The following is a 121,896-nucleotide window of genomic DNA, read 5'->3' as shown; positions in this document are numbered from 1 at the left end:
GCTGTGTGTCAGCTGGTGTATTTGATCAGCAGTGCATTTTGTATGGTTATGTACCATCATTATAACAGCCGACTGTCACTCAGAAGTAAAATATTAGCACACGCTTGATAACAGAAGTTCAATAATAATAGCAGGCAGTGGTTATATGCTGGAATTGGGGACAACGAGGGAGCCATCAGCAGCAGTAGCACAGTACTGTCTAATGGTCTATCTGAGGCCCCTCCTGTCTCTTAATTTAGCCAGCTGCCAAAGCCTGCTTTTATATCCCGCTCCAGGTTGCTGCTTTGGATCAGCCTGTTGACTTCCCCCACCCTTCCTGTGCCTTCCTGCGCGCTGATTACTGTGACTTAGAACTCTACCCAAGCAAGTCTCCTCCATTTTTCAGACTCTGGGTATTCACCAACAACTGGAAAGCCAAGCATCCTGCTTTCTGCATGGGCATAGGCCAAAAAACTCAAAAAATCACACTTCTATTCAAAGCTACTGCTGTTGGGTGAGTCTCTTCCACAAGCGTTTGGTGCACAGCTGTGCTGTGAACTCAGGGCACAGCCAGTTTTTTGGTTATTTTTGTGTATGCTGGGAGGCAAGATGCCCAGACATGAACAAAACCAAAGGAATGGTGATAATACAGTATGTGCCAGCATATGATTACTGTCCTGGCCTGTCAACCAATGTCCCTGTAGCTCTCCCGTTCGGTCTTTTGGGTGCTGGCAGAACAGCTGGGTGTCAACGTGGGTCACTTCTGCCCTTGCAATCAGATGGGCATCATCTTGCTCCTATTCGAACACTTTGCATGGGTGTGAGCAGTCCTGAGAGAAAAGACTCAGTATCCACAGGCACAGTATTCACTAATGAGTCTAATAGCTTCTGGAGAAAGCTCTGTGCCTTGCAAACACAGAGCGTGGGTAGAGAGCTGCACCTCTCTGTATCAGCATCTCCTTCCCTGGGTCTACTCTGCTCAAGTGTGTGTTACACTAGGGAGGACAAAAATAAAACGAATAGTTTTCTAATTTCTTGCCTGCTCCTTCCACAAACAACCCTTCTCTGGAGCCTGCAGATTTATCACAGCTGAAAGGGAATTTTGTGGCAGCTTCTTATTAAAATATTGGCAGCCTATTACTGTTCCTTACAAATGATGCAGATGGATCACCAGCTGAAAGGCTGCTGAAAGGCAGCTCTGTCTGAGGTGTAACTCTCTTTGTCCGTCACTGCTACCTGCACTTTTCCTTCCTGAAAAAGATATATATATATATATATACATATATAATTTTTAATTTTGTCTACCTCAGCAAATCAAGACCCTGAAAGTTATTTCAGAAGCTCTCTTATCTTTTAACAAATATCTACGGTCTGTGGCTGTCCTGACCTTGAATTGGTTACCCGTGCATTTCTCACATCAAGATTAGATTATTGTGACTCTCTCCTGACAGCCAGACCCGATAAGGCCCTGTACAATTTCCAGCTGGTGCTAAACGCTGCTGCCAGGCTCTTGTAATAGAGAGATGATCTCCACATTTCACCTCTGTCCAAAGCACTGTGCTATTTGCCAGTTAAGCAACATATTGATGTGAAGAGCTCCCTGTTCAAGATGAACTGAGCTTTTTGTCCACACACACAAACACACTTGTGCTTTGAGAAGTGAGGTGAAAGCATGGGTAGGTGCTGACTGCATGATGATGACAGGAAGGGCACTCGGCACCTAAATGCACATCACCACATTACTGACGTGTGCTCTGCAACTCATCTCTAAACGGGACAGTATGAGTTCAGCATACTTGTTCCTGTATCATTTTTAATTTCCTTGCCTAGTATAAAAACCTGAATTGATATCAGCAGTATCTGTCAAGTCCTGCCTGCCCTGATGGCTACAGAATCATAGAAACATTAACGTTGGAAAAGACCATTAAGATCACCCAGTCAAACCACAGCCCACCCCCACCATGCCCACTGACCACGTCCCTCAGTGCCACATCTCACGGTTCTTGAGCACCTCCTGGGAAGGTGACTATACCACCTCCCTGGGCAGCCTGTGCCAATGCTCACCATGCTTTCTGTGAAGCAATTTTTCTTAATATTTGACCTGAATCGCCCATGGCACAACTTACAGCCATTACCTCTTGTCCTATTGGTAATTACCTGGGAAATGAGGCCATCCTCTACCTTGAACCACACTGTGGTACCATGAGCACTGGGAGGCTATAGGGAACTGCCAAATGCTGATGGAAAAAGGGTAGCGGGGCCTTGCATGTGGAAGAGGGCAGGCTGAAGGGGATTCTGAGCACGTGATGGAGCTGTAGGCATCCCTGTTCACTGCAGGGAGCTAGACAAGACGGCCTTTCAAGATACCTTCCAACTCAATCGATTCTGTTTCTATGATTTTCAATGTCTATGATTGATTGAAAGAAGGAGAAAAGGAGAATATGTTTGGTAAGGAAGCTTTCAATGTTTTTCCCCAATTCCTTCCTCTTTACAATTACGTAATTGTACTTCCTTGATATCTGGGGCATAAAGGAAGAAAAAGAATGTGTTATTCTTGCATGTATCTGCAAAATATCTTCTTTCTCTCCTTTCCCAGGCTGACCTGCTTCCTCCCTGTCCCAGATAGGCTAATTTAATGTATCTCTTCTAAATACAGTGATTAATCCCTCTTCTCTGGGGCTGTTGGAAGGTGGAATCTTCTCTCTCCAGAGGACACTCAGCCTTGAGAGCATAGTGCTGCTAGATTCAGTACTACTGCTTCATGGTTATACAGATCCTGGCAGAATCAAGATTCACTGAAACTGGATTAAGGAGGAACCTTTTGCTGTTATCTGACTTGATATCAACAGAGAACTTTTCAGCTGCCACTAGCTGCAAACGTAAAAGTGAAATACCATAGGGCTTCATGGAATCCCTTATGCCTCTTCAAGGCTCTAATTCTGCAAGGGAAATGGGATTTTATACTGCTTTGCTGTTTGAACTTTAGGAGTGGAGAGGGATGTCAGTGTAGTACAGATGTTCATCACTGGTGTGATCCCTAAGGGTGGAGAGCAGCAATGTGGTAGGGAGAAATTAGTAAAAATTATAGGGAGGTGATTTGCCATTGTTTTTGCCATAGTTCTCATTGCTTTCACAATCCAAAAGCTTTTCCTAAGTGTTAAAAAAAAAAAAAAAAAAAAAAAAACACACACAAAAAAGAAATGCTTTTAAGCAGACAAACTCGATCTGTTTCAAGAAATATCATATTCACAAAGCATATGCACAGTACTTAGAATAGCTAATTTCTTTTTAGCTATGATAGCTCTAGAATGCCCTTGACCTTCCAGAGAGGACAGTGTTGTACAATTGCAGTATATAGGGTTTTAATATTAAAAGAGGTTAAATAGCAGAAAGTGAAAAGCTCTTTGCTTTCTTTTTGGTAGGAAGTAAGCTAATGCCAGCAATTTCCATGGCAACTGCAAACAGACCATCCTGTTCACTTCCATGTTATAAATAAAACAAAAATATTCTCCAAATTACATGCTGTGTCTACATGTATTTGCTATCACCATGTTCAGCAGACAGTGGGAACACTTCTTTATGAGATTTGTTAGAAAAGATTACAAGGTTTATGCAAACTAAACAGTCTTAGTGGGCTAACTTCCTTTGAGGAAATAATAAAAATAACCTCAAAACAATTTCAGCTCTCTCACTGCTGATATTCTTTGAGTTTTGCAAATAGTTACAAGTCTAAAATTGATAACTGATTGGCAGCTGGTGTTATCAATAACAAACTTGCAGTAGCATAATTTCAAATATGGACAAAATATTTTTAAAAAGCGTAGTCACTGACTGGGCTTTTGCCTTTAAATTTCTGTGGGGACACAACGATTAGAAGGACAGCTGTTTTATGCCTTATTTTGTGCAGATTGCAGTAGACCAGATCTACCCTGCGTGCGCTGCCTGGATTTCCTATTTTGTTTTCTAAATCTGAAATGCAAGTTATTCCAGTCCGCGGCAATTCTTGTGGCATGGGCAAGTTTTCATCCTGCCTTCCTGTAGGTCCATGAAGTCTTTCCCATGGGAGCAGCTGCAAGGCTCAGCCTGGCCTGTGGAGCAAGGGATAGAGCAGAACAAATCCCTGTGCAAAAGCAGCTCAAGAACTTTCCTCCAAATTCCTCAGCTACATTCACATTCATCCTGAAGGCGGGCCCTGCAAAGGCATCCGGGGTGCTTCTCACTTGCATCAGTACTCCAAAACTGCAGACCTATTTTTTAGTGTGGGTTGACCATCTCACATGCTGCTTCCCAGCCCTAAAAGGGTTGGGACACGTGAGAAGAGCTATCTGAGACAGCTGCTTCCATTAACCGCTCCTTAAGGTTTGAGGTGACCTTGTTGGAACAACCCTTATGCTAAAAGCAGGAAGATGCATTAGGCTGAGCCTGATGATCTCTGCAGGGTTCTTGTTTTTGGGACTGCCCTATCCATTTGCAGCTTGTTCAGAATTCAGCAGCACTGTTGCTTGCTGGCTTGAGCCATTAGATCCCATTGTGCTGACTTTGTGTCCTGTCTGCTAGCTGAGTCTAGGTGACCAGATCACTTGACATTATTGTTTATTTTAAAAAAGAATTAAGAGCATTATTACCAATGTATGCACTCATATCTTCATGCTCAGTTAGCAGATGTGGATGTTGCAAAGGAGATCCTTGTTTCCACTGCTGCCACAAAATAATCCGTCCTATCCAAACTTAAAATAAAGAAATGTAATGATCAACCTGTTGCCTTCAGACAGAAATGTTTAGAAATTTATCGTCTTTTCTATGCCTGTGAACATTCCTTGCTTTTTTTCTCTGTCACTGTTACAGGAAGATGTTAATTCAGTTTTAGTTGCATTTTACTATACTTGTGTACACATAAAAAAAGCATAGGTAGATATAGATTTATTTTTGCCTCATATATTTTCATTCCTATTAAACTTTTCCAGTGTTTGGGTGGGAACATGTAAATATGGCATAATAAACACCCCAGCATAGTGGTATTTAATAAATTCTATTTATTGGAGATGAGATTTTTTTCCAATTAAAATTGTAGGCAAGGTTTCTAATTACAGTACAAATTATCTCAAGTGTATTTTGCTCCGTTAGAAAGCTGTGTAGCGGACAGTGCTACACTTGAATTAGAACTGGGAATCCAGCCAGAAATGTGACCTCCTTGATCCTTGCTTTTCGAGATGCCTAAAAGCACAATTGAGGGTGAGGTGGAGGAGGAAATGTCTCCATTTTCTGTTATTGAGTGCTGAATCCTGCCTCGTACCAAACTTGGCACAGTTCCCTCAGGTTCTACTGTCCCATTATTTACACTGGGGATCCCTGCTATTTACACTAAAGAATTCTGCAACGCTCTCAAAATTATGCTGACAAGTTTAACTGTATGCTAGTCTATAGGTTTACGATGATTTTTAACTTTAAAGTAAGAGAGGGATGCATGATCCACTCAGTTGTTGCTATGCTTTCAGTGGCAAAGGACACTTCTGTGTTGTTTACCCGTGCAACACAGAGGCACCATAGGAAAGCTATGTGTAATTTGACCAGATCAGAGTCACTCCTTAGGCCCTGTTTAAATTACTAAACCTGTACCTCTTTGTTCCAATTGTGGTGGTTTACGTGAGGCTGGGTGCTCTTCTGGTGGCCCAAGCCACCCATGAAGAAGTAGGAGAGGGGCCAAGAATATCTGGACAGAGCAGCAGATGTGCATAGAGAAAAAGATTATGATGGGTCCATACCCCCATTTTGTTGCAACCAAACTCAGTTTGAGGGGCCAGAGGGAAGTAATAGGGCTTAAGAGCTTTGATCAGCTTCACCTGTGCACCTCCCAGGGGCTCCATTTAAAGTCAGACCAGGTGCCTCTCTGCTGCTTATGCTCTAAGTGAACCTGCCTTCTGGGTAAGCCTCATGATAATGCTGTATGTGCTTTGTCCCTTAAAAGAACACCTTGAATTGGGATAGTCTTTTGTTTTCTGTTTTGGCCTTGTTTCTGGCATGGCCTATGCACTGTGCTAACACTTCGTCTCTAGCCCTGTCTATAGCCTTGTATACTTTTGCTCCTGACTAGTCTCTATGTTTGGTCCTGTTTATGGTGAACCACCTGTACAGTCTGGGACTGCTAATGGATCTTGTCACCAGCTTTGGAAATATTCAGGCTCTGTTCGTTGTGTTTCGGTCTTGAGGACTGGGTTCTGCCTGGCTGGGATTAATGCTGTCTTATGATTGTCCTCTCTCCTTGGGGAGCAGCTGTTTTCTGCTCTACCTTGATGGTAGTTGCATGCAGGGCTGTTCCCAGGTGCTCCTGATGCCCTGGTGTCCATACAGCCCCAACTGGCCCTTACTAATGTGTTATCCATTTAAGCATTGAGCTATGTCTCCTGTGGGAGGCTTACCATAAACTGAGGATCCTGTGTTTGATTTTCCAAAGCTTCTCCCCTGAGATTGGAGAGTGGAAGAGTCTCAGATCTCATCATACTGATCCTGTCTTCCCTCTTGGCGTTGTCAGTTCTTTTAGAAGACCAAGCACCTGTTCTTATCTCCCACACTAGCATCAGTGGACAGAAGGATGCAGCAGCCTGCTTGCCCTGCTCCTGTGCTATCAGGTAATAGTAATTATTTTTTAACCCTCTACATGGATTTCTGCTTTCTGCGCTATGTAGCCATGATTGGAGAAGGTGGAGAGAGGCCATTTGGTCATGTATCTTTATTTGGGGAGATGTAAGTAATTGACATGTTCCAGTGGGTACCGAGGGGGGGAAAAAAAAGGCTCCTTCAAGTCTCTCCAGTTGCTAGGAAATGGATGCTTCAACTTTGAAAGCCTCCATGTATGCAGAGGCTATTACCCTGGCAAACTGGACTTTCAGATCTGGCAGCAAGGGAAAAAAGGTGATGCCCAAAAATAGAGGATGTTTAGGTGATCTGATTTCAGAAACATCTGTTCTTCTTTGCTGGGAAGACAAGGGACTAGTCTAGTTAGTGAACATATGTGGCTGCATTATGCGTAATAAGTTTTGCTCATATGGTTTCAGCTTGGCTAGGTGACCTCCTTTCTCCCCTCCTTTCCAACCTGGTGAATTTTTAACTCAGCTTTTGCGTACAAAGCTTGCCTATGTAGTGAAGCCATGTGTAGTGTTTGCTTTGAAGCCCGGAACAGGTTTGCATGCAGATGGACTGAGTGATCAAATAGCAGTTTAAAGTTTTACTCTCATGGGACCTATGAACCTCCCTTGCAAGAGCTGTCTGTAGGTTGGTGTGAGCTCTAAGCACAGCTCTGTTGCAGTGCTCGTGTCTGGAATGGTAGCTGCCTCCTTCTGTACTTTCCCTGTGTAAGCACCATTATCTGTGGCCAGTCACTTGAAGCTTCAGGGAGGATGCTATAAAAGCCATGATATCTTTTCTGTGTTTATACTGTACACCCTTCCAGAAACTCAAGCTGTGGATACAGTATTGGGAGTACCACCATTCAGTCCTGTGGTTTCTGTCTCAGGTGTGGTTCACTGGGAGTGCACCAGTATGCTGTGATTAATTTGAAAGTACTAAACGGACCTGGAGTCTTAAAGATGTCCGTGTGAACTCTGCACTTGAGCAGTATTAAACAGTTACATCAGGTAGAGGCATTGAGAGTGAGGTCTTCACATCTCTGGCATTGGCACAAGCAGCCAACTTATTAAACCCTCTTAACCTTTTCCTTAAAGGTACAGGAAATTGGGAAAAAATAAACACTTGCTATATAAAGAATATCAAAATGTAACATTCTAACAGTATCTGTGGGCCCACTTTCCTCTTAATACCAAATAATTGCTTAGGAAGACCTACTTTGTCTGCTGGTCTTTTTGATGTCATGAAATGTCATGAAAGATGATGACAGCTTCCTTCTGGGGAAGGAGGTGAACTGAAATGGACTGGAACTTGTTTTGTTCTTGGAATCTGATCCTGATTTCTTCCAGACTGATGTGTACAAAAAGGAGAAGGGGAGAAAAAGTAATCATGAGGAGACTCCTAACTCTATTTCAGTTGCTATCTGCCATGGACCCTCACTGGTAGGTCAGCCTGATGTTGGTAGACAAGCTTGTATATTCTTAACATATAATTTGGTTTTGTGCAAGCACAAACCTAGTCTGGGCATCACCTCAGCAAGCTTATGACCTGCTATGTAGGCAAATTTCCTCAATGAGTGCATGAGCTGACCTGCAGGTAACTTAAGCTTGGCTCAGTGTCCATGGTTTGGAGTGTAAATCCAGGCAAGCTAGGAAGAAGGGAGATGATGGCATGTTCCTCTCTCAGGCTGTTACTTATTCATCCACTGCTGATTTTACTATTACTAGACTTTAAAAGATGTTGTTATGTATCCCTCTGGTTGCAAGCTCACAGTAGCTTGGAGAAATATCAGTGTTGGCTACATAAATGAAATAGATTTTATTTTCTTTGCTTAAAAGAACAAAAGAAGACAGAATATGCATTAAAAGTGGAAAAGATGACGCATGGAAAAAGGTGTAAGGAAGGGAGTTTTTATCTTTAGCCAAAGATAAGAGCTAATGTCAAAGACCCATTTTCTGGCAGCCAGTTTCTTTCCAAGATCAGGACAAAGGGTCAGCCATGCCATGGTGGACTAAAGGAGGTGATGACTATTGTGGGCTGTGTGGTAGGGATCATGATTTTCAGGTCACCTGTCCTCCTGGGAATAGTGTCAGATAACACAATCTACTGACCGGTGACAGACCCATCCTGTTGCTATTTTGTTTGTATTCAGCATACCAATTTGGGCTTGTTGCTGGTCTCTGCCCTTCCTGTTTACCAGGTGTGCTCCAAACTTGTGCTTCTCCACTCCCTGACCTTCCTGTTCAGCTGAATTAAACAAGTCAATAAATTTCATTGACTTTTCTGCGTAAAATCATATGTAAGTCTGATTTGCATTCCTCAGATGGAGTAACAGACGTTGCACAGCCATGCGTTCAATCTCAGTCTTGATGCTGTCTTTTCTGTACAAACAGGTTTACCTGTTTTTACCTGGAGAAGAACCAGCATAAAATATTCTAGTTTTCCAGGAAATTAAGACTTGGAGCCAAACTTCTTAATGCAATCTTTTCTATACTTTTTGCTTTCCTCCACTGCCTAATTGGAATCAGTGTGCATTCCTAATAGACTTTGCTGAACAAAGCTCCTGAACCCTACATGGTAATGTAAAACCATTGCTCTGTGCTGTCTGTAACAGATGGGAAATGTAATCTTCTGGGTCCTATGACAGGGTTTGCTCATTATTATATGAACAATGAGGGAAGAAATGTAAAAGGTGCAACATACATTTATTTCCTGACACTTTGTTTAAAAGACAATGGACCTGATTCTTATTAACCGTAAGGGCTGCAGGGGATCCCTTTAGTGTTAGAGACCTCCAACAAAAGAAGTGTGTAATATATCTTTTTATACCCTAATTTTTTCTCACCTTAGGCCTTTTAATCTAGCTCGTCATTCAGGCAGCAACGAGTACTGGCAAGCATTTATTAGAGAATGAGTGATGAGGTGATTCCCACAATTAAGCAAATCTCATGACATTTGTTCTTGGAATCTCTTTAACTTGTAGATTTTGCTTCTGTCTCTGACCTGAAGAGCTGTGTAGCCTTTTCCAGTTGTATCTTTTTTTTTTTCTTCTTGTTTTTAAAACATTTCTTTGTGCAAAGTTGCTTCTCATTCTCAAACTTTTGAGGCTGCGCTGACAAAAGTTCTGTTCAGGGTACTTCAACCAAGGGAATGCCTTCAGTCTTCATCTTTTGGTGGGATGCAAACTATCTTCTGGATGCTATATCACCTCTTTGAGATGGTCTGTGTGTGGTTATCAGATCTGTGATAAAAGCACTGGTGATTCAGGCAGGCAAGACTTATGTGAATAATAAGGAGAGGAGCCTTAACTAAAGCAAAATAATTAAGATAACTTCCACCACTGGAAACACCTGTTTTTCTACTCTGCAGGTACTAAAGTTGTTTCAACAACATCATTCAGAGCACTGAGAGAACTTTCCTGCTGAAAATGCCCTCCCTCCTTCAGTGCCTCCTTTCCTGCCTCTGACCCTTCTGCTGGCAGCAGACAGACCAGCATGAAGTCTCTGGTATCAGGTTTTCTACTCTTTTTACCTTTCCTGCCCCTGGCATGCAGATAGCTTTGCTACCTGACCCTGTTTGAAGCTCAAGTGTGATGGATTCCATTTCCCTATCAGCCTGCCAGTCTAGCTGGTTTCAGCATTTCTGTCGTCTCCTGTGTGGGTTGCTGCATTACCTGTAAGGAGTGGAGTTTCACGCTGAAGCTTTTATGCCCTACTTATTTTTAATCCCTCTTCACCATCAGCACCTTTGCCAAGAATTGGAGTGGAGCTTTGCAAGCTCTGCTTTGATCTTTCTGGCACCTTAGGTGACATCTGTATCAGCACTTGCATGTTGATTCCTGATGCAGGGCTTCACAAGCCAGATTTCATTTTAAAAGTGCTGTTTTCCTGTAACAATTCCCACATCTATGCATACACACACAGATATGCATGTGCTCTCTCATTTTGGACGTACTTTGGTTCCTTTCAGTCCAGCAATGTGCCCTTGTTCTAAAGGAAAAGGATTTGTTTGAATACCTTATGAAAACAAGACAAGTAACTCAAAAATCCAACGCTTCAGCTACTAAAGTACCTTAGCCTCACCCAAAGCACACAAAACAAAGTTGACGTGTAGCTATTAGCCTTTCGCTCTGTAATTTGCCGCCCTGCGCTGCACAAAGCCATAAACATTGTTCCCTTGACTCCTGTTTCCAGAGGGAGGTGACATCTATTGTGAAAACACCACCCTCAAGGAGCAGTTTTCTGGAGTCAAACATGCATTGTGGCGCTGTGACATGTCACATCAAGTACTGGTAGTTCAGGAGAAGATTGTTGGGTCACCTTGGTACACTGAGACACTAAGCTGCAAAGCCCGCTTAGGGAAAATGTACTATCAGCCACTCAGAAATCAGCATGTTGTTCTTAAAGCCTTCTCCTTCCTATTTTCTTCATGTTGCTGAGTGATTATTTAGTAGTTAGTAGTGTGGGAATGCTGGGGAGGAAGGGAGGGAGAATGGTGGAAAAACAAACAAACAAAAAAACAACCTAAGCTGTTTGTATTTTGTAGATCTAATTATTGTATCTTGATGTGAAAATGCATACAGGCAAGTGAAGCTATATTGGAATTAGGCAAATGTCCTCCCAAATGAGCTAAAACAACTGAAGTTTTGATGACTGATTTCCTAGCATGTGCAATTGCAGCCTGCCTTATTCACTTATTTGTGAACATCTGAGAAGGGAGGTATAATCCTTCCATCATTTCTCAGGAGAGCAGGAATTGTAACAAAATGCAGAAAATAATTAACTATGAGAGTGTTTGTACTACAAATGGTGCTGTAACTTTTTTTCCAGTTTTACTTGTAGTGCAGAAAGTACAGAAGGGAAGGGTGAGGGTGAGGATCTGGCCATTGCTAGTGGCAAATTTGAGACCATGCACCATCCCTTAGCTTTGAGAATGTATTATTACTGCTGCTCCAGTGGAAAAAGAATGCCTTTAACAACTCGAGAGTCTGAGATATTTCCTAAAACGTTTTTAGGCCTTCTCTGTTTTTATCTTCCTTGGTGGGCTTAAGGCAAGTCAGTGTTTTTTCGTGAGGTGTTGTAATGCCCTGGTTCTTAGTTCTTCCCCTCTACATCTGCTGCATGCTGGTTGCTGCTCTTTGCAGTGCAGCTTTTCCGTTCTTGGACCTGAGAGGGAGCTGTGAGGTTTGCTATAAAGCCCAAGTTGGAGAGCCATGGTGGCCAGTCACTGTGCAAAGAGATATTTCAAGTGTTGCGCAGCCCCTCCCGTGGTCAGGCTTAAGTTCATTCCTGGACTGAGGCAGACACGAATGGACTATTTTTTTTTTTTTTTAGCAAGTTATAAAATATAGCAATGCATTCCTAAACTGATCCGTTGCATGCCTAAGAAAAATAGAATAAAAGTGATGAAAATCACTGCCTTGGCTGGTAATTTGTGATCAGATAAAAGGGTTAAGATCTTGGAGCTGTGACTTGTGCATCCAGCTGCAGTGCATGTGCAGACACATAAAACATGTCAATGAGCATTTTATTCATATTAAGATATCAACAAACTCCATGTGCTGCACGTACAGCTGGAGAGACCAAAGCACTGAACAGAGATGCCTTGTTGTTGCTCTCTAGGTTTGATTCTACCTTATTTAAATCAGTAAGAATTATGCTACTGACAGTGAATTTCAGCTTTTCAACCTGAAGCATTCATCTGTGCAGGAATTTAAGCACCTATCTTTATATGGGCAAGAGTGGAAACAAAATATTTCCTTTACTGATGTACAGAGGTGATGCGCTCCTAATGGCTCATTAACTTCAAATTTCTTCTCACGTATTCTAACAGCAGGAAAAAAGAAAAGAACAATGGAGCAAAAGTAGTATGTTGAATTAATAACACAAGTTAAACACTTAAAATTATCTTTCTATAGAAGTCACCTCAGAAATACATCAGAGGCACAGATTAGGCCCTCTGAGGTATAAGTAAATGCGAGGATGTAACACATGGTAATCGAATCATGTCATTTCATAGACATAGATGTGATCAAAGCATTAATAAAAATTCCAAGGTCACCTTGAATTAAGGATTCAGATTTGAGTGTTGAATGTTTCTTTCAAATGCTTATCTTTGCCTTGTGAGACTTGTGATGACTTGGGAAAATTTTATCCATGTGCGTGAGTCACCTCAGTTCAGAGGAATATAAGGCTGAGTAAGTGCCTGTACATCCCACTTACTGGAGCTGATGTGCCTATGTGGGCTGAGCAGCCTCAACTGAAAGGATAATAAGGAAAATAGAATGGATGGGTAAGGCTGACCCTGGGGGATTCTTTGCCTGCTTCTTTTCCTACACCAGCCAGATTATTGCAAATAGAGACAGCTGAAACCCCAGTTTCCAGGTGGCAAAAAAAAAATCTTTTTTTTCTTTTTTTTTTTTTTTTTTCATTTTCTCTCAGACTAAAGCCAGCCATTCTCCATACTTTACGTGAACCAGAAAGCCTAAGAAAAGTCTGTTTCAGACACATCAGTGAACAGTGTTTCTGAAATAAAATATGCTCCCCAGATGCTGCAGGTTCTCAGAGAAATTGATGATCTTGTCAGTCCTGCTGCTGGTAGCAGCTGCTGGTGTCTCGGGATTTGTGGCTGAGCTAGAGCCAGCATTGCTATGGATTTTGCTGTCCCAGCTCTGCAGCAAAGATGGGTCTGCCTGAGCTGCAAGTCCCATCCTGCTACCATTACCTGGAGATCAAAGCTTCCGTCCTCCAGTGTTGTCCTTTCTGGCATGCCCCAGAGTTGGAGACTTGAGAAACATGGAGGTTGGCCCCTGCTCCCACATGACGGTGATAGGATGAGTGGTAACAGCCTTGAGTTATGCCAGAGGATGCTCAAGTTGGATATTAAGAAAAACTGCTTCTCAGATGTAGTGGAGCTGCAGTGGCACAGCTGCCCAGGGAGCGGTGGGGTCACCTTCCCTGGAGGTGTTCAAGAACCATGGAGATGAGGCAGTGAGGGATGTGGACACTGGGTGTGATGAGGTGGATTGTGGTTGGACTAGGTGGTCTTAATGGTCTTTTCCAGCCTTTACGATTCTGTTAGAAAATGTGTTGTTTTCTTGTGGCAATATCCATGGAAAGCAACATGTACCTTTAACTTTTGTAGACATAATTGAGTGGAGAAATTTTTCTTAGGAAATCGTGAGGACTTTTTTTGTTTATTTTTGAAGTTTTGTTGGTTTGGAACCCCCCCGGAAACAACAAATCAAAACTTGCTCTGGGAAAACATTTAAAATTAGAAGACTCTGAAATCTATTTTCATTGAAGAGTAGCAGAAAATCCAATTTTCTGCCAGGAGAGGAAAAAAAATGCCAATTGTTCTGGATTTTGGGGCAGCTCTTCAGTTCCCCTTGGGGAATAACACAAAGCAATCTTAATGGCTATCTGAGAAACAAAGTGAGAATTGCCCCCAGAAGCAGGAGGTCCCCTGGCGATGAAACCAAGGGCAGGAGGGAGGGCTGGAGCAGAAGGCTGCTGATTCCTGGCTGGGAAGGTGATGTCTCAGAGTGTTTTTGTAGCTTGCTGTTACGCTCTGTGTGGCAAAACTCCACTCCTGATGAATTGCAACTTAAATATGCCCCCAGTGGATGATTAGTAAGTGTGGAAACATTATTTATGTTTTCCAAATAATTTCAAACAAAACAACCCACTGGCTAATGAAAAAGGGTAATTCATCACCAAATCCCCTCAGTGCTGTTAAGTGTTCCTGCTTGAGGAATATCATGATCTGTACAAGGATGTGGTCCTCGCAAGAAGCAGAGCAAAGTGCCTGCACACTGCTAGTGACCTCAGTGGGAATTCCTGGTTGCTGAAGAAATACAGGTCTGTGCCTAGGGGGGAGGCTGTTATGTGCACTTTGGATGCTGCACCGCCGCTTGTTTGTAAACACTTCCAGCCCTGGTGGCACAGAGGATTCAGAATGCTGTCAGTTATTAATCACACTCTGAATGAACATAGGGGCAGAAACTCCATTTATGTCACTGGCTAGGTAATGGTATTTACTCTGCTTTTCCCAGAACCGCTTTTCGTCTTGGTTTCATTGCATCAATAGACGCATTCATTAAGCGATTTTTGCAGACTCCTCGCATTCTGAATTATGTTCTAAGATGTAGCTTATAAAGTAAGCATATAAAGTGGATTATTCTCCATGAAAGAACATTTTGGTCATTCCGACATTTCCTAACATTTTTTCAGAGCTCTTCTTTGCTTGTGCATGGATTATGTGTGTCGATGGACTGCAACAAGATTATATATTGCTGCATGTACAGCATGCATATTCACACCTTCTTTATGCCATAGATTTTTATAGCTGTTAAATTTCCTTTTCATTATATTTGATTTGCTAAGATGAAGGCTTGTTTTATCAAAACTAATTACATGGTATGTATTTAATGTTCTGTCCCTAAGGTTTTCATAGTAATAAAATTGATTGTTACTGATTAAAATGGTTCTATTACATCAGCTTAATGTCAGTTGAGGTGAATGTGGTATTAGAAAAACGGCCAGTACAATGTTGAATAGGGAACACAGAGGCAAAGATAAAATACAAGGAAAAAATTTTTGAATGGACAAGGTTGGTTTTTTTTTTTTTTTTTTAATAATTTGGAGTTGATCACAAGCAGGAAATTTTACAGCTTTGACTTGACACTGGGAGATGTTTGAGGTGTTTGCAAAACTGTGCTGCTACTATCGTGTTTATCCAACTTACTGGATTGCATTTCTGCAGCTCCTTGGTAAACGTTCAATACGTCACCTTAAAAGCAGACTCTATCTTTATTTCTTCTGTGGTTATGGTATATGGAAAAACACGTGTAAACCTGAAGAGGCTGTCATATAAAGATGAAACAGTCTGTTGGGTGGGAAAAATGAAAAAAAGGAGTTAACAAAGGGGAGACGGAAGATCCAGAAAAAGAGAAGACTTGATAGAACCAGACAGTGTAATGTGTACCTTTTTAAGATGAGGAATGAAATTCTGGAGCTTCCTTTTATGTTAGAAAATACAGAACTCGAAATTCTCTCATAATTCAGAATTCACAGTTCTCTTCTTTGCTACTAGAGTATGTCTTTTTCAGAGTAGCGTGTGGCTGCACTTCCAGTTCTCCAGTACCTTCCTGATGTATCAGAATATTTGCTATTTTTTTCTTGAATCCTTCTTTCCTGGAATCAGGTGACCAGCTGAGAGTGGGATTTTGCTCTCAAACTGGAAATGTGATTAGAATATAGTTATTCTATGTGACAAGGAAGAGGGACTCGGACAGCAGTGGGTGCCCAATGCAAGGCTGGATGGGGCCCTGGGCAGCCTGGTCTGGTGGGGCATCCAGCCCATGGGAGGGGGTTAGAACAGGATGGGTTCTGAGGTCCCCTGCAACCCATTCTGTGATTTTATGACTACAAGAGCGTTGCTTTATACAATTTGCATAGTTTTCAAGCTGTTCCTGTGGATTAGTGTCTCACTTCAAAGTAGTAACCGAGCACTTGATTGTCCTCTCCAATCAGTCTTTTTCTGATGACTTTTAATACAGTGAGAACAATCTGACCATCATCTATGCTGCCTCTCTACCTTATCTCTGTCAGTATTACCAAAAATTCCATACTCCTTTGAGCTATATGCTGACTCTTAGTGCTTGATGTCTTTTGCAGCTGACCAGCTTTTGAAAGAAAAGCAAAGTTTCCCACTTTGTTTCAGCTTAAACTAAACACTTTTTGCATGGCTAAAATTGAACTTTGTGGAGATGGCAGAAATTCTTCCCTTTTAGCTTGAGGCTTAGAAATGCATTGCAGTTAGAATTTTTTTCTGAAAATCACAACTGAGAAGTGGCACAATGCCAGAGGAAAAGTCTGGGGAGGTGGCAGGAGGAAGACAGGAGAAGAAGTCCTAAAAACTGGAGGCTTGCAGAGGAAATCCTTGAATACATAGTAACAATGAGACAATAACAGCCAAATTAGGCAGTGCACCTTTGAGAGCTCAGTGACGTTTTGCTGGTGATAGAAAATTCAATTGTATGTAAGTAACATTTCTCAGAGTATTTCCTAAGTAATTCATGACATTAAACAAACAAAAAAAAAATTATCTTGGGTTTAGCAGTTGTATAGGAGATGATGACCACAGGTGGAAGCAAGAGTCTTAGCCCCACTACTGAGATGACAACTACTGTACAAAACACACAAGGAAAGAATTCCAAGAGGATATGAATTTTTTTCCTCAAAACTGCTTTTGAACACCCTTAAAACTATGCACACTTTGATTTCCTTCTCCAGTCAGTTTCAAACTGCCCTTGACATGCCTTTAAGTTGACAATATTGTTTAATTACCAGCAAAGGGAGCCTCATATCTATGGACAGACTGATTTTCGTCATCTGCCAAGAAAGTGTGGCTGGGTATTAGGCCCTTGAGGGTAGAAAGTCAGAAGAGGAAACAAGGAATGTCTGCGTCACACCAATCTTTCTTCTGAAGAACATCTGTGTGGGTTGTAGAAGAACGTTCTTCTTCAAAGTAGTCCTTGGAGGGCTGGGAGCTAGCAGGAAATCTACTGTGTTTGTCCATTGCTTAAGGACTGTGCTTTGGTGCTTTTGGTGTGTGGCATTCATTGAGTCACGCTAGGACTGGATGGATGTTGTTGCAGTTAAGCAGCTAATTTACTGAAAAAGAATTTTTGGGGAAACTGGAATTGTTTGTCAGTTGGCTGTTTTGCTTTCAGATTGAAAAGAAATTAGAAGAAAACTCTTTTTAAGTGAAAACAGCTGATTTTTTTTATTTTTTTATTTTTTATTTTTTTAAGTTAAACCTTTAAGCATTGTGACTTGCAACGGTGTCTTGTGGTAATCTAGCAAAATTTGAATATTAAAATGACTTTGGAAAGAAATCTTTTATTTCAGGCTGAATGAACTGCATTAAACATAGTGATATTTGAAATGGTTCATCTCACTGAGACTTTCAAACACTTTCATTTCAGGTCAGCCTGAAGCCACTTCAGTTTGACTAGGAAATGCATCATCAGTCATTTACATAATAGCAGGGAATCACAGAATATCCCGAGTTGGAAAGGGACCATAAGGTTCATTGAGTCCATCTCTTAATTCCACCCAAACCACAGCAGGACCTGATGCTCCACACCTGCGTAAGCCTTAAGGTCTTCATGTTTTAAGAGAAACCTGAACCAGGCAAAACCTCCTTTCATCATCTGATTCATGGAATATGATTCATATAATAACAGTGTTCAGGAGAGAAATGTAATGTAGAGATATTCTAGAATATTCATACCCTCTTTAGGCATATATTTAAAAAAAAAAAAAAGGCAATTTAGGAGCCCAGACAGGTTATATATTCCATGGAGAGAAGTGAACTCCTAAATAATTTCTAACATCCCCACTGGGTACCCAAGCAGCCTAAGCAAGGCACTCAGATTGGGCACCTAGAAGTAGAAAGTATGGATGCCTTCCTTGGATTCCTCAAAGGACCACATTTGGTTGTGTTGGATGATAAGATTTTCAGTATTTAACAGGCACTGGGGGCAGCTCAGCTAAAATCCAGGAGGTACCAGAGTGTTTGGGTGTTTTTTTTTTTTTTCTTTTTTTTTTTTTTCCCCCCAACAGCATCTGGCAGTGAAACGTGTGGGAGGATTGTGGTGCCTTGTTGCATGTTTCATACCTTATTGAAGTCAGGCCTGAATGCTCCAAGAGCTTTGAGACATACATGTAACATCCAATGAAAAGAGAGTTATTCTTCTGTTTACAGACTCAGGGAAAACAGACAGGAAGAGAGAGCTGGGAAGTCCAACTGTGCTAGCAGTAATTGCCAGCTGTGTATGTGCAGGAAAGGGCAAAAACCTTGCTTGTCTATGAAAACCTGCATTTAGAGCTGTTACAGAAGGGGGAGAGGCAGGAAGTGGAAGGAGTGGCTCCAGCAATTCTTAGCTGGATGTTTATAGAGAAAAAAAAAAAAAAGGTAATTGTAACCACAGAGTGAACTGCAGGAAAATGGAGCTAATTATATTTGGTTGCAAGTCTATCTCTTGTGCTTATGAGATACCCATTACAGAAAGGAGCTGAAGCCTTAAGAACAGAGTATATCTGCTTTTCTTTTCTTTACATGGAATTTCTGCTAATGAAGATGCTACAGAATGTCTGCCTAAAAGTGAAATGTTAGCTCCTCAGCTGACGTAAATCACTGTAATCCCATTGAAGTCAATGCTGAAGATTTAACATCATGCTAATTGAAGTCAATGGAGCTAGGCTGATACATACCAGCTGAGGTAAATTCCCCAGTGCATTCTTTCTAGCTCTCAGGAGTGTTTGGAGCTTTAGCTCTGGTTTGAGTCACTGAGAGGCACCAGCTGTGCAGTTCAAACCAGACTCCTTATTTACAAATGACCTTTCCTAAATTTCAATTATGGTGTTGAGACTGGTGATTTCAAGCCAGGTTGATTTCTACTCTCAGTATGTAGAGTTTAGTTTTTTTTTTCCCCTGTCCATCTTCCCATTCTTTGTGGTAGCAATCCCCTGTGTTTTCTGATTTTTGTTTTTTGGCCTGTGTTATCTAATAAGGTCTGAAATATTTAGCTGTCACCAAGTACAACAATCTGTAGATAGTTATTATTGATGGTAATATCGTATGGAGGGATCCCCAGATGGTGTTAAACATAGTCTTATGAATTCCTTTTCTGTTTGTAAGCAAATGTTCAGTCTGTGGAAAACCTGCTGTCTGATTTGGTCTCTCTTTTCATTATACAGTGATCTTTGAGCAAAACCATTGCAAATTCATAGAATCATAGAGTGGCCTGGGTTGAAAAGGACCACAATGATCATCTAGATTCAACCCCTCTACTATGTGCAGGGTTGCCAACAATCAGACCAGGCTGCCCAGAGCCACATCCAGCCTGGCCTTGAATGCCTCCAGGGATGAGAGTGAATGCTCTCTTCTCATTCTCTATAGCTGATCACAATTCATATGACATAGTCTCTTTTAGGATGAGAAAATCAGAGTTTAGGATGGGATTTCTGGAGGAGAAATGTAGCTTGAAAATAGTCATGATGGTCTGTCTCCATTTTTTTGATTGTGTTATATGTTTAAAGAACTCAATGTGTTTGGCCTTCTGATTTCTCTACCAGTGTCAGAGGTGTCAATGTCAGAAGCCCTTATTCTCCTGTGTATTGGAGTATACGCTGTTACAAGAAGATGAAGCAAAAGCTATTTAGTGTGTATTCTCCTCAGTGAACCCATGAATGTGTGTGGAGTCATACATCTGAATTACCGAACAACAACAAAGCCACATCCTACTGATACAGAGGTATAAGTTTTGAGCCAAGTGAGAAACTGAATTAGTAGTCATGCTACAGAGAATTTGAAGCCTTGATGTTCTCTTCCATATTGAATATTTGAATCGGTAGGCTTTTACATGAAAAACATGTGAACTGCAATGACTATATCCATCTCTTGATTCTTTCTTCTCTCTTTTAAGAAGCTGACACCAAGAAAGAGGCTTCAGCAAGATCTTTGACTTAGATAAGGAGGTGCCCTGTGACTTCTGGGCTGGTGGAAAGGAGAGTCAAATCACAGATTAGCCAAAAATTTGGCCACTTTAGACTCAATTTAGAGATCTGAGGCCGTTGCTACTTTTATCTTTCAGTTTTTGTATGTTACGGAAATAATTGGACTTCCAAAGTCCTTTGCAATGGTGTGTGCATTATGAACGGTTTCAAGGGTTATAGATGACGAGTTCAGCTTTTGGCCTTTTTTGTGAAGTAGGTGAGACTGTTACCTTCGATTTTACAGTCACATGCAGAAAATGTTCTGTCATCACTGAATGTAGTTTTAGTCTTTCAGGAAATAAATACTGAGGACAGCACAGCAGCTGATTAAGAGAGCCCCTGCTGTGGAGTGCCTTGCACTGCTAATGAGGCCCTGTGTGATCACTTATCACTGGAGGGGCTGCCCGAGTCCGCAGGGAAGAGGATGAGAGAACTGGTGAGGGACATAAGACTTGTAAGAAGCAATTTGTTGAGAACAGTGGCTCTGCAAGAAACTGGTTTTAGCACGCGCGTTGTTTTCCAGATGGGCAGTACTGCTGTGAGCAGCTGCAGATGACATCTTCAAAGCAAAGATGGGAGGTGGAGATGAGGGGAAGGGAGGAGAAAATTCTGCAATCTGCAAAGACAATGAGAGAAGCCAGTCATTAAAGTCATATAATGGTAGAAAGAATGGCAACAGTGCTCCTCCCTTAGAACGCAACAAACATTTTCCGTTTACTGCTTGGGGAAATTCCTTCTTGGCTGTGTTCTGACATTTCTTCTTTCCTCAGAGGAGTGTAGGCATCCTGTAGAGATTTTCTATTCTTACTAATGTTTTTTGTTGCTACAGTAATCAGAGGTCTTGATTCTGTGCATAATGTAATCTACTAGGAAGCTCTTGTGGCCTCCCATCAATGTGGAACTGAGCACTGGAAATGGTATTTCACAATAGAAACCTGGTTGGCATCTTCCTAACCAGCTGAGTTTTGTTAGACTGAGCATAACTTACTTGAAAACCAAAAGATGTTTTAGATATTGAATTTTACATCAGAGAATTTTACTAGCAGCAAAGCCTGTCTCCTGTGTGCTGGGCTCCTAACCCCAAAGGAGGAGCATCCACCTGTGTGTGGGAAAGGACTGCACTGCAGAAAGCTCTCTGTGAGACCAAAGGAGAGACTATTTTCCCTCAAGAATTGCAGCTGACTTTGCCTGTAACATGTTAAAATGAAGGAACAATAAGCACATGGCTGTTCTGAAGGCTCCAGGGATCTAGAAGCTGATAGGTTATGTCTTTGTAGGATGCTGCACTGGGCAGATACCAACTTTGTCCATGAATGAGGACAACACACTGAGGCTCAGGGTGCCATTCACATCAGTGTGCAAGACCTGAGCCTGACTGATCACACACTGATGCCAAGAGGTGTTGGTAATTGGCAGCTGATCACTAGTTCTATGGTGCACTTAACTCCAGAGTCTTCTCTGCTTTGTGTTGGAATTTGACTTAATGAAGCCTACCACACTCTGCCATGGGCTGGTAGCTGTACATGAGTGGATCTGCAGATAGCTCAATGCCTTTGAAATGAGCTGGTACCACCTGGAGAAGAGTCTAGGTCTCTGTTTCTTGGGCTGGCAGATAACACCATCCAAGATGGAGTCTTCCTATGTTTTATGTGCTCTTCCCTTGGACCAAATAAAGCCCTTCCCAGGGGTTATACAGCCTTAAAGTGTAGATGGGGAGAGAGAGCCAGTTCTGAGGCGTACAAATAGGAGAAGCTGATACAGTTGGAAAAGGACTTTGTCTCACTGACACAGCTGGTGCCTGACAAAACTCCACACTGTTAGAGCCAGAATGTTAAGATACAAAAAAATTCCTATGTTGGCCTATTTGGAGAAGTTCTGGTCAGGGACTTCATTACATCTGTCTTCTTTTGAAACAGTGTATATTATGGACCAAATAAAGGACTGCCTGCAATGTCTGCTCTGACTCATTTGCTGTGGCTTTGTCTTCCTGCTGAGTTGTGACAGCCTGACTTGGAGATGGGTTCTAGAAGTATTATGGAGAGTCTGAAGTTTTCCTTTAGAGGCTGGATTATGGTTTCATACTGAATTAATTCAAAGCTTCCAGCTGGAAGAAATATGTCCAAGGCTGTGCTTTTCTACAACTCTTTCTCTCTCCATCTCTATTCTTATAGCCCATGAGTGCAGAAGTGTAAGCAATTTATGTCTGTGGTCTAACTGGGAGAGCTGTCTCAAATGGCTGGCTTTATTCCCTTCAGCAGAAACAAAATGAAATATATGGCTTGGAATTAAAATGTCTGTTGCTATGATGTAAAATTTTCCCATCAACTGTAAATTTGCTCTGAGCTTTGTCTGATCCATTCTGTGCTAAGAATAGTAGCTAATTACTAGACACCTGAATCAGTGGACATCAAGTGTCCATTACCCACCAAACCTGAATGTTTTTCTCCCTTTCTTTTTTAGCTGATTTGAAAATAAAGGGAATGACTAGAAATCAGCAAGAGTGGTTATGAGAAAGGTGGCAAAACACAGCCCTCAGTGTGGAGCAGGCCTTGTCCTGCTTCCTGCAGAAAGATGGGTTTCCTTGAGTTGCTGAGCTGGTTGGATGAGTAGGGAAATGCATTATTTAACCCAGCATGGCCTTGATTTGCAGAAAAGATGCATTTTGATGGACCTCTATTGACTTGCATCACTAGGGAACGTAGAACATTTGAGGCCATTTGGGATTGGATCTTCTGACCTCTTGTTCAGACTGGCATGACCTGGACAACGTAGAGGTTGTCTACAGCATTATCAGTGGTGGACCAGCCAGCCTGTCTTCTTTAGCAGAACCAAAAGGTGGCCAGGAATATGTGGTTTCTTTTGGTAGGGCTCTCCAGCACACAGATGAGCACAATCATACTCTGAAAACACTCCTAAGAAGAAGAATACGTGATGAAAACACCTCCTGCCTCCACCTCGTCCAGTGGGAGATGATGTGTTTCCTATTGATGAAACCACCTCTGCTTCTTTTTTCCCTGCTTACAGGATGCAGTGGAGTAGGTAGAGATGAAAAACTGCTGATTCTCTCCTTTTGTGCATTCAGTCCCATGCTCAGGCACAACTAAAATCTGTGCCAAGAGACAATTCAGGTTAGGAAAGGGATATGCCATTTCTCTCTACCTCTGCTTCTTGTCACATTTTGTTAAATGCGGTCATGTAGCATGTAATGAAGACATCTGTTCGTTTTGTAGGAAACTGTGAAAAAGTGCGCGCATTTGCCTCGTGCCATCTGTTGCCATTCTGATAAACAGTTGAAAGCTCTGGCAAACATAAACAAAAACAGTGTGCTCTGGTGCTAACTGCACCATTCTCTTTCTTGGTGCTTTTTATTCGAGCCTTTCCTCATGATCCATTAAATATTTGGGACTCCAGTCTGCTGTAAGGCGAGCTGATGCTTGGCAAACACTGCAGTTCTTTCTTCTGCTTCTGTCTGTGTCCCTGCCCTGAACTCTCCATCAGAGACAACGGTGGGACTGTAAGGAGAGGCTGGAGCTCTGAGCTGCTGGAATGTTATGAAATGCTGTCTGTGCCACCTGGACGGCTCTGCTTTCCCCTCCAAATTTTGTGCCTCTTGAGTGGAAACTTGGCCGAATCAAGAAAATGATTTGGGAATATACCATTGATCAGGGGGGATTTAGATGTATTATACAGGATTATTATTTTTCCAGAAATCTGTCATGGGAGCAGAGGCTCTGTATTAGAGAATTTGTTGAAAATAAGTAGCTTATAATGGATTTCTGGAGACTCTGAAGATGAAACACATTTATTGTAAGAAAAGATGGGGAAAAAAAAAAAGGGTAATTTTGTGAGGCTCATGCTTTCAAAGAAACATAAATAAGACTATTCTGGGGAGGAGGGTATGGTGGTCAGTTAGAAGCGGTCAGTGGAGGAAAAAAAAAACAAGTGCCTTGAAAGCCACACTTAAAACTGCAAGAGCATACAGCGGATCTCAAATATACAAATATACCTATAAAATACATACTACAGTATATATTTTTAAAAACGAAGTATGCAGAAACCTTTAGCAAGTGTTACTTTGCATCCACCAGACTAAAACTACAGAAATAGTTTCTGTGAAGGGGAAAAAAGACCTCTGTTAACTCCTTATGCCACGTTCTGACTAAATATAGTGGTTTTGAGTGACATTGCATTTTTGCTAGCATATTTGGATTGGCAGTTAACAGCTAAATTACCTTTTATAGCTTTCTGCCTGGGTTGTATATAAAGTAGGCTATGCTGCAGGTTCAAAACAAAATGTACTGTTCTAGCAGCTATTAAAATTGATGTCTTATAAAAATACTTATTGCAAAGACGTTTCACATAGAATATCTGTGCCTGTACTGGCAGTCTTCTTGGGGTGTTCTGACAAGGAAAGCAGTACAAATATACAGTGGTAAAAATATCAAGATGCTAGGAGAAGATCATAGGAGAAATAACAGATCGTCTTTTTGAGACAGGCCATAGAAATGTGTAAACAGAAAGTTCTCTAATGCATGCTGACAGCGAGCGGAAACGCAACTCATATTGCAACTATAGCTTTTCATAACCCAAACACAGTTATTTTTAGTCTGGTTTTCTTAGGAAACCAGGCTAAGGAGCACGTGGGTGTACTTTTTTGTGTGTATACACATGCATCTGCCTGTTCACTGTCCTCGTGACTTCTAAATCTGCTGTCTGTTCCAGCCAGGTTTGACAAAGAGGTGATAGTTTGCATCCTGATGGGTTTCCCAAGGGTAAGTAGGGAGGGAGAGGCAGTTTGAGTCCATCCCTTGTTAGATGTGAAGGAACCCACATGGGGAGAGACAAGAATAACGCTCCAGCTCCAGGAAAGCCTTGAGGGGGAAGGTCCAGCACCTTGTTAGACACAGGAAAATCTGCCTGCAAGACATGAAATCTAAGGAAAACAGGTTTCAGCAGTTCCACTGTTTACGGAGCAACTTCTGAGGAGGTGGGACTTCTGGCAAAAGCTTCTTGTTGGCAGCTTCAGCGGGCTCAGCTCCTCTGGGGAGGAGAATGTGAAACAGGCATAACAGTGGGTTACAGCAACTCTTGGGAGCAGAGCTGTTGTGGGGCAAACGTTCTATTTCTGGAAAGATGCTCCAAGTTTGTGCGCATGAGTGACAGACAACACGTATGACCAAGAAGAGTAGTGTCATTCTCACATACATCTATCATTTTTTATCTTAACTTCACAGAGGTTTCTAAGTGGGAGAAAAAATGTTAAGCGTTCGTTCTGACAAACGTTGTGATAGTCAAAATGCCATCGAATGAAATAACTTTCCCTAGATAAATTTTCAGTGGAACTGTGTGTTCCTGCAAAAAGATGGATTTCTGTGAAACAACTATTTTTGAAGGAGAGGAAAAAAAAAAAAAGAAAAAAAAAATTGTCAAAAAGAGTTTATTGCTTGGAGTGTTACCAATTTCAGTATTAAATGATAAATCAATTTGGACAATTACAGCTCTAATGGGGATTAGATCACAGTAAAGCTTATGGATACTCAAAACTTAATTAGCTCCCTGGAATCAGTGTGACTCTATATTGACTTGGTAAGTCTTGAATCAAGCTCTGAAGGTTTGATGAGATGAAGAACTCAGTGCTGTGGCTGCTGTATATCAGTGACATCTCCCCAGCTGGGGCTCACTGTCATGAACTCCCTCCAGGTGTCAGGGAAGGGTTAGCTGCTGCTTTCATAAAGGGGCCATCAGAAGATATGCCCTTCCCTTCTTCCCCCTCATCTCCCTCCTTGGATAACAGTCTCAGTGCCTGGGGCCAAGGTATGGTTCAAAGCACCCCTACCTGTGGGACAGAGAAACCTGATTTTCCACTTGTACCAGTTGGCTGGAGGTTCTAAGGCAGGGGATACTTGGCTCCTTGTCTTGAAGCTCTTCTGTTTTGTGTGGGAATAATTATACTGACATTGTCATGGTTAGCCATTCTAAAGGCTTAGGTTGGGATACTGGTTGAACTGTAACCTCTTTTGTAGGAAGGACTTCTTGATAATCTGAGTAGCAGTATCTTTGCTACTCATTTATTTATGCGAGGTATTGGCCAAATTCTGGTTTTGACCCTCTCTTCTCTCATGATCCTACTTGAGGACAAGCAAGAGTAAGTGAAATTTGCCTGCTTCCAGCTGGGTCAGAGAGATTATTCTTTCTTGGTCTAACCTGATCCATGACAGGCCCTGCTGCATGTCTGCATATTTAGATGAAGGCAGTAGGAATTGCAGACTGTGTTGTTGTATTTCTCTATCTGATATGGAACAGCTTTGATAAGAGATTTAAGGAGAAGTCCAGCCTCTGGGGAAGGAGGGTTGATTTGAATCCTGTCTTCCTGCATTCCAACAAAACTCACTTATCACTGAGCAAGAAGTTAAAACTGGAAAGTCTTCCATGTTCTGCTAAGAAGCTGGTGCAGGTTTGCCCTTTGCTTTACTTCTCAAATATTTTCTTAAGGATTACATCATGCAACTTTAAAAAAAAAAAAAAAAAAATTGAGTCTTTTTTGCACTGTTGTTTAGTTCAGCTTCACTGTCTGATTGAATTTAAATTGCTACCATACAAAAACTAGGCGATGCTCACTAATGTGCATTTGCTTTTCACTCCTTTTTCATTTGCATCCCTGCTTGTGGGGGACTTTCTGGGTATCAGTGAGATTTCATGTCTTCCCCTGAGATATCTTAGGCTGCCATCAATTCACGTCTCTCTGGATGAGAAACAGCTGCAAGCGTATTAGGCTGTACAGGTGCAAGGTTGGGAAATATCTGATCTGTGACTTGCAGTAGGACAAATAAACTGATACCAATCTGCTCAACATTGTAAAGACTTGGAGAGTTCTAATAATGTTCCAAAGCAGGAGACTGATGTCTCTAAAGTTAAGCCGACCTTATTAGCAGAAGGATAGGCACCCTGGGACTTGTAATGCCACCCATGGTTGCCATGCTCTGGAAGTTTTAATTCTAAACTATTTTTTTTTTTTTTTAATAATAAAAATAACTACTTGAGGCTTTAAACAAGAACAAGACTCTTAATCATGTTGATACTGAGAAATCCCGATTCTGAAGAGATGACTGTCTTACTAGTCAGAAAATGAAGAAGGAATGAATACAGGGATTAATGTGAAGTAATTAGTGTGTCATATTGATCAGCAGAGATGGGATTATTGAAACCTCTCCCTCATGCTTTTGTATGGGCTTCTTAAGTGCAGTTTTATATCTGGACCAACTTTTAGATGTGCTGGCTACTGCTGCTTGTCTCTGGGAAGAAATAAGGGTGTCAGATCAATTTAACCTTCCTGTAACTCGTTGATAGTCCTGCAGCAAGTGCAGAATAGTAATCAGCACCTCAGTGACCATGAAAACAGGATGATTTAATTTTCTTCTCAGCTGTTTCTATGTCTTACAATGCTTGTAAGAAGATATTTATCTTCTGGTATGTCTTATGTATGAGAGAACTGGTTTCTAGACATTGCATCCATCCCCTTACTAAAGACCTCAAAGCATTGACCACTCATGAAAAGAAGAGATGGAAATAAGACAAGGTCATGCAAGATTGTGAAATTCCTTGTGATCTCTCAGTCCAGTTGATATTCATTTGGACAAAGACTTTGCAGGTGGTTGCAGCTGACACTTTGTCATGAATTATCTTCAGGGTGTTCCTTTTCCATCTATGTTCTTATCTCTTTATTTTGTCCATTGAAGTAATGGAGCCTAAGGGTGTATTGATCCTTGATGAAGCATGTTTATTAATTGTAGAAAGATATTTCTTGTACATTCTGTGCAGAAATCTATCACACTCTATATGGGAAAACAGATGGGCTGTTTCCTTGCCTCTGGTTCTGGTTAAGGATGCCATACCTCAGGTTAGGAAAATAAAACTGGGCAGAAGGATTATCTGGTTTATAGGCCTTGTTTCCCTTCTCAGGGCTGGACAGAAATCCTCTGGATGTTACCCACTAATTTAACACCTTCTTAAGAGAGTAGTGGGAGTGTAATCAGGCTGTTCCACTGAGAGACCTCTCCTGGATCCCAGCTGATGTCTGGTTGTGGTGAGCTCCCACCTTCTAGAGCCTGTCCTGAAACATCCACTGCCCACTACCTTTCCTGCTTTTGTTCTGTGAAAACATTATTGGAGCATGCAAACAGGAGCAGTGTACTCTATCTTCAGCTACTTTAAAAAAACAAGCAAGGAAATACTGAGAAAACCCTTAAATGAATTTCATGAGTACGTAAAATTTTGTTCATACAGTTAAGAAGCATATATTGCATGGAAATTTAATGTTGGCAGTATTAAAAACACAAATCTTTGAGCAGAACTCAAACACAAACTGTGATAAGTGTAAAAGGGGACGTAAGACATAATCTCCATTACACCTGAAAGTGATGTGCTAGAGAGTAGGAGAGTGGGTGGGCAACCTTAACTCAGCTGGTGTAACGATCACTTTCATACACTTGCAATGATGAAAATTTGAGGCTCTAAGAGTGAGAGGAAAGGGGTTTTGGGTTTTAATTATTTTGTGAAGTTCCATCCATGATCCTCTAACAGTGTCTTTATATTAATGAGAATGCATTCTTAGGTTTAATTTCCACTTGCATCCCTGTGAATGAGTCTGATCACAAATTACAGAAAGGCTGAAGTTGGAAGGGACCAAGATTGTTTAGTTCAGCTTCACTGCTCAAAGCAGGATCAGATCAGGACTGTGTTTAGTTTTGACTCCACGCAGCTTCTCTAGGCAATTTGTTCCAGTGTTTGCCCACTCTCACAGTAAAAAAGTTTACTTAAGTTTATAGGAAATTTCCTGCATTACAGTTTGTTTTCACTGGCTTTTATCCTTTCACTGGGCACCACTGAGAACAGTCTAGCTCCACCTTTTTTTCTCTCCACAACAGATAGTTAAATACTTTGGTAAAGAGGAAGTGGCACCTTCCTTGACCTGCTGGCAGTACTCCTAATGCTGCACTCATGATGCTATTGGCCTTCCTGTACAGCCAACTCGTTTTCCACCAAGGCTCCAGGTCCCTTTCTACAAGACAGCTTTCAGCTGCTACATCCTCAGCCTGTGCTGGTAAACGGACTTCATCTGGCCAAGTATAGGCCTTTGCATTTCCCTTTGTGGATCTTCATGAGATAGATCCCTGTTGGCCCTTTTCTCCAGCCAATTGAGGTGCTTCCTAATGGCAACACCATCTGGTGCATCAACCACTGTTTCCAGTTTTGTATCACCGGTAAACCTCAGTGTTCAGGTCATTATTGAAAATTACAGATTAGAACCAGTACTGGCCCTTGATATACACCACTAGTGGTCCTTGTATGGATTTTGTGCCACTGATCACAGTCCTTGGAGAACAAATCAGGCAGTTCTCTGTCTGCCTCAGAGTCCATTAACCTTGGCTGTACTTCATCAGCTTGTCTACGAAGATGTTCTGAGTGCTAAAAAACAAAAAACCAAAACAAACCAAACAAAAATAACAAATAAAAACCCACTGGCTACCCTTATTTACCAAGTCAGCCATTTTTGGAAAAGGGCTACCAGATTGGTCAGATTTGCCCTTCTTAAATCCACCCTGATTATTCACAGTCAGTTTCTTGTCCTTCTTAAGTGGTTTCCAGGAGGATGTGCTCCAGCAGCTTCCTAGAGATCAAGGCTAGGCTGATGCGCCTGTAGTTCTCTGTATTATTCTCCTTGTCCTTCTTGAAGATGAGAACGATGCTTGCTTTCATCCAGTCCACAGGAAGCTTCCATGTCCTAATTATCAAGAGTGGCCTTGTAGAGACATTGGCCACCATCCCCAGCATTCCCTAAATTGGTCCTCTTCAACAGAAGTTAAATCTTATTTGCTCCAGATCTTCCTGCTAGGCTTAGGGATGATTTCCCACTTACGTGAGCTACTGGTAGGAAGTAGAACAGAGGTTAGTTTTGCCTCTTAAAATAAGGTGTTTAACTGCAGGAAAATAGGTCATGATCTTTTGATCATTTCTTGGTAAATGAGAACTCTTTTATGTTGTATTGCTGACACTTGTGAATATAAGTGACAGAAGACCAAAATGTCTGTTAGCCTAGTTATGTCTTACATGCAGCAGAGCAGCTATTAACACAAAAGAGAAACAGGACCCCCTGTGGTCTCTCTTTTACATTTTGTTATTCATTCCAGTAAACAGCATGGGGAAGTTTTATCAGGTAACTTCATTTCTGAGGCAAAAAAATCACAGCAAGCAGATTGATCATGAGTTAGCTACTAGGGAGAGAAAGGGAGGAAAAACAACACCCTTTAGCTATAATGTTTCCTTAAAATTAACACGTCGCATTGAAGGTGTAAATGACATGAGGTCTGAGGGCTGTTGAATTTCCAAATGTTTTCCTGCAATATCATGGGCTGGCAATTAATCAATTTTCTGTGCCTTTCAGAGTTTTCCTGTGAACAGTGTTCTTCCTCTGAAGCTCATTAGCCATCAAAACCTGTCATGTCTACACATGTTTTTCTTGCACCTCATTAAGAGATTATTGATTGTTGGCTACTACCCCTTTCAGAACTTGCTTCAGAAAATTAATTTCAACCATGAGTGCAATTTAACTGAATGATTTTGCCCATGCTCGATAATGACTTGTTTTGTTAAAATCATTTAGAAGTTTTCACCATATTTATTTTATTTTGTCCCCCGCAAAACACGAATCACCTTTAGATGAAGTAGGAAAAAAAAAAAAGGAAAAAAACACCACCTTACTAAAATGATATTATCCTAAGATAGATTGAATCCTGAAGCAGTTTTAAAAAAGCAACAAAACTTCATGGTTACTATTGATTGATTTGTAACAAGTATTGTTTCATGATCACAAGATTTCTCTTGATATATGATATTTGTCAATATAATTTCCCTCTGAGGGAAGAATGTAGGCCAAGCAGTTAACATCTTTTTCAGGATTGTTTTGATAATTATAGTCAATTTTTAACTGGTAACATTATTAATTATTCAGGTCTCATGGATTTCCTTCAATAGGGAGTATTCACAGAGTTGCACAATGGTTGAGGTTGGGAGGGACCTCTGGAGTTGATCTAGCCCATTCTTGTTGCAAGGTCCCTACAGCATGTTACCTGGGATGGTGTCTGGGTGACTTTTGAATATCTCCAGGGAAGGAGACTCCACATTCTTTCTGGGCAGCCCATTCCAGGGCTCTGTCACCCTCACAGTCAAGATTTTTCACACATTGGCAAGTTCTTTCTGTAGTCATGTAGTCAGGGAACTTTAGCCATCAGCTATTGAAGTCAGTCAGTTTGTTTTCTCAAGAAGAAGGAGAAAACATTTTAGCAGTTTCTTGATGTTTTGTCCACTCTGGTTAGTGTGTGTAATAGTAGGCTTATCTTCAAAAGTGTCTGTGGCAGACAGTGCTGTAATATATATTCTACAGGGAAACAACTGAAGTAGAGAGAGATAAAAAGCAAATTTGTCCAAAGTTTCTAATTACATTTGGAGTTTGGTAATTACCTAATGAGAGTCTCAGAACTGCTCTAACAACTGAGGCATCAAGATTCTGTTGTTTCTACACTGCAACCGCGTAGGACTGGAGTATCAAACTTGTTTGTGTACTTCTGAAATTGCAGTGAGGCAATTACAGCACCTCAGTATCTTGGAAGATGGAGCACTAAGTATGTCTGAGATGTTCTCCAGTCTAACAAAGCTCTGTGAAGACGTTTTCCTCACTTACCCATCCCCTACCTTGAGCAGGAGCATCTCCTGCTAGATCAAGCTACCCAGGGTCCCATCCAACCTGGCCTCCTGGGATGGAGCATCCACAACTTCTCTGGGCAGCCTATTCTAGTGACTCACCACCCTCCACAAGGATAAGCATAGTGAAGGATAGGGACATACGAAATAGGCTTAGCTCCAAGAGCTGGCTTATGAAAAGTCACCGTAAAGATTCCTGATAGCAGATAGAATTCTGGCTTCCTAGGGCTCTTAGGAAACTTACTGGTGTTTTTTTGTTTGTTTGTTTGTTTGACCTTTCTACATCTCTTTTTAGTAGACAGACCTCTTAGTAGAAAGAAAAGGGGTCTGACTAAATGGGCCCTTATAATTTTCAAAGCCTCAGATGGGGAAGTTTCCCCCTCCATAATGTTGGTTGTGCTCATGTGGTTTCCTCCTTCCAGCATGTCACAATTAAAGATATCCCTCCACTTCTTTGGCAAGAAAGACTAGGTTGACCCATCTGCCTTGCTTAACTAATTAGGGATTGATTGGGTGAGATTCAGACTCAATTTATTTTAAACAAGATAGGCTAATTTGCGATCTGTGACCTCACACAGTATACTGAAAAAAGGCATTTTAATTTTCAAGTAAACAATATGAATCCACTCAACCACTGATAATAAGAAAAGAAAACCCACGGATGAATTTGCTGTGGTAATTATTCTGTATATTACTGAAGGAGAGTCATTTAAATGAGTTTCTATTAAGAAACGTATTATGTATATAGTTTTGAAACCACTCAAAATTGAAAGAAGCTAAAAAAAAAAAAAAAAAAAAAAAAAAAAAGAAGAAAGCAGGCAAATATTTTGTTTTGTGGGATGGACAGGCTGTTTATATTTTATATTCTGACTGCTTGTGAAGTGAGTTTCTCTGAGTAACTCCTGCAGTCAGCCTCCTGCCTTGTGGCTGGATGCTCAGGGATTCACAGCCTGTTGCCGAAGCTGGGTATGTTTGCCTGAGGATACCAGATCATCTGTCCTGGTCCCAGGATGGTCTTTGACTTGACAGAGCACTCTTCAAGTAGGAGCAGTAGCCACCAGCTGTTCCCTCCTGTTGGTTCTGTTCTGGTTATGCTGGCTTCTGTTCAGCTCATACCAGTGCATTTAATCAAATTACCACCTATCACATCTCTTTTCTGAGCTGTACAACTCAGCATGGGACAGCCATGTTCAATCCCAGTTTTGCTGCAGTCAGGAGCAAAGCTACCATCAGCCTTCGGGAGATGAGAGTTTACCTCAGCATTCAATGAGATGCTATACAATTATGGAGACACCTATATACAACCCTTTGTTTTTCTGATATTATAAACTGAGAACTGCCAGACAGGCAGTGTGCTCTGCTATGTGGAAGAGGCCTTGGTGGATGATGACGACTGAATTTGGAATGCTACTGCATTGAGTGAAACAAATGGATAAGGGCTGTGAGTGAAATCCCTCTTTCTTGCTCAAGTGCCGGGCTTGAAAAAGCCTTCAGGGTGCATACATCTTCCTACAGTTGGTGGGATTCTGGTACCTCAACTGCCTTTGTGGGTGGAGGCTGCTAGGGATCTTTCTGCAGAAGTAAAGGAATAATCTGTGGCAGATTGGATGTGAAGGACCTACTGTTAAGACCACAAATAAGCATAGACCAATGTGTTCTGTACTGAGAAAGAAATTTGTGGAGATAAGTTCACAGCTCCCAGGCTGTTAGAGGCATTGCTTTCTTTGCCCTTCATCAAGGAACTGAATCTCAGCTTAAAGCAGTTGGATTTATTTTGTTCTGCTGTTCCCACTGGCGGGTTCCTTCAGACCCTAATTGCTGTAGTGGTTAGAAACCCTCTTTAATTTCCAACCTAAATGTATTCATGGCCAATTTATATTCTGCTCTTGTGCCAGTGTTGGCCATTAACTTAAATAGTTCTTTTGTCTTGTGGTGTTTATCCTCAGGATAGATTTGTAGAGAGCAGCCTTCCCTCTTTCACCAGCTATTTTACTAGTCTAAACAAGCTGAGCCTCTTTGGTCTTCCTGTGTTAAACTGTCTCTTTATGGTAACTGATCTTCATCTCTTACCCAGTTTGAAGTCAGCTGTGCTAACACAGATGCAAAACTCCTTCCTATCTCTAGTGGCTATATCTTCCCGAGTTCAAGTGCATTTGCTGTATGGAGCCAGAGGCCCAGCATTACCATTCTCCACATGTACACCATGGATCATGTATCCCTGCTCTTCCCACTTCTGTATGCAGAAGTTAGCAGAATAATTCAGTCTCATTATTAGAAAGATTTGTGAAGGACATCAGCTATATGTCCTGCTGTAGCAAAAACTTCTGCATTTCATTTGAGTGGATAATGCAGAGATTTTGCTTTAGGCTGGCTTCTCTCATGTGGTGTTCTTGATCTCTCCCTCCTGTCTCGTCTTCTATTTTTTCTGGCAGAGAAATGCCCTTATGAGGGTAATTGATGGGATGGTGTGCAAGAGCAAGCCCTGCTTTCTTCCTGCCTTTCCTTCCTGCCTGCCAGCACAGTTGTATTCAGCTGGAGGATCATACTGAATATTTCCAGCTGCTCTGACATCTCATAGCTTGTCAGAAGTCTGAATTTCTCCTTCACTGGCACAGACTTAAATTCCTTTTGCTAGACCTTGGTCTTCATCACACAAAATATCAGTGGTACATTCAGTTTTCATGATGAGGAGCGATCCTACTGGGAGAACATCAGTGAACTTCTGAGTTAAAACTGGTAAGCTTTGAGGGTTTTGTTCAGTGGTATTGGCAAGACTCTGGAACAGTTCCCTGCAGGTCTAATTATTTTTACTAGAAAAAGTCCCATTGCAATGAATGGGAAATTTGGACCATACTGTGATTTCAATTGACTTTGTATTGTATGACTGTCATGTTGGAATAATTCATAATGTACCACGAGATGGGACTGCATTGTGAGAGGAACATGCTTGCTGGAGTGTCTTATATAAGGAAGACTATGCTCTAGCAGTAGTTCAGTATCACATTCTGACTGTGGTTATTGTTTTAATTTGCAGTGTCTTGGCACTGCAAGCGGTCACATTTGCTAGTGTTTGAAAAGAACAAGGGGAATAAAATATGCAAGAGCATTAGAATATGATTCAGCATTTGACATAAAACCACAAAAGTAAGGCAATCCAGACACATGCCTACTTTTCAGCATTTTGTTTGCATCAACATGCCCCTCAGTTTCAGCTCTGTGATAGCTAGCACTTAGCAGCGTTTGTGATGTTTAAGAGTAATTTAATTGATTTAGAGATGTATGTGATGGTGGTATTGTGCTGCAGGCTTTTTCCCTCTTATTTCAAAACCCTTCCTTACATTGGAATTGTAGGTGGGATTAGCCTTAGTCACTGAGCTGGACCTACAGAAAGTTCATGTGTCTGTGGGGGTCACGACTAATACGGTAGGTACTTGGAGAGACATTATTTCTGGCTCTGGCAGTGGATTTCTGGGCTAGCCTTGAGCAAGTTATTGTCGCTCCTTATGCCACTCTTTCACTTCAACCTTCTCTGTTCATGTGCTTTGAGACCCTGCTAGGTGTATGCAGGAGTTGGACATCCCCAAAATATCATCTACCATTTGGTAACCCACGCAACAGTGGGTATGTTTGTGTCACAAGTACTGCTGCACTACTGCATTTATGAGTATTCCTAGGCCTGATCTTTGGAAAGGTCTTTCTCATCCTGACAAAATGCAGTGTAGAGAGGTCTAGGATTGCTTTTTTGTTGTTGTGTGTTTGTTTGTTTTGTTTCTTCTGAGGGGATGAAGGAGATCTTGAAGATAAATGGTGTGGAAAAAAAGTTCGATTTTTATGCTGTAAACTTTTCATTGAAACCTCCTAAATCTCTGCATTCTTAAAGAAGTTCATTGTGAAGTTACTCAGGTCAAATTTCCTTTATCTCAAAAACTTCTGGAAGAAGATCTTTAACCAACTCTCTAATATAGTCCTGGTGGAGACTGCGCAAGATAAAGACATAGTTCAAAAAATCTGGGGTCAGAAACACTTTGTATTCTTAATTTGTATTCTTGGAGGCGATCTGCTCCCTTTCGTGTGTGGCAGGAGCACCGTGTCCTCCTGTTACTCATGCTATACCTGGGTTGCGGGTCAAGGAAGGCATTTAATTTAAAGAGCTGTGCCTCATCCACTGTTAATGGATGTATGGATGTATGTTCCAGGAGTATGGAACTGAGAGTGAAACGTAAGAGATCAAGTTGAAAACTCTGAGTCAAAGCTGATCACTACATCTTTCTCTGGCTTCAACTCCCAATTATAAAGCTGAGCAGAATGATGCTCCTTTACTTGCAGCTTGAGCTTGTCCTGTTTGGCTTAGGACTCCCATGATTCCTGTGCAGTGGCTGGCATAGGGCCTCAACTTTTGCAGAAGAACACCAGGCGTGGTGACAACAAAAGTGTTTAATAATGTCTGTTGAGAGATGGTTTGTAAAGTGAGAATCCCCAGCACAGTTCTTAGACTAAATGTTGATCCATGCATTAAAGACGGAACACTCTGTTATCATTTAGATAGAATACAAAGATATAAAGCTTATGGTCCACACATTGCACATCCTAATTCTGTTGATTGGAGACAGCTTTGCGAATAGAATAATAAAACACAAAACCCCAAAGGTTTTATCACAGGAGTACTGTAGAGGAGCAAAGAGATGTTGTCTGCTTTTTTGGGCACCCTCCAGTCACTGTTATGAAGCAGGGCTTATTAGCTCAATAATTAATTCATTGACTTACAAATAAAGGGTGTAACACACCAGGGTGCGCTTTTTAAATGAGAAAATGCTACATTATAGCTTCCAGATTATTAGTGAATTAAATCTATAGAGTCAGGATAGCTTCAGTTTAGTGGGTCAGTAAATAACTTCAACGAGTGAAGGATGTGGGCAGGAGAAAGGAAAAAGCCCTGAAAGAAAACTTCCTAAGGCTTGATCCTCTGCAGATGAGTTGCACTTACAAAAGCCAGAGGAAAACAGTCTGGTCATGGCAGGAGCATCTAACAGGGCTGCTGACAGCCAGGATCGTGAGAAAATAGCAACAGGTTGTTTTAATCAATAGAGAAGGAGGGATGATTGATTCTGAGGGTAGCAAGGGGTTACTCAGCCAATGATTAGCCCCTTATCAAAGTTATCTGATAAAACCCTGGATTATGCTTGACTCAGAGTCCTGGCTGTTTGAGGAGAGTTCAGATCTGGATTTTCCCCTTCCCCCAGTGCTCATCTCTGTTGAAATGCTGTTGCAGTTGGTGTTCTTTGTTCTTCAGAGAGAAACAAATCCTTTTCTGCTGTAGCGCTGGTGCAGAGACTGTGAGAAGAGATACCATCTCACTGTGGGATGGGGACAGAGCCAGAGCTGGTCAGGACAACTATTTGCTAGGTTTATTTTATACTCAGCTTCTCCATGTCAAAAGTGAATGGGGAAACTACGAGGTAAATGTAGGAACATTATCAAATTATTTTAAACTTTGCTATCCTCCCCATCTTTACCTGTCCGCAGAGCTCCCAATCCTTCAGGAATATGTATTGTTAAAGGTGCTGGCACCCCTTCTTCAGGGCAAAAACACCGCGTAGTGCAATGGAGCTGAGGTGCTGAGTGAAATAAAGCAGGTGGGAACACTTCAGCCATCGTTTAAGCAGTTCTGGAACTCTGCCCTTTTTCCTGTGCCTGACTTGAGCTTTTTCTTTAATGACTTAGCCAACTAGTTCCAGTACAAATAATTTGTGGGATGCATTTTCTTTTGAATTTCTGGCCACAGCCATTTGTAGCTTATTAGTGTGTCTAAGCATGAGATTGTCTTTAGAAGTATTGCATGTGTCTTAAGGTAATGAGCCTATTCCATTGATGCTCTGAATGAGATTACTCTGTGCTGTACCAGGATTACAATTTGTTTGTGCTACAGCATTGTGCAGACACCACAGAAAAGACCAAGACCCTTTCACACTTTGATAAACCCACATAATGAGAAAGTTCCTTCTCTGTTTAGGGTTGGCTGAACATTTTTGAGCTGTATCTTTTCAGCAGAAAGTATTTTTGCCAAAATGAATACGTATGTGGAAAAATCTACTGAAGCGACAGAAAGATGCTTTGCATTTGCAAGAAATAAAACGTATTTAATCTTGTTTTACAGCTGGTGACCTCAAATATGATAGGGCTAAATGAACCATTCAGTATCTTTTAGTGAGCCTGTGGCAGAGCTAGAATCTCAGTTTTGCTGCTTTAAGCCCTATTTAAGGAGATTTGGACACAGAGTCGTCTTGTTCCTCCTTTATGCCTTTTAAACTTGGAGCTGTGGTTTTTGTGGACCCTGTGACAAAGGAATGGGCAGGCGAGGAGGTGAGCGGTCACAAAAATGGCAGGTGTATCCCTGTCTTTTCTGTTACTGATGAAGATCACTCAAACCTCATGCCTTGATTTCTTTAAGGTAGTGTTGCCGTTTCAGTTTTTATATGGTTCTGAAAGTGCAACCTGCTGGTTTTTTTGCTTGCTGAACACTGGGCCAAACCAGTGCTTGTTACTTGTCACCACTGAGAGCAGTGGATGGTTTGCACGCTAATGCGTTACACTTAGGGTTTCAAGGCAGTGTTATCTGTAAATACCTACAGGAGATGTGGACAGGTCCTGACCCAGCATAGTCCTTACACACTGCTCCTGCTGCCTTCATTAGTGACATTGAGCAACTCATTAGTTACCTTCTATTTGGCACGCTCTAAAGTATCTGGATGAATTGGAAGGTAAGAACACTGGCTGACATGCCAATTCTTTGCTGCATGAGGTTTGCTCAAGAAATCATGGGCAAATGCATGAAAATACAGGGAAGATCTGTTTTGAATTCTAATTTTCCTGTTTATGCTCAGACGAGTCAAACTATTCTCAAGGTATTTCAGCATGTAGCATAAAAACTGCTAATTAAATAGATAAATCGAGCACGTATGTGCTGAAGTATTTTCTGCTGCTGGATGCAAAGAGCATTTATGTGAGGTACCAAAGAGCAAAAGGTGTTATAGGTGTCTCAGGTGCTGCAGATCACAATTGAAATGCTGAAAATTTACAGGGCAGTTGATGAAAATAAACTTGTATGTGTTTTTATGATGAGTGGTGAGGCACTGGCACAGATTGCCCAGGAGGTGGTGGAGGACCCATGCCTGGGGAAATTCAAGGTCAGGCTGGATGTGGTTCTGAGCACCTAGGGGAGCTGTGGGTGCCCCTGTTCACTACCAGGGAGCTGGATTAGATATCTTTAAGAGTCCCTTTCAGGTCAAACAATTCTTTGATTCTCTTGGTGATCCTGGTCACAGATGCATCTTTACATAGTGCTTATATAAGTGTGTCTTAGCATAATATAAGGAAGAGTACTTTCATGTCAGGTAGCTCCTTAATTATTAGGAGCTTTTGGTTAAAAAACAAAACAAAACAAAACATCAAACTGATATCCAGAAGTAACCGATGTCAATCAAACAAAGGAGGAGGAGGAATTGGACTAAACTGTCTCAGTGTGAGTGTAATCCCTGACTGTCTTCCTTGACTCAGCCTGAAATACAGGCTGTCAGTTCTGTTATACTGTATTAAAACATTTTCTTGGAGATCAGACTAGAAGCCGAGCAGGGACTAAGCAGTCCTTGTGGATGGAGCATAAGCCTGTTACTATCAGTTCTATTTTGCATTTGAAAGAGAAGACACTGCAGCCAGGTCTGGCTGTATTTCCCTGAATGTTTCCTTATAGCACTAATTACTGTCCCCGGAGCCCATGTCCAACATGCCCAGAAGGATAAGACCAATATCTTGTGTTCAATTAAGGTGTTTTTTCTTTCTTTTTTTCTTTTTTCTTTTTTAAATATAAACCAAGGCATTTGACCTGCTGGTTTGTGGGTCCTGTTGCTAGGAGTAAATCTGACCTTCGGTAATTAGTGCTGGACAGCTTCTTTTGGCCTCAGCTCTGGGATGAAAGGTTAAAGCGCTGCAGTGCTGTTCCAAATCCATTAACCAAACAGAGTCTTAAGGAGCCTTTGGACTCCATGACCTTACCCAATCTCTAGTAAACAAATTCTTTAAGCTAATCAATGCAATGGAATGACTTTGAGGCCTTTACGTCTACTACTCTGTAGTGTTTTTAATTCAGTGCTGTATGGGGAGTGATGGTCTCCTGCTCTTAACATTAGGCTGATAACGCTCTGAGCTGTGTTTCCTGCTTCTTGCTAGGAGGCTGCTCTCCACAACACTATTTTTCAGACGGCAGCAATGTGCAGTTCTGCTATTAGGCACCTCTCGAGCTGACAAACACGCTCAGCTCTTTAAAGCCTAAAAGTACGTGACTGGCCCTGTGCAGGAGGTGAGATTTTTGCACGCACAGCTGCAGCAATGTGAAAACGCTCTGTGAGCAGCCTGCGCCATCTTCCTGTCAATGCAGAAGCAAAAGGGATGGGAGCGATGTGTAAACACGGAGAGATGTGAAGCCCAAGAGAATGGATGACTGAGTCACATCTCTGTGATAGATGCAGACATAATGAAAAATCTCAGGTTTCTTGGGGACACGCAGAAGATCCCAGTGGTCCCAGCATTACGAGAGGGCCATCAAACAGCATTAGCAGCCTAATTAAGTGTGCAGCTTAAACTTAATTTTCCTGGTAGCATTAAGACGGATTAAACATGATTCATTTTGTGATGTCCTTGGTTCTTATTTGGTGTTTTTCATTTGCCTTCCCACCTTGTCATTCTGTCTCAATCAGTGACACTACTGTTTTTAGTCTAAAAAATGCACCTGAGTAGTATTTAAAAATAGGATTTTCTGAGCGAATCTTTGAAATATACAGCACCTGGGTTCCTGTCTCTCAAGAAAGCACTCCTTCTTTTAATGAATAGGTTAATTATGTAAAGCATGAACACGGCAGGTAAATGGTGGAAGATTTGCCAATCTCTAAATGAGGAGGAGGATCTGTTTTATGAGAACATTCTGTATCGTTCTGCTTCTTTTTCTGCTGTGCAAGCCAGGTGAGGCTGTGCATCAGCACCAATACGAAACTGTAGGAATCCAAGTATGTTAATTCCCATTTCTGCTTTGTTTTCTCATCTATGTGTCCATTTCTAGTGCAGTCATACAGTACATTCTTATACAGGAGAGCAACAAAGCAGTACCCTGGGCATGAGTGCTTCTCTTTGTGGCTCTCTACAGAAATCTGGAATTAAGTGATTCAGATTCCTGAGGGTAAGAGGTTAATCTTTCCTGTTTTTTTTTCTTTTTCTTTTTTTTTTTCCCTCCCCCTAGAAAGACATCTTTTGCTTTTTATAATTATTTAAGTAGTTTTGAAGTCTAAATCTTGCTCTGGAGGTAAACCCCAATTCTGTGATGCCCAGAGATTGATTGTACACATGGTATTGATTGGCATGCAAATGAGTAGGCTGTATGGGAGCTGTTCTTTAGGACTGAAATATTTGGTGGTCTCTTCAGTCTGTTAGGAGTTAAAACTCATGGAAATGACACTAAAACCTGCGTGTTTGGTGGCAGAAATAGTGGCTATTGAAAACTGACTTTCAGGGATCTGCATGCCGATGTGATTTTTAATTAGGTGATCACACTGCTTTTCTGTTTGAGTCTCTAGGTAGATTAACAATATTAACAATATATATTAATAGAGTATCTGAAAGGGAAGAAACTACAGGACGACTTGAAATAAACCGCAACCCTCTTTTTCATTTTGTGAAAGGAACGCTCTGAAAGGCAGTCAGGTCCTCCAACCTAAACAAACAGGCTACCTCTTAATTCCTTTGATGTGTCCTTGAAATCTGCAATTAGCCCTTACTGTACTGGGAATCTCCAAATACGTCATTCTCAGACAGAATTGAATATAACCAGAAAAACCTTCTGAAGCAGGATGCTACAGGATGCTATCATAGGATTTTTTTCATTGGTTGTGGTTTTTTTTTTTTTTTTTTTTTTTTTTTTTCAATGCCTGCTGTTAAATTATTTTTTCCAAGTGGATGCTTATTTTATTTTCAATATCCCACTGGGCTTACAGAGCCCGGAAGGTTGCTCTCTTGCTTCTGCTGCTTCTTTATTGCTGTAATCTCACTGTAATGCAGAGGGATTTGGTCAAGAGAAGCATCAGAATTTCTATGATGAATGCTTTTCCCCAATGCATTGAATTATGATTTCTTAGTAGGAGCGCTCAGTAGTGCTTTTTGATTTCTAATTGTAGCATAAAGGACAGTTTCTGCTTGGAGAAGCACGCGTCCCGTAAGCTGAGCCAGGGAAAGGGAACAACCTGAATGATTTCTCTTTCTAAATCAGCAAAATTTATAAAGGCCATCAGAACGCGTCAGGGGCGTGCTAAGAGGTGCTTCAGCACAGAGAAGGTGCGATCTCATGGTTGAGGTCACACAAGAAGCAGGGAGTAATTAGAGATGGTTATTTAAGGCCTTCTCCTACAGGTCTGGTTACAGCAGACTCTTTGGCCACCCTATTCCTGCATTCATTTGATATTTTACTCTGTAACTCGAGGACCAGGAACGAGCTTAATGCTTACAAAGCGATGATGACTGTTGCTGGGGTGGGGCTGGACCCACACCGGTCACCTGGGGCCTATGGACTGCTTTTACCTTTAAAACATTGTTCCTGTAATGACAGCATGAAAAATGAAAGCTGCCCCTGTCCCCCTGCTTCTTAATGTTCACAGATGCTATTCACAAGCCTGAAAGTAGTAAGGTAATATATCTGATTTCAAAGAGACAGACAACTTAATTGGTGTATAAATTTAGAGCTAATAACACATACTTTTTTTTTTTTTTTTTTTTTTTTTTTGGTAATATATTCTGTATACTTTGTATGTTAGCCGGGTAATTTGTTTTTGCTTGCTACCTTAGGAAGCTGTGGGATGGTGCTATTTATCTTATTTCTTGTGGGAGATTTTTGCAAAGTGTATGCTGTGTTGCTGGGAGAGTACATAACAAAACAACCATTGCAATTTTTACTAATCTGAAGCCATTTTCTGTAAGAAGCACAGAATGAGCCTTGAGCAGAAAAAGTGCATTTAGTTTGGGGCTGGTGCATGAATTTTCCAAACAGAATACCTAATCAGAGAGTGAAGTTTATGTAATAACAATGTGGTTGGAAGGGGCTCCTTTATTTATTGATATAAGTCATATAGAAAACAGAATGTTGAGAAGCAAATTGTCTGCCAGTGACATTCCCTCTCAGCAGTGTCAGAGTATTAACTTGTGCACCGAGTAGTCTCTGTTCTAAGGGCTCTTGAGGGTTGGATATTTGGAAAAACTTCTCTGGAGGAGTGGCGATGCAGTGGCACAGCTGCATAGGGAGGTGGTGGAGTCACTGCCCCTGGAGGTGTTCGAGAACTGTGGTGGTGTGGCACTGAATGATGTGGTCAGTGGGCAGTATTGGTGGTAGCTGGACAGTCGGACTAAATCATCCTGTTAGTCTTTTCCAACCTCAATGATTCTATGACTTATCAGGTGAAAAACCTCCTGGGTGGCCCTTCAGATGCAGAAGATTGTGCTCCCTCCCACAATCCTATCTCTACTCCCTCCCTGCTGTTGGGAGGTTGTGGTTTACGCCACTCTCCTTTCCTCTAAAACAAAGGGACCACAAAGGGACCACTGTGAGACGGTTCCTTCCCTTTCCAAGTGCCAAGTATGTTTCTTTGGTTTTGCCTCCTCAAGCATACACATACACTTGCATATGTAAGTGTAAATAAAAGCAAAATGCCTATCACTGAAAGGCTCCCTGCTCTGCCTGCTGAGAGAACAGATTATGAGCATGACAGCTGTGAGTCACGTCATTTGAAGTATTGCTGGAACATGCTTGTTTCCTTCAACATGAAGCAAGGTGTAAAAGACGGGGGTTTTTTATTTATTTAAAAAAGGGAACAAAACAACAACTTCATGCTTTCACAGAGAGATGACTTTCCCCGCTATACTATTTGCTAAGTTAAGGAGCAGCAAGACTCTGTCTCCTTCAGTGCCTCCAGTTCAGCACAGGACCAGAGATGCCTGATGGAAGACAGGATTGTGTCTGACCCAGCTCTGCTTTGCTGTTTCTAAACAGTAGTGCACTTTTTTTTTTTCTTTTTTTTTTCTTTTTTCTTTTTTTTCAAAAGCAAAAACAAAATGAGAGAAGCGATAGAATAGTCTAATTCTGCTTTTGCTGAGCCATGGTTCTGTGAAGAAAACATGGCCAAAAAATATGCAAGCAAGGCAATCATCCCCCCTTTTTTTTCTTCTTTTTAATGCAAAGCATCACTGTGGCACACAGTTCAGTTGCCTCTTACACTCCATGATAACTCTGGGGGTGGTGACCATCACAATAGGGTAGAACTGTGAGCCTACCTTCAACACACCTCAAGAGCAATCTGATCTCTTGAAGGTCTGACACCTATTGATTCTGAGGTTTGCACTGAAGCACAGAGCTTTGTACCCGCAGTAATTGACCGCGTCCAGCACCTCTCTACTTAGAGTAACAGAGTTCCTTAAAGCTCTTTATAAAGAAGGGAGAGATTCTTCTGACCATACAGTAGCTTAGATTGGAGAGGACCTTAAAGAGCACTGAGCTCCATCCCCCTTCTGTGGGCAGGGCTGCCATCCGCTAGGTCAAGCTGCCCAGGGCCCCATTCAACCTGGCCTTGAATGCCTCCAGGGTGGTGGCATCCACAACTTCTCTGAGCAACACGTTGGCAGCCTCAATCCTGCTTTGTAACACCCATCTGATATATGTTCCATCTTTGTGCCCCAGCTGTGACAGGAGATCAGCCTTAAGGGAAGCCTGTCTTTGGTTTGCATGACTACTTCCTGTAGTATGTATGCATCGTGATTTGGGACTTCTGTTACACAAGTTTCTCTCTGGACAGCATTTATCCATGGTTGACTTTCTCCTAAATGCCGAGAATGTGACCAGCTTTAGAAACGGGAGGTCAATGCAGTGTGAAATGAGGGCTGTGAGAAAACTGGCTTTAGTGCCTTGGGCATCCAAGCAATTCCTGTACTAAGAGCTCACACAAAGCTTAAAGTAGCTTTAGAGACTGTAATGTTTCACACTTATAATGGCAGAGTCTTAAGAAAATACATGGCATAGATAAAGCACTGTCCTCTGCTCAACCTGCCTGACACTTTGACAGAGCTGGAACACCCCCTTGTTAGTGAGAATCTGCAGGATTTACTCCAAGTTTGATAGCAGGGGCTGGATGCAGCTGAACGTCTAGTCACTGTTCATATACAAAGTGTGCGCACTTTAGGTTGTTGAACAAAGAAAAAGTTGTGGTATTGTTATGATTACATTTTACTTCATTTAGCAGATTCCTGGCATCTTCCTCTGTGCAACATAGCCTATCTGTGTCAGCACATTAAACAATTACTGTTGTTTATTATTTATTATGCGCTAAATGCTGACAATGTGACACACAAAGGATATAGGCTGAAAGAGAAGCATTTATGCAGATGTGATTTATGCTTCTTGCAAGCTGTCTTTGTAAGAATTTTGAGCTTTCATATTTGCACATTTCAGGTTGGGGGGTTTTACAGGCTATTCAACTAATTCAGTCCCATCTTTCAAACATCTGTCGCCTCTGAAAAGTTCTGAGTGTAAAGAGGAAACTGTTATTTATAAGAAGAAGCTGTCAAAGATCAGCTCTGCTCAACAATCTAAAGCATTGCTTACGTACATCAGCACTAAACTATGCTCATTTGGATAGCATGAATGGCTAATTTTAGCTTAGAATTGGAAGCAATTATGGGTTCAGGAAAAAAAGTAGGGCTGTATGTCATTAGTAATTGATTTCTTTTGTGGAAGAGCTTGGAATGAGCAGTTAAGAAAAACATTGTTAAGTGATGCAACCTGTCGCATGCAATACGCAGATGTTTCCCAGATTTCTGTGTATGTGCCTCAGGTGGATGGATACTTGGTGTTGTTCCCCCTCCTTTTTCTGATTCTTTAAAAACCTCTATTGTTTTCCCTCATGTCTTTCAACTTCTTCTGTAAAGCTTGCAAGCCAAAGATAGATCACATTGGCAGCATTGTGCTATTCCTGCACAACGTGGACAATGGTATGTCATAGCGTAGGAAGCCGTGAGTCACTTGTAAGACACTGTTGCCAATTTTAAACATTTCAATGTCTTACAAATGAATGAATGTCGTACCTGTGCTTCTTGTGGTGAGCCATGGTAGACTGACCCAACAAAACAAAGATGTCCTGTGTAGTGATTAAAAAAATACTTGGAAGCACATATGCAACATCAGACCACTGTTTCTTCTTCCCTTTCTGCTTCTTGGAAGAATTTGTGATCTTTCAAGAGACCATTTCTTCATCATCTAGGGAACAGCTACTCGGTTGGTTGGGGTTCCTGACCTCTCACAACCATAGGATGGCTGGGGATGGAAGGGACCTTAGAGACTTTCCAGCTCAAACCCTCAAACATGTCAGGTTAAAGAAATTCTTGCATTCATTTTTCACTGGCACTCACATACACAAGGAGCTACCAGAAATAACAGATCAGTTGCTGGGACTGAGATGTCATCCTTTCTGCTGCCAGTGCTGTACGCTGCCCTTAGGGTAGTTAGAGTCCAGCCAAAAGAGAAAGAATTGCTGCTTATGAGGATCATGGTATAAAGGATCAGTTCAGTATAAACACCAGCTCTGGGAATGCTTTGGACTAAGAGAATACATTAGCCTCAGTGGAGATAGCAAGTAGGGAGAGAAACGATGAAATGATTGTTCTGTGTCTGGAAACCAGAATTTCAAGGCTGCATTGGAGAAGCATTTCTTTTCTGGGAAGGGTTATGTTTACGAGTTTTTTTGCAAGCAGACATGAACTGTGAATCTGGGTTGATTAGTTTAAGCTCAGCGTTATACTAATATGATGATGTGGCTTTTGGAGGAGAGCTAGCTTGTGTCTAGTTAGTTCAGCGTGTGGGCAGGGTGAACGCGCATCTGTCTGCACAAAATCCTCTTGACCTGCCAGGTGGGATCCAGTTCCTACAGCATTGTGTAAGCTCATGTGACACATGAGAGAATATCTGACGTGTCCTGTAAAGGGCTGGCAATGACCCCTACAATAGGACCTACATCTGACTTATGCTTGTCTGGAAAGGTAGCTAGCAGCCAAACTGGATTCCCAGTAGCATCTAAAAAGGGCTGAACACCTATGTGAACCATATGTTTGCTTTGCAGATCTACGACACGTGCCTGTTTTACACAGATATTTGGCAGAGATGGCCTCCTCTGCATGGGGGTAGGCTGAAATGGGATTTGATATCCCTTTTGTTATGAGAAGTACATTTAGGAAATGTTGGTTTTACCAGGCCAGGAAGCTTGAAGATTGAGAGATTCTGATTTACAAAGACAAATACGTGCTGAAAAGTTGGCTGAAGAATAAATATTTCCAGTTTGCTAAAGACATTTTTAATTTGATTTGGGTTTGAAGATGATGAGATTGCTAATTTCATGAGCGACTGTGAGGTCAGAGGCCTCTTACTTCAGGTCTTGGAGAATATCTGCCAAGTACCTCTGCTCTAGGACTAGCACACCTTGCTAGCTAAGACAGCAGAGCTGTAAGGAATCCAGGGTTCACTCAGGAGCCTGTTGTGGATTAGGTCAACTTTTGTCATGACTTTTTTTTTCCCCAATAACATTTTTCAGCTCAGTAAACCATTTTTTATGATCTTGTTTCAGCCAAAAACTTCCAAGAATCTCCACTCGCAGTGTCTGAACCACTGGAGATATTTGGCATGAGTACTTTCTTTCCTTAAGATTCTTTATGCTGAGAAATATTGCACAAAGCCTTCATTTACTTCATTTTTTGAAATTCATATGTAAGGTTTATGTATACCTCTGACAGATTGTAGGCTGCGCTCCCATCACTAATCCTCCTGTGTTCCAAAAGACAGAAAAACATCTGTGCAAAATTTGTAGGCGAGAGCAAAATATACATTTGTATTTTTGCATTCAATAACTTTCTCTTACTACGTTAAAACTGAGTCTTAACATTCAGTTATATCAAACTTTATCGAGTTTGATGTCTCAGTTTCTCTCAACTTTCTAGATTCCCACACAGTAGTCAGTGTGCTTTTGTAGAGTTTAATTTCTGAATGTCAAAGGTATCATTGCAAAATACTAAATGTCCTATAAAGTTGAAAAATCCGAGAAATAACATTGCTGCTCTGATTGTTTTTACCCGGAGCCTCGTGGTTCTGGGTGGTCTCACAGTTGAATAGTAGATGTTTCTTGTTTTTGTTGTATCTGGATTAAAGAAAACAAACAAACAAAATAATTCCCTTTTATTCTGATTTCCTAAGGGATGAGGCTTGAGATTATTTTCTGCCTGCCAGTCGGTCTCTTAATAACTTCTGAATCCACTGGCTGGCTGCAGCCACCTTTGACATAGGATAGCCAGCTCTCATATATTGCAATCCTGCCTGTCAAGGAGAAAGGCTTTATTAGAATTCCCCCTGAGGGAATGGCAGGGATTCCTGCACAGCATGTTGGTTTGGGTCCAGTTCCCAGTTGGTCTCCTTATGGGGATATGGAGGCACCTGGAAAATGATGAGACCAGAGTGGGAATAGGTAAATCTGGAGGTGTGGAAAGGAAAGAGGAATACGTGAGGGTTAGGAAACCATGAGGATGGATGGGATGCTGCAGTGTGTGTGAAGAAGGGGACGCAGTGAGGAAGATGGGCTTGTTGTAGGAATGTGCATGAGATGGGAATGTTAAAGAAAAATCAGTAAGGAATGGAGATATATTCAGTGCCTCGGAAATATGTTTTTAGGCTTGATTTCAACAGATACACTGTATTTCAGCATTTTTCTGTTTGAACTCCAGTCCTGTATAGTCCTCAAGGCAGAAAGAGAAAGGTGAGATGTATTTACAATTCTGTTTGTGCATTTGTATCCCAGCTACTTGCTGGGTGACAATGAGTAGTTAGACAACTGATTATTGAGTGTTTGCTGATGATCCGGCTAATCTGAGTCCAGAGTGAATGCATTTAGCGTCTTGATTTCTCTATTGAATAATATTGTGGCATTGGTTGCACACAGTACTTTCTAACATCTTATTAACTAAACAAAATCACAGAGTACTTTTAACAATAAGTGGTTTGTTTGTCTGCATCAATATGAATTCAAACCATTTTTACTGTCACTGCATACATATAAACCATCTCCTTCTGAAAATTAGATTTGTTCTATGTGAGAAAAATCTTAATAGAAGCTCCCATTACCCAGCACGTCTCTGTACACGGGAATTCTTCTGAATTTCACCAAGTTTTGCAGTAAACAAATGCAGCTCTTGAAGGATTTCATCGTATGCTATGGAATGAACTTGTCAGGTTTTCAAACCCTCTGCAACAATACAAAGAAGTGATTCAGTGTTTTGCTTCCATTGTTAGTGCTTCAGGAAAGGAATATTTGCAAAAATGTAGTGTAAGACAGCACCAAACTGGGTGTCGTTTTTGTTTGGAAGATGCTATCATTATGCTCTGTGCATTTCTGTTTTGCAGCGTGACGTGTTTTGATCAAGAGGAGATCAATGTAGGCAGAATTAAATGGGCAATGTGATACCAGCAGCTGCTGTTTGACATGCTCTGTCCACTGTTTCATTTTATTAAACCTATGAGGAAAGATCTTGAGCATTAGTGATGAATGTGAGCTCTTGGGTTTTGCCTGGTAGTCGCTATTGTTTTTCGTATGAAATTGGTGGAGTAGCTCATTAAACAAAAGGCAATTATATGTATTAGCAATAATGATAGAATCATATGGGGAAAAAAAAAATCACAACACATAACACCCCCCTCACTCCCCCTCCCCACCCGCCCAATGTAATTTTAGAAGCATATTATGCAAGGGGTTAATTTGAGAGCTGTTTTTTTCTTTCACGTTTTGAAAGCTTTGCTGTAATTTTCTATGAAATTTGAGATCAGTGAGTCTATAATATCTTATGAATAATTTACAACACCAACAGTCTTTCTGTGGAAGAATACTAAATTAATTAAGGCCTGGAGGAATTTCCATGTGTTTAAGCCACATTATATCTTCAAGGTTTTACTGCTTCAAAGACACTGAGATGAACTTCTGGATTTTCAGGTGTTAACAGTCACAGGAAAACAAGATTGGTGCCCTTGTTTTAGCCTAGAAGAACTAAAGGTCTTGAGAGTGTGTTTTCTGTGAATCTGTTAAAATGGTAGTAACTTACACTCCGTTTGTTCCTTTGCTTACCTTTCTGGGATGTTGCATTTAAAGGCATTGCCATACTGTCTCCCACACCACAGGTGGGTTGAGGAGTGGCACACTCTGCAGCCCCAGAGCCACTTGTTAGGGTGACTCATTTCTCAGGGTTGAAGGAGATGGGAGCCATCTCCTGATGATAGGATCAGGCCATAACTTCACTATCCCTGCTCTGAAAAGCACAAAGTGTGCTTTTAAGTGCACCAGCCTGTGCAGGTAAGCGTTTTCTTGAACCTGTTGGTCAATCTGCAGGTTGATTGATCAGCCAGAAACCAAAATTTCACAAGTATTGAGCCACAAGCATCTCCCACAGCTGGTATTACAGCAAAGGCTGAATATGGTGAGAACACCATTCTTCTACAGACACGCTGTTCATTTAAACAGAACAAAATAGCTGCTCTCCAGCTGCTCTCGATGCCCTTGAGTTGAAATGCAAATACAGAAAAAGCATGCACCACTGTAACCAGCTGACAGCCGTTCCCCTTCCCTGAAAGCCATTCAAGCAAAGCAAAGAGGAAGTAAATCCCCCTCTCCCATAATTAACCACTGTCAGCATCCTCTTCCTTCCCACTGCTGACCCACTACCATGAGCAGAGTGAATTTGGTCTTGAGAAGAACCCCTTCAGTGTCTCCTCATTTAAGTTCCCATTCAGTAGTACATTTATTGAACCAACCTAGTACATACCTCCAGGTATGGACTCAGAGTCTCTGAGTACCTCACTGCCACTGTGTCCTTCTTACAACATTTCTGTACTATCCCCACTTCAAGGAGAGTGAGATTACTTTGATGAAGCTTCATAGGGGCATTTGTGACACACGAGAGCAAATGTATGTGGTCATTTTGGTATATTCCCCATTTAATACCCCTTCTACTTTTCATACTGTTTGCATTACTTTGTACCTGTTTCCTGTGCTGGGACAAAGTAAATAATTTTCCAGCTGGGAAAACCTAGTCCTGGCTTTTTTTATGACTTAGGATAGCTCACATTAATATGTAGTTCCATCAGCCAGCAGTAGCTGTTGCTCTGACCAATATCTCTGCACTTTTTCTCAATTTGTGTTCTACCTTGTCTATTTTATAGAGCGTGGATGGTTTAAAGACAGCTCTCTGTAGTTAGGACTTCCTGAAGTTTCTGGTAGAGCAGGAATATGGAGAAGATGTGGATGGAAAGGACTCTGTGTCATTATGGCTGCCAGGACATCAGAGATTCAGCTTTTGCACAGTGTATGTAGGTAGAGGAGTTGGAGATGGTAGAGCCAGTGCTGTCAAGGCTTACCATGGAGATTTCATGTTATGGAATGAACTTGATCAGATGTTGTTACACGCAGTGTGCCTGTCCAATGAGTTGCAGCCCAAAGGTCACAAACCATTGTGTCCCAGCCATAGATCCACAAGGTAGCTGGGGAGTCTGGTCCTTCCTCAGCATAGAGCTCTGCTCCTTGCAGGCATGCGCTCAAACACTTTGCTGAATGAGGCTTGCTCTGGCACCACAACAAATCTGTATGTACACTAATTCAGAAAGGAACCAGGGCACGGACATAGGGTACAGAAAGCTGCAGTGTCCTGCTGTAGTCAAATTAGTGACTGTACATGTTCAGGCTATTGAACAAATTAAAAGTGAGGGTGGAGGAAAGATGGTCAATGAAGCCTGTATGACTGTAGACGTTGGGGGGAAGTCGGGCTAGGGCCCTCAGCAATACCCAAATTGTCCTGTTTGCCAACATCCATGGAGAATTTACACATCAAAAGGAGGGAGCGGAAATGGACATGAAAAGGGACAGCAGTTGCCAAGTTAAATAAAAGCCCCTCAGTGAACACGAAGAGCAGTAAGAGCTGTTTGGAAAGTTGGCTGCAGAAGAAGAGGTTATGTGAGAGCTTATACCCCACCGCCTTCTTGGCCCCTTGGGAACCAATACAGACATGGAATTCACTTGACCCGCAGGGCTGCACAAAATATGGCCACACATCAGTAAAGCCTGCTGCTGAAGTCATAGGAAACAAAAGCAGGACTGTGCCAGATGCCAGACAAGTGGGATCAGGTAGCAGGAACCACAGCCTGACTTCAAAACGCTGGAGTAATTCAGGGCTGCTGAATTTCCACTGGGCTGAATCTGAAGAAAATAAAGGGGGAGAAATGGCTTCTTTTTTTCTTTTACTTTTTTTTTTCTCCTAGTGGTTGAATGTAGGTTGAGTTTGAATAAGCAAGAGGCAATATTTCTAAGAAAGGTTTCTTTTTAAAATATGAGATTTCATAGCCTTGATATTAAAGCAATTTCTTGTTGTGAATGAAGGACAGGCAGTGTGTTTAGGTTGGTTACAAACATCCAAATCTTTCCTTGCCTCTTTGCTTAGAGCAAATTCATAGGTAGTCTTGATTTTCCCCGTCCCATTCCAGTCTCCTTTCTACTACTGATTAAGACACATTGTCAAACAATGTTATTCCTGCTTGAGTGTGTAAGATGTCTTGAAACGATCTGGGGTTTCCAATGCAAGCACTGAGAGCAAAACTAATTGTTGCCTTGAGCAAGAAGCTTCCGATGAGATGCTGATCCCTTTTTTTTCACAAGCCCAAACCTGAAAGACTTCTATGGACACCAGTGCAATCTCTATGGATGTGCAGGAGAGGTGAATCTGCCCTCAAGTCCTCCCTCTCATGTTCCAGGGCTCAGAGAAGGGGGTTGCGTGGAGGATCTACAAGGGTTGTTGCCTCATTATGCAATCTGCCTCAACTTTGTGATCAAAGGCTGCAAGTGACCGGAACAGGCAGTGTCCTGAGCTTTCCCATTCACTAGGCACAGCAGCCTTAACCCAACACCACAGTTTGAGCTCTGATGCCCGTCATGTCTGTGTCTACCTTTGTTCCAGCTCCAGGAGGCATGCAGTGCTGTGCATATGTAGTTGGGTGGTGCTGAGGGGAGCAGAGGGTGCTTAAAGACACTTTGGATCAATTAGGGCTCAAGTCAGGGAGAGATGAGCCAAATTCCTCAGGAGCCAAATTCCTCACGGGGTGGCTCTATCTTTGGCTGCAGTACGGTGCGGATGAGATTACAAGCAGCTTCCTGCTGACAAAGCTTCGGAGGAATAATAATAACTATGGAATACTATGGAATTTGGGAATAATATTATTGGGGAGGATAATAACACCCTCTAGGGAATAAGGTTGTCTGTCTGTTTCATACGACCACGACGCAGAGTAGCTATAGCTTCTTATACGTAGCAGGAATTAGCAGCTTCTTCAAGGTCTACATGCCAGTTCCAGTTGAAATGTTCCCAGCGTGTGTTCTGGCACTGCAGATGGGAAGAGGATCTCCCGGCAAAATAAAAAAAGGGGAGCTTCCAAATCTCTGTTTCCTGTGTCTGGGAGTAAATAGCACTCAGAGATTTCACCTTGGCATCTGGTCTTCCTCCTTCCAATCACTTAAGAGCAGGTAGGCTTTTGCTGCATTATTTTCTCTTTAAGAGCCAGATTTCTATTTACTTCATTGCATTTATATTTATTGCATAGCTTCATCAGTTCAGAGAGGCTCTGCTACTTTAATTAAGTTGAGACTGTAATACTCCTAAAAGATGGTTTAGGATAGTGAACCCTGAAATCAGGACAATGTTGCTAGAAATAAATAACCTGATCTACATTTCTCTATGAGAATATGAGCCAGTTGTGATGCAATTGATTTATTTTGCCACCACAAAACCTCTTTGCTAGATTTAATACCTGAGGCTAAAGGGGCTAACCTTTTGGTTAGTTTTAATAGCGAGAGGACATTGCAGGAACATGCCTGGGGAGTGTAGTTTTCTAAGACTGTCTCAGTAGATGAGGAAAGTCCCCAGGATGAAAATCCTGTTTTGTAAGAAAGAGTACGTGTGTGTTTCAGTGTTGTGTCCTGGCTGGCAAGCCCTCCAGGATGGGAGGGAGTTGACCAGTGTGCCAGCCCTGGGGCAGCATGAGAACAGTGACTGCATGCGTGCTGTGCAGCCAAAGAGCCGTGTCCCGGTGGGGCTGAGCCCTGGGATGGTTGCTGTTACTGATCTGCTGTTTGTCCGCCGGCTGCTGACCTTGCCTGCCAGCTGCAGACATGGAGATGGCATCGATTCCAAAGGGACAAAACTGGGCGAAGCATAACACGGCTCTTCCTTGGCTGGCCCTGCATAACAGCAGGGGGATTTGCTCCTTAATTTAAAGGGATCAGCAGGCTCAGAGAGCTCAGGGCTAGCTAAAGGAAGAGCAGAACAGACAGGCAGAGCACGTCTGAGCTCTTAGCAGCAGCATGCAGGCTGCTTTGCTGTTTCAGCACTGCCTTCTGGTGTCTCCTCCATTGGAGCCAGCAGTGCCGCAGAAGCAGCTGCCTGCTTCCTCCTCTGATACCCAGCAAGGTGCCATGGCAGCTGCGCCCGTTAGGAGAGCTGCTGAGGATGAGTGACTGAATCCAGGGGGATTTGCTGCAGGTAGGACTGGCCTTGGGCTGTGTGCATGCTGGTCTGCACAGGCAAAGCACCATCTGGTGAGAGGTGAGTGCTGCAGGAGGCAGCAAGGGCAGGGAGTGCTTTTCCGAGCCAGCCGTGCAGAGACACTCACGTGTATGTGTGTGTATTTATATATACACCGCAGCAGGACTGCTGGAAAATAAGAAAGGCTGGTGTGAAATCACATCTCTATCAAGCACAGATGCGATCTCCTAATACGTAAAGCAAACAGGCAATGATGGCTGAAGCTAGAAAACCCTCTGAGCTGTAGAAAAAGAAACAATCCCTAAAGTGAGAAATCAAGCTGCACTGCCTGGATCTATTTGCTGTGAGGTTCAGAAAAGGGGAGAGAAATCAAGTCAAACTTGGTGGATTTTTGATTGGAAGAAGTTCCGCATACTGCAAGAGCCACAGTCATGCCAGGTTCTCAGAGATGCCCTTAAGATGATAACAGTGGTTGTGACATCAGGTGTGCAAAGGAGACATCTGACAATTACGCCTTTCATTTTCTTTCCCATGCTTGAAGCAAGGTGCCTTTTTGATGTGCAGTGCACAAGAGTGCATGCATTTGTATTTATACACACTCCCAGCTCTATCACTTCAGCACAGACATGAATGGCTTAGCTGAGCATTTAAACAAATGTGGGGCTGATGTACACACTCCAGCATCCAATGCAACTGTTCCATTTTGGCATTTACAGTTCCCTGCAGCTGTACAAAACATGTTCTTTCTTGAGGCACTGTGGAATTATAAAGCTGCCATGTGGATTTTGCTTAAGAAAAGCCATTCCTGTGGTTTATTTCCCAAACATTGATGAGTTATGTGACAAAGCAGCTGGGCTGAGGGATTCGGCACCTCACAGGGCCCAGGGTGGCTGGATGCGTGTGATGCACGATGCCTGCCCAGAAATGAGCCCTGGTTCTGGAGTTGAGTGATGGAAAATAAAAGACCCAACAAAGTTATAGAGGTGGATATCTTTCTGATGCTTAATGCCGAGCTTGGACAAGCCAAGAAATTCCTACTGACACTGTGTTACACAGCCAGAGCCAGAATTGTAAATAAAATGGTTGCATTAGTTCAGATATGAAGAATGTTTTTTCCTGCCAGTGAAGAGTTAAAAAATCAGAAACCCCATGCTCTCTCTTCCCTGCGTGTTTACTACTGGCCACTGCGGGAGATGGAGTATTGGCTTGGAAGGCCTCTTATTGACCTTATTACATTCTTATAAAAAGCAAGCTGTTTTCTGGTTTAGAGCAGAAATTTTCTGCTCATAGAAAAATCTTTCCTGGATATTTCTGGCGCTGGAGCCAACCTCGCTGTAGGAACTCCGAGGCCTCCCAGGTAATGGCACGGTCTGCAGGAGGCCATTAAGTGGTATTCTGCAAGATGAAGAGGGCACTTCCAGGCTTGAGTTACGTGAGAGTAGTTTAAAACCATGGTGCTCACTGTAGTATTCACTGCCTGCCATCAGAACTGCTTGAGAATAAGGCAGCAAAAGCATTTGAGCAACCAGTTGCTGAGAACAAGAGAAACTCTGACCTAGGAGAGGGATTGGACTCGTTATTGTGTGACCTTATGGCTCAAGGAAAGAGCAAAACTTGCACAGGCAGCAAGATTGTGGACTGTCATTATATGCACCAGGACTTGTTCCAGCTATTCCTTCTCTTTCCAGAGCCTTCTGGCTGGAAAATGAAGAGCCTGGAGTGAAAAATACATTTTTTTCTTGGACTGATATGGGGAGAGGAATGCAAAAAGGATCATTATTACTATTATTATTATTATTTTTACTACTGTAGAATTGATGTTTTGGAGGGAAAAATATTGCAATGTGCTGTCTCTGACAATGATTTTTAAGTCCTAGATGCTTTTGAGAGTGCATTGGTACCAAGCTCTTCTGGTGAGAAAACATGAGAGGAGACCTGGTTTTATTGAGGAGCCAAAGAGAAAGGCAGGAGGGCTGTATTTCTTGATGCTCTTGAGAACTGAACTACACAAGGAGGAAAATAAGGCTGGCAGGACTCTCCAAAGGCCCAGGGTGCAATCCATCCCTGCTCACAGTCATGAGTCTGCCCCTGCAGCTTGTATAATATGTGATCTGGGAGATAATATATATCTTGTATAATATGTGATCTGGGAGATAACGTGGGAGAAAGCTGTGGGTGTGGGACTTGTGCTCTCCAACGAAGAGCTATCTAATGTTCCTTGCTACCTGTACTGTGATTGTGGAAAGTTTCTCCTTGCGTATTTATTAGTCACAACTCATAGCAGATCAGTGCAGTTTGTAACTGTGGCAGTAACTGACTCTGTAAACCATCTGATCAAATCTCGGGTTAAGATGACATGGCATATGCAAATCATATGCAATGCTCATGCACAGTTCATATACAAAGATCACACTCTACTACAAGCTGGCCTTCCGTGACTTCAATTAAAGCTTTGCCCAAGTCAACTTGAGCTTTGTACACATAGCTCTGTGTGGGCTTTGTACACGATTTGCATATGTCATGTAATGTGGTATTGTATACTAGCTGTCTCTTCCTAATTAATACATGATAAAAAACTTGTAGAGAATAATGATTAAGAAAAATTTGCGCATAAGGAAATTGCTTGCAAATGACCACACTAGCAAAATAACAACCCAGTAATATTGCAGTCCCATTTATTTTCTGTTAGGTTTAATCACCACTAATAATTCAGTCAAGGGTAATTAATCTTTGCTGATCAAAGTACAGGAAAGGGCTGAAGTACTGTAGCTGCATCATAATGACATGTAATGCTGATGATGCACAATTGCCTATTTGCAGAGAGATGTGAAGATGTCCTCATCGGCATACAATCAATGAGCATGAGTTCATTATCTCTCAGGAGTGGATAGAGGTTCAAATAATGAAGTAAAAGAGCCCCCAAACACATAGGCAGATGCTTGCAACTAATTCTGAGCTCATTCCCTGAGTTGTAGGGAAACGAAAGTAAAAACCATTGATGAAAAGGACACTTAATATTTTTATTACTCTTTTTTCTTTCTTTATCGGTCTGTCAGGATGAAACTCAGCTTATGCTGAACTGAAGAAGCAGAACTCCCAGACCCCTGAGATTCCATAACAGGGTCATGTTCCCAGGTTCCTTGTATTCCTTGAGTCAGTATCAAGATGGAAGTTTGTTGCCTACTTAGGATCAATGAGTACTCTGTTGAAAAAGATTGTTTCTCTGGATGTCTTGATGCCTTATAGTTGTTGGCTTGGCCATCTTCCCATGGGACAGGTGATTTGGTGAACCATGGACTGTGGGCAAGAGATTGTGCAGTCAGACCAGAGTGTGGCTGAGAGCTCAAGGTGGTAAGCAAGTGATGTGTCCATTTTAGCTCCTCCTCTATCACTTTTTGAAGGAAAGTTTCAGAGCATGATGTCTGGAACTAGGCATAAATCCAGCTGGATCATTTCCATCCCTATGGCCAGGGAAATGGACAGGGATGTGTTTCCTCTGGGTTTACTTCGGCTAAGTATTAGATATGCTTGAACTTACAAGGCTTACAAGGCTTGAAGTCAATGCTGTGCTGCTCTGTTTTGCAGATGACATTAAAAAAAATCCCAACACCTAATTTATTTAGTCAGAGTTCACTTATTTTAATCTTTCAGCTAAGTCCTTGTTTGGGAACTTTGATCTGAAAGTGATGTTTGTTTTCAAAGTACCAAGAAACATTCTTTCCGTGTCTGAATAATTTGCTTAAAATTCTTCTGATATTCCTTTCTACTGATAATGCCATCAAGTATCAGTGGTACTAAAAAACAGCAACACCTACTAACTAAAAGGCAGACAGTATTTAGAGCTATAATGGTCCTGGTGAATCAGGACTGGAAATCCATCAGTTTTTTGGCTGCTAAATCATTTGCATGCTGGGCTGGCATTTATCTTCCAGAATAGAGAAACCTTTCAGAGAACAGCAAATATCTGGCAGAAGGCCAGAGGCCTTGGATGTAAGACAATTAGCACAACAGGGGGATAGATGGGCTTCCGGAATTAGACATGAATAAGAAATATTTGTAACGTGCACTTTAAATTATTGGTTTGATCACAGTAAATGTTTGTCACATTTCTCTTATGGGAAGCACAGTGCTGTATTAGTTATCTGGTTTTGCTTTCTTCTGCAATTAGTTTCAGCACCGAATGGTAGGACTGGTACATACTGCACTTGTTGTCCTGCTCTTCATCTTTACAAGGCGACTGTATTTGGTTCAAAACAGATAAAATGGCAACTCACTGGTTGTTGCAATGACAGACTAATCCCCCTTAATCTGCTGCCTCTCTCTTCATACATAGCTTTAATTAGACATGAGGATTTAAGCCTTTGCATTCTGAGGCATGTTACAGTCAAACTAATAATTAAGAGGATATATTTAGGTGGTTTAAAAAACCCACTGTACTTCTAAGTAAATCTTGATGTTTCAAATTGCCAAAGGGTTTCAGGCTCCTCACAGCGTCACAAGCTGTAAATTTGCTCTTACAACTGTCAAAGGGAAATATCCCGATCCTAGAACATAAACAATCTGTCAAGTCTTGAATATTAAAAGCTTTCAACCGTCTTGTGGTACTCTGTTAGGAAGACAAGGCACAGTTTCATTGATTAGGATCACACGAGCAGAATTCTGGAATATCTTTAAGATTTATCTTATGAAGATGAAGAATTAATGAGGGCTCTTAGTTTTGGCTAATGTTAGGGAGTGAAACTAACAGAGACGAGATATGTGGAAGCATCCTGCTGCTTTACGTGGCTGTTTAAACCTCAGCAGGGACATAATGTCTGCTTTTGGACACTGCCTTCTATGAAAAACATAGGTAAACTGAGAGGCAGCAGTTCAGGAGGGAACATGAATCTGAAAAACGTTGTTTTATTTGTCTAGAGAAGAGCAGACTGGTTTGTGATTTGGTGATCTTGAGATGTGCAACCAGCAGTTGCAGAGCAGAAGGAGCAATCTGGTCTCCACGGTGGATAGAAGTAGTAGTAATGGGCTTAAAGTTCAGAAAGGGAAATTCCATTAAAGCATTAAGGAATTTCCTGATGAAAAGGTAGTTAAAAACTGGGTGATACTGTCTGGGTTAGATGTGGAAGCTCATTGAAGCTTTCCTATAGCAGGCTAAAGCAGTATCTGTTAAAGGTTGTTTAAAACAATGTCCTCATTGGCTTGAATAGTTTCTTGAAATTGTTTTCAGCCTCATTTCTACAGTTTTCACTAATCATTCTCTCCTTTCACACATGATCATCGTTTATGGCTTGGACAGTTGACAAATAGCCTCCAGGAGGATGCAATACATTCAGGTGTATGGACAACCTTGAGGAATTCTCCCCTAAGCTGTAGTTCCCATGGGACGCAGCAATTGTGTGAGATGTGCAATTCACTTTTCTGAACTACAAAATATTTCACTTTTAAATGCCAGAATATATAGAAAGTTACCCTTTTCATCCAAAATCTACCTGTTTACTGTTTTTTGGGTGATTGTTTTGGAGGTAAAAGTAGTTATCTTCATTGAGAAGTGTCATTTTTCACTTGTTCTAGAAAATGCACGGAAAAAGAATCCTCCACAGAAGATTTAACTTACAGGGAAGACAAGGAAACATACAATCCTTCCTTGCTCTTTTGATTTCATTCCTACATGGGGAATTCCTAGAACTGACAATTTTTTTATGGTATCCACTGCAAAATGAAGCAAGGAAGCCAGGAACTGCAGTGACTTCTTCATGATTTCACTCTTGGGAGGCATATTCCAAACTTATGAGTGTATAGTGCTAGCAAGAAAAAAACCCTGTTTTATGATCTATAACATCTGGTTATGATCACTTCACCCCTGGTAATGTTGGGGAGAACAGGGCAAAGGCAAAAGACTTTCCTGAAAGCAACTGCTCCACAGCAAACCTAAGAGGAAGGTCTCTATCAGCTTCCCTTGGTTGAAATATTATCAGGTATTCCTGAATGATTTCACAAGGTGAGTCAGGTTTCCCTCCATCAGGGTCCGCCTTCTCCATGGTAATCATGTCCCTTATTTCTTGCAGTTTTCCTAATCTGTCAAGGTTCCAAGGGCAGAGTTCCTAGAGCAGGCTGGCTCCTTGGGCTTCATTCCTAGCTGCATTTCTTTTGCACCATTTAACTTCAATTCTAGCTCTTTCTCTCCCTCTGAGTCTTCAGTCTAGCCTAGTTTCAATTGTTCAAATGACATCCAAGGTATTTTGAAACACTGGCTTAAAAGGTTTTCATACCTGCACTGACAGTAGTCCAGAATAACAGGCACTGCGGGACATCTCAATCTCTCCATCTTCCGTGTCAGGAAAAATAAAATGGCTCAAAACTTTGCAGGAAGCATCTTCCTCCTTTTACCACATTAGTATTTCTCTTGGCTATTTCCAGCCACCTTACAGTTGCCACATGGGAATTATCTGCAGTACTAGATTTCCAGTCCCTGGATTTATATTGTAATAAAGCCTTCTAAACATCAACACGGAAGCTAAAGTGTAAGTGCAGCCTTTTAACTGCAGTTTCCTATGTACAAGGTCAGGTATTTAGGAGGGCCAACTATCTGATTACTAGTAAATGTAAAGCTATATGTATAGAAACCAGCTATACGTGTACAAATATATAAAAAACTTCATGAGGAAGACAAGCTGGCTTTGGAATTGTCTTTCCTTGAGTGAATAGACACCCTGTCCCAGAGCCTTGAGGTGATCTGGAGACCATGGTAACGGAGCACGGTTCTGCATCTCCCAGAGACTCATTCAGATCTTCCAAGACTTGCTCCTTTCCCCTTTGCCTAATTTCACTGAAAGCTGCTGGAGAGAAGAGGCAAATTCATGGTTAACTGCAGTGAGCCTTGTGTTCTGAATGTAGTTGAACCAACCCTGTGTTTTACTGCAGACTGTGCCTGGCTCCATGAGAGCTACCTGATAAATTAACAATCACCAGGATGTTCTTTAGCAATGTTGGGTTTGTTAGGTGAGGCCAACCAGCCCAGCATATGGGGTAACGTCAGTGAGTTGCACTCTCAAGTATGACTCAGTCTGTTGTTCTGTGTTGAAGTTCTGGGGAAGTTTTGTCATGTCAGAACCTGCAGGGTAGTGACATCCTTGTAATTCCTCTGGAAAAAAAACACAAATACAAGTCAGAAGCTTTAACATACCTTCATTCTGATAGTGCTGTGTATAAGCACAATTTCAAGTTAAGCAACTGAGAAAAGAATGACTTGAACTCAATAAATGACAAAATAAAAATGGTTTCGTGCCAGGAAGTAGGAGGAATATTTTTGTAGCAGTAAGCCTTCATCAACCAGAGATCCTGTAGGTACCCCTTCTTGAGTACAACTGCACCCATGTGCCCTCCTCTTGCTTCTTCTCCCTCCATTCCTTAGCTCTGGTATTAGCACTACAGTCTGATGTCACAAGGCATCAGAAAAGGGATTTGAGAAATTGACTTTGTACCTTTGATCCTGGGCACATTGCAAAGCACTTCATGCATGTTCTGGCTGCCAGCATTTGTATAACAGGTTCTCTGCAGACATGGCATTTGGGGGTCTGTAATGCTCTTGAACTGGGCACGGCACCGCACTGTTCCTGTACAACATAGGCAGAGCTCCAAACAAGGTATCTACTTGGATTAGGAGTTTCTTGGTGACAGTGTTAGTAATATGCAGTCCTGCCATTCTTGTGCTTCTTGTCATTCAAACCAGTTGACTGTGTTTCAGCAAGTGAAACACTTTACTTGCTGCAGCTGATCAAACCTGCTGCTGAAATCATACTTCAGTGACTGTAAATCAAATGCGCTCCATCTCTCAACATCATTTTAACTATGTGTGGGATATTAATTATAGGTTGTCTTTTTCAGATCTATACTTCTGAATTACTTGTTGCTTTAGGAACTGAAAAAACAGCCACAGGAAGACAAAGGCTCTGCAGTGGCTTTTAGCCTCCCAGGACAAATCCCTGAGCTGACATCATCTGCAATTATGGTGCACAAATCCAACCACTCTGACATAAAGGTGGTAAATTATTCATGGTTTGGCAGCCACCATAAATGAAGAGCGTGCTTTAAGAAACCTCAGAACTGCAAGACTTGTTTTGTCACCATAGAGCTATTCGGCCAGTGGCCTATCTCTGAAAATAGTGCTTTGAGTTATGGTGACAGAGCTCTAGGGTAGATGTATGTGGAATAAATTATTTCCCCTTGATTTCCTGGGATTTTCTTGGCTGATATCTATAGGCTCACGGATTAAAATCCTTCTCAGGTGGGACTGTGTAGTTTCTGTACCAAAGACCTTGCATTTTATACTGAACCAAAGCTAAATGCCAGGTGATTGCAGCAGAAGATTTGGTGGATCAGTGCAACGTGGGAGGAAGGTGAACTTACACCTTGACAAAGAAATTTCCCGTCTTGCTCTAACAAACCAGTGCTTGCTTCTGTGTGGGCCAGTGTTGGACTGAGTGGGGCAGTAATCATGAGAAATACAGGTCAGGATTGTAATTGAGATTTGTGAGTTATTGAGTTTTTAGGAGCCCAGGTGAGCAGTGCAAGTATATATAATTCCAGCTTCAGTTATATTTGGTGTCAAGAGAAAAGGAACAATTCTTTTTCACCTCTTGGCTGATTACATGAGAGGTCCAGTATAAGTTAGAAAGTCGAAGTTTCCATAAACAAGCAGGACGACTCATATTGGTGATCCTGGATTGCTTCACAGATAAGGAGGCTTCAGATTGGACTGAGACATTCCTGGGAGACAGAAGAGGAAGAAATATTCTTTGTCATCATTGCTTTGTCCTTATGAGGATGAAAGATAAGCTGAGGCTGACTGAAAGGTGACAGAGTCATCAGTCTGGCTGGTTGTAAGGATATGATTATGAGTGGTGAGGAAATCCAGCACTGCAGCCCACTGTAGCTCTTGTTGGTCATGATTTCTTCCAGGAGACATCAGTTTCTGCATCGCTATTGCACATCCCTAGTGCAGACTGGATATAATAGTTCAATCCTAAAAGGCAATATCAGTCGTGTGGTAAAATGAATTTTCTTCTTGCTTTTTGTCCTATTTCTTATACATCTTTGCCATATACCGTTATTGCTACCATAATGAAAACGTGTTTATTAACTGAGGAGCCCTGGGGAAAACTGGCCGGCTATTGTCTCCTTTGTGGGAGGTGTATCTTGTTACTCAGAAAAAAACCCTTTTGCATCAATTACTTTATTGATTTTCTTTGTTATTAAAGGCCTTTTTTACTCACAATCAGTTACATTATCTAGACATAAAATAGAGGCTGGAATAAATTTTTCAGAAAGTGTGAAACTGTGAATGAACAAATACTCATGGATCTTCACAGTGAGCAGGGACCATTATGAGCTTCTGGCTTGACCCCTTGTGTGACTGAGGGCAGGGAATATGACCAACTAACTCATCTATATGATATTAAAGAAATGTGCTCTTTGGAAACTGCATTTTAACTAGTCATTGCTCAGGGACTGTGTGTTTATTCAGTTGCCCTTACGCAAGCTGAAAATGTAGTTTCTCTCCCTCTTTTCCAGTTTCAGCCCTTAAATTTATTCCAGATCCATTTACATGGCTGTGCTGGTGGCTTTGGGTAATGCCAGAGAGACCCCAGCAGCAAGACATGATGGTGTGTGCTCAGGCATCTGTTTGGATTGAACCCAACTTCTTGTCATGAGGAAGCTGGGGAACAGAGGGAGGAATTGCATAGTAAAGAATTAAATGCCCCTTGCTGAAATGGATACTGGCAGAAGAGTTCCTTGAAATTATTTCTTCCTGCTAGTGAAGATGATGAAGTGTGCCTTGATTGCCCACAAAAAATATCATTTGATATTTCAGAGGTAATGTTGAGTCCTGTTCCTAATCCAGAGGGGATAACTGAGGGTCTGTTAGTGTCTGCAAGACATCATCTGGACCGAGATGAGTGTGGTCTGCCCAGGCTCCTTCTCACTGAAGCAATATGAATGTGATGCTGAGCTGGAACTAATAGGCTTCACTGGGAGGACAGGATATATCAGCACTGGCCAAATTTGCCAACGCTGTCCACATAGCTTCCCTTGGTTCTGAGCAGATCCTCAGTCTGCTTGCAAACTACTGAACACTGCATTGCCAAAAATTCTTCTTGAGACTGGAATGATCTTCTTCCATCTGTGACCTGCCTAGCTAGTAGCATATTTTAGGATTTGCACAATGGCTGACTACAATGGGGAAACTTTTCAAGGAAGAGGGCAGTGCTTCTAAAGCAAAAGGGGTCTTGGAAAGGGCTGCGAAAGGATCAATGAAGCCATTTTCATTATGGCACCCTGGCACTTTTTTTGGAAACTCTTTTCCATAGATACTCAGCCTAATGAATCCTAAGAACAAGTTTTTTTTGTTTTTTTTAAGACTTCTAGAAGTGAAAACTGACCAGGTAAGATTTAACTTTTCTGTTTGGCACCATGAAATGCCTGTCGCAGCTATTCTTGAAATGCAATAGGCTGACTTCAAAAGGAATCATACAATAATCAATATTTCCTGAGAGGAGTATCCACTAAAGGATAGATATTGACTTGAGAGAATGAGATTTATGCATATTAAAATACATCTGGGTGATGATGCACAGTGTATTAGGAGTTGGTTTAAAAAAGGCCAAGTATTGGTTGTCCTTCCAATTAAACAGTGAACCTATGTAAATGAGATGCATCTGCAAACTGAAAAGAAAGCTTTTTTTAGACAGGTTTTTTAAATCTCTGCACCTTCACAAAAATGTCATGCAAAGAATGACAAGCATTGCCTCCTAGCAGCCGTCCAGGAGACCCAAAGCATGAAAGCACCACCAGCTACAGCCTGGCAATTCCAACTTCCCCTGCAGAACAAAATCCCAATAAAACACCGAATTACAGGAAGTCAATAATTTTATCCAATTAGCCAGGATAAGTGGGCTAGTGCCAATCTGGTATCTCACACTCAAGTGGGATAGACACAGCTGCAGTGGGATGCCGATGACAGTTTTTTCTCTACCAATCTGGGGTAAACATAAATCAGCTCATAAGCATCATGTTTCCAGGGAAATTGGTAGTCCCTTCCTATGCAATTCAAAAGAAATGATTTTGACTCTTTCTCCATCTGCTCGTATTTGAGTTGGAGTGATTGTTCAAAGGTGGAAAGCTTGGAGATGAAGCACTCAGATTCCTCTTCACTTTCTGGAGCTGTCAGTCAGCATTAGCACATTGCTAGCATAACCCTGTGGCCCAGAGTCTATGCTCTGCCTCCACCTTCATCATCAGTGGATGTGGGAGGAAGGCCTGCAGTTGGGGTAGTGTTCCTCCAGGATTTTGTCACCAGCATGCTGCCGGAAAATGGCCATCAAAGGAGCCCCACTTCCTGCAGTTCACAGCCTGTCTTGGAGAGCAGAAATGTGTTCAGTCCTGAACACTGCAGGAGGGAAACACATTTTCTGAACATGCTGGTGAGCTGATGGAAATGCATACATGAATACTTCATCTGAGGTAGGACTGGAGAGATTCACCCCTGCATGCCTACGGATCGTTTCAATAGTGCTTGCACTTCTGTGGGCTATTTTGCATTAAAACATAACAAAACACTCAGGAATTCTAAAAAGAAAAGACTAAATCAGATGTTTAGTTCAGTAGATATTACTGCTATATTTATAGATACCCAGTGCCATGTAGAAAAAAAAAATTGTGAAGAGGAGTTTGCAATGATGCCCATCACTGTTAAATGGTTTGAATTAAAGGAGAGGGGCACAAGTTTTTGTGGAGGGGAACTGTGTGGTAAGGCAAACAGAGGAGATGTGGGGAATCTAGCAATGCTTAGCAATGCATCTTTAAAGACAAAAATACCTAACAGCATCAACAAATGTGAAAAAACTGATAGCCCCCATCACTTTTTTTACCTTGCTCCTAGTGTGTCCAACAACCAGCACACCCTGCAGTGTCTCTTGCAAGGGACACAAAAGTGAGTCTTAGTGAGCATTGGAATGGTGATGGGAGAAATGTGTGCTCCTGGAATGACATCCGCTCCTTGGCCTTGCTTAGAGTAAGAGGGATGCCTGAATCAGTTTATGTCCCAGATTATTATTTAAGCCTGACATTCTTACCCTGTGTCTTACTATCTGCAAAAGGTTTGGCATGCTCAACATGCTGTGAAAAAGACACATCACTGAGCCATAATCACTGCAGCAGTTGTTGCGTATTAAGCATGTATATAAAAGAAAAACATGTATCACATCAGTGCTGTCATTACATAGATGCATATGCTGCAAACATAGCAGCTTCAAAGCTTTTAGTGTTTGTTTTCAGCACCTAAGATTCAGCTTTGAAACATGGAAGAATAATGTGGATAAGACAAGGTGCCTTAGAGCACTCAAAGTTAGGTCTGGGAAGTATTTTGAGCACATGATACAAAGTAAGGTGATTTTTTTTGGTTCTGAATAGTTTATGTTGTGCATGTATAGAGTAAGTCAGTTCCTAGTATGGCTACTGCTTCTCCTTCGCTTCCAAGAAATCCAATTTTTGTTTTAAAAATGTACATCTAATTAAAGGACATGTAATTCAGCAGAAAGTCTTTTAAATGCATAACTGATTATCTACTTCCTGTAATTGCTGGTTTGTATATTGAAACTTAGATTGAGTTGGCAGACAATAAAAGATTATTTTTTAATTAGATATACTCATCCCTATCATTTGGGAATAGAGGATATTTTCCACCACTGCTTTTCTTCCTATCCAGCAACACACGCTAATCTCTTGCTTGCTATCAATGTCATTTTTTCCAAATGAGAGAGAAACAGAAGCCTGCCTCTCTTGCAGCATGGCTAGGCTGTATTTGTCACTTCCGATAATGTGTTGATAGTGGGATGTATATGCATGCATTCAGTGGTGCAGAGCAAGACTAAGTTCCAGGGCTAGTTTAAAGTACTGAGAGTCACTTGCAATCTCAAAGTATTTTTCTTGTTCATTCTTCATTAGAAATTCTGCTTTTACATCACCGGAATGTAAACACAGAATTATGACCCCCAAACTATTTTTTTATGGACTTCCTAAATCATTTTTCTTGTGATAAATGAAGCAATTTTTCTCTGTCTTAAAAGGCATCTCCTGCAACCTCTGGCCCTGCAAACTCCATCTGAAATGACAGCATCTCTGGAGAGCTTTCTCTGCGGGATGAACTGAGTTGCAGCCTACGTTTGGTTTAACACAGGCTGTCACAGGTATCAGAGTGTTTGGAGCTCTCTGGTAGTACCATGGCTGCAAAATAGGGCATCTAGCTAGTGGCTTGGGAGTAAGCTGTATCCAGAGCAAGCACTCTCAATTTGCAATTCCTTTCTCATGTGGGGACCACATTTCAAAGCCAGAGATAGGGTCCCCACATCTCTCTAACTCAGTTTGTTCTCTTCCACCCACAGCTTGCTCTGTGGTCATGTGGGAGCCAGAACAGCTCATTTCATGGCAGCATAAGGGGTGGTAAGGGGTGGTTCTATGTGTATTTTTAGCTGTACTTTTCAAGTCATTCAGAAGAGGAGGTGGCAGAAGCACTGGCCTCCCTTATCAGATCCTCTTAAGAAACTGGCGTGAACCCTGGTGTGTTAGCATCACCATTCTTGCTTCACATCTCTACTTAGAAAAGGAAGCCTTGAGATCTGAGGCAAGGCTGTATCTAACTGGAACTACACTGAATTTTGTTTGCCCCTTATTCTACTTTGCCTTCTCCTTCCAGCACCTGCAGTCTCTTCAGCATCCTCCTTCAGACTCTGCTGGTTCAGTGCTTATACCATCCATCACTGCTTTCCTCTTGACTATTGTAAATCTCCTTCTATTGCATTTTTTCCCCATGGGTCCCTCTCTAAACAAAAGGGATGTGATTCTTCTCTCCGTCCCACTGGCTTTGACCTGTTGTAGTTTGCCATGACATTATTCATGATTTAAATGAGGCTAAGCAAGAGAAGAATAGTGCACTGAGATTTTCATTATGCTGAAGTTGTGCTATTCTCTTCATGCAGGCTACGGTACTATATCACCCTGTCCCTTCACTGCTTTCAAAGGCTTCCTTTCCTCACCATCAAGCTCAGCAGAATATGAAGGACTTTCAGAGCTTGAACTCTACTCACCCTGCTTCTCTGATCTCACGCCCACTCCCACACACATTTATTTGCCTCTTCTAATCTGGATATCTCCTGTGGCTGCCCAGCTCTGAGCATCTGGGCGTCTATTCTCATTTATTCCTCCCATTCCTGATGCATCAAGCTCCTGAGTCATTTCCTCTCTCCTGGTCTCACCTCTGTGGCTCCCTTCATCCCACCAGCTGGTGAGCAGGCTGTCCCATCGCAATGCCTTCTTCCACTTCAGGACAGGGATGGTGGGGGTGGGTCTATGCCTTGCTTGCTCTGGGTTAAGTAGAAGCCTCTTTTTCTTATGATTAGAGGTTTTACTTTTTTCTTTTCTTTTCTTTCCTTTTTTTTTTTTTTTTTTTTGGTAGAGTAGCTCTGTGAAATGGGATTTGGGTGTTCTGGTTGACAGCAAGATACATCTGAGTCAGCAGTGTGCCCTGGCAGCCAAAAGGGCCAATGGTACTGAGCTGCTGGAGCTCAGGAAGTGTTGGGACACCATTCTCAGACATAGGGTTTAGATTTTGGATGGTGCTGATTTTGGAGCCAGGGATCTAGCTTGATCCTTGAGGGTTCCTTTCCAACAGTATATGTCCTGTGATTCTGTGATTTTCTGACTGCATGAGTGGGTGAGCCCAGCCCTGGTCTCTTCCATTGGTTTCTTTCTTCAGAATTGCTGCTGTGCTGCTACATTATGTAGGCTCTGTAGCAGGACTCCCCACTCCAGTATCCTCTATCCAGGGCTGCTTTCCTCCTCTTTGCTGCCCCAAAGGGCACGTGATTGGCAGGGTGCCTGAAAATTATGAGGTGTCTGCTGAAGGAGTGTGTGGCTATCTGCTCCTGGACGTGTCATGACCATGGGGTGCTTCTGCTAGCAGGTCTTGCTCTACCTGCTGTGCCCCGTGGTGTAGTTTAGCTAGTGTTGGCAGCACATGGGTATCCCAGGATCAGCTGGTAACTAGGGACCTTTCTGTGATTAAACACTGCTAATAAAGCTTTGTCAAAGCTGATGTTTTTCAGGCTGCATTTTAATGCCACTGATTTGGGATTTATGCTCCTGTGATGCGATCCTCACGTGTGCAGGCGGAGGCGGCTTGTTCCTTTCCTTCAGTAATTGCTCAGCTGCCCTTTATGTGGAGAAGGGAAAGTGAAAGGTGGCAAGCAGCTGAGTAACCTCTAGCTGCTACTGCATCTTCAGGAGGCCTTTCCATCTGGCAGGTGTAACCTTTGGAGAAGACATATGCTATCATCACTCTTCCTTTCCACCCACCAAGCTACAGCTGAGGTGGTGTGTGATTGGATGGTTCGCAGAGGAACCTCAGGGCAGGGCTGCTTGAAATATCTGGGTATCAAATTTACTGATCAGCTCTATAAAGCTTCCTTTCTAGCAGGGAACATATACATCCCTAATGCTGGAGCAGATTCAGTGCAACATTTTGCCTTTGCAATTGGTCCTTGCAATGCCTTGCAGCTTGACGTGATACTCATAAGTTTGTGATTACCTAGATAGTAAGAAAGACTAATTTTATTTTTTTTAAGACATGTGCCACCCTTTCAGAAGTTTGGATAGCATCTTACTTAGAGTGACCTGAGAGAAGCTGTGCCTTATTCTGAACTTTGATAGATTGTGTGAGGCTGTTAGGTGAGGGGAGAGCACACCCTGACCACGTACCACTCACTTGTCCCTGATGTGCTCTTTACAACACCTCTGTGAGAAGGTTTGGCTGCAGAACATGATCAGATGGGAAATGGTCAGAGCTTTATGTCCATTTACACAAAGAATACTGACCTTGGGATATGTGTGACTGCAGACTCAGTTGTCTTCTATGGGAGTGAGTGTGGCTATTGTACACTGTGGGCAAGCACACTCTTCCACTAAAAAATTTGAAGTTAAGAAATCTGTTACCTCTCTCTGGGATTTCAGAGGCTCTGTCTGTTCAAACAGAGTAAAAATTTCAGACACATTGCCTGCATGTGCTTGTATAAACTGTAGAGCACAAGGTATGCCCAGCACTTCCAGAAGCCACGGGCCTCTGTCTGTACACTGGACAGATTGTCTGTATGTGCACAATAAATGCCACGTGTTTCCATCCACAGACCATCTGTGAAACGTAGGCACAGCATGTCAGATGCTTCCGGAAAACCTGGGACAGAAATATGGCATCCCTATGGCTGATGCTCTGCAATGTATTAGAGAACAGAAATTTCAAAGGACTTTGGGCTTTCAGCTGCTGCTGATTTCAGCACATCTTCCAGAGAAGGTGCTGTGCAGCACTTGGCCTCTGTGACTGGGACATTTGGTAGGACAGATGTTGCATGTGAAGGTCATAAGGTGACAAAAGGAGGCTCTTTGAAGACAGGGGTGCAACTTGGAAGTCTACACAGCTCAGCTGGGGCCAGGGGGAGATTTTATTATGATTTCAATGGGATGAAAGGGCTGTGTGATGCTTAATGGGACTCTCCAGAGGAAAAAAAAAAAAAAGCACCTACTGGCATTGATGGCTCTTTTATCTTCGCACTTATTAACCACCCTTGAAATAACAGACTATTGTAAAAGTATCACTATTTTCCTCTCTGATGGATACTTGATTCATATTTTTAAGCAGTGCATGCCCTGCCAAATGAGAGTGATGTGTTTCCCAGCTGATAGCTAAATAAGTGACTTACTGTCTCAGTAGCTCTGGTAGACTGGAGCTCCACCTGATGAGCCCTCCCCATATAGAACAAAATTTACTTAATTTTGCTCTAATTTAGAAAGGTATTTGCATAGAACTTTGGCAATGAGAAATTGCCCAGAGGCTTTTCTCTTGCATTTTCCCTATGGGAAGATTCACATTTTAAGCTCTCCCAAACTAAAAGGTCATCCCATTTATTCCAGGCCTTTCTGGAAACTAACCTATAGCCAATATTTATACAGGAGAACACTCTTATTACGTATTTCTCAAGACTATTTGGAAAATTTTTCAAATGTGCAATTCTCCCCTATGAAAGAATGAATTGAAGGGAGATTTTTGGAGAGGAGCTAAATACAACTTAGGGATTGTGCCACTGGGGCTTTACTGCCTCTGGAATTGGGATAGGTGTCTGCGAGCAATTCAGCAGTACGCCAGATCTAGTTCACCTTAAACTCCTTTCTTAGCTCGCCTAATTCTCCTCATCTCCCATTCCATTTCCTTTTCTCTGGACCCTCCTACCTGCCAACTCTGATTCGTTTTGCTGGCTCACAGTAGCTGCAATCCCAACAATCCAGAGATACTACTGAAAGCTGTAAGCTATCTGTGCTTAGCTTCTCCCAGATGTGGTCCTTCCCATCCTTTTGTTATCATCAGCCATCTTGCCATTCCTTGTCACTGGTATCTTTGCTGAAAAATCATTGTAAGATGTCCATTTAATTTTGGGGCAGGAATCTTTGTGTCTTTAAGCTCTTGCTTGCTTGCCCCACATCTTTCCCTGTTATTTATTTTATTCATAGGTCTTAACTGCACATTCCTGTTTGAATTTGTATCCCTTGCAAGACCTCATTCTGTTCAACTTCTGGCATTTCTCATCTTTGTCTAGAGCCTCTTGACCTCTAAAGTACTGTTCCCTTTGCTGAGCTGTCTTTTTTTCCATTCTTTGCTGGCTCTTGTTTGATTGCTATTATCCTTTGTTGAGGTAGCTTACTCTATTAAATTTAGAGTAATTATTACAGGCTTTGGTTTTCCGCGTTGGGAGTTGTGCTGGAGGTAGTTTCTATGCTTTTGGCTGAAATCTCAGGCTTTTCCCACATTCAAGACTTGCTGTTCTTTAGTCCAGTGGAGTTCACTAATTATTTCCCTTAATTTCTCAAATTTTGCCCATTTGAAATGTAGAACTTTAATTACAGACCTCTTTTTGTTTACTGTTCCATTTAAATTAAACCCAATCAACTTGTGATCGCTCAGTCAAAGGTTATTTTCTTTGATCACTTCTCCTGTAATGTGCTTGCTGTTTACCAAAATGAAACCTTAAATAGCCTTGGTGGTTCAGCACACTCTGGTGGATTAATTTGTTGGCAATTACATCTAAGACTGTCTGGGTCATGCTGCAAATAGTAGCTTCTGTATCTGTGTGAAACTGTATTTATTTATCTCAAATTTAGTTCCTTAATGACGTGGTACATCATCTGTGATGTTGATAAAGAAGCAAATCAGATGTTAAAAAGCCTGGAGAGGAACAGAGAACAAAATATAGAGCGTTTTTTATGTGACTTTGTAACTCTTCAGTGCTATGGGCATTTCTGGTACACCTCATCTCTTAAAAGGCACAGCATAAATGGAAAATGATCAGAGATGGGCAGCAGGAATGGAATGTGGAAGAGCTCTTTTTTGAGGAAAAACCAGTGAGAATAAAAGTTGTCAAGCTAGAGAAGGGATAAATGAAGGTATCTCTACTGGTGAGCAGGATAACATAAAGACAGTAAATAAGGAAGAGCTGTTCACAGGAAGAACAGATGATGATGTCTCCAAAATGCTTCCCACGTCACAGTCAGAGATAACACAGAAAGATTAATGGCAATTTATATTTGGTTTTCCTTTCTTTGAATACTTGTACAGGGCAGGGCAGCATTCAGCTCTGCATGCTACGTACTTGCCATTTTGCTTAATTTCCAGACATCTCTTCAGATGGAAGCTTTTCAGTGCTTTCTCTATGCTCTGGTAAGCAGCAGGTCGTGGTGAAATGCCACGGGAGCATACACCTCTGCCAGTGTTGTCTAAGAAATAAAGGTAGTTAAGGTCAACCAATTAAGGAAGTGTGACTGGCTCATAAATATGTCCGAGGTAATGATCTCGCATATGGTGTAGCTGTGCAACTGTGTTCTTAGGGGGCAGAAATTCTGTGACAAGACCACTGGGCCCTGCTACCAAACTTCATCCAGTTCTGTCTACCTCTCTGTTCACAGAAGATGCTGCCAAAGCTGAGTTCGCAACATGCAAACCTCCAACAGCTGCCTGATGTTCTTCTAATCTTTCACATATGCTGCATCCAGCCTCCTCACGGTTACAAAAAATACACACTACAGTTTTTTTTAAATCCTGAAGCTTCCCACGAGGTCTCTGTTTTGATTTATGTCCCCCCCTCCAAAGCAAAGGTAACAGGCACTTTGCCACTGCCAGATGTGCCAGGTGTGAGTTTGAATGACTGGAGTCTTCTACCCTGCTCTTGGTAGCTAGATGGTAAAAGATACAGATCTGTACTGGTGCATGTGGGGAGAGCACTTCATTTTCTCTGGACTGTTTCATTCCTCAACCTTTTGTCTTTTTTGCTAAGGTTCTGAGTTCCTCAGGCAAACTTTCTCTGCACTGTTTGTTCCGAGCCAACAAGAATGAGATCATAGTTTGGCCCCTAAGCACCACCGTGAGGCTGGGATGAATGATCCTATTTTTAAATGCACAGGTCATGCTGGTGCACTCTCACTTTGACGCTTCCAGACCAGTCATATGCGCATCGTTCTGATGATCGATTTTCTTGTGGTTGATTTGAAAGACATCAGATTACTACAAGTTTAATATAAAGAGGAATATAAAGAAGCAGTGTTCCTATTTTGTCTCTCATGCACTAATCTCCTTTGGAAATTTTTCAAGCTTCCTTCTTCCCTAGGATTTGGTATTGGAGTTTTTGTCCCTAGAAATCTTTGACTGTTGCCCCTACGTTAGTCTGCCTTTAGAGCATCTTCAGTTAAAGCTCATCAAAAGTTAATACTTTTTTTTTTTTTTTTTAAACTCATGGACACATTTACTTTAACAAATACTTTTAAGTTTCTCCCTGTTTCTTCACTACTTAGACTTCATGTTTTTTCATTAATACATTCTAAATTAAATCTTTATAGTCTTCTTCAGCTTCATTCTATGCCAGTCTGTGACTGATTATTTCAAAGCCAGAACTGGAATCCTTCATGTTTTCTCCAGCATTTCAGACTACTTTTCCTGGGCTGCCACCTTTGTTCTGACTGTGTGTCAGAGCTGTTTTGTCCTTTTCTTTGTCCTTGCAATCTCAGGAAATAGTCCCTTGATTTTTCCCCATGAGAGTCACCAGCAGCTTGTTGTCTCCTTGCAGCTTACCAATTCCTGACTCATTTAATGATCCTGAGCCTGGTTAATAGAGTGACTCACCAAAATATTTCACATCTCTTTGTATCGGTTGAAAGCGCCCTTTTGCATCAGCATGCATTTATACATAAATATGTATGTGCCATCCTGCTAACTTAGGGCTCTATTTACCTGCTCATGTGTCTGTCTATCACTGTTCTCAATGGAAATTACATCAATGTCTTTCCTTTACTTTGAAGCGATTTCTAGACAGCTACTTATCAAAGAATATTAACACTGATGGCAGATCTATTTCACCATTCCTGCAATCAGCAATTCTACCCGTTGAAATGGTTTTTATAGACCCATGACTGATGCAACAAAAAGAGAAAACTGTATCCGGGAATGTGGTCGTACTTCATGTAGCATAGGGCAGTAGGACCAAGTACAGGGGACTAAACAGGTGTGGTATTCCACTATGCGTGCAGGGAGAGAAGAATTTAATTCCATCAAATTTAGTTAGCTATTAACTTCAGCAAGGCAAAGAGCCTTGCAGGATTCTCCTGTAAGCAGATATCCTGAGAGCTGATCCTGACAAAAACTGCTGTGTAGGCTGTGGTGGTTTTAAATGCAGAGCATTTTTCCTTCTGTTTCCCCCTTTACTTTGGCATGTCTTTTCTTTATACCTTCTGAAGTTTAGCATCTGTCAGAATTTTTGGACTGGACATTTTTATCGTTGTTGATCAGCAGAATTATTGTGCACTGTAAGTTGCAATTATTTCACAAGTGCTACTTACGCTATCTGGTTTTGGGCATCTAACACAGATGGCTAAAGTGTCTAGGATCCCTGTTCCTTCACAGAGATTAATCTGTCCCGTTCCATGAAAAAGCTCACCCAAATATCATTCTTGGGATGTTGCAGGAAAGCTCTGTGCTGAGCCTCCTGGAAAATGGGATTGAGTTTGCATGGGGGAAATAGTACTGTATTCTTGCCTTCTCTCATGGCTCCTGGAATGGGCAGGCACTAAATCAAGCTGAGCAGCAGAGCTGCTCCGCACACCAGTGCTCAGTGCTGCAGCTGGTATCAGTACAACCGTCACTGTGCTCTCGCTATAGCAGTCCTTTCAAATGATACATGAGATGTTCCTGGCTTGGATTCAAAGGGCAAAGGGGAGAAGGATAACAGTACACACTCTGGCTTTTGAGCATTTTGTTTACTGGAAGATCCTTTTAACCATTCAGCAGTGTGTGCTGCTGGGTTAAGGGAAAGTCATTAGTGTTGTCCTTGGTAAGTGGATCAAGTAATAGTGCCATATGTTCTGATGCAGTGAAATGCAGTCACTGTCTAGAAGCCTTTTCTTACGGAAAATCCCAAACTGGGGTCAAATTTACGTGCTTTGCTTTACCCTAGGGATATGCACCATTTGCCAATATCACTAAAGTACCTGAGTGTTTGCATCTGTACAAATCGGAGACGTAGGAGATCACAGGAAACACTTCCTACTAAAATAAGGATCTTCACTGCCTGAGTTTGTTTTAAAGCAAAGTCTGTACATTCTCTTCCTCGTGGTGTCAGAGCTGTGTGCCACCTCTCCTTGTTCTGGGGATTTCCTTATTGTGACTTCATTTCCACAGCCTCAGATATTCCCCAAAGAGCACCGCTGTGCCCCCGCATCCAGCTGCTGAGGCACAGAGCTCACTGAGAGGTGTGAAGCCCTGCCAGCTCTGTGAAGCCATCATCAAGACAGCAAAAATTACACAAATGGCAAATTAGTAGCATTGGACCCTGGTGTGTTCTTCACAAGAGGCTCAATTCTGTGTTGGCTCACATCTTAATCCACCCCAGCTGACACGCATCAAGCATAAATCAGCAGAGGGCCTGGCCCCTGTACTGTGCAAACATTAACTAATTAATCCGCCTTATAGCCATTGGAAGCTGCAAAGGAGTTATTATTGTACTTCTCTTCACAGACTGTGCAGCTGAAGCAGAGAGGATAAATGATTAAAGGACACAGATATGATTATCTAAACTTGGGTGCAGAAGGACTGCTGGATATTTATAGAGCACACTTAACCTGTATTTTTTCTTTTCTTTTCTTTTTTTTTTAACAGTCTCAACTGAGGAATAAGCAGGAAGAGCTTGGAGACAAGATGACAAGATCCGGGCCTGTCCTCATCTCTGTCACACTTATAAATCTAGAGAAATTCCACTTGTTCCTTGAGGACATGCAAGGATTTTATTATAGCAGTGTTGAAAACTGGAATCCGGCACATCAGATTAACATAAAATGCAAGGGAAAAGTACCCAGCAACAAGCAAAGGGCAATACAGAAAATAGGTTTGTTACAAGCAAATTGGATGTGTTTGTTTTCTTCTTTTTTTTTCCCTCTACATTAATGCCATCCAGGCCTCTCCCGTATATTCTTGAGAAAATGACTTCGTTATATCAGAGAAATATATTGAAAATGAAATCAGTGGAAGCACCAAATGTGCCCAGACATGACAAGACTTTTAAGTAACAACAGCAGAATTCTATCTCCTTTCCTGTTTGTTCCATGTTAACTTATGGAGATTGGTGCTGACTTTCTGGAATGGCTGCAGCAAGCTGTAAATGATGTATGAAAATGAAATGAAAATTCTCTGCCCGAGCCACTGTGCACAGCAATTGCTGCTGAGCCAAATTAATAGCTATTTGCTCCTGTGTGCTCTGACATGGGACGGAGCCAGAGAAGCCAGTAGTAAAGAAACTGGAACAGCTATCCACAGGTATCCTGGACAGGACTCCTGCAGATCCTTTACTCCATCTTCAGTGGTGAAGTCCCTTCAGAGAGGTGAAAAGGAGGAGACTCAAATGTTTTCAGCCCTTCCTGGAAAAGCCCCAGGGGTTGGCTCACAAAATCAGAGAATATCCCAAGTTGGAAGAGACCCGTAAGGATCATCAGTTCCAACTCCTGGCTCCGCACAGGACCACCCAAAAATCAGGCTCTATGTCTGAGAGCTTTGTCCAGATGCTTCTTGAACTTTGGCAAGATTGGTGCCATGACTGCTGCCCTGGGGAGCCTGTTGCAGTGCCTGACCACCTGGAGTAACAAGTTAGGTAGCAGAGACACCTACTCAGGCCCTCCTTTTTCAATCTCTTGTTTCCTGTCTTTGTTTACTTACCTCTTCCCCATTTTTATCCAACTGTATCTCTGTTGCAACATCACCACCCCTGGGGATTAGGGCCGTGCAGGTGGAAGAGGGTAACGAGGGTAATTAAGGGAGCACATGTATGTGGGTACAATTAGCACCTGGTGATTATCTGGGTAAGGTGATGGGCACGGTGACGAAGGACATTTCTGGTGACCTAGTTACTAAACACTCTCTGGTAGTCATGCAACAGTGCAAAACTGCAAACAGTGATTATTAATACCATTATAAATTCATGCAAGCTCAGGTTCTGCAAATGCTTTGCCATGTGAGTGCTCTCTGTGGAGGTAAAGAGGGCACTACAGCAAGCATGGAAAACCAATGTCCAGGTTAACAGTGCACTTGCTGCAAGGTGCCCCTTGGAGTTTTGGGCTTGGCCCACGCCTGTGCTGAATCCAGCAGCATCCCATCAGCATCCCTGGATGTTCACTATGTAGCTGGCCCTCTGATCCTTCCCTTGTTCATTTTTGCATGGGTAACACATGCAAGTGCAAACTAAAACCAACAGAAATTAAAAAATAATACAAATTAAGCGAATGCCCCTTTGTGTGATACTCCTTCACAGCTGAGAAGCAAAGGGAGATGGGATTTAATTTAGGCCAGTCCTCTGCTGCATTTCAGATAAAGCATTTTAATCTAGTTGTAGGTTGATAAAAATACCCCTCTCTGATCCTGCAGGCAACTTTTTCTGCCAATTTTCTTTCCAGGGAGGAAGAGAGGAGGAAATATAATTGAAAGAACACTGCAGCATAGAAAATGACACTGACGGAGTAATGCACTTTGGAACGGTGTGCTCTGCCAGCTCCTTGTTTTCTACTATTTTTTTTCCTCTTTTTACTTCAGAGATTTCAAGCTATTGGTAATCATCAGTATGATTAGCTCCTTTTTTTTCTTTTTTTTTTTTTCTTTCCCCAGAGCTTCAGCCAGGTAGAAGTCTTTTAAATACAGAATGATTTTGGGAGTCTCATTCCAACTTTCACAGTACAGCTTGTTCTCTTTCACCCCAAGCTGAGATTTTTCAGGGTTAATTTATTCATCTAATTGTTGGATGCACGTGTGGTATTGCAGTCCACAGTGATTTTATGGACTTAAGGCTATGGTAATGACTTAATAAACATGCATGTGTACATGATTTGAAGGCAATGTATTCTCTTGAATGTAATATTTCAGAAAAGACAGAATGAAAAATAAAAGGGTGGCCAGAGGCGCATCTCAGTAGAGGCGTGAAATGCTGAGCTTTTAGTATTTTTTCCAAATTAAGGACTCTGTTTAGAAAAGGCATTACCTGTCCAGTTTCCTGACAATCTGTGAACATTTGAATAATCAAATAACAGCAGCAACAAGACTTTTTGGGGTCCGTTTGCCTCCGTGCTCTTCTTTTGAGCCCTTCTCTAGCTTCTTAGTGTTGGCGTGTGCCTATCCACAGGAAAGCATGGCTGAACCGAATGAAGAAAAGGAATGGGATAAGTTTGATGGACAGCGTTCAGAAGATGCATGTTAAAAATCTCTGATGCTGCCTCTGAGAAAGAGAAGGGGGTGGGGTGGAAAGGACAAGTTTCCGGGGCTGGTGAACTAAGCTACACCAGCTGAAACAAAACCCAACACAAAAGCAGCTCTGTTGACATGCACTCATTTAACACTAAGGGGAGGGCAGATTGGACTTTGTACCTGATGGGTAATCTCTTACTCTTGAAAGTTAAAATGATTTTTCCTTGTCCGACAGTTGTTAAGTCTGATGGTCTGGATGCAACTTCTCCTCTGGGAAATGCTCAAATGGCACTGCCCCTATATTTTTGTATTTTTCCTGCAGCTGGATGGGAGGCAAAGTTTTTGAACTTAGAAATTTAGAATTAGATCTTCAGCTCAATTTGGAATAAAACTTGGCTCAGGTTTTAAGCAGGACCTCAGCCTGGATATGGGAGGCTCCGCTGCACACTGAGGGCTCACATGTGCTTTATGTCTCTTCTTCCTTCAGTCTCTTACCTGAAAATGGTACACTGCGTAATCTGACCATCACTGGAGATGTAAAAATTCTCTTTGATCAGCCATGGTTAAGCAAGCTTCTGCCCAGAGGCTGTGTTTGGCCTTTCCTAGACATGTCCCCCAGTGCCTGTGAATCCCTTAACAGGATTTGATGTTTGTTGCTCCTCAGCCTGCTCAGGGACTGGTCTGGGAGATAGGCCAGTGTGGGCTGTGAAGATAGATGTGAGGAAGTCTTGGGATGTTCAGGAAAGCTCATGGTTCATGGGAAGGACCATCCCAGGGTCCTGCTGCCCTTGACTTTGCTATATGCATTTCTCCACACAACTCCACCTTTGAAAGTTCACTATGCTGAAGGAGCAGGTTTTGTCTTTGTTTTTCCTTCTGCACAAACAATGCCATTTTCTCTCCAAAAAGATGATACTTTTTAAAGGAAGGGCTGATGAAAGATGGCTCATGAATTTTTCTCTTATTCTGTCATGACTTTGAAGCACTGATGAGATTTTCCTCACTGCCCCCTTCACTTCCATTTACGGTTAGCAAAATAAGCCAAGTTTAACAAACCTTTCCTTTAAAAGAAGGAAGTGGAATTGAAAGTTCAGACACCAAGTTGTGACCCCTTTGAAATCTGTGTTGGTTATGGCTGTTGGCTGCCTTGGCAAGGGCAGCACCACTCTCCCAGCTGCTTGATCCAGAGGCAATACCGATGTTATCATGGCTTTCAGCTGGTTTTATTTGGTCTGTCAGAAGGTGTGATGTAGTAGTCTCCCACTTTTGCATTTGCTGCCCTGCATATTTAATGAGCAGGAGCAGTGTCTGTGCTGTCCCTGCCATAAGTCTTGTTTAACAGCTGTTCAGCAGCACTGGCAGCTTAAGGGTAATATCCGACAGGCATTGCCCTTGGCGTGCAGCACCATGCCTTCATTCAGACTGTAGTGCCTGTGCTTCTTGCTGCTTCCTAGCCTCATTATTTTTCATTTTGCTGCTGCTGGTTTTGCTAGTAAGATCCCATTTGTCAAAACTGCTTTATCGAAACAGGGAAAAGATTGGGTTAGGGGATTGTGGTGCACAGTTTCTCAAAGGATGAAGTTACTTCCATAGCACAAGATCACATCAGCAAAGAACTGAAGGTGACTGCAAGCACATTCAGGTGAATGGCATTCATTATTTGTACGTACAAACAAGATGAAGCTATTGCCCTCTTGGGAGGTGCTATTTAAATGAGGAAAAGGCAGATCTTTCTTCAAAGAGCGTTCAAGCTAACCAAACAAGGCAAGGACAGGAGAAAATAAATATTACCCTGACTCCTGAGATCAAATGAAGGCCAGAAGATGCTTGATGATTTGCCTGAGGTGATGTAAGTAGTCCACAGAAGAGTGGAGGTAGGAACTGAACCTAGAGCCTCTTACCTGGTGAGCAGTGTCCTCTGAGATGGTGTGTGGTCAGGAAAATGGCAACATCAGCAAACTTGAGCTTTTGCCTGTGAACTGTGACACTTGAGAAAAAGTGACAGCATAAAAAAATCTTTTTCCTGACAATATTTTCCTCATCTATTATTCATCTATTATTCCTATATCTAACATCTATTATTCCTCCCTCCCACCTCTCACCCTTTCCCCCCCTCCCCCCCCAATTTCCTGAATTTGTTATTGTTACTGTATTTAATAGCTAATTTAATGGCTGTCTTTGATAGCAAAATATCTCAAAATACAACTTTCTCTCTCTAAAACTCTCTGAGGGCAAATGGAGAGAAGATGCAGGGCTCCTCTTTTTGGTAATTTATGATAGGACACATGAGAATGCAGGTTCAGACTGGACATAAGGAAAAAATTCTTTACTGCAGGGCTGGTCAAACACTGGAACAGGCTTCTGAACGAGGATGTTGGTGTCCACTGCCTCTCAGTGTTCAAGAGACATTTGCTCAGTGCCTTCAATCATATGCTTTAACTTTTGATTAGCAATGAAGTGGTCAGGACTTGGACAAGATGATCTTTGAAGGTCCCTTCCAACTGATCTATTCTTCCTACCCTTTCCTGTCCTATCCTATTCTGAATTTTAGGAGGAATTTTTTTCACACAGAGGGTGGTGATGCACTGGAACAGGTTGCCCAAGGAGGTTGTGGATGCCTCATCCCTGGAGGCATGCAAAGCCAGGCTGGATGTGGCTCTGGGCAGCCTGGTCTGCTGGTTGGTGACCCTGCACTCAGGAGAGGGGGTTGAAACTAGATGATCATTGTGGTCCTTTTCAACCCAGGCCATTCTATGATTCTATGATGATTCTATGACTCTATGAATTTCCTCAGTGTTCCAGAATTCTGGATCTCAGAAACATGTTCAAGTTAAGAAATGGGAATATGCTGGCATGTTTTACAGGACATTCTTCTGGTGAAAAGGAGGTTTGTACTTTGTACAATATTTTTAAGATCGCCCCTTCCTTCATTATCATATTTTATATAGTCAAAAATAGGAATTATATTCATTGCGTTGGAATATAAGCTTGCAATACACTGTGTAGTTATCAGAAAGACTATTCTTAATTACCTGCAAAAAACTTTCATTGTCTGATGTACTCCATGGATATTATCCCTTAATTAGCTGCCTTATTTCAGCTAAATTGAAGAAAGAAAGAACATTCACCACAAACACTTTTTTTTTCTCAATTATTATTATTAGCTCCAATTCCATCCTCTGCAATGGAAAAGAGAAATGAAAGTACTTTATTCTTTCACTGAGTTGAAGTGTAAAGTTTTGTCTTCTGATGAGTAAAGAGAAGTTTGCTCTTAACTCTCTGCTTTTCTAGGAGCCACTCAAAATGGAGCACAGGCTGGATTTTTCCCCATGGTTGTGAAGGCAGCTCCATTTTGAAGAAGGAAGTTCAGTAATTGCTGCCTGACAGACCTCCCTGTCAACTCTCTGGATTATCAGTGCTGGATTGTTTGCTGGGAAAACATCTAAAGTCAACAGAGGGAGGTACTGGAAATAGCATTCAGATGGGCAGGGGATATCTAGTGGTCAGATGGAAGCACATGAAAGAGTCGTGCTGAAGCTGGGTAAGGAACCATTTAACAGCTGTGTAACTGTGCCTTTTTTTTGGCTATCAGAGTTTCCCTGGAGATTTGGCCTGCTAGCCAGCAGTCAGCTTGCCTGCTGCTGGTAGATGCAAAGGTTTTTCTGTTGACTTACCCTTGGCTTAGGCGTGAAAACCTTGCCTTGAGGTTGAGGATAAAATACTACTGCATAGCAGAGACATGTGGGTCTGATTAGTTTCGGGCTAGATAGGGAGAGAGGGTAGATGGTTCTCAGTTGGAAATGAAAATAGGAGGGATGTTTTGTTCTGGGAAAGTCAGTGCTTAGGCTGAGGCTTTTTCCAGACAAGTATTTTGGTACCCAGAGCACAACAGAGGTAAAATTAGGTCCTGTAGGCCAAAACTGTAATGTCAACCTGCTGCGACCTAACTCTGCGGGTGTCTGGGTTCAGTATCTGTCTTTGACCTCTCAGGTCTCTAAATATCTGGTTCAATGCTTCTGTGTACCCTGTGCTGCCTTGCCTCAGTGATAAGTAGGATTGCTAGGTTCCCTAGCAATGCTAAGTGCTGGACAGCAGCTCACGTGTGTGCATGAAACACCAGTCAAGTTGAAACTGAATCTCTCCCCATAAGAAGTGATTAAATACATTTTTTTGTCATTGTCTTCTTTTTTCTTTTTCATGTTGGTTTAGAGAGCTTTGCTTTTATACTTCCCCGTAACACTTTATTTTTACTTTTTATTATTATTATTATTTCTTTTTGCAGTAATCCTATGAGAATGGCCATGGCTGTCTTCACTGATGTGGAAGGAGGGCAGAAGCAATGACTTCTGCACTGCTTTAATTACAGATCTCACTAACTGCCCTCCAAACCAGCAGGGTTTTCTTGGAGCTGTTTCTATAAGCCAGAATGTCCTTATGTAACTGATTTACACCTGAAAGGGTAATTGCTTCCTGACTCTGCGCTTAAGTATTTCTAAAACCCAACAGCATCTCATGCAGTTTCACCACACACCTCCTCCTCCCTACAAAGCTGGGCTTTCCCCACTTAGGAAAGTTTCCTGTAGCTGGAATTGCTTGCCAACATGATATAGTCAGGACCAGAATGTCCATCCTTCTTGAAATAATTGGCAAAATCCACGCAAGCAGGCTTAAAATGGCAGGACAGTGCACAAGAAAACACTCACATGGGAGATGCTCCTGCTGAACTGCCTAGTGCTGTTATGACCCACACTTACATGGTGCCAAAGAAGCAATCATAAAAGAAAAAAGCAAAACTAATGCACCAGAATGCCACTTTCCTGTGGCAGTCCCCAAGCAAATTTGGCTCTGGCAAGGATAGAAGATAATAACAGACCCCTGTTTGTGGGTGCACTGCTGTGGAGGTGCTGGTGCTCTATAGTCACTTTATGAGTGATGTGACAGCTTCCCTGACTGAAGTAATTCTGAGTATTGTAACACGAGGTGTCAAGGCAGACAGCAGAAAACATTTCAATCCTTTTCATTAGAACAAAGTGTTATTCTCTTGACGGCTTTCAAATGCATATTGTTTAGCTATTATGTGCTAACCTTGACTACCATATTCCAAGCACAATAGCAATGGGAGCTTTTTGCTTTTTTGTTTGGCTAGTGATCATGCTAAGAGGATTTCTTTTTTGCAGGGTCAGTAAATATTCTGTTACAAAGGAAAAAAAAAAAAAAAAGAAAAAAGAAAGAAAATTGAAAGGGTGTATTTATGTTACAGTAGCAGTGTCTGAGGTCTCCCCTTGTGCTTCATATGGCAGAGGTGGCTCTGATGGTTCCCCAGTATGGATTTATATCCCAGTGGAACTTGTACTTCTCGTAATCAAAGACTGTAAGTGTATCCTGCCTGGACTGCTCATATTGCTGGTGATAAGTGATGCTAAAGTGACTGCACTGTCAGCTACTGGAAGCCTCAGGCAACATGCAGCAGGTAAATGGTTAATTAAAACAGTCCTTCGAGGATACCTTTAAGGGAACCTCCTTGGGGAGTTATTGATGGAAATGGCTGCTTCGTGTTTTCTCTCAAGGCTACATACAGGGCTAGCTGCCTTAACTGCTTTTGACATTTCTTCTCTCTGACCATGAGGTTGCTGAGATGGGAAGATTAAGTTGCTCGTGGAAGAATGAGACCTGACACAGGTGAAAAACACGGGTAAAGATTTAGAAGTGTGTGAGCAATGCTTGAAATCTGACAAAGCTTGGGCTCTTTTTTAGAATCAGCCACGCATCCTGGAGGGCAGACATTGTCACCTTTCTAAGCCTGTGCTTGCACAAAGACCCCATTGACTTTTTTTCCCTTCTCCTGAGCTGTCGATCTCCACATCTTTTCCTTTCCTCATCTTTTTTTTTCCTTCCCATCATTTAATTCTGCATTTTTGATTAGCAACCTCATTGTGTTTCTCTTAATAAGTAGCAATTCACATCCCCTTCCAAACCATTCCTCACGACCTATCTCTTCCCATCCATTCCTACATTTTCCCTTGCCCAGCTCCCACTCCCATTTCCTCCTGTCACAAACTCCAGCTCTGAGATTACCCTCACCCTCTGCCATCCCTTCCTCTCCAGTGCCTTCAGCTTTCCTCTCTCCACAGTTTGATTTTCCTTCTTCCTCAGTGCCAGCACCTGACAGAGAAGGAGTTGCTGATTATATGTCTTCATTGTAATTAAACTGGGCCAGAGCCCATTCTCTGGCACTAAGAGCAAGTGGCACAGCCTGGCTCGTGTCCATAACAGCTAAGCTCTCTTCCTTCCATAACAGGATGGCTTTATCCTTTCTGCCTATTGGGAACAGCCCTTGGCAAGTGCTGCTCCCTGAACCCTGCCCAGACACAGTCTCTGAGAGTACTCCTTAGGACAAGCCAAAACTTTGCCAGGGAGCATGCTAATTATTAAACACTATGGACTGTGCTACAGGACTTGGTGCTGCTTTAATTTACTCATAAAAATGCAGCTGAAAGATTGAGGGGGAAATGTCCTTGCTTTCAGCCCATGCCACAGCTATGGGGGTCAAGGAAAAGCTGACTCACACCCATTTTGCTCAGGCAAGGAGGGCAGGCTCTGAAATGTGAGCGTGAGCCTCTTGAGCTGGTTATCTTTCAAGCATAAACTTGGCTAAATATGGGCAAAGTTTTTTAATCTGGTGGGGGTGTGAGAAGCATGTCTTTGATTAAACTCCTGCCCTCCTGCTGCTGCTGTCACGCTGCTGCCCCCAAATACGAGCTTCCAAACAAGGGTTTCCTAAGGATTTTTAAATCTGAGTGAAAAACAAACATCTTTTTTCCTGCCTTTCCCCCCCTAGGTGTGGATTGAAGCTTTCAGCTGAAAGAGAACACCCACGTGGGAAACTTCAGCTCCTTCAGTTAGCATTTAACAGAATCTGCAGCAGTTGAGAGCAGGGTCATCCTTGCATGTGGGCAGCGCAGAGCTTCAGCAGTAAGTGGTAACACCTCTTTCTGCCACGTGTAGTTTGGGTACACGTGCAGACCTGAGGACTGATGTTTGGCACAGCTCCTTTGACAAATAGTATTTATCTGAGGCCAAACCTCCATTCAAAAAAAGGTTCTAAGCTTCTGGGATGTGTTTGGGAATGATGCTTTGAACTGGGTTACAGTGATGATGTATGAAAGGAGGCTTAGTGCTGGTCCACGTGCAAGGTGAGAATCCTGTGTAACCAGTGACTCTAATATGCACACCTCCTCCCATTTTTCTTTAATATCCTGAATGGACTTGGGATGGAAAGTGCATATACATCCTGGTGTGCAGCACATCCAGTGCCTGTATATATATCTTCCCAAATCCCAGCAGCACTATGTTTTGAAATGATCAAAGTAATAAGGTAGGCTTTTTTTGTTTCCATGACTTTGAAATTGCTACATACAGCCAACAATACTAAAAAAACTAATAAAGACTGCATTACTTAATTCTTATGTTATTTCTAAAATAACCATACATATTTTCTGATGATTTTGCTTGTCATTTAAGCATGAAATAATGGGGAATCTGTATCTCTAAATCATGCATTTAGGGGTTGTATTTGTTTGTTTGTTTGTTTTTTGAGTACATAAATCTGTAGATTGGCTCATTGGCTCTCTGCACAAGAAAAGTCTTGAAATCTTTTTGATCAGTGAGTGTTACCTGGAACTTGTCTTGGACTAAGGTTTCAGATTTGACCCTGCAGATGGTGATATGTTCATCATCTCATACTTTATGTAATCACTCCTTATGCATATTGTGAGCAAGGATTATTTAAATATGGAGATGGCCATAATCTTCCACATTACATTTTGTTTCTCATTCCCCTTACTTCCTTAAATCAAGCTGCTGTTCTGGGATTTTGTCCTTGGGCAGTGATCGCTGTATAGGAGGCTGGAGTTGGTTTCCTCAGCCCCTTGTCTGGCTCTGTGATCCACAGACATTTGCTACAGTACAGCTGCACACCTTAGCCTGGAGTGGAGGTTGTCCTCAGTCATCCTGGCGAGTGCAAGGATGCTTGCTTCTGCAGTTTCCTTTTTGTCTTCCAATCAAAATCCTATTGTCTTTGTGTGATATTAAAGCGGATGTTCAAATTACTTGTGTATTAGGACACAGTAAGCCTGTCCAAGGCAATGGAAAAATCCTGGATGGCCCTATCTTGTGTTAGAGGCATAAGTAATTGTGCCTTTGTGCACTGTGTGGGGACTGACAAGGCTGTCTCCCTGGGGAGAGATTGGCAGCAGAAGACCATTAATGTGCAGATAAAAGCAGAGCGTTATCTCCTGATGTTGTTTAAGTCATTGGCAAACTTGCCTTTGACTCCAGCAGAGATGGAAGCTGAGCTGAGATGTTTGTCTTTTTATGGACGGGTTTTTCATTGCAGCTCAGAGATAAAGATTTTTTTGGAGAAGGAAAGCAGTGACTGTCAAGACAGAAAATGGCTGTGAGACCAGCAAGTGCATTGGCAGATCGGAGTGCTGTGGGACCCGTACATAAAAGCTTGAGCAGGCAAGAAGAGATTTTCAAGCGGGGAAAACAAATAGTACAGAGAGATAGGAGTGAAAGGTAGACCACTTGAGCAGAGGTGGTTGGTGTTAGGAGTGGTCCACAGGGCTCAGCACAGTGCAGAGAGCACACAGATCTCAGTGTCTGAACTCTGCTTGATGTGTCATTTATGTGGCTCAGCAGGCTCATAGTGGAAAGGTTATCAAAAGAGTGCCAGCCTCTGTGAGAGAGGATGAAAACAGCATAATCTATAAACAAATACAGACTCAACTGCAGTCTAAAACTTGTTCAAATAAATCTAATGCCTGCTGTTGATTTGCTGCCCTTCACATCTTTCCGAGTTCCCCACATAAATTCTGCAGTGCTGCAATTTGCATCTGAGAGGCTGAGTTTTCTTCAGCCTATGAACTGCTCTGAGCTTTGCAGTTTTTGGCACAGATATTCCCACTTTCTTTCTCCTCCTGCCTTGTGTAGGTGGAAGCCCTGTAGAGAGGACAGCAAGGTAAATAGAGCCGAGCGGAAGATGTTCAGGGCAGCTTTCCACTGGGGAAATCAAGGCCTTGTGCTGAAAGCCAAGTGTCCTTGGCTAGACCTCATCTCAGTTCAGTCTGCCCTCATCACACTCAGGAGGGATTTCAACCTTTCCAGAGCAAGCCTGGAGTAATAGCTGAAAGAGCTTTTGGATTTTTATGGATTTTGGCTCAGAACAGGCTTCTTTCCACTCCACAAGAAAAGTACTCTGATAGCCCGATTTATGCACCCTCATTTTTTGGTAGGGCTTTACGAAGAATTTCATGAGAGAGTGCTGAGCCTCCCTGCCTGGCTGATGTGTACGGCCATGGGCCATACTGCAGATGACAAAAGGTGTGATGACAGGAGTGACTCTATGTTTCTCTCTCTCTTGCTCTTCTTCCCAGCTTCTCCCAGCTAGGCAGTGCTTCTAGTGCTGGCATGGGGGCTGATGTAGATCTTCTGTGAATTAGAGCTTTTACTCACTGAGTATTGCTCCTACATTTTAGCGAGGTATGTCAGTCACAAGAGGACCTCATAGGCATTGGAGTTAACACAAAGCTAGGACCACAGAGGGTGAGGGTGGAGAGTGTACATGGAGGAACACCTCTATTTGGTTGCTGTTAAATCAGCTTACAGTGTCTCATGTGACTAACCATAACCCCAAGACCTCTGTCTAACACATAAACAAAGTAAGAGAGTGAAAAAATGCAGCATTTTCTCTTTCTTCCCCTTTTCAAGTATTTTTTCTCAAGTCTTTGCCAAGAACTGGGTTCTGTGCGTTTATGTAAATAACCACAGTACAGCACAACGGTTAGAAAGCCTTTAATACAGTTCTTAATCTTACTAGCTTCCTCATGTAAGCTTTGCTAGTGCTGGTGAATCTGCTTTCTGCTGTGCCCTCCTGAAAGGCTTTATGAGATATTTATTGCCTGTGTGACTACTTCTACCTGAGGGAGATGCTATTCCCATGGGAGCACCAGGGAGGTGTAACACACTGTGCCTGGCATGGCTGATCTTCCTGGCATACTGCTGGCTTGAAGCCCCTCTCTGTGCAAAGGATTGTTGGGCCAAAATCTATCAGGTCTCGGAAGTAATTTGTGAACTGATCTAATTAAGGGATGGGACTGTTGTATAGGAAAGGGCTTTGCTGTGGCAGGGAGCACTTTATCTTGGATACACTCTTGCAGCCAGTCCCAGCTAATCAAGTGGAAATCCCCATTGGTTTTTAATAATTTGTCTGCCAAATTCAGCATTTTAAAGAAGGCACAAACTGAAATAATTTTCTGAAGAGTTATTTCTCTTCCAACCAAGGATTGCCTCAGCCTGGGACACGGTGGGCTGAGCTGGACGGTGGCAACAGCCATCAACAGTCCCAGACTGGGCAAGAGGTAAACTAGATCCAGGGTCCAAGCATGGAGCCCAACCACAGGAGCAAACTGAGATGAAATGAGAGCTGGAGGCAAGGCCAAGCATAGGCCCAAAGTCTATTTAGGAGACAGCCAAAGACAGGACAGGAGATGATCTACAAGGTACTGCTATGCCAAGAATTTGCTGTTGCTTCTTTATTAATCAAGATGTTGTGTAATTATGATACTTCCAAGTCTCTGCTTTATATCCGGAAAGTTTTAGATTCTAGATGTCAGGAAAACAATGTGAACTGATAAGAATGGTGCTGTATAGTCCCGAAAAATCAGTTATAATCCCTAAAAATCAGACAAAAATATTTGTTACTTTCAGTGAAATATTTCTTGGATTGTCTTATTTTCAAATGGAATTTCACAGGGCTTTCTGAAGATCTCAGACCCAATTTAGAATAATCAATAAGCATGCTAGAAGTAGTGGCTTTTGAAATTTATAGGCTTTGTGGTTATAGATGGTATGATTTTTTTTTAATAAATAGTGTTATGAGAACAAATTTGCTATCTGTCTAGAGGTGAACTGTTTCAAATATTCTCCAATATTTATGAGAGAAAAGCTGATTTTTTTTTTGTTGCCACGTGTATTTTCCCAAGAACTCAGACTTGTCCAGTATAAGAGGTCAACTTGCAATAAATTGTGGTCTGATTTCTGGATGGTCCTGTGTAGAGCCAAGGGTTGGACTCAATGATCCCTATGGGTTCCTTCCAACTCAGACTATTCTGTGATTCTATGAAATTGTCTCAAGACTGAAGCAAGTACATTTTGTTTTTATAGTGTCCTCATCATGATTTATTTTCTTGTGGTTGTTGTCTGGTGTTCAGAAGAACATGTGCCATGTAGAATTTGAGGGTGCTGTTGGGTACAGCAAGATCAGAATCAAAAAGCAGCTATTCACAAAGCTCAACTGATTACCATTATTACAGGTAGCTTTCTTCTTTTTGCAAAGCACTTAAAAGGCCAGCTTTGTAAAAGCAAGGCATGGTTATTACTGTTTATTCCTGCGTTATTATCTCTGTTCCACACCACTGATTTTGTTTCATTTATCAGTCAAATTTTACATTATTTATTGAAGAATAAAATTCAAGACTTGATTTCAGAAGAACAAAGCCTCTGCTCTTAGCACGACCATTAGATTATCCCTCTAATTGTCTCATTCACCTTTCTCCTTTGCGTGGTTCATCATCTCTTCTAGTGTGGTAAGACAGGAATTTTCCTCATAAATGTATGTGTCTTTTGTTTTTGAAGGGACAGAATGACCTCAGAATGGACTCATTGTCATCTTTCTAGCTTCTGTGAGAGCAGCGAGAATGGCTACCTCCGGGAGTCAGCACTAGAGAGGGATGGAGTCCCATTGGTACAAGACACATAAGGAACTTAGCTGCAAATCCAAAAGAACCTGAGAGTGGAAGGTGGGACAGTCCAGTGGCTGCAAACCAGGAGCCCCGAGGAGAATCCTGTGAGCTAATTACTGAGCTTTGGGCTTTGCCTTCTGACTCTGGGCCTTTCTGACCATCACTTCCTTGCCTTCCCTCTTGTCTTTCAAACACCTACCCATGTCAGTTTCCTTGTCCCATACCTGCCTCAGCTTTGACCTACAGCTTTTCACCTGCATCTCTTCTGCTTTGCTGGGTCTTACACAGAATTAACTTGCTTGCTTCCCACTTCCTCAACTTCACTGCACAGACTTCCCATGCAGACAAGGCAGAGATCTCTGGAAGACATCCTTGGAGAAAGAGTAAAAAAAAAAAAGGAAAAATGTAAGTAGTTATATCCCCTACAGTGCTATGCAGATTCCCTATCAACTTTGGGAGTTCAGGCTTGAGAAATTAGGACGTTTAACCAGATGTCTGGGATAGACTGATGACTTCAAATGTCTTAATATTGCAGTACCTAAAATTGCTGTAAAAGGGAATAGGAGAGATTAGATACAGCACTGAATGGAAATCAAACAGCTTTGACATGTCTTTGGGCACCTGACATGGGAGCAGCCAAAACCTCTAATTACCTGGAATTTTGGCTTAACTAGTACAGTGGGGAGCTGAACACCAGGCTTTCCTTTAAAAGAAAGGAGAGTTAAACATGCAGTATTTCAACTGTATTTATATTAAAAAAGAGAGAAAAGTTCCATCTGCTTTTTTGTTTTGCACACAGAGAAACTTCAAAGACTTCTTCATTGTTTATTTTTATAGATGGAGTTATAAAAACATATATACAACTGTACAAATACACAGCATTGAACAACAGAAGGGCATGTGTATGTGTACATATACACTCACACTGAATTATAGATTCATGGTGGATCCAAAACCACTTATTTATGTAAACAAGCCACGAGTGCAGGGCATGATCCCTCAGAAAGTACCGCCCTGATAAGAAATCATGCTTTTGGATGAGCAGGTTGAGGAGCTGCACGTTGGCAAGGACAGGAAGGGTCACCTCCTGCTGAATGCGCGCTGCTGGAACATCCCTGGTCCTGCTGGGGCTGCAGCTCTCTGGTCCTGCAAACCTTGCTATTTGAATCCGACGGCAGCAGCTTTCCCCTTCCAAGTGCCATATCACTCCCTGGCACACTGTGTGCCTTGGCTGAATCCCTCAGTGCCCTGGTGGCTGCATGTGAAGCTGTGCAAAGCCTGGCTGAGCATGGCAGCGGCTGCACCTTGTACCTCTTGTGTGCAGGATGAACCAAGGCAAATCCTAAGTTGTCGCGTTGCATTTGGAGTAGTGACAACTCTTCAACATATGGAAAGGGGCCAGCTACCAGACCAGCTCAGTTTTCCTTGTTTAATCTCTTAAGCACATTTTCAGGCTTAACTGCTTGAGTGGCAGAACCCCCATCAGCAATTTAAAAAAGCAATTATTGTGAATCTGTTCAGAAAATACTTTTATCTGCGAGATCCTGCCCAGCTACCGCATAATGGAAATGGTATGAATCACCCTGAAATATTAATTGATAAGATTTATGACCTTAAAAATATTATGAAGAACAGATTATAAGACATGCGCAGTTTGGCTCTGTCCAAGGGGGACACAGCATTTTAATGAAAGAGTGCTAATTATCACAAAAAAATGGTGGAAAATTCTTTAGTGGAGAAGAAAAGTTCCATGTGTGATCAGTCGTACATTATGCCCTTCGTGTAACACAAAAGAGAGCACACCAGATAGGTTACAGCTCTGCAAATCCCTCCTGGAAAAGCTGCATTTGCAGAGTATTTTTCAGAGCTGTGTGCTCTTCTGAGCCTCCATTGCAGAGGCGTGCACGGCAGCTCCGCTCCCTCTCATCTTCCTGCTGCTAGCTGCTCAGTTTTCATAAGAACGAGCTATTGTCTGTAGTTATTGAATGACATTTCGGAGAATTTCCATCTGTATTTTATTGTGCATGCCATGAAACTTCCACCACCCTCCACCGGTTATCGCGTTGTCAGAGATTAAAGAGAGCCAGTGGCTCGCCTAATTCACCGCCTCGCTCCTGCTCAAGCTTGTCCTATTTTCAGAAGTGTTTACCTGATTAGCACATGCAATTACTGATGTGTGCATAAGGCTCAGCTTGGGTTTTGAATGTTCCCTGAACCTTTCCTTCTAGATCAAAGCTCCCACGTCCTCCCGCGCTCCATCAGCCTCCCGCTGCAGTCAGTGCGACTTTGGCTGTTAACTTTGGCCCGCGAGCACATTCCTGCAGCTCAGGATTAGGTGTGGGCTCCAGCGCTGTGCTGCACCACGACCTTTGTTAGACACAGCATCTGAGCCGCCGTGTTTTTACATTATCAGCCAGTGGTGAATTCCTTACCCATTTTTTTAATGACTTTTGCAGAGAGCGGTCAGATGCTATTAAAGTTTTACTGAATTAAATTGAAGAAACTAATTTCGCTCTTAGTATTTTATTTCAGTGTGTAACTTGATTTTTAAGAAGCACTTTGTATGGCGTGGCCATTTGCATTTGCTTTATAAGCATAACATAAAGGTTTCCCTGGAGTCATGGATAAATTGCCTTCTACGTCCCCATCCTAATTAACACCATGTATGTTGCCTAACTCCTTATAATTCACCCCCATGCACAGTATATAGAACATGATTGGAAAAATAATTTGAAGCAATGAGAAAAAAAAAAACTTTTGTCATATATAGGATACAGCCAAGTACATTCCCAATCAAATTAGATTAAAAAAGAAAGGACAGCGGCACTGAGACATCCGGCATTGAAAATAGACACCGAAGGCTTAATTAAAATGTGTGGCTGTGTTTTTAAAGGAGACTGCAGCAAAGGACAGACACAAAACACTTCCTGCTGAACAGCGTGGGGACCTGGCCATGTCTCTGTGACCAGGTTGGGGCTGCTCCAGTCCTGGGGAGAGTTCCCAACCCTACAGCTCGTTCTGCAGCCCCAATAATTGCAGGGCTGGGGTCTGCCATGCAGACTGATGAGCTGCTGCAGCTGAGTAAGTCCACATCTTGCCTTACAGCAGAGGGGGGCAAGTCTCTGAATGCTTCTAGATTGTAAGTGCTGTCTGAGCAGGCTGTGGGGATTTCTCATTCTTCTTCCTTTTTTCCCTCCTTTTTCCCTGTGGAGCCTGGAAGACTAATGCAATTTGGAGAGAGAGCAAGTGTCAGAGGGCTCAGTTCTCTATGCACCAGCAGTGGGACCAAACTCCAACTGGAGAGGTTAGCCCCTTACCCCCTGCTCATTCACACAAGTTAATCAGATCACCTGTGTGTGATCCAGGACACTGCTGCAGGACATTGCTGCGCCCTGCGTCAATTACACATGGAGGCAGGCAAAGAACTGAAGCAGCCCACAGCCATTCGAAAGCAGCACTTGTCACATCAGCCAAAACAGCTGTCACATCGTCTGGGAACTGCCCCACCCCTGGAGGTGTCCAAGGCTAGGTTGGATGGGGCCCTGAGCAGCCTGAGCTGGTGTCTGATGTAGTGCTTGGCAACCCTACCTATGGCAGAGGGGTGGAACTAGATGATCTTTGAGGTCCCTTCCAATCCAAACCTGTCTACGATTCTATGATCCACCACCCTTGTGCTCCTTTCAAGCAACACTCCATCTTTTCCATGGGATCAGCAAGCTTGGGACCCCATGAGCCTTCAGACTCTTCCCACTGCTTGGCTCTCCTCTGTAGGGATCGTCATGAGAGGCTTTTAAAGTCGTGTTGCACTTACCAGAGGAAGAAAAGGGAAAAATATAAATATACAGTCATTGTTTCTATCCTTGCACTTAAAAAATAAACACTGTCTTTTGATGCTTCAGAGAAGATGTGGTGTCATTTCCTGAAGGAGAAGGAGGGGGCAAGAGGACTGAGAAGAAAGGCAAGTGGGAAAACAAATGCTTTTGATTTAAAATAAAATAAATAAATGTATGTGTTTATATTGTCCAGGGAGAGAGAGAGAGAGAGAGAGAGAGAGAAAGAAAAAAAGAAAGAAAGAGAGAAAGAGAGAGAGAAAGAGAGAAAAGAAAGAGAGAAAGAGAGAAAAAGAGAAAGGAAACTGTCCAGCCTTTTCAGAAACTACTGATTTTCCATTGTAAAGAAAGAATTAAAAAAACAAACAGAAGTTCCTTGCTTGCTGATTGATTTGGGTAAGTAAATGAAATACAAATTTTCCTCCCTGTGTTGTTTGGTAACAGCCAGCCCTCTGTCCTTGTGCAGATGTTCAGGGAACAAGGTTCACCCTGAGCCTCATCAAGTTCAGAGTGGAGACCAGAAGACACCTCTTTGCCCCGAGTGAGAGCTGGGGCTCCATGTCCCAGCATCACCTATATGCGTGTCTTTATGCTCATCCTTCCACTGACACTGAAGCAGGGTCTGGTGCAAATCCACATCTTGCTGACCTCAGCTTGCATCAGCTTGCTTGGCCCTACCTGGGGAGGGGGATGCTCCCACACATTGAAATGGGTGGGATTGCTCCACATTGACCCTTGTGTGGAACAAGTTGGGATTGCTCCACACTGATCCTCACTGGAACAGGTTGCCCAAGGAGGTTGTGGATGCCCCATCCCTGGAAGCATTCAAGGCCAGGCTGGATGTGGCTCTGGGCAGCCTGGTCTGATGGTTGGTGACCCTGCACTCGGGAGGGGGGTTGAAACTAGAAGATCGTTGTGGTCTTTTTCAAGCCAGGCCATTCTGGCTGTGATGATTCTATGTACCAGAGACTGGGAAGGAACATCAGTCTGTTCAGATTCTAATTTTACTTGGAGAGAGGACTGCGTCTAATACAGGCTAAGGGAAGAAGACAGTATCAACTAATTGGTTACAGCTTCACAAAACAGCGCGAAGGATACATTGGTGGCATAGCCATGGTGGTCTAAGGGATGAAACTAAAGCATTCAAAAGTATACCAGAAATAACTAAATTAGCTCCAGCTAAAGGCAGCTGAAAGAAATGTGCCTATCTGAGCAAAGCCTGCCAAAATGAGCGAGCTGGATCCCCACCATACAAATAGAGGCAATCTTCTCCACAGCCCCACATATTTTGCAGGTACGATTTAGTATGACTTGAGAGCAAACTTAAACTACTTCTGCCTTCCCATGAATTCTGATTTTTCTTCTTCTTTTTTGTTTTTTTTCCTTCAGAATTAAGAAAATCTGCCCTGAGCATCCATTGTTCCTGCGTGGGTAATGAAACATTTGCTCTGGGAGCTTTGGTCACTCTGCTACTCACTTGCAAGGTGCTGGGAAGCTGCTCTGCATTCAGCAATGCTGCAGGTACTTGAAATGCCAAAAAAGTCGAGCATGAAATGTTTATTAATTGGGAAATGCATATCTTGTAGGCTGAAATGGAGCACAGAGAGGAACTGATTCAGGGTGCTGAAACACGAGTTGAAGTTTATTCGCCTTTTATGAAGGGAAAGGATAGTCACAAACCAAATTCCTCCCTGCATTAACCAAACTGCCAATTGCTGGGTACAGCTCTCGTTAAATCAAATCTTTCCTGCTCTAAACTGCAGCTGTCAGTTCTTTAACTGAATATATTGACTATGAAACCTATCACTGGGGAAATCACATCCATATTCTATTCCAAATACACAGTGGTTGTTTACCAATCTCTGAACTCATAAATAAGGTACAAAAGAAGAGTACAATTTGGAATTACATAAAATGCTCCAAAAATTCCTCTAGTAAACCGAGATCTGCTTTCCTAGTCACTGGATATGGAGCTTTGTGCCTTCCAGTTTTGTGCTTTTCCTTCCAGCTTCTCCTTTAAGATACAAAATCATGTAGTATGGTACTAACGCTTCTTACATAAGCTTTGCTCATCAATACAGTACTAATGGGCTGATGGGCAAAGCTAGCTAGAAATGCAGATGAGATTAATGTAAGGAAGAATACGTATTATTATGAAATGCAACAAAGTCATATTTCAGGATTTCCCACAGATTGGAAGTGGGAAGTAAATGAGTGGAATTGGTCAGTGTGAAAATCAGACAACTTTAGATTTTCATATTTTGAATATTTTTTTGAGGCCTGTGCAGTCTGTGATTGCATTTATTATATTCTGAGAGTATCCCACAGCGCTGGTTTCCTAATTTTCTAGCTCAGGTATGCATCATGGCCTTGGGCACCTACAAGGATGGGGCACCCACAGCTCTGGTCAGCAGTGCCAGCGCTTCACCACCACTGAAGGTTTTCCCCCTGACATCTAATCTGTATCTTCCCTCTTTTAGTTTAAAGCCATTTTCCCATGTCCTATCACCATCTACCCATGTAAAAAGTTGATTTTCCTCTGTTTATAATCTCCCTTTAAATACTGAAAGGCCACAGTGGGGTTTCCCTGAGCCTTCTCCAGCCATCCTGCTTTCTAGCACCCTGAGCTTCAGTGGGAAAGCTCTGCTTTTTGAAAATAACTTTCCAAAGCTCCTCTCTTTGTCTCTGGAAGGGTTAAAAACCAAAAGCCCACATTCAGATAACCAGAACAGTGGCTCCAAATATTTTGTCTTGAGCCCCTTTCTGGTAAGGATCCACAGACAGCTCTTGAGCTGTGCACGCTTAGCACGAAGCAGCGCTGTGGTCACAGTCAGGAGCTGGGCTCAAGCACACTGTCAGGCTGGGGCTCAGCAGAGTGGGGCTTAATTCCTGGAGCTGACATGGCTTTCCTGTGTGATTTTTGGCCGGTCACCAAATCTCTCTGGGCCTCGTTCCCTGTCTGCAAAATCACACCTCTCCGACCTGCTGCCCCTCAAGGGAGTGAGGAGAGGCTGCCTGTGAGCATGTGTGTGCAAGTGGGGGGCTTGCCTCTCGGACAGGGCCCCCAGACAATCTCACAACTCCAATCATGAGATAAAGCAAGGAGATTATCCTAAACGGTCTGGCAGATGTTGGAGAGACTCCAGGCCTGGTGCGGTCGGGAGGTGCTGCGCAGGCTGCTTGTGCAACGCTGAGGAGCCGTGCTGTCCTTTTGCAGCCCGCTCCGGTGAACAATCTGTGATTTATTTATTGCAGAGCAGTTTCTGAGTCACCTTTTTCTCCATGTAATGAAAACAGTGAGAAAGTGAGTCATTTGGAGAAACACAGCCTGCAGCATTCAGCTCTCACCCTGCTTCCAGGGGAGGGGAGAGCCCTTCAGGTGGGCTTGGAAGGGAGGGAGAGCAGGAGAAGCAGCTTGCTTCTCCCCGAGGATTTTTGTCTGACCTTGGAAAAGTCACGTAGCCTCGTTAGGATTTAGGCCATGAACTGGGAATAGAAACCTGGCCTTGCACGGAAGGGTGTTTTTTTTATAGGATGACACCGTAAGAGCTGTGAGACTGTTGGCTTCTGTGCTAACAGGGTCTTTCCAGGAGCTCTGGGCAGGGAGAGTGCTGAAAGCACAGATGTAATAACTGGCTGGAAATATGTAAAAGGTGGATGCAGAGATAGAGAGAGCATGCCATTCCCCATGGATAGGGGATAGGAAAAGAAGTACTATCCTGAAATTACAGAAAGGAAAGAAATAGGGTAATTGTTAGGAAAAACCTTCTGAAAATGCAGTACTGCATGCTGGAATGGATTATCTGGGGAGAGGGAGGACTCCTCAGCCTTGGGATTTTGACCCTGGTTAGATGCACATCTGCTTGGGGTGTTCAGGTGGGGCTGCTTCAGTCTGGTTTTTGGGTTGTTTTTTTTTGGCTGCATGCAGAGAGGAGCTAACTGCATTCCCTGAACAGGCTGGGTTTTAGCAGGTCCCTCTATGACTAATAGTTTCAGCATATCTGAGTGCAAAGATGACAAATATTTAACTTGCCTAATTATTTGCTTCACTCAGTCTGTCCTAATGCTCTTTGATATTTTTCCTTCTCCCAGTGGCATGGGTAAGCAAACTCAGTGCTTCCTTTGTCTGTGTAAAATTTACCTCTCTGTTCATCAACCCCCTCCTTTCATGCTGCCATCATTCCTTGCTGCCTTCTGGTCTATCTCCATTAGTGAGACTTCCTCCATCCTGCAGGCATCATGTACCTGTTTCTGGCTGCACAGATTTGCTAATCAAGGCATTTGATAATGGTTGGCCTTTGGTCTCCTCCTGCTGGTTTGTTGAAGTGTTCAAGCTTTTTGGATGCTGTTGCCCGGAGTTCAGAAGGAACATCAGCAAGGCTGGAACTGTAGAGCCTTCCTGAGGTGTTCATCTAAGAAATGGAAGAGTGGATGAAACTCAAGGATGCATAAAGACTGGGATAGGAAGAACTTGGCATTTAACCTCCAGAGTGTTTCATTATTTCACAAATCAGTGCTAGTGACGTTTCTATCTGAACAAGCAGATGGAGGAAGGTGTCTTTCAGGAAGAGAGGAGAAAAGCATCTCCTTCAGTTCAAGTAGAATCATAAAATCACAGAATGGTTTGGGTTGGAAGGGACCATTAAGATCACCTAGTTCCAGCCCCCAGCTATTGGCAGGACACCTCCCTGTAGACCAGGTTGCTCACAGCACCATCCAGCCTGGCCTTGAATGCTTCCAGGGAGGGGACATCCACAACCTCTCTGGGTAACCTGTTCCACTGTCTCACCGCCCTCACAGTAAAGAAATTCTTCCTAATATCTAGTCAAAATCTGGCCTCTTTCACTTTAAAGCGATTTCCCCTCATCCTGATGCTAGATGCCCTTATAAAAAATCCCTCCCCAAGTAGACAATGTGAGGGATGTTGGGTGCCTTCTACAATAGCCACAGATGGAAGTGGTGGGTGAGAAAACTCAAGTGACAAGGACAAAAAGCTGTGAGCTGAGCCATGTGAATGGTCTCCGCATCAGCACGTGGGTGTTTACAGCCGTCAGAGCTGTGAGCTTCTACAGAAATGAATCAGGTTGAATATTAACAACTTCTCAGAAAGAGTGGTGATGCAGTGGCAGAGCTGCCCAGGGAGGTGGTGGAGTCACTGTCCCTGGAGGTGTTCAAGAGCCATGGAGATGTGGCACTGGGGGACGTGGTCAGTGGACATGGTGGGGTTGTGTTGATGGTTAGGGTTGATGATCTTAGAGATCTTTTCCAACCTTAATGATTCTAATGAGAGGTCGAGAATCTCGGAATAGTCTTAAGAAGGAACTTGACAGATTTTCAATAGTCTCCTGAGTCCTTCCAGTCCTGTGTTTCTAAAAAGATGCTGGAGAAAAAGAAGAGCTAGAGATAGGATAACAGAAACACCAAGACAGCTCTCTGAAAAGAGACAGCAAAGAATTAGAAATGTGTGAAGGGAGAAGTGGAAGTTGGTGAGATAAAAGTTGAAAAACCAAAAAATTCTGAAAAGCACACCCAGCCTCTATCAAACAGTGCAGGGAATGCAAATAAAGCTTTGCACCACCCCCTCCTCATCAGACAGGGACTTCCAGTAACACTGAAAAGTAGATCTATCCCCCGTTGATGCAGCGTGCAGGGAACCTGTGGGAAGCAGCTACCATTAGGCATCACTGAGCCAGGGCATCTAGCAGGAAGGATTAGAGCTGGAGAGGGATATTGAGGGCATCTGTGGTTATGTATGTATGGATAAAAATAAGTATTATAAATGCACAGGCTTCCAGGCACAACCTCAAACTCTTCAGGGCTAAGAAACCTCCCTTCCAAGTAGGTTATTCCACAGCTCTCCATGGCATTAGCTACTGTCAGAAACAGGATACCGGACTAGACGGGCCCCTGGCAATTCCTCTACAGAAAGTGTATTTCCAAAATAAAGATCCTGAAAAAAAAATCCCTGTAACAAAGAAGAAGTTATTGAGTTGTTTATTAAATAAATTCATTTGAATAGGGAGAACAGCAGATCCTTTGTTCTCCCCCTCAGTTTGAACGGTGGGGCTTGGAAGGGAAAATGAAACCACCGCTCCAGGAAGCAGAATAGGGTACTCAGTGCTTGCTTCTAGCAGAATAAAAGGCCTATATTTAGAGGATTCCAAGTATTTGAGATATACTGAACTGGTGGCTGTTTTGGGCAAATTTCCAAACCCATCTGATTTTCCACATAAGTGAAACATTTCAGTAACATAAGAAGTTGCAAAAAAGAGCTGAAAATGGTGTTTTGCTATCTTTACAGCCGATCTGCCATATTTAATACAGTTTTGAGAGAACACGTATGATAGGATTTGATACAATTGATGTGAAGCTGCATCTGATTTTAGAACGGGTGTATATTTTCATGCATGTATCCACAAATGCATAGGCACAAACATGCTCTGAATGAGCACATATAGATATGCACTGTGTAAGTTATTCAGGCTTTTTTCCTGTTCATTGCTTGCTTAATTATTCATTCACTCATTGTCTTGAGACACCTGTCTGTCTATCTAGCCATATATCTACCTATCTATCATGGGACCGCTTGGGTGTATTACAGCATAAGATCTCTAAATTTGTGCAGAATGTAGTGCCTTTGGTTTAATAGCTCTAATAACTCTATTTTAAAGGAGAAATACAGATGCATGAGACTCTGATAAAGTATGGCAATTGCAGTGCCTCGGTGAATCACTGTAACAGGTGTGGAGTCCTCTAGTCAATAGTTTGCAGATACCTTAGGCTGATACAACAACCATGCCAGGTGCAAATTGCATCTTACTTTAAGAGAAGTGGTTTTTATAGCTACCTTTGGAGTATCACAGTGGAAATAACAGCAATTTCTGTTGTGAGCCTTCCATCACCCCATGCAGATCTCACTCCCTTCCCTCCTTTTTTGATTGATCATACATTTTGCATAGACCATTTGGGTTTGTGATTCCTATGCTTGTTGTCTATCTCACAGTAAATCTTCACACAGAGGAAAATTACAGTGTGAGTCTTTGATTTCTGCATCAGTTTTGTGTGGCCCAAAGACACTTGTCTTAGCTCTTCAGCTCTTTTAGTGCTGCCTTTATTATGATGTGATCTTCCAGGTAAGAGCTGAAGACAGTTTCACGCTTCAGATTTGCCTCTATGCCTAGAGTTTTGTAATAGCCGGCCACAACTAAAGGCTTCAAATCAGCAGTGAACAACTTTAAGCACAGAAACTTAAGTGGAGTTTAGATGGCATAAGGATGACATAAGTATAAGTCAAGCAGACCGTCATCAGATGCAATGTCATGAATGCCTGCAAGTCACTCACTCCTGAGAGACAGGATGTGCTGTCAGTCCTTGCCTGATCTGACTGCTCACAGCCTTGCATACATGGTGTGTTTCTGCAGAGGTGCCTCAGACACTCATCTGCTCTAGGAGCTGCTTAGAGAAGACCCAGCTTGTGAAACTCAAGGGAACGCAGAAAATTCTGTGATGCTGACAAACCCAGGGCGTCACAGAGCTAAAAGAGAGAGAATGGTAACACGTCTGAGATAAATGGGCTTCTCCTGTGTGACCCATGAGCACCAACAAACATCATGGAACGACTTCTAAGGGGCTGTGAAAAGGAAATGCCCAGCAGAGGAAATCTACTAACAGTTGATTTACTAATCTACTAACACATATGTCATGGAGTTATTTTTGTTAATGCACATGTGACAAAAATTTTACCCTCTCCTCAGTTAGGAACTATTATGGGGTCACCACTAGCTAGATATTATCCTTACTTTATAATCGTCCAGGATATATAGGTTGACATTTCCAAAATATTCATTACTTTTGGTGCAGTGAAAAAACCTAGTATAGGAAATGAAGAAATGTTGTTTCTTTTCTCCAAGCATTACTAAAATGATTTGTTTCAACCTATTTTTGAACATTTTGGTAGTGCTTTTTCAATATTATATAAATAGAAAGCCCAACAAATTGCTACAAACAGCAGCTTAGATCAAACCTGAATTGCTGACTGATTTGAGGAAATATACACGAAAGCTCTCTATTTTAGACACATTGGAGATTAAGATGTGATCTCCAGTGCTGTTCATTGGCAACCAGTTCTGCAGACTCAGTGTTTAAGCTAAGCAATTACCTGTATGTTAACATGAGTTGAAAGGAGATGGATAGAAGTCAGGATAACTCCACCCCCTGGAAATCACTTCTTTGTGAATTCCTCGCCCTATTCATCCTTGTCAAGGTTTGTTCCATTGAGCATGTTCTTCTGAAGTTTGGCCTTTTAGACTCAGGAGAGGACCCCCTTGATAGATCCATCTGCAACATATAATGCTTTTAGAGCCTTTCATGCTGTTCCATTTTCTTAATGTGGCCTTCATTATCTTCTATTTCTTGTCCTATTATTTTTCTTAGGAAGGATGTTCTGATTCTAATACTTTACAACTTTTTAAAAGCCACAAACTGTTATTCAAATGCCTGACTCTTTCCTTCCTTTGTGATGGTGATTTTGCATGGCCTGCTTGCCTTTGAATCATACCTGAAACAAGTCTCACTGGCCAGCACTATGCTCAAGCCTAAAATGGCAGCTTCCAAAAAGCACTCTGGGTGCTGCTCTCATCCAGCAGCCGTTACTCACAGAAAGGGAGGTGTCAGCATTGACCTTGCACTGATGAAATCCTTGGCTGATCCCGACAAGGTTCACCTCCCTCAATATTAGTGCTGAAGCTGACATCCTCTGGACTCCACAGAGCATGACTGGGAACAGCATGACCTGTGGAGCCCAGCAGAAGGAAACACATCAAAATAAATACCCTTTTTCTCATGTGCAAGGGCAGAATTGATACCCTGGTCAAAAAGCCAAGTGCTGCCACAGCAGTTCTTGGTTGTAGGCATGTGTTTATTGGCTTTAACAGGGTGTCGGAGAGTATGCCTATCCAGACTTGTGGAACAGATATTAAAACATCCCTTAAAATGATTTGTTATGTATGGTTAGTGTGGCGTGAAGAGTCCAGGGTCTTAACTACTAGATGGGGAACAAAGATACAGAATGCCTTGCTTTGAGGTTTCATATCACACCTGATAAATTCGCTTCCTGAAAAGGAGAGAGTAATCACTGGGCAGATCTGAAAGAGGCACTCTAGGCTGCATCCTTACAGGAGGCAAGCTGTTCCACCTGGGTACATCCAGCCCTTTAATTTGACAAGTGCTCCAAACTTTGCCTGTGTGCATCTCAGATCTCCAAAGGATCTGATTGATGAATGAGTCTACACAGCACAAGCCTAGTCTGAACCCAGCTAGTGTAAATTATCTTGGGACCTGCTTCATCTGGCATTCTCCTGCCCACTGCAGGAATAGCCTTCTTGTGACAAAGTGAGAGCCCTTGTGACTGCAACATGAGACCGTGTGCTTGAACTCAGAGTGAAAAAGGGAAGGAAGGAGTGATGGAAAGCATCACCTGTGCTGCCCTTATGGAAGTGTATTTGATAGAGCCATCAGTATAGAGCTGCTACAAAGATTTAGTGGAAACAGCAAGTGTGGAAAGTATTTTGTACTGACAGAACAGCTAAGCTAACTTTACAGTGGAGACTTTACCTCTCGCATTATCTGACTGCTGGGATTTAAGCCCTAATCCTTTTCATTTTTTTTTACTTCCAGCACCTTGTGGCTCGAGGTGTGCTTGATGAACAAGGTTGAACTGGAATCTTTGAGCAGGAATCCTCTTAAGTCTGAACACTGGAAAACTGGTGAAGAGTGAAGTGGGAAATACAGACGTGTGAGCTCCTAGGCTCCTGTGCCTGGTGGACACTGCAACAAGATCCAGCACAGGTGAGATCTCTCCTGGCTGGTTGAATCTGATCTAAATCTGCACAACTGCTGAAGGTCTAATCCCACTCCATACCTTTACACTCATCTCCGCTTCAGCATGACTTCATGCCACCTAACAAACCCTACAGAAACAGTAGAGTGGTTTCTTTTCAGATGGCTTAGGTCTGCAAGATAGCTGAGTGCAGGGAGGAGGCAGTGATGTCTAGTGAAGGTAGCTCGTATCTCTTTGCACACGTCCACTGCTCTGCAGCTTGGGACGAAGAGCTGCTGCTTGTTCCTGAGCCAACAGATTCTGACTAGCTGCACTCACTGTTGAAGAGCAGCATTTTGCTGCACAAGCCATCATGTCAGCTTTACGGTCATGGTAATTTCTCCACGGCAGGCAGAGGAGCTAGCCCTCAGTGAGGCATGCAGTCATGTTATGCTTTGAACATAAGCTGATTTTGCCTTGGAAGTAAGATACCACATTTCCTGGCACCCACACACTGAGCATTCTCTCCTCTCACACACATGCAGCCAGTTTTCAGCTTTGAATTTTCTGCATTGAGAATAGTGATAGCCCACTCTCCTCCCAGCACCCAGATTTGTTCACCGTGGGTGATCAGCCATTTCCAGCTTCTTCAGAGACAAAACCTTTCTTTGCTTTAATCTTTGAGGGCTGCAGAAGTGTCAGAGCAATGAAAGATGGGAATGAAATTCTCTGCCAGCCTTCATGCAATTATTAAGCACTACATTCAGAAGCTTTACTTTGACAATATATGAATAAAGGCAAAACCAGCATTTCACGGCAGATTATCCATCCCACCTGGGTCAGGACAGAATGCCATGATGCACAGTGCCAAAAAGAACACGGTCTGACTTTGAGCCAGGCTGGAGTTTCAGAGTTAGCAGCTGAAATTGCATTTCATCACAGGTGGGAGAATGTTTCATGGGAAGAGAGGAGACCTGATGCACACTGATTGTGCGTGTTCACCTCACAGCCGTGTGGCAGCTCTGCCCACAGCAGGGGGTTGCAACTCAATGATCTTTAAGGTCCCTTCCAGCCTAAGCCTTTCTACCTATGATTCTGTTGAGAATATTTGTTTGCTTTGCCTGAGCAGGTAACACTTGGAGAATAGAGGCCCTTTTCATCCAATGGTGGATGAAGGCTAGCAAGGTGACTGCTTGAGGAAGATGCTGTTGCTGGACCATTTTGCACTTATGGATTGATTTAGGCTGGTATTTCACTGAGAAGGCAGGAGAATGGTGGAAAGCAGGGGCACATCTTTGATGCTTATGCTGAACTGAAGGAATCCCTGTGTTGGATCCCTCACAGTGTATGTGTAATAGTGGTGGCCATTCTTATTCAGCTCTATAGGAGCAGTTCTTTTCTGGCTAATTCACCAGCTGTGTGCTAACTGGCAGCTTCTGGGGCTCACATGAACAATGGTACATAGTGCACATATTCCATAGGATTAAAAAAAATAATAATCCTGCTTTGTTTTAGGCATAACTAGTAATTTGACCTTGTTTTTCTTCCACATCATAGTGCTATACAGTATGTGAGCACCATTCTAAAACTCTGTTCTTTATTGGAAGCTTGTAGAGATGTCCCTGCCTATAGCAGAGGGTTGAAATTATATGATGTGAAAAATCACTTCCAACCCAAACCAGTCTGTGATTCTATGATTCTAAGCTAAATGTTTAAAGGCATCCCCTGTCCAGCCATCATCCTGAATCTGTACTGAAAGACAGAATTCACTGAAATACTGTTCATTAATTAGATTGTGGCCCAGACCACAGCAGCATGGGTTCTGAACACAGAGGCTTATTTCTGTTTGGTTACTGAAGGATTGTGAAAAGGCTAGAGACAAGTTTAGAAGATGGTTCAAGAGGAAAGCTGCTTGCTGGTGTAAATGCATTAATTATTGAGACAAATTTAGCTGGTTGGAACACTGCATAAATCAGCACATGGTCTGAAACTTTTATGGAAATAATTGCATGTGCCTTTGCAGATGTCGAATTTCTAAGAGCCAGAGCTTTGGAGCTAGCAAACACGAAGGCAGGCGTAAGAGGAGCCGGCTGCTTTCAGGTTCCTGCTCAGCCAGACAGCCGAAAGAGATTGAATTTCTCCTGCAAAAAGTGAGACTGAGTGTCACTGTTGAAATTCCATACACTTCCTATTTATTACTCCTATGTGAAGATGTATTGTAGACAGTCATAGAACCAGAACAGACAAGTTTACACTAACTCAGGCTACATGATGAGCTTGCCAAAAACTTGAAATCATTGTGGGATATCTGATAACACATTATTAGCACTGCAAAGTAGCTGGATATCCCATGATCTTTCCTTCCTTGCCTTTCTCAGAATCTAAGTAGAGCGTTCCTGTTTCAGGAGGTTTTCAGAGGCTGCTTCACATTGGCTTCACACTGTTATAGATGAAATCTCTTTTTTTAAAAAAAAACTTTTTTTTTTTTTTTTTTTTTTTTTGTGATGGACTTGCAAAATAATAGGCAGTGGTAGCAAAGTGATGATTCATATATGGTCTGACTCTGAAATGGAAGATGTAGCAAAATGCCTGACAAGAAAGGCCCATCCTTTTGTATTGGTGTGAAGATGGCATCAGGTAAGGCTGTATGTGTGCTTACCCACACAGTGATGTAGGAAATCAAGCACAGGGATCAACTTACCATGACTGATTGCTATCCCATTTAAGGTTTCCTTTGCTGTCCAAATTCCTTAACCAATATTGCTTCAGCTGCTTAACAAAAAGAAACATGAACGTTTGGTTTGATTCAGCAAAGTATTTTAGCATTCATCTAACACCAAGCACACAGGAAAACTGATTTTCAGGGGTCATGACCAAAAAGCCACATGAACAGAAGGATAGCTCTGTATTCATCTGAATAGCTACCTCCTTCATAGATAGTTTTTAAGTCAGACTGTTGCTCGAAGTTGCCTTATTCAGAGAATTCCTGAGATTTCTGCTAAAGAGGTACCCACATAACCCATGGGGGAATATGCTTGCCTGGCAGGAGATGTGGGTGAAGCTGCCTCAGCCAGTGGAGCCCTTTAGCAGAAGCAAGCAGCTAATGCTTTGGTTGAGAAAGTGCTCAATTACACTGAGATTGCCTGGGGAGGACAGGGAGTCTGCCATTGGAGGTCTGTAAGGATGATCTCCAGGAACAGTGCAGTCAAGCTGATCCTTTGTGAGAGCAGGATGATGGAGCAGATGACTGCCAGAGATCCCTGGGGGATTTCATGGTCCCAACAGAACTATTAGAACATGAATAAAAGGTCAGATTTTTATACCTCATTCGTGTGCCCTGTAATGGAAGAGTGACAGGTACCTGTTAAATCAGTTTTTATTGATAAAATGCCAACTATCACTTAATATTTTAATCTGCAGGCATGGATTTCACCATAAGATGGAAACCACTAGATTTTAAATCACTATTTTCTTCAAGCATGTTTTCATTCTTGTTTTTTCATAACCTGAACAATCTGATCTTTAGGATATGATTGTAAAACAGTTTCCTATAACGGTAAATTTTGTGAAAAACACAGATCTGATAAAACAGCTTTTATTTCTTTGTTGGATTGACAGCATGTTCCCTCACACTAGCTGATATTTTCAGATTGATTGCTAGGAGCAAGTCATACATTAAAGGAAGAAAAAAGAAAGAAAAGAACCTGGAGAGACTGATACCACACATCACGTCACTGATACACAACGTGGCATTGCCAGGATAGACTGACTGAGCAAATCACCAATTTAATTTGGAATTAAATGCACCGAGGTGGATATTTTTTACAATTAGTGATGATGTGGCTCAAGAAGTAATTTATTCCTTCTTTCTGGGATAACTGATGAGTTATGTGCTTGTGATGCATGTTGACATGGTGTAGTCATACTTCTCAGAACAGATGAATGGCTGAGAAAACCCTCCCCACTACACAGTTATTACTCAGCTTGCATCACATGGGAAATAGGTCTGAGAAGAGTGACTACAGCTTTGCTGCATAGAGAGAGCTTGAAAGCCTGCTGCTGGCTGCAAAAGAAGCAAAACTTTCCTTGCTGTGTTTTGGAAACATTGAACTACCAGCATAAAATTTGTCTGGTATGGGAAGCAGTGAGTATACTCTTAACTCTGGGGAGAGGCAGTATAGTCACAAAGAGTGTTTCTCTCCTCCCAGCATCCTGGGTGTTTCTTGCACCCAGGTAGGCTGGGCGTAGAAAAGCTGTTGAGTCTTTCATCAGGTCCTGGAAGGCACAAAGGGACACGAAGGGCAGAAAATTTGTCTCTGAGGATGAGGAAGATGCCTCAGCTCAGCTTGCTTGCTGAACTATTATGAGCACTGCACTGGAGACATATCACCAACAGACTCGTGGAGTTTATCTCAGTTGCATGCCTGCCATCTTCCTAGTTATTCGGGAACACATCTTGAGGGATAGGTGAAGTCATTTGGTGAGTCAGGGAAAGGCTTTGATTGAGTGGATGCAATATGTGAACATCACTGTCTGTGACTGGCCAGCTTCCTTTTTACCTCAGAATAGCATCTGGGAGCTGAATGAACCTCCTCACTTCTGGTGGGCTGACCTTGGGAGGAAGTGGTAGAGAAATCAGCTGGGAGTAACCAGCTATTCAAAACAGATCAAAATCCTAACCAAGAAACTTCCTGAAAGGGTTACAGGGGAGAGGATGTGGAAACACCCAGGACATTCAGAACCTGCTAGCCAGCAAACTTTTGAAAAGAAACAACAAAGCAAGGCGGCCTCTCCTCCACTAATTGAGAGAAATAAAGAGTTGAAATACCCCCTGGAACCGATGAAAAATCAAGTCAGAAACAGAAATATTCATGCATTTACTCTACTGGAGGGTAAAGAATTTCCAAACCCAGTTTCTTTTGTGGAAACCTGGCTTCCTAGGGCTCGGAACGAGATGTTGAGAATATCCCACTGCATGTGGTTTGCTGGCTCAGGATCGCTGCCAGGGCCATCACTCCCAATAACAAGCAAAACAAAATTGAGCTGCCAAGTTTCAAATGTTCATGGGAAAGGCAGGCTCATGACTGTAGAGAGTGCAATGAGGAAGCACGGGTTCATTTACTTCCAATTCGAACTGACTGTCCTCACTTGTTTTGCCATTGCCTCAGATAACACGGTTTCTTGTACTGACAGAGCCCAGTGAAAGTACACCCACAATTTAAGATAAGAGATGAAACTTATGGAAACAAGAAACCATCTGGGATACTGTGGGTTGTGATGCCTCTGCTTGAGAAGTCCAGAAGCAGATGTGAGACCCTTCTGTGGAGGACAGCCTTCAAGTCTACGCAATGCATGTCCTAAATACTAAATGCTCTCTCTTATTCTTCCCAGGGCTTTCTTCCCCTATCCTTTCTTTTTCATGATTGTAGTCTTCCTGCCAGTATGCTGACTGATGACCTCTTGTGGGCTACTACCCTGGTTCAAGTGTGTGGTTGCTCTTGAGACTTCCAGTCACTGCCAGGAAGCATCAGTGTGATACGGGGCAGCTCCCAGTTCTGCTCTGCCCCAAAGCTGCCCTGTAGAGGTGTTATGATTTCAGTGATTTCCTTCAGTGACACCTCACTCCCATTAACCAGCTCACTGCAACACTTTGAGCACCCAGACAGCCTCTTTTGAAATATTTTTGATGCTGTCTTCATATAATGTTGTCTCTTCCTCAGTATTTTAACTTTTGTACTATGTCAAGTACACGGAAAGAAAAGAGAAGAAAACTCTCATATTTGTCTGCACAAGTGAGTCTAGGACCATTTATAAAATTGTAAAAAAATACTCCAAAATATTGAGGTTAATCATCTGTATTTTAATTTAAAAATATTTTTAAAACAATACATAACAAAAATAAAACAAAGGATAAAGAAAAAATATACTTGTTGTTCAGTTACTTACAGGCTTTCTTCTAAAGATATTCTGTGTGATGGACCCCTGAGCTGCTAGGGCAGCTGGAGAGGTGTCTCTATTCTGACAAAATGGAAGTACCCCAGTGTTCATTAACCTGATTGGGTTTTTATTTTATCAGCCAAGCCCCTTCAGATTTTGCAGCATCAACAACTGTTTGAGTTCCCCCTCCAACACAAGCCTCTCTTTGTCTTAATGTCTTCCTTCTGATGTGATGAATCACTCTGTGAAGCTGCTGGCCTCTCTCCATTGCATATCGGTTGCTCAGGCCTTCTTGGAGGTTGTGAACTGGGAGGGGAGAATTTAGGAGTGCATATGCACATGGTCTTCTGTGCACCGGGAAATGAAAAAAGGGCTGGCAGCAAACCCTGAGCAGCACTGCTGTCACCAGCACCTGGCAGAACCCTTGTTTTCAACTCAGGAGCTCACGTACTGCATGTTCCAAGGTGGCAGGTCCAGGCAGGAGCAGGGAGAGGTCTCGTGGCCCCAGTGCACCTAGGGCAGACCAAGCTGTGACTCAGTGAGCAAACACAGATGAGCAGTAAAGCATCAGCTGGCCTTGCTGCTGATCTCTGATGTGTCTGTTTGCTTCCCAAAGGATTGAGCAGTGAGGGAATAACCAGATAAGGCAAAAGAATGGCAGAAAATATTTGCCTCCTTTTGATATAAATGTATTTCCAGAACAACAATTTCCCTCCTTGATGACATTCTCATAAGAAGGAAATAGTAAACAGAAATAGTAAACAAATTCATACAAGTCACTAAATAACAACAGTAATAATAAGAGTATTTTCAACTAATACTTCATATTCTTTTGCAAACAAGAGGAGAGTATGCACTAGGGAATGGTGCTGCATCATCTAAGAAATAGGAACTCCTGTGTTTCCCTAATTCTTCTTAAGTTGTGCCAGGGGATGTTCAGATTGGATACGAGGAAAAAATTCTTCTCGGAAAGAGTAGTGATGCATTGGAACAGGCTGCCCAGGAAGGTGGTGGACTCACTGTCTCTGGAGGTATTTAAGAAAAGAGCAGATGTTGCACTGAGTGTCACAGCTTAGTGATACAGTAGGGATGGGATGATTGCCAGACTAGATGATCTTAGTGGTCTTTCCAACCTTAATGATGCTATGATTCTTTCTCTCTGGTGTCCCATCAGTATCTTATTAGGCCAGCACACATGGGAAAGAGGCTCTGAAGAAATCCCACTGATCTCATGACACAACTTATCATTTTGCACGTAAATCCAGCCCTTGGAAACTGAGGGGACTTTCTTGAAAAACAGCTTCTTTCTACTTTGTTGTTTGGAACATGCTGTATAAACTCTGATAGAGGCTGCGTAACATGTTGGTAAAGAAACACAGAACTGACACTGTGCTCCAGCTTACATCAACGTTGCCATGCAGTAGAAAATACTTCCTCACCTCCAAAAAGGTTGTTCGCAGACATTCTGCTGGCCCAAGGAGAACATTTTTTAGGGACATGGTTTAGTAGGAGCTATTGGGAATAGGTGAACGGTTGGACTGGATGATCTTTTAGGTCTTTTCCAACCTTGGTGATTCTATGATTCTATGATTCTATGATTTTTGACATCTTTCATCTCTACCAGCAGCAAGGTTGTTGTGAAAATTACCTCAGCTGAAACAGTTTATAAGCAAGAGATTAGCTGGAAATAAGGTCACCTGGGAAGAACACCCCACCTCCAGGTTTTCTATGAGACTTCAAATCTGTGGCTGTAAGGGAGGCCCTAGTGTTGGGTGCAAACAGGAAAAGGTTCATGTTTCTGTTAGCAATATTGTACCAAATCATTCCCAAATGGTATAGACTGCTGAGGATTGCTTTTGTTCAGGCTGAGCTTGCTGTCTCCTTTTTGTATCCCCAGGATGATGGGCTCATGTTGAAGGTGAGTGAAGGGTGGAACCTGTGGGGCTGTTTTCTCCTCCTTGCTATTCAGTGGGATCTAGTGCTTTGTAGGAGAGGTATTTCTGAAGAGCTGAGAGGAAGGTAAGGGCTACAAGTAATGTTTGTATAGGCAAAGCAGTTCCCTTCCCCATCTCACAACGCTCAACGCAAATAGCTGTCGGCAAAATCTGCCTTTTGTGGTGAGAAAGCGAGAGGAAGGCTGGTGAGAATGAAAGTCATGGGGTTGTTGAACTGGAAAGAAGACAAAATCTTTTTTTAATTTTAACAGCTTGTGTTGCTGTTCTACTAATCATAACAAGAGAGAAGGTTAGAGGAAACCTTATCTTTTGGTCACAAAATAAGTGACCAAAAGAGCCTCAAATAAGCCCAGAGCAAATCTCTTCTAGTAAGAGTTAGCATGGTAGAGAACAGTGCAAATTAAAGGATTCATAGGGTCTCTCATTCAGTCAGGAGCTAGTGTTCCCTGAGAGCCCAGAGCCTATCTGAATTAGCCTAACAAAGAGTGTGCTGTTGGCATCTATCATCCACCTGTGTATGAGCCCAGCATCTTTTCCAGGAGCTCAGAGCACCAAGCAGGTAACAGAAAACCTTCAATTACAGGTGATCAGGGTTCTGTCCAGAGCTCCTACTAGTGGATGCATGATCAGTCTTCCTAAAACCAAGATCTATAGTTTAAAAAAAAAAAAAAAAAAAAAGCTAGCTGCTTTAGCCCATTAATGATTTCATAAATGCACGTGTCTGAGTAATGATTCCCTGTGTTATGCCTTCCTCCCACTTGTATTAAGCCATCATGCATGGCTAATCAAAACTTTGCATTAAGTCCTCCTGGTTTACCCATTCTATGCTGAGAAATTGTGCTGGTGTTCAGCAAATCACTGACCCCTATCAAGTCCTTACAAGTACGAAATCATTCATTTTATTTATATAAGTCATCCCACAGGCTAGATTTATAGGGCAGACAAAGTAAGTGCACCTGTGCTGGTCCAGTGGTAATTTCATCGTGTTATGCCCAGGGGGAGTCTGCTTATGGGCAGCATTGAATGAGGTTTGGCTGGAATGACACAGGTGGCCAGCAAGAAGGGGTGAGCAGGAACAAGGCTCCAAATGAAATTGGCTTTTGTGGCTCATCTATTTCTAATAACCTATATTAAAGAAAAAATAATAATCCTTTTTGAACAAGAGGGGGAAAAAAGCACTCCTTGACTGCATGAGGATTAACAAGGCAGTTTACTTTAATGGAAGGGAGGAAGCCTATTTTTGGAAAGCATGGTGGAGGAGATGACTGTTTTTTTTTCTTGCAGTTGTTCGCCTTGCCTCCCTGTTGTTCTTTTCTTCATTTCTCTAAAACAGACTCAGAAAGTGGTACAAATCATGTTATTTGGTAATAGGCCAGCCTGGTGAGGGGAGAGGTTTAGCAGCCTGTGCAGAGAATGAGCACAAATCCTGTGATTTGTTAATTGCTTCTGCGTGCGCAACTTTCAATGACTGTTTTAAATATTTACCTTCCTTATTCTCCAAGGATTTCTGTTTGTTACTTGTAAATCCTTCCTGAGTCCAAATCTGGGAGGGGAGGGGGTTTATAGGAGATAACACTCACAATGATTTATAGTCTTCAACTTTCCACTTGGAATCTGGAAAAGCATCTCAAGTTCTCCATCACGGCGAAGGAAAGAAATAGTTTTGTTTAAGTAAGAATCTTCACACAGCTTCACGTCTTTGCATTACTTTGAGGACCATTAATTGAGACGTTCTGCATAGGTCTTACACAGCACTGTGTCAGAGATTTTTGGGTCCCATTGGACCCCTGGTAGAAATGCCTGGATAGGGTACTATTACATGGAGATGTTTCTGTGTGGTGTGAATCATGAGAAAACATCCAAATATCACAACAATTCTTTGCTTTTCAGTGAAAGTACTTCAGCTTGATTAAATTGGAGTTGTAAATTAGTTACTCTTCTCTTTGTAAACTGCTTTGGTTATTTGTGGTGATATTTGAGTGTCCTTGGTGTACCACAGTGTTATCTGGGGATAGAAGTTTTCATTTATCGTTTGGGAAAGCATCATTTTAAAATGCCTATCATCCAGTCAGGAAGGATAAGCCTTCTGAGTGAAGACACCAATTATAAAATCTGTATACTGAATGCCTAAAGGTTACAACTTGCAAACAGCCAGATGATGAGAAAATATTGTGCAATGCTAGTCACTAATCATATCTGCTTAACAACGACATTTCCAGGAATCAAGATCAATTTGCCAATGATTCATGAACCATAGAAAGCATGAAATTTGTAACATAAGTTATTTGAAGTGAGTGTTTTGATCAGTTCAGTAAGTGTCAAGAGCTGCTTCTCACTAGTTGCAGGGGAGGAAGAAATCCAAGCCAGCTATGTTTTTCACATAACTCTTTTTTTTTCCCAGTTAAATACTGACATCAAAAGTTTGTCAGACTAAGATGAAGTCTTTCTTCTTCAAAACTAAAACAAGTCAGTCTGTATCATCTCTATCCATGTTATGTAAAACAAAATTCTGGCCCCACTGAAACCAGTGACAAAATTCCAATTCATTTAGTGTCATGTCAAAGGATGGATTTTTAATGACACTCTTTGGAGCAGTTATTTACCCGTTGTCCTGAAGGAGCATTTCAAAAGGATCTATTTAAGGTGCTCTTCTGTAAGAATTACCTTGAGGCGTGTGATACCTTACATAGTCCACTGTGTTTAAATACTTTCTTCAATAGCTCATGTTTTTATTCAAGAGAGGAGATGGATAGGTCTCTTCTGCTGGCAGTGCTTTCAGAGTGTGTCAGGGCAAAGGGAACCTAATTAGAGAGAAGAAAGAAGAATGTGGAAGTGACTGTTTGCAGAGAGCACTGTGGAGAGGAAGCTTCATCGTGCCTCTCTCCCATTACACATGCTGAGGCTGTATTCCTCTGACCATAAGATTAATGATGCCAAGCCAGACATTATACTCATGTCTCAAGGGTCACAAGCAAACTTCTTCTTTTATCATCTGTTTCTCATTTTACTGGCCACTAAGGTATTTACTTAGGAATTAATATATATCCAGGTTAAAGTAGATTAAACTGAAAACATGACACTGTTTACTGGATACATCTGCTCTCATTAGTGTAACTTGTTGCTGTTGGCATGAAATAGTTTAATTAAAACAGCACCATAGGAATCAGAGCCTGGTCCCAGTGAGACTCCTCAGGCGGATATAAAGAACTGGTACACATCATGCAGGCTGTAGAGAGAAGCCAGGGCTCTCCTTCCCTGTCACCCCTTCAGATGGTCCCTCTTGGGAAGGAGAAAGAAGTGGAAGTGCTGAATTCCATAAGACCTCCCTTTTCTATTTCCCCCCAGTTATACCCTATGTAGTTTGGTCCAGCTTGTATCATTAACACTGTGAATGCTACGTATTTATTGGTGACTTAGTTGTGGGGTGCATTGGTTTGAGAGTTAGCTAAAGAAGGTAGAAGCCCTGGAATAATGATGCAGCAACCAGCTCCATAAGCACTGATGTAGCACGTGTTTAATTCTGAAGTGTGGAGGCACCATCTTCCCTGTTGCCCTGGTGACTGTCTCAAAGCAGTTTCCCAGTACTGGTGGTGCCTCAGAACTGAAATGGGTTCCAGAAAATCCAGTGATTCCCTTGGAAGTAATGAAAAAAGGGAACCAGCGGTTTCATTTGCTGCCTTTTCCCTGAGTTTTGAGGTGATACCTGGCAACTGCATTTAGAGATTGTTGGTTTTTTTTTTTTTTCAATTACGTAGGTTTGAAATTGGGTGCAGTTGGGAAATGGTGCTGACTTGTGAAAGACACAGAAATTTCCAAAGTAAGTTATTAGTGCCTATTCTTACTTAAATATGTTAAAATCTGGTAGCCAGGGAACTTCTTCAGGATTTTGAGCAGAGAGTCAGATTTCAGACATGCCTATCTTAAGCAGCTTCTCTGTCTTTGGAAACAGTTTTCCTATTTTCCAGAGATAATTCACCCCAGTACCTAAACATAAGCACCTGAATGCTTCTATTAGGCACAGAGTCTCACAGCTCTATGAGACAGTGGAGGAGGGAAAGGCTTAATCAGAGAGCGGCTGAAATAGAATCATAGCATCATTAAGGTTGGAAACGACCAATAACATCATCTAGTCCAAACACTCAACACCACCTTACCCACTAAAGCACATCCCTCAGAGATGGCCTTGGCGATCACCCCTACAACATATTTTCTTGTTATAGCAATACTAAGCAGTACTGATGTTCCACCTTAAAGCAAAGGTGACTCAGTTTTCTGGTGGTGTGGGAGGCAGTAGGCGATCTGAGTCCTGCCACATCTGACCGACAGTGCAGTTTCCGTACCATTCTCAGTTCTGTCTTGGTCTGGTCACTTGGTGAAATGGCCATGTTTTTGAGGAAAAGATGCCATCACTTCTGTTTTGGGAGAAAATCAGCCACCTACTCCTCACGTAGCAAGCAGAGTAGTGTGGTTAAGGCATTTGATAACAGAAGGCTTGTGCAATCTGAGACCCCTGCTGTCCATTCTTTCTGCAGCAGTGAGTGCTTTCTGAAGCACTTACAGAAAAATGCCCATCCTGCCAGGACTCGCCCGTCCCTGGTGTGTGAGGACTGAGATCTGTATGCACAGACTTTTTTCCCCATGGTACTGCACATCTGAGACGGAGAAACTTTCGCATCTGTGGTGGCCAGGCAGCTTTTGAAGGACTTTTGGCCAGCTGGGCATGACAGTGCCTTAGGTGTTGACCTTGACAGAGCAGAAATATGTCTCAATGGTGATGGGCTATATGAAGAAGGGGGTTGCCGGTGCCTTCTTCCCATTTAAACAGGCAAAAGCCAGAAAAAAAGAGATGATGGTAGATAAATGGACCTCAGAATGGAGTCTCAGAGTAAACCACTAGACATCTAGAGGAAAAATAAACAGCTCCTAATGGTCTCACAGTTTTGGAGGTCATAGGACTTGACTTTGCCTGTTTGAACCAAAGCTTTGTTTTACTACTTTTTTTTTTTTTTTTTTTTTCCCCCCCTAAGAGTCTTACTATTTTCCCCTTGGCTAGCTGCAAGGATAAGCTGCAATGTGGAGCCAGGAGCAGAACCTGGAATGAGGATGCACTTGTTTAGATGAACACAGTTTCCATGTATAAATGCAATAAATGGAAAGCACTACATAAATTCACTTGCTGACTGTTTTGTTCCAGTGTCATGGCCCAAGAACAATCACCCAAACTCATCCATGTGTGAAAATTGTAATATTGGAAAAGGCCTCTATGTTTGCTCTCCGTGGTATTTCTTTACAATGACATTCCTCTGTAAGTGGATACAGAAATAACTTCAGATTACAAATCAGAGCAGGCAGTTGTATTTGTTTAGTGGTGTAGCTGCATTGCTTGGCATTCTCCCATTCAGGAGGGATGTTTTTAGCCAGCCAGAACAACAAATACCACTGCAAAAACTACATGGGTTACACCAAGAGCATTCAAATATAAAAGCGTCTAGGTGTTTCAGGAGCCAAAATAAGACTATTTTTAAATGGCAGTGGTTAAGAATAGTTATTTATTGTTTGAACATAGCAGCACCTACTGGTTCCAGCTAGAAATCAAGACTTTATTATAATAGGTGTAAAATGTAGGAAAGAGAGGTTTCTTCCCCCCTTGGTGGTTTTACTTTGAGTAGGAGGCAGCAGGTAAAGTGTTTGGACAACTCCAAGAAAAGGAAGGAACAGGAGGGAATGGCAAGACTAGTCTAGCCATGATATGCTAGCTGTTTTGTATTGGGCGGGCTGAGGAGCCAGGAAGGTGGTTCTATCCCTAGGTAGCTTTCTGTAAAACAAAAGCTAAGCTATTTGGCTTGGCAGGTACCAGGCTGATATGGCTGTGCTCATTTTACATCCTACCTGAAAGAAATGGGATACCTTGGAAGTGTCCTTTTCCACCCAGCCCTACCAATCTGCAGTAGCTATGCACAGAACTTATGAATTAGTGTTCCTCCTCTCCGTTCCCTAGCCTTGCTCCCCAAAATCCAGGCCTCTACTTCTGTGTCCGTGCTTCCAACTTTTGAGCAGATATCTGGACTGAAAGGCAAATAGAAAGCGTCTATGTTTTCTCCTGAATCTGTTTGCAAATCCTTCCTATTTTTCTTTTTTTTCTTTTTTCTTTTTTTTTTTTAAAACTGGTGACCAGTCATCTTCCCTCCTCCTAGCGAATAACATTAAAAATTTCAGAGTAGTTTAATGTATTTTCTCATGGGAGAGAACTGAATTATCTACAAATCCTCTGCTTTTTGCACAAACTTTAATTTTTTCCATTATTCTCATGGAAAACTTTCTTGTCTTAGTGCTAAAAGCAAAGTCAAGAAAACATTTGTTTTTCTTTTTTTCCACCAATAGTTTAAATAGATAAGATCAAGAAGAGTTTTGCCTAGGCCAGGAATCATAGAAAACAAAGAATAGTTAAAATCTGAATTCAATTCCATTTTAAGATCTCTCTTTTAGAAGTATCTCTGCATAATGTCTCAGAAATGTCCAGGGAAGTTCTGTCATTTCTGTTTTCCATCTCAGAATGAAATGAAAAAAAGCAAAGAGCCTTACAAGAAAACTTATTCTTAGACAAGATTTCCAGTTTCCTATGTTTTCATCCTCATGAGGCTTACATACAGCATCCAGACTTTTTCTTTTTTAAACTGAAGCCAGAGTCAAAACCTGCTGAGGTTTCCCCATCATTAATTAGAGCGTGCATGTGAAATTATTTGCTGTGAAGGTGAAGTGTAGTGTTAAATTAAAATCAAATGCACCAAGAACAGCTCTCTCATGCTTTGGCAAGTGATGGAGTTGGTCCTTTGATGGGTAGTTCTCATTTTGTCACACTGCTTTCCTAAATGATTCCTAAAAGGATGCAAGTGAACTCTTGTTGTTTTGTTATTTTTTTTTTCTTTTTTTTTCTTTCTTTTTTTTTTGAAATAATGTTAATCCCAGTTTAGGGGAAAAAAAGTGCTAATTTTATGTTTCTGCAGAGAATTCTGTTCACCCTACACATACAGGAAAAGCCATGCAGCTTTTCTATTCTCCTGCAGAGAGAGGTGCCAGGTGAGAGCTGCTCTTATTTTCTCATGTTGCTGGCAGGATGCAGTGTGGCATGGGGCATGACTGTTGGCCAGGCAGTGTTTTGTGTGTGCATGCTGGGCTCACACCCTAACACCATGGCCAGTCTTCTGTAGGCTGCAATAAGCATTTCTTGGCTGAAATGAGAGCCCCAGTGCTTTGTTCAGTTGAAATTTGCCATTCTTGCTTTAACCAAATGTATTTTGCTTGCAGCAAATGCAAGCATAGATTTGTATTGGAGAGAGAAGATGCTCCAGAGATTAAACACCATGATTGTCTCTTGCTAGCCACCCCTATTTTGTTAATAAACTTAAGGTTTATTAACATACAACAGAATATCTTCAAAGTTATGGATGACAATTTGCTGTCTTGGTGATTGTTTTAATGCAACTTTGCAGCAAGTGTTTTTTTGTTGTTTGCTTCTGAAGGCCAGGAAATCTTCTGAAGTAACAAGATCCATTTGCTGTGAGTTGATGCTAAGATACTTTAAATTAAAAATAAGTAAGAATTTTAAGCACAGGAAAATCTTATAACTGTAACAACTTTCCATCCCTCAACTTTTTAAAATTGCTACTGAATAGGATCAGATAAGGTTCCCTAAGTGTTAAGTCTGGAATAAGCAAAAACAAAATTTTGGAAGGCTGAAAGATTTGTACTTTTAACACCTGTGAATGTTATATAGGAAAAGCTTCCTGGCTTTCCTGTGTACTACTAACAGCACCAGCCTCTGAAAATGGCAAAATAAATCCAATTCCTTGTGCTCAGTCTAAAAATGTCAAAGACTCATAGACTGAAATCACTTAGTGATTATTATTTTCTCTCTAGTAATTAAAAAAAAAAAAAATCAACCATAAATTAAAAATATTCCCAAAACAACAAACCCCAAACCACCAAGCTGTAAGCTAAATTCCCCTGAAACTGGCAGATGTTTGATCCCAGTGACACAAGTAAGCTTGGAATTATATCAATTACTCTCCATTAATACCTGAGGGCTTGCTGCTATAATGGTTAATAAGCGAAATCCTATGGTACCCTTTCCATTTGTGGGGAAGGTCAAGTGCAATTAAGGAGTGGAAGATCTGTGGTGGAAGCAGCTCAAATGCGATGCAGGAATGTCTGTAAAACAGGGTCAGGTAGTTCAAACACTGCTGGATTTGATCAGAAGGTGGGCTCTGCTCCATGCCATTCAGGCTGAGAGGTCTATGATAGCTTGCTACACTTTGATCACCTCTATACTCTGCACCTATAACTTATGGCTGCAGCTCAGCAAGGTGCACAGGGTGGTAAGCACATCTGGGGTCAAGCTAAAGCAAGTAAATGCAGAGGGAAGCCAAATGACCTCATAACTTTTTAAAATTTTGAGACAATCTTCTATAAGAGAAATTAGTAGGTATCTGGACGAACTATTCTGATGCTCGATTACCCAGCCCTACTGCTGACGTTATCTTTAGTTTCAGCGTAGATTCCATCAGCCAGGGTGCACTGTGCACATCTGATTGAAGACATCTACTCCTCAACAGGATGAGGTCAAGTCATCTCTTACTGCGACCCAGTCTTCTTGGGTCTCTTGGTCGACTTGGTCTCTTGCAAATGTTGTCATTTCTTCTTAAACTTCTGTTAATAGAATCTCCCAGGCTTTATGACTCCTAACTTTCCAAGAGCTGTTACAAATTCAGATCAGTGACTCAGAAAGCTGGTCCACGTGTTTTTTTTAAGACAGCTGTGATCTGCATGGTCCTGGCCTTCAGACATGCTTGGAGAGAAAATAACTATATTATCTCCTTTTCCTGGGACTCTCAGCAACCAGCTTTGGTTGTCTACAAGCCAACATCCAGCCTAAGCTTGTCTGACTTGCTCGCTCCTAACTCAGTAGTGGAGAGCAGAAAACACTAACAGAGGAGATTCCTAACATCCAAGGGTAGCACAGCCCTCTGCGGATGCCTGTCTGTCTCTGGTGATGAAAGAAAAAGTCCAATAGACTAAATATGTGGCTG

At 42.2% G+C, this 121,896-nt stretch overlaps 2 long non-coding RNA genes across 2 annotated transcripts; both read left to right on the top strand.

Moving 5' to 3' along the window:
* The first annotated feature begins 5,871 nt into the window (after positions 1–5,871).
* On the top strand, positions 5,872–79,628 carry LOC128086755 (uncharacterized). Its single transcript, XR_008209521.1, has 3 exons — positions 5,872–5,901; positions 6,431–6,605; positions 76,906–79,628. It is a non-coding gene; the product is annotated as an uncharacterized LOC128086755 (long non-coding RNA).
* A 3,137-nt stretch (positions 79,629–82,765) lies between these two features.
* Positions 82,766–86,428, top strand: LOC128085932 (uncharacterized). The gene is made up of 3 exons (XR_008209170.1): positions 82,766–84,940; positions 85,038–85,149; positions 86,309–86,428. It is a non-coding gene; the product is annotated as an uncharacterized LOC128085932 (long non-coding RNA).
* Positions 86,429–121,896: the final 35,468 nt, after the last annotated feature.

This window comes from Tympanuchus pallidicinctus, unplaced genomic scaffold, assembly GCF_026119805.1.
Source record: "Tympanuchus pallidicinctus isolate F22 unplaced genomic scaffold, pur_lepc_1.0 scaffold3, whole genome shotgun sequence".
Taxonomy (NCBI): domain Eukaryota; kingdom Metazoa; phylum Chordata; class Aves; order Galliformes; family Phasianidae; genus Tympanuchus; species Tympanuchus pallidicinctus.
This window is presented reverse-complemented; position numbering and strand designations above follow the sequence as displayed.